The sequence below is a fragment of the Tetrao urogallus genome, assembly GCF_951394365.1.
Source record: "Tetrao urogallus genome assembly, chromosome: 1".
In the NCBI taxonomy this organism is placed as follows: domain Eukaryota; kingdom Metazoa; phylum Chordata; class Aves; order Galliformes; family Phasianidae; genus Tetrao; species Tetrao urogallus.
In genome coordinates, this window is record NC_136813.1 from 114143321 (window position 1) to 114286830 (window position 143510).

General features: G+C 45.9%; 3 protein-coding genes across 3 annotated transcripts; 1 reads left to right on the forward strand and 2 right to left on the reverse strand.

The window, feature by feature from the left end:
- Positions 1–11296: 11296 nt before the first annotated feature.
- Positions 11297–40793, forward strand: VANGL1 (VANGL planar cell polarity protein 1; the record flags this gene model as incomplete). Its single annotated transcript, XM_079538320.1, has 7 exons — positions 11297–11379; positions 13202–13328; positions 16079–16686; positions 33875–34008; positions 37234–37366; positions 39380–39614; positions 40533–40793. 7 exons carry the CDS (start codon positions 11297–11299, stop codon positions 40791–40793), a joined length of 1581 nt encoding a protein of 526 aa, XP_079394446.1.
- Positions 40794–54022: 13229 nt separating this feature from the next.
- Positions 54023–84006, reverse strand: CASQ2 (calsequestrin 2; the record flags this gene model as incomplete). The annotated part of the gene is made up of 11 exons (XM_079548806.1): positions 54023–54631; positions 58464–58538; positions 58860–58960; positions 59842–59896; positions 62189–62234; positions 67085–67215; positions 68317–68390; positions 68820–68931; positions 70328–70428; positions 71306–71390; positions 83773–84006. The coding sequence occupies 11 exons, from the start codon at positions 84004–84006 to the stop codon at positions 54425–54427; spliced, it is 1221 nt and encodes a 406-aa protein (XP_079404932.1). The 3' UTR covers positions 54023–54424.
- A 27292-nt stretch (positions 84007–111298) lies between these two features.
- NHLH2 (nescient helix-loop-helix 2) lies at positions 111299–111715 on the reverse strand (the record flags this gene model as incomplete). The annotated part of the gene is made up of 1 exon (XM_079543007.1): positions 111299–111715. The coding sequence occupies one exon, from the start codon at positions 111713–111715 to the stop codon at positions 111299–111301; it is 417 nt and encodes a 138-aa protein (XP_079399133.1).
- Between the last annotated feature and the right edge of the window lie 31795 nt (positions 111716–143510).

Below are 143510 nucleotides of genomic sequence, written 5' to 3' on the forward strand. Positions count from 1 at the left end.
CTTCAATGAACGCTTAATGTGTAATTTCGGTCTGAAGACTCAAGCTCTGTACCTCTACCTCTTGATTTCCTTTATATTTATTGCCCTTAAAAAGGTTTAATTCCCGAGTGTTCCAGCGTGTGCAGATTTGTTCTGCAGCTATGTGCACAATTGTGACCCAATCTTAGCCCAGCTACAGGTTCTCTGGCTGCCATGCAGTTACACGTGACCGAAGTTTGTAAGCACTGAGCATAACCTATACTGCAACTACAGCCAGGTATTCCTAGTTGAGACCTCACGGCTTCCTTCTCATAGAAGTTGGGACTCTGCTCCTGTCCTGTGTCCCCACCCCTTTAGCACATCTGACAGAGATATTAAGGAGAGGAGGGCACGATTTCTTGCTTATTAATATCCCTTACCCTCTAAGTTAATGCCCATAGGGGGCTGAAAGGATCGTGTCACGTGCAGGGGATGGTGCAGAGCAGATTCTAGCCCTCTAACTTAGAGACAAGTCAGTCAACAGACATCCTCTTTTCCCCTTCTATTCTTCTTGGCCTGTAATTTACCTTTTTTTTTTTTTTTTTTTTCCTTTTGCATTTACCTAGGATATGCTTCTGGAGGGGATTGTCTTTTTCTTTTTTGAACATTAAAGTTTACAGAAGCTAAAGGATGGTCCTACCTCCAATTGCCTCGAATCTGAAATAAGATTTCAGCTGAATCCTGAACTGTGTTTTGTAGGATTTCTGCCAAATGAAGCTTTCCTAGTTTGCTACCCACCACCATTTCTTTTTATTTGGGCAGAAATTGTGTATTTTGGATGATGAATTCCATGAAGGGCTCTGTAGCTTTTTTGCTAGTTGCTATGCAAAATAAATGTCATGCTGTTTCTTCAGCTGTGCAGTGCTACTCATTTTCCTTTTCTAAATAGCAACCACCCCAAAAAGGAAGGAAGGTGTTTCTTTGTACTTATGTCCCCCTGGCCTTCCTCTTCCTCTAAACAAGATTTTCTGCAGCATAAAAGCTGAACTATGGCTTCATGTGCATATCTGTTGTTGCACATTTACTCAGGCTTCAGATGTATGCTGGTAGATGAAGGTCACTGGCATGGAGTGAGGTCACTGTTTGAATGGGCTACACAAGCAGTATCATCCCAGAGGACCTGTGAAGGGGCATCCAGCTCTCTTCATCCCGTGCTGGAGGGTCAAGCTGATGCCATGTAAGAGTGAGCAGTAACTCAATCAGTAACTCAAACTAGCTCAGCTTGTGCTTATGTTTCTTACTTGAGACGAGTCCCTGCCTCTTATTCTCTCAGAGCATTGTGCACACAAATTCTAGTTTAGGTGAGGAAGCTCTGTGGCCTCCAACTTGAGAATGGTCTTTTCGTCCTACGCAGTAAGCAGTAAGAAAGTGCAGAAACAGGTCAAGTTTCACAGATGGATGCAGATCTGTGATTTTTTGTTGTTGTTGTTGTTGTTGTTGTTGTTACTGAATACCTCACTGTGTGCTGGGGAAGGTGGAGTTTGGATTTGGGGAAAACAAAGACTAGTTTCCAAGGTGACATGAAAATCTACATCAGTTTCAGCCTCAGTATCTTAACAAAAATATTCTATGTGTCTCCAAACAAGGCAGAATCCAGCTCACAAAAATGATCAGTAGAAAAATGTAATGATAAGTAGTCGGGTGTATTTAAAACCAAGTGAATCTAATGATCAATGGAGGGAGAAAAAAGAAGCAAACATTTTAGCAAAGATATGATCTAAAAGTGTAACCTAACAATTAAAGTTATGTGAGAACTCCCACCACTTTAGAACAGATGATTTTAGAAGAATGCATGGAGGTTTAGTTAGGTAATTTGACAGGATAGCTGGCTGGCCATGAACTATGATTGGAAAACTAAAATTTAAGACAGAATGACTCAAAACACGAAGGGGTTTGTTATAAGAAGGGATAATGTCTGTGTTACAGAAAGTGACTATTCAAGCAGATCCAAGATCACTTGTGTTCTACACACGTGACCAAAAATACACTTCTCCTTGGTCTGCTGTCCAATGTAAGTTTTTCAGAGCAAAAACCAGAATGCAGTAACAAGATTAGTAGAATTACAAATATTTTTTCCTCTAAAAATAAGAATATTAGTCATGCTTCTAAGGGAAAATAAATAAAACAATCAAATGAGTGTTCAGGGAAGCCAGAAGCTGCTGTTTGTAATACCTGAGAAAGTCTGTTTTTTTCCTGACTGCTTATTTTATTAATTTATTTATTGAAGTAAGTGCAAAGCTTTCCCTGCCTACTTCAGTGAACTTGAAGCTGTAGCACGCGCATTCACTCACGTCAAGGGGAGGTTCAGGTTGGATATTGGGAAAAATGTCTTGTCAGAAGCTGCAGTGAGGCAGAGGCACAGCTGCCCAGGGAGGTGGTGCAGTCACCTTGGAGGTGTTCAGGAACCTTGTACGTGAGACATTGAGAGACACAGTTAGTGGGCAGGGTGGGGTGGGCTGGTGGTTGGACTAGATGACCTGACGGGTCTTTTCCAACCTTGGTGATTCTATGATGTGTGTGCATATATTTATATAGGGGTAAGGAGACAATTTTGGAGGAAATTAAGAGGTATTGGTGAACATAGGCAAGTCAGCTGCAGAAAAGGATTTAGAATCTGATATCCCTTTTCTGTGTGCCGCATCATGAAACAGGCCTCGTGTCCTATCAGGGTCTTGACTCTTCATCTGTTCCAAACGCATGCCACAAAGCAGTACCAGCCATAGAATCAGAAGGACCTTTAAAGGTCATCAAGTTGAACTCCCCGATACTGAACCCAGACACCCACAGCTAGATCAGGGTATCCTGAAAAACATAATGTCCATGAGCATAGCACTTTACAAATTCCTAAACTATGATCCCACCACGCAAGTAGGTTGACTCTTGCCAAATGCTTCCTCATGTCTCAGTGGTCTAAGCATGATGAAAGATAAGCATGTAGCAGCACGTCACTATCTGCCTCTGGGCCCATCAGCACATCCCTTCTTTGCCTTGGTGCAGTTGTGGAGCAAAGGGATCAGTGCTGGGCCCAGTGTGATGTCACAGAATCAGAATGGTTAAGGTTGGAAAAGACTTTGAAGATTCAGGCCAACTGTCAGCACGTCACCAGACATAGCACTGGGCAGTTGGGAGGAATGCAGCAGGGCGCTGGTGCTTCAGGCAGGTTTGGGCACAAGTTGATACAGAACATAAGATGGACACCATCGCTTGATAGCAGTCTCTTCCAGCTCTGTCATATGCTGGAACACACAGTAATGTGCTGCGGAAACTATCTGACAGCAGTAACTCCAGTGCTATCTGCATTCATTCCTTTCACTGGCTGCATTGCTCTTGAGTAATTCAAGTTGCAGGACTGGAATCTAGGAGGTCTGGCTTTCTTCTGTGCATTCTCACAGAAGAGGTTTAGGTTAGACATTAGGAGGAAGTTTTTCTCACAGAGGTGGTGACACACTGGAACAGGTTGCCCAAGGAGGCTGTGGATGCCCCGTCCCTGGAGGCATTCAAGGCCAGGCTGGATGTGGCTCTGGGCAGCCTGGTCTGCTGGTTGGTGACCCTGCACACAGCAGGGGGATTGAAACTACATGATCATTGTGGTCCTTTTCAACACAGGCCATTCTATGATTCTCACCTGTGAGTTCATTGTATGGCCCCAGACCTTTTTTCAAACGGGCTGACCTAGAGAAAGGAGCACCATGCAGGCACAGAAAAGGTGAGGGTGGGAGGCACGGTGGGTTAGGCCTTCAGCGCTGGGGTGCCTTCCCTCACCGCAGATCTCTCCGAGCGAGGAGCGCAGACAGCAGCCTCTCGCCAGGGAGGGAGAGAAACACGGGGCCGCAGGTTTGGAGGGCGAGCGGAGGGACGGCTCTCCGTGCCGCGCCGACGACAGGTGAGGGGCGAGGCCGGGCCCCGGAGGGGGAGGCTCGCGGCGGGGCGGCCGCTCCCAGCGCGGTACAGCCGGGACCGGGCGCACCCCGCCGGCAGGGCCGAGCCGCGCGGCTGGAGCCGGGGGAGGGACGGGGCGGTGCCGGGCACAGGAAGCGGAAAGCGGCGGCGACTGCGGCCGCCGCCGGGGGAAGGCAGCGGGGCACGGCGGCGGGTCGGTGCCGGCTGAGCGGCATGGGGCGGCGGCAGGCAGGTCGGTCGCTCCGCGTGTTTGCGTGCCCGCGTGGGGTCCGCGCCCTCCTGCCGCCGCGACTCCGCCGCCGGGCGGGAGAGGATCCCGGCGGCCGTCTGCGTCTCCGGGGCTGGGCGGTGGGGCGGGCGGCCGCGAGCCCGACGGGGAGGCCCGGGGGGGTGAGAGCCACGGGCTCGGCTGGGCGGCCCCGTTCGCCGCGCTTCTCGCCGGAGCTGCCCGCCGGGAGAGCCGCTGGCGGGGTACGGGAGCGGCACGGCCGCGCTGCCCGGCGAGCGGCCGGCTGGGTGCCTGCGCTCGTGGCGAGCAACGGAGCGGTGATGTCTGGTCGGCGGATTCGCGGCTGGGGATCTGCTGCTTGGGAGCTGAGCGGAGATTCTTCCCCGCGCCCCGGCGCTGCCGATTCGCGGTGCGGAGCTGAGCGCGCCCAACAGAGGGCAAAGCTATTCGCTGCGTCGGGTGGCCGCCGTGGAAAACACCCCCGTGCCTTGTGCGGAGGATCTGCGGGGTTACGAGCGAGTCGCTTTGGCTTCGCGTTTGTCCGTAACGCCTTGGCCGCGGATTTTTCCAGCCATAAAAAGTGAATGCGTGAAGTGACACCGACACTGCATTCATTCCTTGAAGTCCGTGCGCTGCGGAGTGCGTGCTGTGAGGTCGCTGGGCTGTCCCGGCTTTCGGAAGAGTTGCGGAGCATTCCCAAACGATGTGATGTTTGCAGAGTTTGGCCTTCAGCGTGCTTGGCTATTCTTCCCCGCGGGAGTTTGGCCGCAGCTCTGAGACCAGCGTTAGTTTAGTGGTCAACTCGTTGCTAATTTCGAAAAATAAATGGTGAATGGAGCCTTGCAGAAAGCCTCCCCACAGAATGCTCTGCATGAGCCACACGCGGTGTTGGAAGGGCTTCCAGCCTTGTGCCAGCCTCCCGGGCACCCAGCTAGCTGCCCTGCAGTCGTTGGCTTTGGAACGGGCTCAGGCGCTTGAACTGTGCCTGCTGGCGCTCACCCAAACACAGAACTCCTTGTGGTTGCTACTGTCCTTTTGGTTTTAGTTAGCAGCAGCAGTGTTCTTGTTGTATTGTGGATACGTGTACCTGGCAGGGCTTGCTGCCACGGAACCACACAAGTGAAACACAGCCTCTGTGACTGCGGTTATCCTGCAGAACTGAGCGTCTTGCTACTTTGGTGGCCTTCCTTCCATCCGCCCCTCTGACAACCAGAGCTGAGAATGGTATCAAAAATGTCACCCTGCTCTTAGGGATCATGTGGCCCCTTGTGCTGTGTCGGAGCTCGAGAGACGGTCTTGAGCAGAGAACCGTGACACTGCTGGAAGCAGTCATTGTGAAGGTTTGGCAGAAAGAGTAAGTAAACCATTTTCAGAACTACCTCAGGAGTTTTAATTCATCATCAGCTACCTGATTTAGGTTGAAAAACTGGTTGTTTTCTCAGGGGCTGGTGCGCTTTGTTCTTGCCGAGTCTACGTGGTATCTGTTATGGATTGAGCAGAAGGAGAGCATCAGAGGGAGCCTCCGTCCTGAGGGTTTGTTTAGGGTCTTTAGACATATTCTTTAAAATCCAAATATACAATTCAGGAAGATGTGGATATCCTAAAGGAGAGGGTATGCTTTTGGTAGAGAAACCTTTATAATTTATAGCCTTTAATTTTATCCTGGTATCTAACTGCTGTGGATACGAGTAAACTTTCTAAATGAGATGTGGGTACCATCTGTTCTGATAGGCAGTCTGAAGCACAAGCTTCAAGGCAGATTTGCCCTGTTTGTTTCAGCAAGGCTGTGGGGTTTTAGATACCAGTGTTGAAAATTGTGTTCCTGCATATGTGCAATCTCAGATGCTCTGGAATAACAAGAAAACACGGTCCTGGGATTGAGAAGTGCTTTTGAAGGTCCATTAACATGGGAGATGGGAAAGCTTGCACTCCTTGTACTACTCTGACAAATTAGCAACTAAGGTATAATTTGCATGATTGATGACTTGGATGCTGCTTGTGTGCTTCACAAACTTGGGCAGCACAGATGTGGTTCTTACAGTGGGCATAGGGCATCCTCCTGGGAAGGGCTTGACTGATGGGTCCCACGTGGAGCTTCCCAAGTTGTGGATCGGCTGTATGTTGAGGTGGTGTGCTTGGAAACACTGCTCCCACGGTGCTGGTTTTGTTCAGGCATTTTTGTTCTCGATTGAGATAGCCCCACTAAATTTTCGAGTCTGCATTATGATTAAACATGCAGGTGGATCACTCCAATAAATTAAGTGGCTTTTCTTTTCTTTTTGAAATATCCATGTCATGGACTAATGGCTTTCAGCCCAGGGGCTGGGAATTCCCAGGGGTCTGTGAACTGTTTCTAAGGAGCATGTGAGCAGTGAAGAAAAGAGAACACATCGCTAGAGGGCTTAGATTTGCTGACTGCTAAACATTTATTTTTAGGATGAGGGGCTTGCAAATCAGGAGCCACCACCATTGAGCAAAGGCTCTGGTTTACCTACTTCAAGGCTAGATTGAAACGTATTTAATGACATGCAGAAGTATATAAGCTTTTGGAAAAACTTTTTCCAAAACAATAACTTCCAAGAGCTTGTTGGCAGTTAAACCTAATGGAGAGCCTTGGCTCTGCAAGTAGATCAGTGTGGGTGAACTCTTGTGCTTACAGGTCACACTGCTGGACTGGGGCCCGCTCAGGAAATTCAAAAGCAAGAGGTTCCTGTGGCATTGCTCATAGATCTTTCTATGTGTGCAGTTGAATGCAGTGAATTACGTCGTTTTTTTGAGGTGAATAACAGGAATATGTTGTAACTGCCGAGTCAATGCTGCCTCTGGAATGTTTCCTGACTGTCTAGCAGTCTTTTAATTATTTCTGCTCCTGAAGCCTGATGCTGTCCCTTAGCATGGCTCTTAGGGTTCTGCGTGTTTAAATCTGTAAAGCTCGTCGCAATCACTAGCAGGCATCCTTTGCTCTTTAGGCTACTGTAGGAGTGAGGCCTGCAGTGTGCTGAACCAAAGGTGCACACGTACTTGTGGGCACTGGTGGCTGCTTCTGGATATATGTAAACTCCATATGACACTTTTGGATATTTGAAACTCCATGCACAAATGGGTAAGTTGACTCCAATAGGTTGCAAGATCTGAACTGGGTAAGAATGAAATTGCACAGGCAAAAGTTTCAAAGCTAGGCTGGGATAGAATCGTTTGCCTCAGCTCCACAGGGGGAAATCCATTGGGAAAGCATGGGATGCAAAAAAAAAAAAAAAAAAAAAAAGCTCTTGTTTGAGTTTTCCCTCTTTGATTTAAAGATGTAACTTGCTCCTTTAAATTTCCCTCGGGCTGGGAGCCAAATTGTGCTGCCTTGAAGACGATCACAAAGCAAACTTCACTGGAAATGGAATTGGGCTCCCAGCATGGAAAATAGCAATTCAAAAGAACTTTTTTTGGTAGATTTATGTGCAAATGAAAAGAGGGAGTTACAGCGAGTTGCATAGCTGTGTAGGAACTGTAATTATAGTGATCTCTTCAATACTTGGGGTAACTACGTTTCTCCCCTGTGGTGCAGGATTCGGCCATGCTTCTTGCCAGACTGACTGGGGTCCCCAAATCTCCTCTGAGGCCTCCTTAGCATTGTTTCCATCAAGGAGTTCACAGTAAGATGAAATCAGCAGCTTCCTTCTTTCATGTGTGAGTGAGGGAAAGGCAAAGTGAGAGTCTCAGCCCTACTACTGGCAGCAAAGTGTGCGCTTGCACAACACGCTTGTTTGCACACAGGAGAGATCCTATCCACCCTCTAGGTGTTTGCCTCTGCCACTTTCCATCGCAGGGTTGGTTTTGCTCTTTGGTGCTGTACTATGAACTGGGTCACAGAAAGGACCCAAGACAAAAGTGTGGCAAAGTAGGGAGGGGAGATTACTACTATTTTTTTTTTCCCTTCCTTACAGTGGTGTTGTTTGCTCTCTGAGAATTGTGTTGACACAACTGAGAGTGGTGAACTGTGGTGTGGAGGTGGGAGCTACTTACACCGTCTTTCCTGTCAAAACCCAAGTACAGTGCAGCTGTACCCTGAAGCCAAAGGAGCTTTGTTTCACATGAGGCCAGGTGCTCTGCAAACAGACCATGCCTTCTGCAGGAGGTGTAGTGATCTCTTGTGAAGCTGTTTGAATTAACTGGATTGCGCTTCTCATTTGCACTTGTTTCTGGAGGGATGAGGCCCCCACTGATGGGGGCCCCCCACCTCCTTCCCAGCAATCCCAGAAGCTTTCTTGGAATAAGGCTAGCCCCATTCCTGCCACGACGTAGTCCAGGACGTAGGTGCCCTGCTTGTTTGACTGCAAAGAGTGTACCTGGATTGATTTTCTCTGCAGACTGTGCACCTCCACCTTAGATTCTTTGCTTCATTCTAGCTGGACTGGGCTTGCAATCTAGGCTATCTTCTGATGGACAAATCTAGGAAGCCTTCCGAAGGTCAGCCTCAATTGGGCACCAGACAAAGCCAGGCATCTTCTGCTTTTTCCAGCGGAGGCTGGGTAGGTTTGTTTTATTCCCAGTTGCCATGGTGGGAATTGCTGTTCAGCCCCCAGTACATCCTGCAGCTGGAGCAGGAGGTGGTGCCGAGTTCCTGAGTTCATCACATTGCTTTTGACTGCAGTCCAGGAGGCTTAACGTTTTTTGGTGGCCTGGTTGTTGACTTTTCACAGAGCTATGTCAAAACCGTTGGTCTTGTTTACAGAGAAAATGAAAGTTGGCATGATCCAGCCTGCCTCAGTGCTCCCATGTTAGTCTTACTGTGAGGCTGCTTCCCATGCCCAGTGCTGCCTTGCTTCCCCCACTGCCAAACTGGAACTGCATGCTTGTGGTTCCTGTCTAGGAAGCCTGGGCATTTTTTCACAGCAGTTTCTATCTGCTGAAATATTCTCTGACATCTCTAGCTCTGAGTCTTCTGCCTGGGATTTGGAGGGAGAAAAGATAAGCAATCACGTGTGTTGAAACCTCCTTCACAGGTTCCTCTATGGCTTTGCTATGTTTGTGAACATGGTTGCTCTCTCTCCCTCTAGTAATGACGCAGTGAGTGGGTTAATCCCATAATACTTGTTAACACCTCTTGTGCTTGTGAGGGTATTGGTGCTCACAAGGTCCTTTAGTGCTCATCTCTGTTGGTATAACACTGCTTTTTGGAGCGTGGAAGAAGGGATTTTTTCTGAGGTGGCTTAGCTGGATAGAGCTAAAAAACAGCTTTTCTGAGTCCTGTCCTGTTGCTGGAGCCATAAGTTCCAGGCTGTGTGCATCATGTCTCCCTGGCTGGGGGATTTTAGTTCCTGTTACAGTCGATGCTGTATTTCAAACTGTGCCGTGCCTTGGCTTTGTTTTTTGTTGTGCCTGTGCAATCTAAATTCATCATTCTCCCCTTCCAAAACCAGGCGTTATGTTTCCATTCTTGTTTGTCCTTCGTAAATTCTGTGCTTCCTTTGAGGAGCTTTTTGAGGCACGATGTTCCCTTACAGCCTAGGAATTCATGTGTGCTGAGGTTCTCCAACACTTCCTTCCTGGGAGCCCTGGTGAGCTCAAGCTTTGGGTAAATGCCTGCAGCTCCACATCATGCTGTGGGCCAAGGAAGCCTGTGGAGCTTGGGTTCTTAAGCAGGGTTTGTGCATTGCAGAGGGCTCTCTGCTTGCTCATGAGCTTTTCTGGAGGTGTTGGTGCAGGAATTCTGTGGCTGGAAAGGGGAGCCGGCCTAGTATTAGGCTTAGTTTCTGTTGCTCTTCTTCTCTGGGAAGGTAGAAGATGGAAAGCAGTTGTTGACTCTTCTATTGCTAACAGCTTTAAAAAGCGTTGTGAGCAGAGAGAAATGGAGGGATTTAATTTTATTTAAAGCAGTCTTTTGCCTGCTCAGACTTCCACATGCCTATAGCCCTCTGTCCTGCCGGTGTTGGCTCAGGGCAGTGGTCTGGCAGGAAGCATGGGAGAGTGCTGCTCCATGTCAAACCCTGCACTGTGCCACTGTGCTTAATTCCCCCTGGCTGGGGGGAATTAATTCTTCCCTAATTCTTCTGTGTTCCTTCTTGGCAAATGCAGAATACAGAGTTGGGAAGTAACTGGATGTCTGCCTTTTTTTTTTTTTTTTTTTTTCCCCCACAGGGTTCAAAGTTCTTGGCGTGTAACTATTAGAGGCTGTTCTGTTATTACTGTGTTCCCATCCCAAAACAGACAGCTTTCTTCTGCCCTTTGCAGATAGGATTTAAGCTTCTGTTCCAAGTGGAGATGTGCCACAAGAAATGTTGGCCCATATAAGCCAGTTACGATCTCTAATCAACTCTCCCTGGTGCGATTAGTGTGTGTATATATAGCTGTAACTTGTAGTAAAATTTAGTTCTTCAAGGCCCAAATTAGCTTTGGAGGCAAAGGTGGCAAAGGAATGGAGGCACTCGCCGTGCCATCGATTGTGTAGTAACAGATGCTTGTAAAATGGGCACACCTTGCAGCTATGAAAACAAAGCAGGTTCAGACACGGTGGTCTGATCGTTCGCAGCATTTCTGCTGGGATAGTCACACACACCCCCGTCCCTTCCCTCAGGAGCAGCAGAGTATACTGCTGCCATTCTGAACATGCTGGTATTCGGGATGTGTGTTATGGGGATGTGGAAGTCAAGCCCAGTACCTTTTCTAGGGGTGAGTGTCTGTGTCCAGGATGCCCAGTCTGCACCAAGGCTCAAAGGTCTTCTGCAAGTGACTGAAGCTGTTGCAGATTTTTGGATAAATGGACTAGATTCCTACCAGCTTATTTAAAGCTCTGCAAATGGCTGTGTGTCTCCAGTGCAGTTCAGAAACAGAGATGGGGTGAGGTTGTAAATTGGGCACAGTGTGATGAGCTAATGACATGTGGCCGAGTGGATGGGGGTGAGGGAATTAACACAGCGTGAGTGCTGTTTTGCTTTGCTTAGCGTGCCTATTTGTTTTTCCTAGGCCGATCGTGAGGAGCAGAGCTCCCCCCCTCCTGCCTCTGGAAGGACTCCTTGCAAGTGAAGAGCACTTGCTCCCCAAGGACCAGGCCTCACTAATGACTGGGAAGCAAAGAGTACTCAGGAAAGCACTTTTATCACGGACTCCACCTCAGGAGCACCGAGAACTCGTCTTCTAAACAAAATCCTTGTGGACCCCATGTCTGCTGCAATGGATACAGAATCGACGTATTCGGGATACTCCCACTACTCAGGTCACTCCAAAAAAGCCCACAGACAAGGGTAAGAAAATATTTATTTTTGATTACTTGCTGCTTTAAGCTAGGATGTGTCCTGTGGAAAAAGAAGAAAAAAAACAAAAACGTAAGCCAGGATGTAATCAACGGGGCTACAGCTCTAGGGGCGATGCATGCCGAGAGTTCTCCAGAGGAACCCAGAGACAAGATAGGAAGCAATTATGCCATTATTTTAATGACATTCGAACTGTTGCTGGTATGCTGGGGTTGCATGTGGCTGGAAAAATTGGAGAAGCGCCATCCGAAGGAAAAAAATCACTCGACTTTGCTTTAACGTGCGAGGGATGAATAGAGTCTCTGGGGAGATGTGTCAGACTTCCTAAGCTGATACTTGCCACTTGTTTCTATTCTGATACCATTTCTTTATTGTGTAACAATAAGGCTTCCTTTCTCCCCCTCCCCATCCTCCTGACTTCTCTTTGTTGGTGGTGTTTTTTTCTAATAGAACTTAAGTGGTGCTTGAGTCCACAACAAGTCCTTTATCAGCGTTGATTGGATTTGAAGGCAGGCTTTTGTGAACTTGAATAGCAAGTCCTCTTTCTGTTTTGGTAGTTCAGTGCCATCAAAAAACCTCTTACTCTAAGACATCTAATTACTTGGAAAGTATGCTTGTTCGTCTTTTTTCGTTTCCTTTTTTCTTTTCCTTTTTTCTTCTTTTGTTTTTTTTTTTAATCTTCATCATTAGTTTTACAAGCAAAACTGGTTCCATTTATGGTCTTTGTAACTTAGAACTGAGTTGGTCCAAAATAACTTTGCATTTCATAAGCAGTTATCCCTCATGGTTGGAAAAAGAATTCTTCCATGAAATAGCTTCTTTGCTGGCAGTCCAGTTGTTGAGTAAAACATCTCGTTTGTCTTTCTTCCCTTTGTCCAATACCTTTTCCTTTAACATCACCAATCCATGCCCCAGTGTGGATTGCTCTTTGAAGTTCAGAATGCAGTGTGGAAAGATGTCTTACAGGTTTTCAAAACAGCATACCAAATTCTAGAGCCTCCTATTGCAAACAGAAGGAAGTTTCATCCTATGAAACCTTTTTTGGGATTACCACAACCCAGTGCTGGGACCCTGGTCACTCCTGGGCTTTAACCAGTGTCTGAGTACATGAGGGTCTCTGGTGCAAAGGTCACCGCCCTGTCCAGGTATGAAATGGGAGGGAAGTACTGTCAAGCAGGTTGATCAGGCTTAATTCATTTTGGGGCATTCTCATATTAGAAGCCATGAGGTCTACAAAGGTACTCTGACAGTGAGTACTGCTCTGCTGCCATTGATGTTTTTGCTCTCTTTGTGAGAAGTTAGCTGGGAATGCAAATAAACATCACCAATTGTCCTACAGTGTTGAGGTCCCAGCTGACAAGATTACAACCTGTAGGAATGAGGTTTCCTTGTGTTACCTTTGCGTGTCCCTGTGGGACACCCTATCAGAGGTGGATAGCTGTGTAGATCAATTAGTCCCAAATGGCTTTCTTAGCTGTTGAGGGAATGCAAGCTTCCCTTTTAAGCCCAGCACTGCCATTTTAAGAAGAGTTGAGATAGTAGGGATGTGCCTTTGTCCCTGTGGTGACCCTCTTCAGTAACTGACAAGTTAAACTGCCCCAGCCACAGGGCGGTGTGCTGCTTTGGACAAGGTCACTTTCTTCCTCTCCTGAAGCTTGTTCTATTGCAAATTACATCAGTGTTGATCAAGAGGTGAGCAAGCATGACTAAAACCAAATTCTTAGGGCACCTGCTGCAAGTAAATTAAAGGTTCCAAGCTGTGCTCCAGAAACTCATTAGTAACTTTCTTCTTCTCTTGCTCTATTTGGAAAAGGAGTCGGGACAGGCACAAATCACCACGAAGCAAAGATGGCAGTCGGTCGGAGAAGTCCGTCACTATCCAGACACCTCCTGCAGAACCGCTGCTCGGGAATGACGCCTCTCGAACAGAGGAGGGCCAGGTAAGGAGGCAGAGAAGTTAAATGTGGAGTTTGATTTTTGGAACAGAGCCTATGACTTTGTCTCATGTGAATAGGAAGAGGCATGTTGCTTACATGCTGTCAGTACACTACCATGACCTATGGCTACTGTTTATTCATGCATTACACTAAGGTCTCATCAGTTTTGTCTTTCCTGAGAGCATTGCTTTTGACAGCACCAGCGCTGACATGACTTACCCCTGGGGCACTGATTTGCTTCTGTTTCCAGAGAGTGTTATCTGCCAAGCTCTATAGAAACATGTGTTTCCATCATCTCACTGTGCAATATTCAGGTCAAGCCTTTCACCTGTGTGTACACTTTTGTGTTTAAACAGGATTTGCATGGGATCGTAGTGTCAAATGTTAGGGCCAGTATCCCCTAATAAGAAAAGGAGGCAAGAAGTATAAAGGTAGTGCAAAATAGCTAGGAATTTAGGGGAAAAACCCTCTAAACTCACCGAAACTAATATATCATTATTAATAAATAAGAAGAGTGCTTATTTTAGGCTGTATCTAGGATGGATCCAACACTCTCTGCGCTAGCAATTAATGTGAAGGTGCATATTCATTGGCAAAGAATGACTGATTCTGCAAGACAAAGAATTCAAGATGTTTCCTTACTTCCTGGGTTGCATTTTTGGTGTGTTTGTTTTTGGCTATGAGGCTCTAACTTCATTCTTTCAAAACAAAATTGCCAATTTTCTATTCAGGTTGCATATGGTAGCCCTTACATGTACTTCCATTTAGTATTTGTAATCAAATATTTTTTTTCAAGAGTCCCAGCTATTACTTTGAGTACATGTAAACATTCTGGAAAATTTTTAGGCCTTTGTTTTCATGCAGACCTCCTCAATGCTTTTTAAAGTCAAAGGAAATTGAATAGATACATGAGCAAGACTTTTCTCCTGGGAAGCAGAGTGCCCTGGATTGGATTCAGCAACCTTGTACCATTTGAGATTTAGACTTATATTTCCATGTAACTGCATGATTTTGATATTTGTGCCATTAAGAATGGGAGGAACTGTTTGAAGTTGTAAACTGGGACTAGAATTGCCTGTTTTCTTCTGAGCTGTAGCCTTAAGCTACTGTGGTGTTTCTGTCCCTTCTCTGTTCTGCACAGCTTCTCAGTCAATCAAAAGGATGAAATCATGCAGAGCTATTTCGTACATAAGCATAAAATACTTGAAATGCTTAGATTGTTTTACTGGAGACATGGGCAAAAAGGAAAATGAGGCATGATTATACTCCTTTCAGGACATCTTACGGTACAGGTATCTCTTCTCTGCTTTGATGAGGAGTGACTCAAAAAACCCTTAGATTACTTTGAGTTACTGTCTGTTTGTGGTTGGTCTATCTCAAAACCCTACTCCTGTAGGCAGGGAGGTGTTGAAGTGCATTGGAAGTTAAAATACCAAAGTTGTTCACAGCAGTCTTGCTGCTTCTGTCCGCTGCTCTCCCAAAGGTTCTTGAAGACTCTCTCCTGTAGCTTTTATAGAGGTGAATAATGCTTTATATTCAAGTGGTAAGTAGGAAACCCCTAGTCTTACGTTCCTGCAGCACTCATGTCTATAAGTATTGTGTCTTGTGTATAAAATGATGTCTGTTTCTTTAAAACAAAGTGCTTAGCTCAGCATATGTAATTGCCAAAGTCTGGGAGAAGGTGTAAATCCTATATATGACCGAAGCTGCAGAAAGAAAGATTTGGGAGGGTGAGAGCAAAAGCAAAATATGCACTTCTGAATGAGCCTTGAGCTACAAAGGTGTTGGGTGCCAAGCAGCAAAACATGTGCATTGACGTTGTTTGGTACCTATTTGTGAGAAGTACCAGGAGTCTTCTCAGGTATGAGTCACTTCAGCAGCAACTGTGAGTCAAATCCCAAACCCACGTCTGTCAGTACAGCTCTTTGGCTGTGCCAGTACCAAGAAGTAGCAATTGAAGGCATCATGGGGTGGAAGTATTAGCCTGCAGAAGTCCTTTGAAATTAGCAGGGAAAGAAATTAGGCTTTCTGAATGCCTTTTGCAATCTGAAGCTTGATTATATTTACAGTATAGTAAGTTTAAAGCATCATACCAGAAAATATTTTCAATGGCTACGTGTGATTTTTTTCAAATTTAACTTTTATTCAAATATATTAGCCACTGAGGACAATGCTACTGTAGAGGAGAATAAAAGAAAAGGTAGAATAACTTGCTAGAAGTGTAATTGCTTCTCTTACAGATGGAAAAACAATGTGTGAACTTGTTTATGATTGTGTAATGACTGCCGTTGGCTTGAAACGCTGAAATGGACTTTTCCCTTCCAGGTGATTCTGTGATGCACTTGCACTACAGCCCACTACATGGGCCTGCAGAGTGCTAGTCCTTGTTTTCTGTGTAGGACCTGATGATTACTACAGTTTCCAAGAGTTATGTTGTATTATTAGTACTTAAGTACTAATTGTGTGTGATTACACACATAGGTGTACTGGAAAAAGAATTTCTGAGATATATTGAGTGGCAAAGAAAGTTGAGCTACCTGCTCTACAGTTACGTGTTTTTACCACTCAGCATTTATAGACACTGATTTGGGCTGAATCTTATTAATTTTCAGGGTTGATCCTTCAATATTTTGAAGGTGTTGCTTTTACGTAGAAGATTTAAGACAGCTTTTTCCAGGCAAGAAAAATAGAAGACCTGGAAGAAATAACCCAATTGTTTTACTGTTGTTGTTGTTTCTCTCTTCCTCTCATAGGATGACAACTGGGGTGAGACCACAACAGCAATCACAGGTACCTCTGAGCACAGCATTTCCCAGGAGGACATAGCCAGGATCAGTAAGGATCTGGAGGACAGCGTTGAGTTGGACTGCAAACGTTACCTTGGTTTAACAGTGGCAGCTGTTCTCGGACTCCTCGTCTTCCTTACCCCCATCGCCTTCATTCTGTTGCCCCAGATCTTGTGGCGGGATGATCTGGAGCCGTGTGGTACTGTCTGTGAGGGACTGTTCATCTCTGTGGCATTTAAACTCCTCATTCTTCTGATTGGGACCTGGGCTCTGTTTTTCCGCCAGCCCAAGGCAGACATACCAAGGGTGTTTGTGTTCCGGGCCCTCTTGTTGGTCCTCATCTTCCTGTTTGTGTTTTCCTACTGGCTTTTTTATGGCGTTCGCATCTTGGACTCAAAGGACACCAACTACCAAGGAATAGTGCAGTATGCAGTGTCTCTGGTGGATGCACTGCTCTTCATTCACTACCTGGCCATTGTCCTGCTAGAGCTACGGCAGCTGCAGCCCATGTTTACTGTCAAGGTTGTTCGTTCAACAGATGGAGAATCGCGATACTACAGCTTGGGGCACTTGAGGTAGGTACAAGCCACTGGAGTCCAGTGGTGTAGATAAACGTGGCTGTGCCACAGCAGGAAGCACCAACTGCACTTGTTTATATGGTGTCATTTGTTTCTGAATTTTCCCCCAGAGGAATCCTAGTCCCTTAGGTGCTACCAAATTGGATTGGGCTGTCCTTGCTTCAGAAACCTGAATAAACATCCCTTGAGTCAGAGAATGAAAAGAGCTGATAGCTCAACATTAAGCTGGTCACTAGGCTAAGCCCAGTGAGGTGCTTATTTAAAGGCCTTCTCGGCCTCCTTGCTGGAGTAGAGAGGAGAGGCTTCTTCATGTAGCTGAGGGTTGTTTGTGCTCTGTGGTTGCATGGACCGGATGCCCTCTGACAGCGCATCAGAACATCACTCTTCAGAGCCTCCTGACTGGCCAGCAGGTTCCTTGCATTCACGTGGCAGGGGCTGAAGGAAATAAGTAAGAAAAGGTTCAGCAACTTAATGTGCTAAAATGCAGAACACATCTTGTCTGTCCTCCCCTGTGCAGCCAGGACTTGTGGAAGAAACCTGAATAAACATTCCTTGCGTTAGACTTAGCACTGCCATTCAGATCCTGAGTGAGGTGTTGGTGACTGGTTGAAATGTTTGCTTTCAGGTGTTGGAGCTCTGGCACCTGCTTTTGTGACAAGCAGGGGCTCCCTTGAAGGGTGAGGCATGAAGCTACACTATGGGATGCTTTCAGTGGCCTGCAACTCCCCTTCTTTTCTGAGGTCAGCAGCTCAGAAAAGTCAGCTGACTTTGTTTTTGCACTGGCTTGCAGGGAGACTTCTTCTGAAGCAGCCTTAGTGCAGCCACAACTTTCCAGCAGCTTGAACACTGAAGAACAAAATTTTTAATGAGTACTGGGACTCATGTAGATACAGGCTGTTTGTTTGTTTGTGCTTTTTTTTTTTTCTTGTGGTACTGCACCTGGTTTGGTCCTGATTCATGATGCTACCTGCTCTTTTTGTCATTGTTGTTGACCAGTTTGATGGGTCAGATGCATCTAGGAGTGTTTGAGGGCAGTCTGCAGGTATTACGCATGCTTGCTTCAGCCTTTCTCCTGGGGTTAATGCTTCTCTCCACAGAGATACAAGAAAGAATGAGTATCTGTCTCCTTAGTTCCTGTGTCATGTAAAGATGTCTAGAAATTTCTTCATTCCTGTGCCCTATCAGCTCTGAAGCTGATTCCCCAGACTGTATGTGTGCTCAAATATCTGCTCCACTTATCTTGTCCAGACCCCTATGGCATGCATATTTATTGCAGATGGAGAGATTAGTGTCTGCTGGTTTAAGTGGATGTAGGAACAGTCTCCAGTTATTAGCTTAGCAATGGAATTGCTTTGAAGCAGATTTAGTGGTTGAAGCTCAAGTCTGGGAGTTGACTCCTGGATGCTGATCCTGGCTTAACAGAAAGGCCTGTGGTTTCCTATGTGAACCAGGTCTGGACACTACTAATTCTCCTTCGTAAAATGTGAGGCAGAGTCCCTTTTTTGTAATAGAAGCACTCCATTTGCTTTACCCAAAGGTCAGCTTTGGAGTTTAAAAAACAGCAATCTCTGCTGATTTTCTTTTTTCATTTATTTATTTATTTTAAAACTTGCAAATTCCTCTGTGGTAGGTGGCAGATCCAGGGCATCTTTTTAATCTAAAAGTGGTGGGAAATGGAGGGAGCTATCAAAGAGCTCCCTTGTACTGTGGCTTTGTGCCTTGAGAATGCCATGACAATTCTCACAATTCTCAGAAGTGAATTGTGCACAGAGCCTTCAGTATTTGTGTGTGTATGCCTATGTATAAACACCAAGTGCAGGTTTGGCTTGAGGGTTTGCACGGTAGTTGACTGTTGATTTGTGTTCAGAGGAATTAAGATCTTCCTTCTGCCAAAGTCTACCTGTCTGTCTTTAACCATGTGTAGTGGAAATGCTATTTCATGGTATGAACCAGCAATTGAGTACCTGGTAGGCAGGCAGGGCCAACTCAGGGAACTCAGGCGCATGCGGTGCACCTGAGTGACCAAAAGGGATGGAGCCAGGATCCATCCCTTCCCAGACCTCAGCTAACAGTTGACAGTGGAGGTGAGGGATCTCATCTGGAGATCCCTGCTTATCTGAGGACCTTACAGACCGTCCAAAGGTAAGCAATTTCATATTTCCGTGCCTACTGCTATCACATCTAAGCAGATCCTCACTTGCTGTAGCCTAAGACCTCTGCTTTCTATCACATCACACCATACGGGTAACTGTGACTTTGTAGACAAAGAATTTGCTTGAGAATCCAGGCCTTAATAGCACTAGCATTAGAAACAGCGTTCTCTTTGCAGCAGTTTTCTCTTTACAGAAAGGTTTTGGAATGCCTTAGGTGATGCGAGGGCAGCAAGGACTAGTAAAATCTGTGATGTATGAAAAAATTAATAATTTCTCATTTGTTGGCAAGCTGCTTGCAGTTTTGTTTGGCACACTGAATCCAAACTATGCAAAACGTAGATGCTTCAGCAGCATCTTGTGTTAGAGAGGAGAGTCTTGCCAAGCATGTTTAAGAATGGGAAGCTAGTGCTGCTTTTTCCTGAGTTTCTGGCAGCTGTGTAACATGTTTTTGAGCCTGTTTTTAACATCCTTGCTAATGTAGAGGTAAGACTTTGGGAAAGAGGGAAGATCTGATTAGAAGCCAAGTGTCTCACAGACAAGGAAGAGCACATTCATCTCTCTCTTTTGCAGAATGCAAGAGAGGAGAGTTATTTGTGTGCAGATGGCACAAGCAGCTGGACTTTATATGGAGCATGACCCCAGTATGATAAGCACTGTAAGAAATGATTGAAATTCCTGTTTCCATCTTCTAACAGCTTAGGATAGCAAGGTGTTCGTGCAGAACAAGAGAAATTTGGCAACTGAAACACCCTTGTAGCATAATCTTGTAAAGTGTCCGTGAAGTCTCTTACGTGCTTGTCCATGAAATGTCATAGACGGCTGCTTTCTACATCTGGCTGGTTTACTCTACTGCAATGCAAGGTCTGATGGTTGAGATGCACCAAGGCAGTATGTTTAGGAGGACTGAAGAAGCAGCCGTGTGGGTGTACTGGAGAGATAGTCATGGCTATGATGGAGTGTGTGTATGCTGCTTGTTGCTGCCAGTGGGCTCCTTCTGTTTACTCTTGTGTATGCTTGCCTCATCCCAACCCTTTTAAAGGGGTCATATATAGGTTGTGGCCTGCTGCCTGCAAGGAGGAAGCATGCTTCAGCAGGCGTAGTAATCTGATTGCCTTCTGAAATCAAAATGTTGCCTTGGTCTGTTCTTTAATCCTCTTTGTGCATCCAAGCATCTCAGAGTCTTGGTCCATAGAGTTTTCCATCCTCAGCAGTCCAACGGGCTCCAGAGGCTGGTACTGAGAAGACTCTTGGGACATCTTGTGCAGTTTTGCATGGTTGAGTAGTCCTGAATTGTTTCCCTGGCAAAAACTGTTGGTGCCTTTTCAGTCAAAGGTGCAGGCTTTCAAATTCTGCCTCTTCTCTGTGTCAGAGAGCCTCTAAATGTGAAGAAACTGGGAGAGAAAGGAAGAAAACAACAGCTTAGCTGCTCTTTTGTAAAACTATGGTTTTTGCTAGGTAGAGTATAGACTGAATTTTCCACCCTCCTTGGCTCCAACTGCAGTTAAGAAGTTGAATATGCTGAGTTTGATGTTCCATTCCATCCCTGAGGGCCCTGGGTCCAGGAGGGTAAGCATATTTGGGAGTAGTTCCCCTAACTCATATTGTAATTAACCTATTAATAGACTGGCTTGGTCCCACCTCCAGCGCTTTGGCTACAGCTTTTCTTTTGGGAGACTTTAGCTGCCAAAATGAGCATTCCCTTTGGCAGTGACTCAGGGTTTGGTGAGGGGAGGTAAAAATTAAATTGGAGTCCCTGTGAACTGAGTGCCAAGTCTCAACTTACTGACTGCTCTGCTGCTCCTAGTAGGAGGGGTTGCCATGTGAGGGAAGTGCTTTATGGGGGTATGGATGGACAAAGAGGTGGGCAGAGAGAGCAGATATGGGAAAGTAAAGCCTTGGAAGATGAAGGAGAGATGGGGTGGGGATGCTGGTGAGAATTTTGGAAGCAAGAACAAAAGAAACAAAGGTAGGGAAGAGTAACAGTAGATAACTTTCCTGTTGAAAGGCTGATTGCTTTGCTGTTGTTGGGACCTGGATGACATCTGTCATCCATAATTCAGTTCCTTCTGGATGGCTCAAAAATAATGTAGATAGGGTGTTGCTGGAGAAAACCCTCCTCTTCACGTTCAAGTGCTGGATGCAGTCCTTTTCTCTCCAGTAAATAGTCTTTCCCCACCCTAGAGTTTTGCTGGTCTAGACAACTCAGGAAAGTGAATTACTTCAAACATGCATGGTAATTATTGATCCTACACATAGACAGAATGTGGCTCTGTTGTAGTTTTTGTTTTCTGAGGTTAGAAATGTCTGTGAGTGGGTTTTTCTCCTCCCTGCAGTATTAATATGAAGAGCATGGCCATGATAGTTTGTTCTGAACTGACAAGAAGGGAGGTTGGTTATGAGCCTTCCATACAGCTTGAGTCAGGACACAGCTTTTGCAGGCTGGTATGAGCTGGTTGATGTTCCTTCCATATAATCAAAAGAAGCTTAGCACTGAGAAGTAGTAGAAAATGTCTGCTAGAGTGTTGTTCGTCCTTGTGTTTACCATCTGTATTTGAATGACTATTTGCTGAGTTGCGGTTTGAAAATACAAGAAGAGAGCAGATGCTTCCTTGAAACAGGTGTATGTCTCTGAAGAGCCTGCACCTTCCCTGCAGGATTTAACCGTATCTTATTGAGAAATCTTGTGGCTTGTACAGGCTCACAAAACAAAATAGATGCATAAGTGTTTTTTGGACGGAGAGTCTGTCTCTTGGCTGAACTGAGGCAGAGGAGCAGCTGTTCCATAGGTGGTGCTTGAACCCTTATGTTCAGTACAAAACAAAGCTGAAAAGAGAATTGTGTGGTGGAAACTGATGCTTCTTTTGATCTAAGGTTGGCATTCTTGTATCTGTTGAACCTACTGATTACAAAAGTGATTTCTAGGCTCAGTATTTACAGATCTAACAGATCTGTGTGTGCATCCCTTTGTGCTACCAGGGCAGTTTTCCCTAGTAAGGTAGTATATAGGGAATTAAGGTCTGGGAAGAAACTTCTTCATGCAGCAATTCACTTTTGCGCATCTTATTTTGCAGGAGCTAGGTGTTGTCCCCCTTATCAAGGGTGAAATTCTTCTCATTAGTAAAACCTGGTCAGCATTTCAGCTGTATAGAGAGCACTTTCCTGGAGTTGTATCAGTGCTTCTCTTGCGGTTGTACTGTCCTAAATCTCTTTACCTTCTAGAAGGAAGGAAAGTTTCCATTACATCTTTTGTTTCTGTTTTTTTTTTGGGATGGATTAATGTATCAGCTTAACCATGCGCTAAGGAGGCTGGATGGCATCCTGCCTGAGGCAAAAGCTGCTAAAACCCTGTTGCATTCTGGTGAAGAAGCTTCCTAATGTGCATCTCATTAAATTGATCATTCTGATTGTGATTGATCCCATGGACTTGCAGGTTATTTCTGTTTCCAGCTGGGTGGTCAAAAGTATGACTGCAAAGCAGTGCCGTGTCTGCTGTGATAAAACTAGCTGGACACTGTCTGGGCTTACACACTCCTTCCTTCCACCCTGCCCATGGTTTGCTGGACCTGCCTTCCCAGGGACTGGAGGAATTACTCTAACTAGCCCTCGTTTCTCTTTCAACCCTTGCCGTTATCGATAGTGATAAACACTATGATGAGAGATTGAGGTGAATTTGTATCTTGTTCTGTAACAAAACATCTGATTAACTGTGCCACTGCCTTGATTACAGGAGCTCCCTACAGCAGCGTGTTACACAAATGAGCTACTTTGCAAAACAGTTCTGTCACCAGAGCCTCTAGCCCAGGCATGTCCAACCTGCAGCCTGTGGGCCATGTGCAGCCTTGGCCCAGATCGTAGTGCAGCGCATCCCTTCCCTGCACCATCATGGCAGCAGTTCTTCCCGCCAAGCTGCTCAGCCTGGCCCCTCCGCTCCAACCACACACTGGTGCATTGAAGCAGACTGATGTGTTAGTTTCATACAAACAGGGTCAAATATCCTACGTTTTTGTTGCTCTTTTGTGAGTGTTTTAATTTTAAAAAAGCATTAACAAAAGTTATTTAAATTGTTACTTATATACATTAATTATATATTAAATGAGAGGGGCTCTGAAAAAAATGCCTGATATGTTGTTATGTTGACCCACAACATCAGAGGTGGATGTTGGTGGTATGGCAGTAGAGGTTCCCACCAATATTCCCTTGCATGTTGTTGCTGTGTGACAGATGGCAGCAGAGGGACAGTCTGTCAGAATGGCATCTGACATGGGAGTGCACATGAAGCAAAGGGGTGTCATTGAATTCCTCCATGGGGAAAAATGGCCCCCAGTGACATTCATTGATGCTTGCTGAACATTTATGGAGACCAAGCAGTGGATGTGAGTGCAGTGGTGGTGAGTGGTAGGTGTCAGTACTGGGGCACCTCCACTGTGCAGATTGTTATGAATGTGGCTGCAGGCTCTTGTTCATTGCTGGTGAAAATGCGTAGCTAATGATTGTGACTGTGTTGAAAAATAGTATTTTGAGGCTGAGAACTTGCTCTATTAAATTGCGTTATTGTGTTCTTTTATCGGTTGTAGTTTCCGTGGAAATAATTACAAGGCATTACTTTCTGTCCTGCCTTCATAGATGTAACTCAAGACGGTTCCTCTTCACTCAGTATGGCCCAGGCAAACCAAAGGATTGGACATCCACGCTCTCTAGCTAGTGTGAAATCAGCCTCCTTTCTCAGTACATTTTCTCAGTCCTGAATTCCACGCAAAGCACCCTGATGAGCAGTTGTTTGAGTGTCTCTCTCCTCCCCTTTCACCCAGCCAGATGAGCACCAGCCTTAAGTACTCTCTCCTCCCAAGAAGTTCTCGCTAAATGGGCGTTAATTGCATCCTCAAGTGTGAAGTTACTGAAGAAACCTAACTATGCTCCAGAGCGGCTTCTTTAGGGCTGACAAAGAGAGGTGTCAGACATGACCTCCAAGCCGGTGTCCCTAGCAGCATTTCACATAACTGGGTGTTTACAACCACTTCTTTATGGGTTTTAGCCCAGCCTTTTTTCTCCAAAGCTGGGCTGAATCTCTACACTTCCATTCCTGGGCTTGAGGAACTTGCCTTCAGGGAGAATGGTGCCACCAAGAGCGAATTGCCTGTTTGCTGTTTGCTGTTACTGTGAGGGTACTGGTGGAACTGCAGAAGCAAATTTTCCCTCAGTCTCTGCAATACTGCCTGCTGTTCCCTGCTGAGCAGATGGAAGCCTGCTTTGATGCTGGGGATGAGTTATAGCAGTGGTGCCTCTGTTTTATGAGGGTCTGTCTGATGGTGTGTGGGGTGTGTTGCCAGAGATCGGCGAGGACTTCTTACTTGGGTCAGAGTAACACCTCATTAAAAGGATGTTTATTTGTGACAGTAGTGAACAGCAGGCTCCAATAGTGCCAGATGCTTCTCATTAGATATGGGGTTGGAAATCTGGAATAGACCGTCAGTATCTCTGACTGTGTGCACTGCTCATCTGGGAACTTCTGATGTGGTGAAGTCTGATAGGGCTCTGTTTTTCTTGAAAGGACCATGCTTTCCTAGCCTCTTGTCTCTGTGTACACTTTTCAGAAGGCTTTATATATAGCTTTACACATAGAGCTGTTCTTAACGTTGATAAAGATGACAGCTCAAGAGACTGAAGGGCCCACAGTCATCTTGCCTGTCCTTCTCTTCTTGTTTGATCTTGGCTGCCTTGCTTGCTTTTCTGTGCATCCCTCCACTGTGCGTGTGGGGAGCATTATGTGAGGTGCTGCAGTAATACAGAGTTGTATTTCACAAGCCCCAGGTGTGCCAATAAAATAACAACATAAACACAAACCCTCGCAAACTCCTGGGCTGTGCTTTTCAGGACAAACCAATCTGCGTTTACACTACCCGTGCACGCAAGCTGTGCTGCATCTTTCTCCAAGAAGAGTTTGGAGTTGGGCACGGTGAACTACAGCCTACGTAAGGATTGTGTTCTGTTCCTGTGAATGCACCAAGCAGCAGTGGCTGGTAGCTCGGGGTGATTGCTACACCCTGGAGTGCTCTCACATTTTTTGAATAGTTAATACTTTAAAAAGTTTACGAGCATACTTGTAAGCAGAGGGCCCGCAGTCAATTATTAATTCCCCTGGCCAGTACAGCCAGTACAGTAGTACAATATGAGTTGCTGTAATGGGGAGTTGCTGGGTTTGTCCTTTCTGAAAGGGGTGGTGAGGAGGAAATGCCACTGGTTTCATCTGCGGGGACTTTTTTTTTTTGTTGTTGGTTTGTCTTTCTAAACAACCAGCATCCAGCAGTACAACAGCAGGCTCTCCAGTCTGCCCTGTACTTAAGGTATTTGCCATGTAATTTCTTTCCCCCTGCTGTCTCTGCCCTCCAAGTCGCCGGTGTGTACCACCCACAGAGACAGATGGTCTCTCTAAGCTGCTGAACAAATTTTGTGGCCATGAAGATGCTTTTATCTTCAAATGCTGAAGAAAAAAATAAGAATCCTCCCCCACAATCTTCAACAGCCAGTTTTTGTGGTGAATGGTGAAATACAAGTATTCTGCAAAGGAGTATGTCCTTAGGGGGAAAGGAGGAGGCATCATTGAGTTTCAAGTGTAAGAAATTAAGAATTTACAGTTCTCATACAGCAGAAACCAAATAACGTTTAAGAAAACTGGAAACTACCTACCCTGAAGGAATAGGGAAGAGTTAATAAGGAGTTGGGTGGTAACTGAAGATTTTTTGGCCACAAATCTGAGGGCAATATTTTCACTTATAGCTTCATTCCCCTCCCAGCAGTCAGCCGTTTAAGTGTATCTCTACGCTTAAATTTTATTGCACCATATAGATCAAGTTGAGTCTTTGGCTGAAGCTTTTGGGAGAGCCATTCTGGCAGACAGGCTCCTGTCATGTAAGGAAGGAGCTTCACTGCAACGTGAAGGCTGCTGGCTGGTTTGTGTTCCCTAAAAGTCAAAGGTTAGTGAAGGGTAATGTGCATCCTTTTTGGGTCTGGGTTGGAGATGCTCAGCCTGAAAGCGCGGATCATGTTCCCACAGCCTCAGCAGCATTTGCAGAATCTCTCGGTGCTGCTGGCTTTAAAATGAGAAGCTTTGCTTGGGCACAGCTGTGGGTTGGATCAGGCGCTCCTTTATGTGTAGGGCTTTGCTGGTGTCCGGGCAGGCCTCTCCATCTAACCTTAAAGTCCCACTGCTATGCTAGTTTTGCTGCCAAAGAACCTTTGAATGCTTTCTTTCTGTTCTTTCCTTGGAATTTAAATTGCATTTCTTAGCTTTCATTAAAAAGAAAGAAAGAAAAAAAAAGTACTTTGTAACTATTAATGTAACTTGAAGAGTTCCTGTATAGTGTATGCAAGATGTCTGTAAGCTCTGGGCTTTCATGTCATATGGTCAAGTTTTAAATTATCTTCTGAAAATGTGTCTCTTACAAACTTCTTGCTGTACGTGATGGTTCCTGCATTCTTAATTATCTTTTTAGAGGCTCAGGCTCTAGCATATATGTGTATGGCAAGAGGAGACACATCACTGCTGCAGATACATCGGTACCAGGGACTGGAAGCAGTAATCTTAGGATGCTTTGTGCGGTTGCTGCAAGGTTTCTGGGTGCTCTAGGAGTGGGCACTCTGTGTCTGCATGTAGTGACTATTCCAGTGTTGAGGCAGAGGGAGTTCTTGGTATTATTGCCAGCTTATCTATTCAGAAGGTGATGCTTCACTTCTGCTGATTTTTTAAAATGCACAAACAGCTAGGGACCAGGACCACATCCCCCTGTGCCTTAGGACTTATTCTAAACTCCTACAGTCCTAAGAGCAACTTCATGTGTGTACACACTTTTAAAAGAGGTCAAGCTTCCCTCAAACACTTTATCTATGTTTTTCAAAGATGAACTGTGAACTCAACAGCTGATGCTATTACCTAATACAGCCTGATGGGTGTGAAGAGGAAAGAGGAGATAATTACTTTTCTTTTTTTAAAACCGTAGTTATGTTTTGTGCTAAAATTATATTTGAATGAAATGAAGGTTTAAGAATTCGGGGGAGTTCTGCATATGGTGGATTTTTTTGTTTATTAAAAGACAAACTCTGGCTTACAGTTTCTGAGGTAAGAGCACAGTGGAGAAGCTCATGCAAACAGAGTTTGGTACTGGCAGTTCTGTGCTAGATTACTTATGAATATCAAATAACACATTTCACCCTTCTGTTGAATAAATATTAGGATGAGAGACACCTTAAATTGTGCCAGGGGAGGTTCAGGTTGGATATTAGGAAAAATGTCTGCTCAGAGCGGTGAGGCACTGGCCCTGCTGCCCAGGGAGGTGGTGCAGTCACCGTCCCTGGAGGTGTTCAAGAAACATGTAGATGTGGCATTGAGGGATGTGGCTTAGTGGGCAGGGTAGGGATGGATTGATGGTTAGGCTAGATGATCTGAGGGGTCTTTTCCAACCTTAATGATTCTATGAAATGCTTGATCATAGTTTCATATCGTTGCTTAAACTGATGCTGCTGCAAGAAATTGTCCTGTCAAGCGTCTGATTCTCCCTTTGCCTTCCCAAAGAAACCCTACCTAGTTGCACAGCAAGCTGAATGGCTGAGCTGGTATTTATACCTCTGTGTTATTTGTATGGCTCTGTAGTTTGTGTTTGTGGATGGGTCATTTAGTCCAGCTCAACTTCTTCAGTCTTCTTAATTATCCTGGTGCCAAAGGTGTGCAAAGACTTGAGTTGGTGGAAGTTATGAGATGGGGCAGAGGAGAGCTGTTGGGATTGTGTTCTCTACATTTAAACTCTTAAGATCAACTTCAGCAGTGTCTGTAGATTGCTCACCAGCCTTTGTAGAATTGGGTATGGACAAGGGGAGCTACTTGAGCTGCAGCTGGAGAAGCCAGTAGCCATTCTGTATCTCTGTTTATTGGGTATCCTAACCCATATCAGTGCTACTATGCAGGGACAGCTCAGCAGCAGCTTCCTCTAGTCATCTTTTCACTGAAGTTGTCCTCCCACACTCCTTTCTCTCTACCCTCCTTCCCAACCTTACAGTTTGATCAATAGATAAAGGAAGCCTTTCACTTCACAGCTTTGGTTTTGCGTTGATGTGAGCAGCCAGTAGCTGTTTCTCTTTTTCCCCTAAATAAGCAAGTCTGTATTCTCACTAGCTCCCTTGAGGACATCCCACCGCTCTGCAAAACTGTGGCATGGAAACCGGCTGCTTGTTGTGTTGGCAGCATGCTCAGAAAAACCAATTCTCAGCTGGAGCTGTGATCCCTGTGCTGCTGTTGTCAGGATCCAATTCAGCCACCGTTAGCATCTGAGGGCATGGAATTGGGTTTGAGACGCAAAGGTAGTGCCTTCATCCATCTGAATGCCCTTCATCTGATCAAAGGGGATGGAAGAATCCAGCTTGAGAGTTGTTGGTGTCTTAAAAAGGGCAGCCTGAACTCTGCTGTTGTCTGTGGGCTATACCGTGTGGTTTTGCATGTTGAGGGAGTGCTTGAAGCCCCCCAGGCACACCGTTCTCCCTTCGCAGAGACCTTAGCAAGGAGGATGAGAGTGGTTTGCCTTGCAGCCCACATTCCTGGCAGCTGGCTGCTGTGGGAGGAGCTCAGCCCTTCACAAGGTGCCCTTTCACATGTGGCCTTGCAGGCCCTCTTGACGCAAGCTCAAGGCCGGGCTGAGGTAAGCACTGCAACTTACCTTTGCCACATACTGACAGATTGCCCTTTGCTCTTCTGTAAGGGGCCTAGAAGGACAGACCTCCTGGTTATCTGAGCTGACCCCACGCCATCAGGCATCCTAAAATTGCAGGCAGTGAACCCCAGCACGATTTTGGACTCATCAAGGTCCTCAGTCTTTCCTTTTTCATGGAAAAAGTGTTTGCTGCATCCCATTGGAGGCTGCTCTTGTGCTTTAGGCCCTCCTTTGTTTCTAAAACCCGTGTAAGGTTTTTGCAGCTTATCTTTTATGTTCACTGAATGTCAAAACAGGGCTAACAGGTATCCTTGTGACTGTGCCTTCCTTGTCACTGTGTCCTGTGACGTGCTTGCTGTGTTACCGAGGAAAGGAAGAGGTGTAGTGCTAGTGCTCTTACCCCAGCACAGTGTCTTGCTTTTCCCAGTAAACCATCTTACTGGACCTTTTGAAACTTGCCAGTAAAGGTGACTGGGGAAAAATGCTTGTGTTCTAAAGACCAATTAACGTGCTGAAATATCAGGCTAGAAAGCCTCTGAGAAGGAGATTGCAGTGGGAGCATGCATGCCTGTGGGTTTACTGGGTTTTTATAGCTGCTTGCTCAAACTTAGCACTCTGTACTTCTGTAGCAGCATCTTCTGAGCATTGGCCTGGGAATACTTTTATAGGGCTCTTTAGGGAGGTATTAAATAAGGAGCTTGTTTGGGTCATATCATTTAAAGGAGCAGACTCTTTTTCTAAAAAGTTTGATCATGCCCTTCTATAAAAGGCTATGTTTTAAAAATTCCCGTTTCCATGCTCACAGCTTCTTTTCCGAATAAAAAGGTTACAACATAAGAGCAGGATTTGTAGTAGACTGGCAGTGGTCCTTTCCTTTTTCCTTTGTGCTGGATGGTTTGGCTGGGCTGCTGATGAAGAGGGGAAAGAAAAAACAACCCCAAAAAGCCCCACGAAGAAAACAACAACTTGCTGTCCTGCTCTCATCCAGGTGGAAGGCTGTGGGACAAGCTCTCTGTGCTGTGTTTATGCTTGCGTGCACTCTACACAAACTGGCTGTTTGCTCACATCTAAAACAAACTGTGTCCTGGTAGCTCCATGCCTGCTCCTTGGGGGAGGGAGAGCTGTGCCTGCCTGCCTCCTGCCTGAGCCCAGTGGAGACTTCAGTTGTGGTTGCCTGACAAGAGAATGTGGTTTTCCTGTTCCTAGGGGCTGCGGTCTTGTTCTCCCAGCTATACTAGGCTGAAATGCCACTGTAGTTATGGTGATCAAAAGGTATTTTTCTGCTTGGCTTGCTTGGTGCAGCTGCTGAAGGAGTTCCTTGTCTTGGCATCTCTGCTTGGCATCTCATCCCAGAGGGAGTAAGGAGACCTCAGCAACTTGCTGTAGATGGACCTGATGCAGCTGTGGGCTGGAGGCGGCCTGTAAGGCAAAGCCAGCTATGCATAGTGGGTTGCTCTCTGCAGTTCTTGCTCAGCTTCTTGTTGAGGTGCCAGAGCTTCCCAACTGTGGCACGTGTTTAGCATGCAAGTCCTTAGCTTGTTTTGATGCTGTGTATCTGTTTTGCAGCACTTAAAGAAACATTGTTTGGAGGAGATGAGTCTGTGTTGGGAGTCATTTAGTGAAGTAACCCTGGGCTTGCTCAGTCCTCAATTAGTACAGCACCAATCTCTGATTCTCCCTGGGGATTTTGGATGCTTAGCTCACCCTAAGCTCTGATCCTATGGGTTTTGCCTCTGTGGCAGGGTAAGGAAGTTCATGCTCTGGTAGCAAACATCTTAGTTCTCTCTAGGTGTGTGTTTAGATCTGTATCTGCTGCAACACTGTGAGGAACCCCTGTGCCTTCAGTGGGTAACAGAGCCATGGCAGGCTGCCTTCCTAGCTCAGAAAGCAAAGCGCAAAGCTTCTAAAAACCCCATCAGTGACACCACTGCAGTCTCTTTGTGTCTGATGGCAACTTCGAGCATAGAGGTGTGACTTTAATCTCTTTTTTTCACCACTCCCCTTCTTACTTCCATCTTCACACCACTACAGCAGACTCAGCACCATTTTTCCAGGAAGCAGCAGGTTCTAAGCTGGTATTCCGATGACGTGAGCAGGCTTCCTTGTGCTCTCAGTATAGCACTGGCTCACTTGCCTGGAAATCCTCTAAAAGCAGTTTCAGTGTTGGTGTAGCTATGTCAGGGAAGGCAAATACAAAGCTAAAACGGCCTCTGAGTGAGCGACACAGTGTTGAGACCTCAGATACCAAAATCCCGTGTAGCAACAAGCACTCAAGCAGGTTGCTCATGACTTATCTTTTGACAGGGAAAAGCTGGCAGTTGTTGTGGTTGTTGTGCTTTTGTGTCACACAGTCCCCTCCTCCATTTCCTTGGAGATCCCACAGAAGTTAATTCATTGCTGTTTGTTAAGGACTCAGCCTCTCTCTGCTGCCAAATGCTGCTGAGGTACGCAGCACTGCTGCCGGATCTGCTTGTTTGCTTTCCCTGCTGGCAGCGTGCTGTGACATGGCCTTCTTCAGGAGGAAAAGAATAAAGATAATAAAAACAAATTATTTCAACACCCCCTCAAACTGCACAAAGTACAAAGCAACAAAAGTAGGATTTTATTGATGCTGCCTTTACAAGTCTGTGGTCCTGTGCAACAGGTCCTTTCTGTGTCGCAGGTTTCTGTTGCCTGAAAGTGCTTTTCACATCCTGATCTGCTTTTTTGGGCTCTGGTATTTTGTTGCTATGCCTGCATTACATTTGGCTGCCAGATGCTCTTTGCAGGACATAAGGAAGGTACTTGCTTTGGCCTTCCCTAAATGGACAGACTGGTATTGAAACTTTCTGTTCCTTTTCCTCCCACCTCTCCCCATTCTTTTGAAATTGTGCATACAGGAGGCCTTCATCTGCTGAAGTACAGAGCGAATGGATGCAGTGGGTGGATACGGTGCTGAGCTCCTCCTGAGACACTTCTGCAGGGAAAGGCATCTGAGTGCGGGCTGTGGGCCAGCTGCCAGTTCCCATTCCTGGAGGAACTGGTGGGTGGGTGGGAAGGAGGCTGCCACTGAAGCACCTTGTTTGCTGGGGCAGGAGAGGGTCTGGCATGCTGTGGAAAATCCCAAAGAGCTGCATTTTGCAGGAGGCCCGAGGCTTCCTTAGCTTGTTTCTGGGGGCTGCTGGGGTGCCCAAGTGAGCTGGGTCCCTCTGCTGTGCCAGGGATGGCCACATCGCTTGTAGGGCTGCTTGCTGCTCTGCAGCTCCCACTTGCAGCAGGGTGAGGTTTCCCCTTGATGTGGGTGAAAAGGTTAAGCAACGCTGCCCAGAAGGCTCTGATTCAGCCTTCCCCTCACCCTGGCTAATTATGGTCAACCTTCTAATTTTCTCAGCTGCAGCACCTTCTCTTTACTTCTTCTTTTCTTTAAAAAAGAGTTTGAAGAGTCCGAGGCCAGCTGCCCCCCTCACCTGGTGGGCCTGTGATGAATTGCATGGGAGCCAGAGATTTCCTAAATAGAAATTTAGGAAACTGCATCAGTAGAAAATAACAGGGCTTTAATATTCGGGGCAGCAACGGCTGAGTTTTGCAATGTAACAGCTTGATCGTGTTTGGATTATGGGTGCATGTGTGTCAGTGAATCAGAGGGCTAGGTAAGTCACTGAGGGGTAGGAACAACTGGTGTCATGATAACAGTCTCTGTGGAGCTCAGGGAAAATGTGTGTGCATTAAGGTGCATCATGCTCTCCCAAGCCCTAGCAGAGCCAGCTGGCCAGTGGAGCACCTCCCAGAAATTTCCACTGCTGCCACTGATGTCCCAATGCTGTCTGAGACTGGAGCCCTGCACTGCCAAGGCATAACTGTTCTTGTTTTTATCATCTTGTTTCTAAATGTTACAGTTTGCGACAAAGCTCATCAAATTTCACCTTTCTTCCTGGGAAGCAGACATGGAAAAACTCAGTCGTGTTTGAGTACAGGCAGAAGGGAAAATATATGCTGCAGCTTTGATTTATTTTGTGAAATTTTGTTTTGGAGCTGCAATAAATCCACAGTAGGAATCAGGAGTTGGGCAGACAGAAATAAACTGGCTGTGGGTGGGGGCTGTCCATCTGCAGGTCTGTGTTAAAGGAATATTATTTCCCTGATAAACAGTGGCCTTCATTACATATCGTTAGCCGAGTGCTTAAATGAAATTGCTTTTAACGTATCTGATATGGTATTTAGAACTGGTATTTGGAGAATAAAGCTCCCAGAGGATACTGTAGTTAGTGTGGTGGGGTGTTACGCATCTGTCCTAAAGGTGGAATTTGCTTTAAAACCTCAACTGATCATCTTAAAAGTGTACAGCTAACAAAACAGATGACGCTGTACCATAACAGTAAAGGAGGAAGGTACGCACTGAGCAAGTCTGGATTTGTTTGTCTTCCCCAGCATCTTGTAGATGGACTGCATCTCTACTTCATTCGCTGCTGGGTGGGAGATGGGCAACGAGATGGTGAGAGTGACAGAGGTAGTGTGTGAGAGTTGAATTACTGCGGTGTGATGTAGGAGTTAATATTAGCACAAGGCACGGGAAAATTAAATTGCTCCTCCGGGAGCACACGTTGAATCAGTGGCAGTGATGAGAATTGAATGTAGGTTTTAATTTGTTCATGTCTGTTTTCCCACATTACTATTCTTCTTTTTTTTTTTTTTTTTTTTTTTTCCCCTCTATGTTGTAACATGTGTGAGAGTACTTGGTTGCTTTCCTTATGACAGGCTTAGTTGGTAAGTGTGAACTTCACAAATAACTGCCAACAAATATGTTGGCAGTTCCCTTTTAATTTTTGTGGGTTCCAAATGAAATGAAGTGTGATGCTGCCTCGATTCTGTCCCTTAGTTGGGATTTAACAGGCGCTGCTGGGATAATTCATTCTCAGGTAGCTGTGCTCCTAAGGCAACGATCTTATCATGCTGCGAGAGCTGGTAAGATTGGGCTCTTGTCAAAGCTTGGATGGAGGAGATCTGAGAAGCTGCAAGGTGCGGCTGGAAATGACTCAAATGGAAAAGCATCTGCACTGAGCTGGTCCCTCTGTACAGGCTGGCCACACAAAGCCAGCAGGACACACTGATCCCTGGCCTGGGCATGCCGGGGAGCTGAGCACTGTCTGCGTTTTGCCGTGCTGCAGGTGGCCTGGCACATCATTGACACTCTGCCCTTGCTCAGGGCTTTCCTATCGTCCTCCTGTTGAGGCATGGAGAGACATTACTAGCATCCCAGACAAGTTTTTAGGTCCTATGGAGAGCCTGAGTATTTTAAAAAGAAATAAAAGACCTTATTGCATTCTGCAAATTTATCTACTCCTGTTCTTTTTCCTCTAGCATCCAGCGAGCTGCATTGGTGGTTCTGGAAAATTACTACAGAGATTTCCCCGTCTACAACCCAGCGCTGTTAACAGCCTCCAAATCCCGTGCTGCCAAACACATGGCTGGCCTGAAAGTCTACAATGTTGATGGTAGGTGAGGTGAAATGTAGTCTCTGAGAACGGGTGGGATAGGGAAGGGCTGTGTTGGCCTTATGCTCTGTTTGCACGCATTCTCACCTTTTTGCTTTGCCAAATCCTTGTCTCTTGCTGGAAGTTTTCCAAAGGGTGCTGGGGTTGCTGGTTCCAGATGACTTTACAGATGTGTTTAGCCCACAAAAAGGCTTTTGTTTTTGCCAGGTGAAAACAGCCAAGTTTTGGGTCAGGCTTAATGATTACGTGGCTTGACAGAGTTTCTTGGCACCACTGCTTGCTTTGGGCAGCCTCTGCTTCTTGTCACCCTTAGGTCATCTCCTTGGTTGTGCTAGTACAATAAACGCAACTTTTAACCTAGATCTGTTCCCCAGTCATTCACTGCACAGATGCTGTGGGCAGCCTTCAGGAAAGCTGAGGAGGTTCATACCAATGTGGGGAGGAGCAACTGTGTAAGCAGCAGTTGACAGGGAAAGAAATGTTCATCAGGCTTGCAGCCTTAGCAGTAAATTAGCTGTACATGTCTTATGCTTGGCTGTGCTTCCAAGTCATCGTGATGCTCAGCAGTTTGCGGGAAAATGCCAGGACAGATAACTATCCCCATGGAGCCTTACTGTTCTGCAAACTTGTTTCAGGCTCTTGGGCTTGAGGGTATGTGTGGGATGATGGCTGAGTGGATCCATGAGGGCACTTAAAGCAGTGAAAACTGGACTTAATCATTTGGCACTCTGAAGCTCTGTCAGTAAAAGCTAGGCTTGATAAGCAGGCTGTGCCCAGCCATCTGAGCCTTCATAAAAGTGTGCACTTCTCTGATGGAAGAGCTTTCATGGAAGTTGTATGGGGCAGCTTCTTCAGTGAGGCATGGCTGAAATCCCATGGCAAGATGTGCTAAGTCCTGCATATAAATAGGTTTGTATTGAAAGGCTTTGAGAGCAGGAAGGAACTGAAAGGACTTAGCTGGTCTAGGTGGCTTTGTGTGTGCTGTAGACACTGAAATGTGAACATCAGTCAATGCAGCCACATGTCTTGGGTTTTTCCTTTGCCTTAACAAGGCTATGATGTCTTTTATTTATTTTGGTTTTTTTAATTTTTGTATTTTTGGTAGCTCTAGAAGTTTCAAAGCCTTTTTCTTAGTTTTTCCCCAAACCTGATGCAGCACTGCAGAGTCCATAAAATCAACTGTAGGTTTAAGATCTTTACAGAGATCTCTCATTTCTGGCAGAGGATAGGTGAAAGGGAGCAGGAGGGGGGCAGAGGGGCAGGCTTCTTCCGTGTCCTCTGCTTCCTGGAGTGAAGAAGCTTGGAGGCGGGAAAGAATTAATTCAGTAAGAGAGAAGTAACACAACTTGTTCTGCACTTTTCTAGGAGTGAGATCTTGCATTCCAGTTGCTCATTCTCAGTGAGGCCCTGTGTTTGGAAATTCAGAGCTGCCAGATCCCAGTGTCTGTGCACCATTCAAACTGTTCTGCAGGATATGCTGTTCCCATTACCAGCTTGCTTCTGGTGCAGCATCTCTTTAAGAAATAGCAGGGTGCCTGATTCTGTAGCAGTTACTGGGGTACCTCAAGCTTGGAGGAAAAACTGTCAGTACAGTTACAGCATTAGAAGTTTTGTGAGTTAGCAACTCCGAAACTAGTTGAAATATAAGGAACCAGAAATGAGCTCCAGATATGGCTGACCAGGCCTTCTTAACGGCAATCTGATGAGCCTGGTAGGGCCTTAAAACTTGCACTTTCCATTTTGGGGCAGTACAGGATCCCTGGTCTGTTCCTTGTGAAACACTTCTGCCTTTGTAGATGTGGAAATCTCAGGCTTAGAGGCATATTCTTCAGAATCATTCCCATCCTCTTTACAAAGAGGAGTGTAATTCTGGCTGCAGCTCGCCTTGGCGTCTTGACAGCCTTTTACACCCTCTGTGTGAAAAAACAGTAACGCTATTAAGCAGCTTAATTTGTTGGCAGCTTTTGTATTTGATGTTGTAGCAGCCAGGAAGGGAAAACATCTTGCTGTAATCTTATACAGAGTGGGGAGGCTTACCTTCAATACCTGAATTTCCATCACCAGGCATAGTCAAAAAGGCTTGTAATAATTCTAACCCAAATTTGGGAACCAGTGTCTCCCTTGAGTAGTATTCTCCATTTCAAGTCTGTGAAACAAAGTTTGAAGTTTAGGAGCCATCTGTTTAAATGATGGGTCTTCCTACTGTTGAGCTTCAGGCTTCTGTCTTGGAAATGTTGTTTGTGATTTTTAAGAAAAATAAATAAAAGCTGCCTTTGCATAAGCAGAATAATTTAAGCATGTCTGTGCAATTGATGGGCCTTAGTCACTGCCAGGTAAGAGCAGTTGGAGAAACAGCTCTCAGTGGTTTGGAGACTGTCTTAGGCTTCCTTTCTTTATCTTCTATTGGGTAGAAGAGTTGGTACACTCATCGAGAGTAACATTTTCTCCCTTTCTACCACATCTCTGCCAAACAGCCAGAGCTGGGAGCTTCCTAGGCTGTTCCTGCACTGTATGGTCACTACTTAAGGTCTTGTAAACTCCTCTTTCTTTTGCTGGAGTGCTCAAGACCAGTTCATAGATTACCTGTTCAGGGAATAGAAGCAATAGAAGCTCTGATAGCAGACGCTGCTCTGGAGTTGCTGGGTGCACAGCCTAACCTGTAGCACATCTGTTGCTCAGAAAGCATCTACCCTTCTGCAAAACTTTGTCTGAAGGTGGTTATGTTGTCTCTGTATCCTGCTTTTCTTTTCCATGTGTAACTGCCTGAACTTTGTTTTTCATTCATTCATATCTATGTCTCTTGATGTTCTTGTGTTTGTCTTTCTTCTCTTTCCAACGCCATGTTTCTTCTGTTCTCACATTGTCTTGTTGCTGAAATGTGGGGCGTTGCAGCTGTTCTTGCTGTCAAACTGAAAGCACATATAATGGATGGTAAGTTGCATCCTTGGCATGCGTATCTTACCTGTCTTTGTTTGAGATCCCTACTAACTTCTTTTTCCGCTGTCATCCTTGGAGCTAGGAAGAAAGCTCCTCTCCAAGCACGTGCCGTCCAGCGGGGTTTCTACAGAGCTCATGAAGGCTGGGGAAGCGTTTATAGCCCCAGCTGTGTAGACGGGGTAGGGGCAGAGTTGTGGCACACCTGTGGCAGATGCTTTGTGGTACTGCTCTTTCCCAGCTCACTTCTGTGACAGTAATGCCCGCCTTTCTTGTCTCCTCTTGCGGAAGGCCCAGGGAACAACGCCTCAGGGCAGTCCCGTGCCATGATCGCAGCCGCAGCCCGGCGCAGGGACTCTAGCCACAATGAGCTCTACTACGAGGAGGCCGACCACGAGCGCCGAGTCAAAAAGCGTCGTGCAAGGTAAAGGTGTCCTTTCCCCAGGGGTGATCCCCAGTGCGGCTCAGCTGATGCTTTTTAGAGGCTCAGTCATGATAGACTTGCTGAGCCTGTTCAGAGAAGAGGGATTTTTGATTAAGGGCTGGGGGGTGGCTGTAAATCTGTTGCGGTATGCGAACATATGAAACCCAGATGCACAAGGGACAGTGACAGCTTGAAAACTAGAGTTATCTGAAGAAAATACATAAGCACAGCTTGTGTATATTGTGCCAGATAAGCTAATGTGATGTCACGGATTAGGGAACAGTCCAGTGCTTGACAAATCCATAGTTACTTGCTGTAGGAAATCCCATTATTTCCCCTGTGCTCAGGCTTGTCATCTTGGCTCAAGTAATTCAAGGGCAGAGCTGGTGGAACAGTTGGTATTGCCTCTTTGTGGGAGAGGAAAGAATATGTTTTTACAGGCAACTAAAAGGGGCAGTTTGCCTGTCTTTCCTAGTAATGAATTGGAGGGGAAAGGCATGACCAGGACTGCCTCTGTTTTATTTTGGAAATAAATAGGTGTTTTCTGTAGTCACACTTAGTCTGTGGAGTTAACATTTTGGTGAGGTGATCCCAGAGAGTTTGTGCCTTTGTTTGCTTGAGAACCTAATTACTGTTTGTAGTTAACACACCTAACGTTTTGAGGGGAGCTGCGTACAGACAGGCACCCCTGTGTTTGGAAGGAATGTGCCATAACTGGATGGAGCTGGCTTGTATTGTGTTTTATTTTGGCAGCTTATATTTCATTGGGAAAGTGCTGGCACAGTGTCCCTCTAGCCTGATTTGGTCTGACCTATGCTCTGTAGCTGCAGTTGGTCAGGCTCTCTTCCAGCCATGGGGTAATAGGATCTTAAATTTTCTTTTCTATGCAATATAGCATTCTAATGTGTGCATGTCTCTCTTTCTTGATGAGGCTGGTTAGAGCAGCTGCTTAGTCAGAGCAAAACCATCAGTCACTAGAAGAGCATGCCAGATGTTACAAAGAAGGAAGGTCAGAGCTGCAACAAAAGGACACAAAGAGATTAAAAACTGATTTCCACTGTTCCCCCAGTCAAATTAAACAAAACTTACAGGGGTCAGGGATTCTTGTGCTGTTCTTTGTATACAGCCTGAATGCAGTGTTCTGTACCACTGCTTGTCCTGAGGCAGCTTCTCCTAGCTTTGCTGTACATTGGGTAATAGCATAAAGGTCACAGTAATTGGTGACTTGAGTGTGAAACACATCCTGTCTAGAGAGGCAAAATAATTTTGTCGGGTGGCTCTTCCATTGCTGTTGCTTTTTCCCCATTGACTGCAGCATAGTCTCCGACTAGTTAAATTCTGCTGGGCTTGCAAGTGTCATTTGGCATGTTTGCCTTTTTATGGTGCGTTCTCTGTGTTTGCTCACCTGTGCCAACACAGGAATGCTTTGCAGAGGATGTCTTTGGCTGCAGTGTTAGGAGGGTAGATGGGGACCTCATCATTGTTCATTGGAGAGTTACAGGGCAGTCATCCTGAAATGCAAGGTCTGTTCCCAGTTGGTGTAAATCAGAGCAGGCCGCAGCTGGTGAGCACAGTCTTACAGCACTCTGCATCCTGGGTCATGCTAGTTTATAGCCAGCCTCTTCCTGACATCAAGCTGCTGCACTGCATGCTGGAACGGCCGTTTCCAAAGATATGCCTTAAAACACAAGGGCAGCTGTGTCTTGTTAAGTCGTGTAACTGATGTTTATGCTGTGTTGGCAGAACCAAGTACGACAGTCAGGCTTTTAAAGCCTTAATCCTGGTTTATGACCCTCAGTTTCTGGATGGCTTGGGCAAGAAAGGAAGAGCTGCTGTCTTACCTCACAGATCGTCAGCGGAGTGGATTTTATGTAACTTGTATGGCAGACAGTGAGTCAGTGGTAGAGATAGGAACTGGAGCTTGCAAATCCTGACTCCCAGGCTCTGCCTTAACTACAGACCCATTCTACCTCTGGTGTTGTGACTCTTGCTGTGCTGGTTTTCTTTCTGCAGGCTTGTGGTTGCAGTAGAAGAGGCCTTCACTCATATCAAACGCCTCCAGGCAGAGGAACAGCAAAAAGCTCCAGGAGAGATGATGGACTCTCGAGAAGCAGCCCAGGCGATCTTCCCGTCCATGGCAAGAGCTCTGCAGAAGTACCTTCGTACCACCCGCCAGCAGCAGTACCACAGCATGGAGAGCATCCTGCAACACTTGTCCTTCTGCATCACAAATAACATGACACCAAAGGTAACGTGCTCTTTAACCCTAGTGTAGGGTAGGAAGGATAAAGGGACAGCACGTGTGTGTGCACAGGGCAAGGAATTGCTGGGGAAAGCGAGTGGAGGTTTTTATATCTGCTCTCTGTAATGCAGTCAGCACTCTGTAGATTGCATCAGGAAGTGGTGTTTCCTCTGAAGCACCTTTTTCTTTTCAGCTGAAAGTACCCATGAGATAATTAGCTGCTTGTTCTGATATCCAGTTCAGCACTGGAGTCAGTATCAAAGAAGTGTCCAAGGTGGTGGCCCTGAGTCATGGGCAGTTTTCCCAGCTGGCTGACTGATGGAGATAGCAACTTGCAAATGACATTTTTCTTCTTTTTATCTCCTCCACGCTGCTGCATTTTGGACTGCTGCTATTTATAGCCTAAATATCTGTCTGACAGTGTTTGTAACTCGTGGTCTGCCTGGTCAGATGTCATTTTGTTGCTTCACACCCTGAATGCTGAACTGCAAATGCAGGGAGGGACTGAATGATGAGGGAGATGGGTCACGTGGTCCTCAGTGTCCTCCTTCCTCCCTAATAGCATCCTACAACCACCTTGCTGGAGAACACAACCCAAGGACAAAAATGCAGTAATTCACTCTTGGGAATTTACCCAGGACTTTCTGTGCTGAGTGTGGAAATACTGTGAAGAAACAGAGGTGGACCTTTCACTGGGATCCACATGGGATCTTCCTCAGAGGTGCAAGGGGGTGGTTCTGCTGCCATTAAGATAGCAAGGGAGAGGGGAGCAGATGTCTCCTGAAGCCCAGAAGCTGAAATAACTTCCTGCATTGCAAGCCAATGCTCACAGAGCTGTATCTAGAGAAAGGAAGAGAGCGTGGAAGCAGACAGAGTCATGGGGCTGCTGTTTCCCCGGTGCTAATGTGTTCACTTTCTTACTAGGCATTCCTGGAGCGTTACCTCAGCCCCGGCCCAACCCTCCAGTACGACAGGGATCGCTGGTTCTCCAAGCAGTGGACACTCGTTAGCGAGGAAGCAGTCACAAGTGGGTTGCAAGATGGAATTGTTTTTGTCCTCAAGTGCTTGGACTTCAGCCTTGTTGCTAATGTGAAGAAAATTCCCTTCATCAAACTCTCTGAAGAGTTCATAGACCCTAAATCTCATAAATTTGTCCTTCGCTTACAGTCCGAGACTTCAGTCTAAGGGATTTTGAGGATGGGTTGTTTGGAATTTTTTTTTTTTTTTTCACTATTCTGCTTTTGGGTTTTATTTCCCCAATGCTGACTGAAACTGGCAGATGATGGACCAGTAATATTTGACCATCTGCACTTTATTTGGAAAGGGGTGGAGGGAGCTGGGATATCTTATCTAGAAAGGAATATCTTAAGAGGCGACAGGGTGACTTGGCTTGGTTAGCTCAGCCTTGGAGACAGAACAGATTTTTTTTTCCCCTTTCCAGGCATATTGTGAATCTCACGCTCTCTTTCTCTGCACAGTTGCAATGTCTGTATTTCTGTTGGAATGCTGCCTTACACTCTGTGTGTGTGCTTTTGCTACCTGTTTCTCCTGAAAACAGGCTGCTCACCTCTCCACTACAGAAGTCTGCTTGTACAGAGAGAACTTACAGTTTCTTTTCATGTGGAAGTGAGGGAGTGTGAGAGGTTTCCTTGTGTCAGCTACATAATAAGTAAGACTGAAGATCTGTTTATTTTTTTTTTCCTACTCTCTGTGTGTTTTCTTATCAGTGCTGGATCTGTGTGAACATAGTGGGATGGTTTTGCAGTCTGTTTCTGTCTCTGTGAAGTTGCTTGTGTCAACCTGGATCACCCCATCTTGCTGCTCTTCTAAATTCTTTTTAGCAATGCTTGTTAGTGGAAACAGTTCTGCATGCCACTTTTGCCTCTTTTGTCTCAGTATTTGTCCCTCTCCTTTGCCAGGCTCTCCAAAGCTCCCCAGTCTGCTTTCAAAACGTGTTTCTCTAGCCCCAGTGCCCTCGGGGTCTGCCTTACCCTTCTTCCTCTCACACCTGCGGGGGCTGCACATTTGCACAGGGTGGGTAAGTAGCTGGCTCCTTCTCAGATGCATCACAGACACTGCTACGTCTGCAGCCCTGCAGAGGGGAAGAAGAAAGCATGCAGGAATGTATCCCTCCATATCCAAGGGGTTCAGTGTGTCTGGAAAACAGACGAGCAAAAACGCTTCCCTCCTCAAAGAGTGGAGCCAGGAAAGGGCTGGCTCTACTGTCCCCCTCTTGCTTTGAAGAACTGCCGTGATGTTGAAATGCTGCAGTGCATCCTTCCCCGCCTTCAACAAAGCTGGGAAATACCAAACGGTCTGAGTGCTGAAAACCTGCCTACCTTTCTTGGCCTTTTTCTGCTGTGGGGGTCTCTCCGTTCTCAGTGCCAGGATGGCCTGCTGCTTCTTTGCTCTTGTGAGAGGTGCTTAGCTCTTAATTTGAAAGGTTTCTTTGTAAGATGAGCCTGTCTGGATGCTAGTTATGAGCATTGTGTGACTCCAGAGCCACCTCTGGGCCTGGCGGTGACTCGTCTTCAGGTGGGCCCCTCCTAGAGGCCCTGATCTGTGGTGACAGATTCAAGTAGAAATGCCGGATTCATCCTGCCCAGTCTTTTGCCATGAAAAGATCTGTATCTAGCATGAGCCAACCTGCCTTCCATGGAGATCTCTTACTGCAAAGGGCCCTGCTAGTGAGGTACACCCAATGCCATTCACTTCTTTATCTTCTGTGGTGGCCCATGATAGCTTCCTACAGCCTCTTTTGCCTACCCCAGGCCTTCCTTGGGCTCCATCATCAGTCCACTGGGCTGCTTCCCTGCTCCAGCAGTGGTAGTTGAGAAGGAGCCACATGTCCAGCAGCACCAGCTGGTCCTCTTGGGTTTGAGGGAGCTACCAGCCACCTGAGCTCCCTGGTGAGGGAGTGTCCCAGGTGGAGATTCCCCCAGCCAAGTATAACCCATGGTCTGTGTGGCCTCCCGCTGCTGGCAGCTTTTGTCTGAATGTGTAATACTCACCTCCATCCTGTGGCCTCTGTGTGATGTGTCAGAATTGGTTGTGAAGAAACAAAACGTGCGTGATGAGACCAAGCCTATCTATGCCCCTTCAAGGATGAGAAGTAGGTGGAGTTTTCCTTGTCTAAACTCAACGCCTGAGTTTCTTTCTAGGTCAGACTTTCTTGCAGTCTGTGTCTGTACAGGGATTTTTTTACTGAGTGTGGCCTTTGCAGTATTTTAGTTTGGGAAAACACAGATTTATTCCCTCCTTAAAAACAAAACAAACAAAAAGGTGATGGAGCATACAGTATCTCACACATAGCTCTCCTGAAGGTGTATGTATTTGTTTTTTTATGATGTACATTACCAGCCAGGGCAGGAGAGACTGGGAGTAGCACGGGCACTACAAAGCACTTCTGCTTATGGCTGAACCAGCTTGGATGTGTGCAGCCAGAGAGAGAACTGCTGTGCCGGGGGCTTGGGTGTGCCCTACACATGGGAGCACCTTGGTTAGGGCACTGCTCCATAAAACCTTCCGTTCCCAGGATTTCCTCTCCCCGACGATTGGCCTGTCTGACAGTGTCTGCTCAGGAAACTCATGTCTTAATCCTTAGTTGCATTGAATCCTTAAGCACATGGAAAGCCAGATGGAAGCAAGACATGCTCACTCTGGATCTGCTTCCTAATCTGTGCTACCTTCTCTGCTGTCAGCTCCTGCTTTAAGCACTCTTCCCAGTGTTGAGGTGAATGATAAAATCTGAAGGAGAGAGCTTCACCTCTCAAACAGGCTGCTTACTGCAGAGTTGCAACCTGTTCCAAGCTGAGAACAGTCTATAAGGGAATCTGAACTCCTGGGTATTCCCAGGTTTTTTTAATGATTTTTTATTTCTCTGGCTCTCTCTTTGTGGGCTTGTTTCCCCTCCCCATGCAAAATCAAGGGACCACGATCATACCTACCTCAGTGGGCTGTTGTGGGCTAAACTCAGTGCATCACGAAGTGCTTTGAAATCCACATATGGATCTGCGGAGTCTGTAAGAACTCAGGCTCTTTGTAAAAATCCTAAGCAGTGAGAGCAGACTGGTTTGTTTAATTCTGTTTCTAGCCAGCTAATGAGTAAGAATTGAGTCACAGGGAACAAAGCTCTGAATCCAAATCCTGCAGTCCTTACTCCTGGAAAGCTTGCCAAGAGTTGAGCGTAAATAAGGCTTGTACAGTTTGCCAGCCAAGCACAGGCTGCTTCTCTCCAAATGCCTCCTATTCTGCACCATCTTCTTGTGTGTTAATCTCCCTCCTGTCGCCCAAGCTTGTATGCTCTTATCTAATTGAGAAGTGATTTTTAGAAATGGGTGGTTTTTGAGATAACCCTGTTTGTAGTGAAGGCTGAGCCCATGCCCCTCAGAGGAGGACCTTATGCTGCACCATTCAGTAGAGTGCTGTGTTGGCCCACTCCTCTTTTCCATGTGTGATTCTCAAGTATGCTGCTCAGGCAGTTTAAAGACTCGTATTTGTTACAGCCTAAATCCAAAACCATGCTGAGATCTTCCTAAACCAGATGCAACAAAGACTTTCAGCTGCTTCAAGGAAAATGGAAATGACTGTGGGTTTTCACAAAGGCTGACTCTCTTTCATGGCCGAAGAGTGGAAAGTTAGGATTTCTCGCAGCTTCTAAGAGCACAGGGTAGTAGACCTTGGCAAACACACACCCTGCATGCAGCAGAGTATCTGCTGAAGGTGTACTCTGCATGGAAGAGTGGCAGAGCAAGGTCAGCTCCAGAGTATACCCTGCTCTGGGGTTGTGCTTGGCTCTTTCAAGGCAGCAGGAGAAATCCGCTCTGGAGCAGCATCTTGGAGACAGATTTCAGCTTTTCCTCTGGTGTTGTGCTACCTCTGAAGTCTTCATGCCAGCAGATCCAGTCACTCCACCTTACTGGCTGTGTTCAATTGAGTTTCCTGCTGAGGAGGAACAAATACCGGGTGGGATGTGAGGTGCTGGCCTTGGAGCCTGAGACAGCTTGGGGTAGGACACAAGTCTGGGAGAGAGCTGAACAAATTGGAACCCGCAAAGAGCTTTTCCTCTTTTGCTTTGGGATGCTCCACACAAAGTGTAGGGATTCCACTGTTTCTAAGCATGCCAGAAGCTGTGGAGAAGCAGTTTCTAAAACTGGCCATGCAGAAGTAGCTTGTAAAAGTCTTGTTTGAGATGTGCATGTTCCAACACTCGTTAGTGAAGAAACTGGAAAGATCTATACTATGCAAAATGTGGAAACCTACTCAGGCCAATTTCATCCTGCTCACAGAAACTTTTCAATCTTCTCTTTTTTTAAAAAGGTAAAATGAAAAATCTTGCAGTCTATTAAAGAATGCTGCCGTCTGGCCCCAGGCTCTGCTCAGCTCTGCCCTGCCGTCCAAGAGGTGTTTTGAGATGTTTGTACAGATGTCTGTTTTCTCATTCAGCTTGTGCGTGGATGTGCTTCTCTCTATATAGGTGTATGCATTGTGCTTGTCTAAAGCCTTGAGCCAAGCTTGGTGGTTCAGTGTTTGAATTGTGAAGAAGGAAGCACTCTTGGGATCAGATTGTTTTGGTTTATTTTTTTTTTTAAGCAATCTCCTAAAAGAGAGGGCTTTTTTTGAGCCTTGAAGTCTCCTTTAGGAACGTGCATCCTTATGTGCTTGGGCTGCTGCCTCAGGTAGATGGTGACCAAAAGTTGCTGTTTCCGACCACTGGTGTGGATCTCATTGAGTTTACTCCAGATGGGTCCCCCCCCATCACCAGTTTATCTGCCTGTCTGTTTTCCTCCAAGAGGCAGCGTGTGTGATCCATGTGCTGCAGTGCAGCCCCGTGGGCAGTGCATGATGCTGTGGGTGTGCTCTGCTACCCCACAGCGACTTCCCTTGGCAGTTTCCACCAGTGCTGACAGGGCTTGGGAGCATCTCTTGTCTGCACACGGGGATGCTGCGGCTTGCTGCCCGCACAGACCCAGCTGTGAAGGGATCTTACACTCTTCTGTGCCTGTTTCTTTGATTCAGCGTTATTGTGTCTTGGGGTAGGGGATGGGAGCCAGCTCTCTTCTTGCACCCTTTTTGATCACTGTGTAATACTCCTTTTCTACACATACTGTGTATAGTAAGGTGGGTTTTGCCAAGGTTTTCTAATTAACAGACACTAACCAGCATTTCTTTTTTTTTTTTTTTTTTTTTTTCCCTCCTTTTTGCACATGTGACTTTAACTGCAGTGGTACATGGTCTTTCAGTTCTTTTCTAATCATGGACTTAAATAAGCAAATTCCTGGTGTCTGTGACATTAATGCACTGTGGGTTTCGTCTAGTAAGTCGTTCTGTTCCAAGCTGGGTTCTCTTCAGTTATAGCTGGATGGGTTTTTGTTGTTTTTAAACTGAAACATAAAACCGTTTTACACTTTGCATATTTTGTACAGTAAAATTCTGGAAATAAACTGAAACCAGATTTGATTGTCCCACTCTTTCCTCTTATCTTTTCAGACACACACAAAAAAAAAAAAAGAAGAAAAGGGGCTCTGGCCTCCAGGCATTCCTAAGTTGTGGCTGGGAGGGGCCCTGCAAACATGTGGGTTAACCTATTTGAGGCTGCCTTGTGTCACCTTCCTTTCAGACCTTTCTGATCCACCCTGCCATAGTAAAATGCAAACTCATTTATCACTCTTGAAGTGAGACTGGTAGGTGACTGCTTTGAACACCTGAAATCTCCAAGGATGGAGAGCAAATACAGCTGGTGAGGGTGTGTGGTGGGGGGGCCGGGGCTGGAACAGGTTTTTCTGCCTGCTGTATTCTTTGCTCATATATTATGAAGTGTAGGATTTGTGGCTGAATCCTTTATTAGGATCTGGTGGGGAGGAGGAGTGTTGAGGCAAAGCCTCCTTGTTTCAGTGGATGTGAGCCTGCTCAATGGATGTGTGCTCTGCTAAAAATGACTTAAGGGCTTCTTGCCTTGAAATCACTCTGTGGGCGCAGCTGCTCCCATCCTCGTGGTGCCAAGAACTTTGAAATACCATGTCTTGTAGGCCCTTGGTACCTTGCTCTTTAGGACAGCCCCTCCCATGGGCTCTCACCATTTCACCATGCAAAGCAGCTCTTCTCTATGAGCTGTTGGAAAAATCCACAGGATGCTGTGGAGCAGTGAAAAACACAGTGTAGCAATTGTTGAGATAAGTGCTAAAAATACAAACACTGGTGGAGAGAAACATCCCAACAAGTAATTCTGTGCTTAGAGGGAGAGGAAGGTGTTTGGGCTAACAACCAAAGCCCAGAAGGAAGAAGGAAGGGTGGGGTGGGGTGTGCTGCCTCCTGTTCTCCATTGATTTCTGCTTTTGATCCATGTCCCTTCATCCTGCTGGTGGGGCCCAGCAACACTGTCCTGCCCTGCGCTGTCTGCACCTTCTCTGGGCAGCCTGTTCCCAGTGCCTCATCACCTTCTGAGTAAAGGATTTTCTCCTAACATCAAAATCTCTCCTCTTTTACTTTCAAACCATTCCCCTTTTACCCATCACTACTTGCTCTTATTAAAAAGTTCCTCTCTTCTCCAGGCTGTACCAGCCTGTCCTCACAGAGGAGGTACTTGAGCCCTCTGAGCATCCTCGTGGTCTCTTCCGGACCCCTTCCAACAGCTTCACGTCCTTCTTGTGCTGTTGGTCTCTGTGCTTTCTCTCTCTAGCTATGGGTTGTGGAAACTGAAGGTAGAAACAGGCTTTGCTAGAGGGACCAGTTCCCCTGGCTTTCGCCCAGAGCTCAGGTATCTGAATCATAAGGGGCTGCGGTATGAAGCTCAGCAGAAATTAGAGCTGAGGGTGCTGCTCTGGGTTGGCCAAATCTTTCACTGGAGTCACGAGGGTCCTTGAGGTGTGAGGGAGCCCCAGGCGCACTGCTGGGGCAAGTGCTGCCCACACAAACTCCTGACAAGATGGGGAAGGAGGCAGTGACTGGGAACAGCGCGTGGATGAGCTGGGTGTGCTGCCCATGAGGTGAGCGCCTTGCTCCTGAGGGAGGTACTGGAGTTGTTTAGGAAGGTGGAACTCCTTTTGCAGTGCCCTGAAGGCTTTGGCTGCCCCGAGGCAGCACAGCAATGCCTGCTGAGGTAAAGTGTCTGATGCTGAGCAAGGCGGTCCCTGAAGTGTAGCCTAGGACATGAGGAGGTCTGCTGATTGTGTAGTAGGTGGTGGGACCAGGCCTCATGGTTACGTGTGCTGAGGGAACTTTGCCTTCGGAGAATTCACTGGGGAGAAATGGGGCAGAGGTGTGGTCTGTGTGTAACACACGGGTTAAAGAAAGGGATTCGTCTCTTTGCTGGCTCCAGAGCCTTGCATGCAACACTAGCAGTGCCTCAAGTCGTGATAACATTAGCTAAATAAACAGCTTGATGAAACATCTAGCTGTGGTGATGAGCAGAGCTTCTAACCTCAAAAAAGGTTCTATGCATCGGCTCTGCTGCTCCTGCCCTAGATCTGAACCCTGGGAAAGTGTGGAGAGGGACTGAGCTGAGGCCTCGCAGGGAAAGCCAGGGCAGCCAGGCAGGCCCTGAACTCTGGGCAGGGCATGATGCTAGAGGAGGGGGATCTCTGTCGTGTGTGCTGCAACAGTGTGTGGGACAGGAAGGCATGGAGGGAGTTGTCCAAGCGGTGCTTTTGATTTGTCTTTCAACACTGCTCCTGAGTTTATGTTGGACTGGGATGGTGATGGGCTTAGGTTACAGTTCTTTCCGGCCTGACAAATAATCCGTGGGGTCAGGGGTGTCCATCCCCTTTTCACGTGAGAACCCACGTGCTGCAGGGACCAGGTGGAGGTACGGGTGGTTTAGTGCAGTGATTGCACATGCATAAATCACTATGAATAAGGTTACCCTGGTTGCTTTGAAGTGCTGTTACACATTTTACAGCCCTGCTGCTAGCTTGTACCAGAGAGTACCTCCAACAGAAATAAAACTGTTTCCCATTCTCCTCTCCGTTTCCCTGTGCCCTTCCAAAATGCAGTTGGAGAAGCCTTTCTTTTTCACACCAACGTTTATACAGGAGTCAGTGATCAGGTTGGAGTCCACTGCAAAACTGCCAGACACCTCCAAAACCCAGAGCTGATCTTCCTTCCCCCCACAGAACGAAGAGCCAAATGAGTGAAGGAGATCACTTCTGTGCATGACTTGGCTTGATGCAAATAACTCAGGGAAGCAGTGTTGCCTCCTGCAGCCTGTGGTCTTGCTTGCGGGAGGAGCAGAGAGGTTTTGTGCTGGTGGGACCAAGGCCCAGATGAAGGGAGAATTGGTCCCTGGAAGTTGGGTGGGCAGCTTTAGGAGAGAAAGAAAGGAGATAACTTGTGTATGAGTATTTAGGATAGCTCAGTGTGGCCACCACGCTATGTATCCTAGTACAGAAGAAGGAATAAAGCCTCAAGAGAAACAGTAAGACGAGGAGGAGGCAGTGAGAAGTTGATGGGAGAGACCTTAGAAGACAGGGTATGTTCTTTCCCTCCAGCATCCTTAGGAATATGAATGTACAAAGGCTTCAAAATCACACACCATAGATTTCTCTAGACATAAAGCTTCTCTTTGAATTTTAACATTTTTGCCTGAGGTGAAAAATCAGGCTTTTAAATACTTTGACTTCTGCAGTCCTTCTTTTTAATACTTGAAAAGATTACATGAATAATAACTCCATAAAAGTGAAGAGAAGGGAGTTCTTGATAAAATAGAGTTGATTCAGCCTCTGTGGAACTTTAAGAGACACTCAGAACTTTCAGCTCTTTGGACCTTCTTTTAGCACAAGTCAGATGCTATGAGCATGCTTTGAAACAGGGAACAAGAAGGAGCTGATTCAATCTGCACCACAGATGTGAAACAGATCTGTAAATCTTTTAGCTTCTATTTTGTAAAAGCTCATTCTTGAGTACTCATAATACCAGATCCTACGGTTGATTATAATTTTGCTTTGAAAGTAGTTGGAGAAACTGGCTTAGTAATTCAGTAACTAGACTGGGAAGCATTGCAAATTCCTTTAGTGATTTCATTCTGCAGGGGCTAAACTGTTCTTCAAACGCTTGGTTACTTCTGTCATTCAATAACTCCTTTTCCTTTGTCACTAGCAGGAGTGGGCTTTGGCACGCTGGTTTGAATTTTAGAGCAAAATCCCACTCCAGGCCAATCTCACTGGTCATGCATAGTTTTATTTTTACCCATGTTTCTTGTTGCACAGGCAGGCAGGTTCTCCTCCCAGCCCAAGCAGAGCAGGACGTTGCCCATGGCCATGGTTCGAGACATTTGCCACCCACGGCCAATGAAGGGCGCAGTCAGGATGGCTGCTGCTCTTCTTAGGTGGGTGGTTGGCTTTCAGACTGCTGCTAAAGTATGGGATAATTACTCTGTCAAAAGTCTGTTTGTTTAACTCTTTTTTCTTCTGCTTGAGGCTTATTTCTTATGCCTGAAGCTTTGCCACTCATCTGATGCTCAGGCAGAGTAGCAGAATAATTTTTGTTTATTCATTAGTTTAACAGTTTAGCACCTTGTAGACCTGGTAAGGGTTATTCCCCTGGATCTGGGCTGGCCTAGGTTGGGTGTCAGGGGTACCAGTCTTGAGGGAACTGGGGAATAAGCGGGAGACGCTGCAGCACAGTGCGTAACAAGTCTTGGGTCTAAGATAGGACTCAGTCCTACTGGCACAGCCAGATTAACCCAAGATAATTGCCCTTTCTTGGTTCGTTGTTGCCTGTTCACTGGTTGTCCCTCTTCAGGTTCCTAAGTCCAGGCATTGGTGTGTGACTAGCCCTATAAGGGGCTTCCCTGAAGTTTTGCTGAGGCAGAGAGAGATCCAGATGTAATCCTGAGTCATTGTCACAGGACTGCAAGACTTCAGTAGCCAGAAATTGATATGTTCCTGTCTAATTAATTGTTTAATTAATTGAGAATAAAAGGCAATGTTTTTTGTTTGGCCCTGGTAATGAATCCCTGAATCATTTCTGATGTATGATGTGTGGACAGACACAGAGAAGCAGCCAATATCTACCTCTTCAGGATGGGAAACAGCCTAGGTGTCCAATTTGCCAGCATGGGAGACCACCCTTATTCTCAGAAACACCAGCAGAACTGCTGACCATGAAAATATGAAGCACTCTGTGACTTCGCTGTACCACCCTTGTCTTCTCCTTCAGAAACTTTCCCATGGAATTGACATTAGCTCAGACATAGTTCTGGTTCACGGAGTCTCTCCAGCGATGTCCTTAGGCCTGCTGCAACGGCAGGAGCTTCCTCCTCTGTGCTTCTGATAGATCTAATACGTATTTTCACTGAAGTGGTAATCTCACATTCCAGTTAAATTGGTCTTAATACACATGAAGATGATGAACTCTGTTTTGCCCTCATCCAATAGACCTACCTGCAGAAACACTGAGTGTGGCCCACTGCACCTCCAAGTTCTCTGGATGTAACTGTCATAAGATGGAGAAGAGTAAGGTATGCAGGTATGGGTATGGATCCACACCAGTAGTGCACTGGGAAATTAAACTATTTCAGTGGTTTTGTGCAGAGTTTCTCCCTGTCTCTCCAGCTGTAACCCACAACACACAGGTATCTTACCTGTCCCTGGAAGGAAGACACTCAAATTCAAACTTTCAGCTCCTTCACGAGGAGCTGTATCTCATTCAGTCCCTGTGAACCTGGGTGCTGTGGGTGAATGAGATCGCCTTGGCCACCTGCTGTTCTTCGTTGCTGCAATCCTTCCTCTTTTGCAACACCTGTTAATTTTTGATGGGTTTATCCCAAAAGAAGAGACTAGCCACTTCTGGCTTCATAAGTAAAAGCTGGAGACAAAATGATCCCCTTTGTGGTCAAAGAGAACTAAAGGAAACCATAACGTGGGACTGAGGGAAGAGAGAAGGGCAGTCCACTTCAAGAACTGTGCTGGCCCCATTGAGGAGTGGCAGCCATATGATCAGCCCTTTTTCTCATAACACAGGGAGAATTCTCCATAAATCACCAACACCAGCCTACTGGCTGCAGCGTGAGCTCGGTCTTTCTAGTATCTGTATAAGGTTAACCACCACCTGTGCACCTGAACACATCTGCAATGCTATTTGCAGGGTCTATTTCTTCTGCCTAATTTATGTCCGTTGGAGAATATGGACAGAGGTGTATCAGACTAGAAATATGTCTGGGAGCAGTGGATACAAGGAAAGTATCCAAGCAGTTGGGGTGTCTAGGGGCAGTGCTGGCTGGGAAAGGCAGTAGAGCAAGTCTTGGTATATTCTTCACGTTTATCAAGAGTGGCAGGACTTAGCAATGACTGATCTGGGGCTGCAGAGCTGCTAAGGAAGTTATAATGTACAGAGTGAAATCTCGCATGCTTTCCTCCTGGGAATATCTCCAAGGTAAAGATATGCAAGTACTATTCTCAGGTGAGCAACATAAGCAGAGTTTGTCCCTTAATCACAGTCTAAGAGACTACTAAACTGCCAGTTTAGCCTGTTCTTGCTCTTTACTAATGTGCGTAAATGAGTCTTTGAGTTCAGCTTGTTCCCTCTCTCCCGGCTGAAATAGCTGAAAGGGCAGAGCAGAGGGATAGCACTGGTCACCTTTCTGATCTGGAGAGAGGACCTCCAGTCTGACAGCACACTGCATTTCAAACTTTCCCAAAGTCTCCACCAGATCCTTTGGATTGGGGCTGAGCTGTTCACCGCTGTGCACGCTGGTGTAAACACCCAGATGATCTCCCCAAACACGCTTGGTTCAAGTCTTCCAGAAAGTGCTTATACATCATAAAGAAATAAGAAAGGGCTAACACAGGTAATACCCAACCTGAGGACGTAGCTGTCCTATCATGCTAATAGATAGTGCCTGAAAAGTGCTAGTTGAGTGTCAGATGCTCAGTGTGAAGCTAGCATGGCCTATAGCCATCTACCACGTAGGCACAGCATTCATTCTCAGAGGTATGTAGACATCCAGCTGAGTGTTTTTCATGCTGGCGCCTCCCACTGAGGGGACATGGCACACACAGAAGTAGATCAGTACTTCAGCCAATTTATACTAGTAACTTCAAATTTCTATTGCAGCTCAAGTATAGAGGGAAAGAGAGAGACAAAGAGACTGACCAACGTAAAGGAGAAAAAGAAATCTATAAAATCTTGCTTTGCAGCTTATCCAATGAAGGAAATATATGGTGTGTAAACCTTGTTTCTCATCAGGCTGATTCATTTTCATACAGCGTGCACTGAATCTCTTATTCCTTGCACTATTATTTCCACTAACATCACTTATCTCTGACATAAGCCAGTTTTCTTAAGAAAGACCAGAACAATGTTTTTTGACTGTTTCAAGAGAGGACATGTACATCTCACCTCCGCTACCAAGTCTGAATTACTGGAAAACATATTTATAAAGTATTTATAAAGATAAAGCATCTCCAAGCTCTCCATTCATTGCACTATTGTCAAACCTAAGAAGCTAAGACAATTGAAATCTGCTGGCATGGGAAAGCAGGGAGATCTAATGCTGTTGAAGTGACCTGCACATGGATGGAGCGGCACTCACTGGGACTCAGTCACTGGCCCTTTACCTCATGGCCCCCTTTGCTGCAAGCTGATGCCATGAGCTCCACCTCAGTGTGGAAGAGGTTTCTCACAGGCTACCATGGGACATCCAAGTCTCTAAGCAGGGATTGAATTTGCAGCTGAATATGTAGAAGTTGACCAGCTTGAATGCTTTCATTGCTCATTGCCCAACTCACTTAATCCAGCATCTAGTATGGTTGGATGGATATGTTGCCTCCTAACACCTTGGTCATGGGAAAAGATGCTACATGGAATTTTGGTTAAAAGTCACCTAAAGCTGGAAGGTCATGGGGGATAGGAAGGCTTCAGGGTGAGCCCCTATGAAGGTTTCTCTGGGCAGAAGTGTGCTATCTCACATTCACCACCTCAGCTGCAGATGTTTGGAACTGGTTTGAGGTCAGCTCCAGTGTTTCCCCAAGATTAAGAACCAACAGTCAGGCTCAGTGCAGTGATCTTCATCCTCAAGAGTCTGGACTCAGACCTGCATCAGCCTTTCCAGCATTCAGAAACTTCCAAGCTCAAGAACTTGCAAGCTGTGCTGTCCCATCTAAAACCACCTGCACTTACTCTACTTTTTCCTTGAAGAAAGCGTGTCAAACAGGGACTGTGATGTTGGCTTCTGCATCCTCTGTCGGATACAAATATACTGTCACTTTATGGAATCACTAAAAATTATTTTAGGAACACTAACTAGCGTTCCTAAAACTGTCTTCCCCCCCTCAAATGTTTTGCTGCTCCTAGTATGCTAACAAGTAGCTTTACACTCCAATAGCAGAACTTTCAGGATCCAGTGGTCTTGGCAGAGTAGCTGCAAAGGGCATTTTGTTTAATGAAAGGACTAAACTTTACAGTGACCTTCCCTCTGTTTCGAGTGAGATTTGGTCTTTGGATGTACATGATGGGCTGATGAGCATGGAAAATACAAACTGGCTCCCTGTGTCCTTCTGGCAGTGAGCATGCAGGTGCTTTCCTCCTGCACTGGGCACTGGGGCAGGTTCCCTACAGATTCCTATTGTCCTTTCTACGGAGGCATGATTTACAGCGGTGCTGGGCACCTGCCGGTGCCACCCACCAAGGTAGCAGTCCTGGTGGCTCAGCACCTCTGAGAATCAGGCCGGGAGTCCCAGCAGGGGCAGGGGGAGCGGGGCAAGGGGGAAAGGAGGAGCAGGCGGTGCTTGCTGACGCTCAAACACAGGTCTTCTGATGAAGGGACCTGCCACAGGGGGAGGCCTCTCAGCCTCCACAAGTCAAACTGTACAGAGTCACAGTTAGTCATCATCGTCGTCGTCGTCATCATCGTCGTCATCATCATCGTCATCATCATCATCGTCATCGTCGTCATCATCATCGTCGTCGTCATCATCATCATCTTCAGTATTTATCTTCCCAGAAAGCACATCCTCTATCCAGTCCTCCAGCTCTTCGGCTGTGGGCAGGTCATCGTCGTCCCTGATATCCATCCAGACACTATCAGCCTGTGGAGACAGGTGACAGGGATTAGCCACCCTCAGTTACACGGGAAGAGATTAGATTTGTTGCTAATGTTGTGGTAAGGACTGGACCATATGAGGGATGCAGGGTTGGAGGTGGCATTAGCTCCCTCCCTACTACAGCACGTGGGCAGGAGCAGCCACAATACCACTCTACCCGAATGCTGGGACTACCACCCTCCCCATGAAGTGCTATTGGTTCTGACTACGAGAAGTAGGACTGTCTGAAGTGTCTACAGGAGCCTTTGGTGCTGTTTGTTGTGTGTTTGATGTGAGCCTGCTGCCCTGTTCCTAATCCTACATTACATTACTTCCATAAACTGGATAGGTGAGGGTGAGTAACGAGATGATGTTGTTTAAAATGCAGTTAGAAGGTGCTGTCTAAATTGCAGCTATTAGCCAGAGACAGAAAACATAGCTTAGATTTGTCTCTCTGTTTTCCTATAGGTTCCTTGAGTAAATGCCTTGATAAGCTCCTTTTCCTTCTTTGTTTTCTCTCTGTAAACAAGATCAGCCTCCTGTTTCACAGAGGTGCTGTGAGGTTCTTTCTATCAGTGTTTGATTTTGCAGAAGCAAGAACTTTCCATATGTCAGATGATAGCTACACACAACACTTCTTTGTCAGTGGTACTTAATTCTCTTTATTTATTCTCTTTATATCTGGCTTCTTAAAAAGCCAGACCGTATTTAGAATCAGAGAGTCACAGAATAATTTGGGTTGGAAGGAATCTTAAAGACCACTCAGTTCCAAAACCCTACCATGGGCAGAGTTGCTATTCACCAGCTCAGGCTGCCCAGGTCCCCATCCAAACTGGCCTTGAACACCTCTGTGGATGGGACATCCACAGCTTCTCTGGGCAGCCTGTTCAGTGCCTCACCACTCCCATAGTGAAGAATTTCCTCCTTATGTTTAATCTAAACCCACTCTCTTTCAATTTGAAGTTATTACCCCTTGTCCTCTCACTACACTCCCTGCCAAAGAGTCTCTCCTCCTTTTTCCTATAGGCTCTCTTTAGGAATTGGAAGGCCTCAATGAAGTCTCCCCAGAGCTTTCTCTATGGTCTGAACAACCTCATGTCTTTCAGCCTCTCTTCACAGGAGAGGCACTCCAGCTCTCTAAATATCATGGCTTCCTCTGGATTTGTTCCAACAGGTCTGTGTCTTTCTTACGCTCTATATCTGCTACATTTTCCTTCTAAAACACCAAAACTGAAACAACAACAACAAAAAAAAAGACCACAGAGAGGCATGCAGCTCTTACTTCATGTAAATGATCCTGTTCCAGAGCACAGGACCATTTGTGTGGCAAAAAGGGATATCTCAGCTAAGGGTAGGGGGAGTGGGACCATCGAGAAGATTCTGTGCAGAAGCAGCAGCAATGTTCTGAAGCACATCATGGTGTGAGTTCTGAGCCACAACAATGTGACAAGCCAGTGTGGGCCTCTGGGAGCTTTGTGTTTGTACTGGTAAGTTTTTAGAGAAGTGATAGGGTCACAGAGGTTATGTCCACTGAAGCCAACAGGAGTGTTTATTTATACTTGGCTGTGTAAGCCCTACTTTGTACCTGTGTAACTCCACTGAAAGCAGTGATGTAACACTGAAATAGCAAAATGAGCTCAATGTTTGTGTTAGATATCACCAGCCAACCTAGAACTTTCTTAAATCTCTCTCTTGAGGAATAGAAAACAGACTTAAGAGGAATGAAATAAAATCTGCAAATACAATAATCGACAACCTGAAATATTTACTATATCAAATCTAGATTATGTATGAGTTTCTACAGGTCTCTTAGTGACTGCCAGATAATAAGGCATATGTTCCTGCCTGGTGCTGCTTTTTACATGATTCCCTTGTTACTGACAGTCCTACTTTTATGAATGCCTATTGATAGTTGTTTAATGTTGCTTTGACATGACTTAAACGTAGCCAACTGCAATAAATATAATAGACACCATAAGCTAGTAATAAGAGCAAAAGACTGGAAGACTTCGAGCTCTTTCTAGCTTGTCTGTTCCTCTCTCTCATGATTGCAGGTGACAGAAACCATCTTGGTCCTCTTCCCTTTTCTCTCTCTCTGCCTAATACTCTGACAAATACTGCCCTAAAACACTAGACACATCCAGCCAGCACTGCATCTGCTTGGGGTTGGGGGCCAGGCAAACAGCTCAGCTGAAGTACATCTACACCAGTGCATGTAGCATGGGTAAGAGGAGCTGGAAGACATTGTGCCACAGGTAAACTATGACTGTGTTGCCATTACTGACACATGGTGGGATCTCTCCTAGGACTGGAGTTCTGCAGTGGATGGCTATAAGCTCTTCAGAAGGGATAGGCAAGGAAGGAGGGGCAATGGCTTGATTATCTGTGCTAGAGAATGTTTTAGTGCTGTTGAGCTTGGGACAGGCAATGCTCAGGTCAAGCCTCTACGTTTAAGGATGAAGAGAACAGCCAACAAGGCTGATATACTAGTGGGGGTCTGTTACAGGCTGCCTAACAGGATGGAGAGACAGACAAGGTATTCTAGGAGCAGTTGGCAGAAATTGTGAAATCATCTGCCCTTGATCTTGTGGGGGACTTCAACTTCCCTGATATGTACAACACAGCCCAGATGAAGCAATCTAAGAGGTTCCTGGAGTGTGTGGAAGATAGTTTCCTGACACAGCCGGTAAGAGAGGCCGTACACAGAAGTAAGAGAGCCTACTGGGGTAGGTACCCCCATAGACCTGCTGTTCAACACTGTTCTCTGTTCTCACAAACTGAGAAAGACTAGTGGGAGATGTGGAGGTTGAGAACTGTCTTGGGCACAGGCTAAATCGATGGGCTGAGGCCAATAGGATTAAGTTCAACGAAACCAAGAAGTGCCAGGTCCCACACTTTGGTCACAACAATGCCAGGCAATACTACAGGCTTGAGGCAGAGTGGCTGGAAGACTGTGCAAAGGAAACGGGCCTGGGAGCGTTAGTTGACACTCAGCTGAATGAGCCAGCAGTGTGCCCAGGTGACCAAGAAGGCCAAGGGCATCCTGGCTTGTACCTGAAACAGTGTGGCTAGCAGGAGCAGGGAGGTGATCGTCCCACTGCACTCAACTCTGGTGAGTACTATGTTCATTTTCAGGCTCCTTAATACAAAATATTGAGGTCCTGGAGGATGTCCAGAGAAAGACAACAAAGCTATGAGAGGTCTGGAGCTCAAATCTTCTGAGGAGTGGCTGAGGAAACTGAGATTGTTTAGTCCAAGAAGAAGAGGCTGAGGGGAAACATTATTACTCTCTACAACTCCCTGAAAGGAGGTTATCGAGAGGTGGGGGTCAGCCTCTTCTCCCAGGTAACAGTAATAGGACAGGAGGGAATGGCCTCAAGCTGTACCAGAGGTGGTTCAGGTTGGATATTAGAAAAACCTTCTCCAAAAGAGTGGTGAGGTGCTGGAACGGGCTGCCCAGGGAGGTAGTTGAGTTACCATCCCTGGAGGTGTTCAAGAAATATTTAGATATTGTACTAAGGGACGTGGTTTGGTGAGCAGCGTTGGTGGTAGGTGGATGGTTGGACTAGATGATCTTAGAGGTCTTTTCCAAGGTTAACAAATCTATGATTCTATGACTCTACACTCCATAGCTTCTAAGCCTGAGCACCTTCCTCTCATTCCCTGCACACAGGAATGATGGGGTCTTGATGCTTTTTCCCAGAGGAAAAAAGCCTGTTTTCCTCGCACTTAACAGAAATCTTACTAATGCCAGTAGACCTACTTTCTGCTTTGGGTCCCATAATTTTCAAGCATTCTATTCATGGAATCACTGGATTTTCAGATGCATGCTACTCACGTCTGTGACATTCACAATCCCAATCTGCGGCCTGAACAGGTCAATATTGAAGGTCTTCTCCCAGTAAGTGATAAGCTGCAGGAGCAAGAAGCAAAACTCAAACAAGGATCTTTGCAATATTCCTTTACATAAATTCAACTGGAAGGGCAGTGAGTCCAGAATACCATGGAAGGAATAGAAGAGAAACTGAAAGCTTGGCCATTGCTCATAGCAAAGAAAAGTGCTGTCTCTGGGGACGCTGCTGAGACATCACTCAAGTGAGCAGCTCCTAGTGACAGCCCATGGTGCAGTGCCCCTTGCTTTGCATCCTGTGCATGCACCCAGGCTAATCCTGTGTGCTCCTGTGCCTATATCCACATGCCAAATCAAGGAAGGAAACCAGCCCCTGCCACTCACCAGAGGAAAGTCGTCAGGGTCGATCCACACAATGCTCAGGTCAGGATTATCAGTGTTGTCCCTGGCAACCTGCTTCAGGATTTCCAGGAACTCAAAGCCGTCTGAAAAGACAGAGGAACCTCTAGAGCCCTCTCCTGCAAACACCCAGCCACTTTGGCTTGTGGGGTTTCTGACTTCCTTCACCCCCTATGAACACAGGAGTTGTTTATAATTCTCATTAAAATGCTGTCTCCCCGCTCTTTCTTCTGATAATAAGGTTTTTAATTTGGACCAACCTCCCTGGGTATTGAAATTAGTTACACATGAATTAATCCTCATAATCCCTCCACAGAGCGGAACAATGTAAGTGTTTTCTTGTGGCGAGGGAGGAGACACCAGCCCTTAAGAGGCCAAAGCTTTTCATCACGCTGCTGGCATTGAGAATCACTGATTCTGTGGCTTTTCTGGAAGCTATGCCTACAGTTTTCCTCTATGATGTGACAGAACAAGCCCTCAGCACATTCTTAATTCACACAACAAGACAGATTCAGAATTAGGGACAAATCTTAGTGCCCAAGCTCCAGCTTCCTTGCTGGCTATGGGAAAACATATGACCTGCCACACCAATTAAACCAGAGGTCTGTGCTAGGCACAACTTTTGTGACAGCTGTGGCATTGATTCAGAAGTGATGGATTGCTTCCAGGTCCCAGACTGGGATGGAGATGACATCTGTTCTTCCAGCCAGCCATGTACTTACGTCCAGCCTGTGTAGGATGGTCTGGTCAGGGGAGAGCTTTGAGTCAGCTGGCAGAGGAGAGTGAGGGTGGTCCCAGGGGCTTGTTAGAAAATGATGGTAACCCCTGTGCTGAGGATCAAGGTGTGGGAGGACAACAAAGCAGATAGTAAGGGGGGATGATAAGGAGCAATTCTGGGGGCTGAGGAGGGGACCTACACCTTCTTGAGAGGATGAAGAGTCATACAGTGAAGAAAATGGTCTCCTACCTGGGTCATCTTCTTCAGCAAAGGCCACGATATGGATTCCTTCCATGTCATCCTCCTGCAAACAATGAAACAGTTATTGATGGGACAGAGGGAAGACAGTCTGAGTGGTTGCTAGAGATAAGAGGTGCTGGGATAACTTTGAACAAGCAGCACAATCTCCAAGAGAAAATTAGCTGAGGCACCATTGAGACACCAGAAATGAGAGCTGAAGTATGGCTGAGTTGTGGAGGTAGCAGGCACCAAAACAGGTTATTTGGGCAGCATTGCTGAAAAACTGGGGCTAAAAGTAAGGTGGGCACTCCAATAGCAAAGGCAATAGAGCTTCTCTAATGGTGTGGGTCAAAACCTTGGTTGCTGAGAAGGTTGAAAACCACCTAGCATGGGAATCTGTGTTCACCCTAGGTCACCTGAATTCACTGTGCTCAGCCCTAAAGTATGCTTGTTTGAGTCCAGTAAAGGAGCTTTCCTCATGCTGTGGGGGGTGATGTGGATCACTTGGGCATCTTGTGGGAAGTGAAGGGTCTCTGCTCTAAACAAGGCTCTTCATGAACAGCAAGGGGCATTGAGTAGGAGGCTCAATTTGAGGTTCAAATGAATGGAAGATAGAAATGACAGCCTGGCGGGCTGCTTCTCTCTGTGCTATGTGTGAGCAATGGGTAATGATATTGGCAAAGGCCAATCGATCCGCCAGCTGTTTTGTCATCCGCCTGCTATGAATGTCATCTCCCACAGAATGGCTTCACATTCCTCACCCACTGCTGGTCCCGGATTTGATTTCAATTGGTTTTAATGCGAGAAGAAATTCCCATCTAAATGCTAATTTCTTTTCCATTCTGAGCTCAGAGGTGACAAAGCCACCATCAAAAACCGAAAGGAAAAAAAAACCTGAAAGATTAAGTAGAAAATATTATCTTTCAAAACAACAGCTAGTGTAGGGCCACTGGAGGCATCTTTGGAGAATATGTTTTCACAGGGGTATTCTGGGCAGATTTTCTCTGGGATTCAGAGCACTTACGGCTGGCAAAATCTGCAGCATTCCTTTTTCTCCATATTTATCAGCAGCATTGTCAGATAGGAAAATACAAATATATATATGATCAGAATATATATATACACCAGGATAAATGCATATATATTCTGACTGTCTGTGAAGCAAACTAAGCTGGAGTAACACCAACGAAGCCACTGGTGCTGTCCTGAACTTGCAGTAAGACCTGAATCCACCCTGTTGAGGTGCAGGTGCAAGTCGTGTGGCAGAGGAACATTTTGTATTTCCAGGCTGCTTTTTAAACAAATATCCCACCACTGACAATTCACACACTTCTCTAGAGGTTATTTCAGAATGTATTCAGTATGAAATCAAAATCATTGCCTGTGAAATTTGGGTCCTAGTGAAGCCTGTGAAAATAACTTTGAGGAACTTAGTGGATCTAGGAAGCCATATTCTACACAGAATCTGTATTTCAAAACAAAATGAAAACCTACCATGCCTAAGTGGCTCATAACTCTCAGTACAGTTTATTACCTCTTGCCTTGTTGTATTAAAGATTCCCAGTGTTTTCAGTGCTTCTAACTCCCACAGCATTTCATGTTATATAGTGAATGCTGTTAAAAATGCTGTACTGAGATTTTTGGAAGAATGATTGCATCTTCTGTAACTTCTATAAGCATCTGTTCAGCTTTGTTTTCCACATTCAGCTGGCAGTTAAAGCTCTCTAGATGGCTGTTAATGTCTTATTCATCCATGGTGAAGGAATAATTTGCAATACACTATTTTTCTTTATTTTTCACTCCTTCCCCTACATTTAAAGACCAGGAGAACTCTGTGTGTGTGTTCTGCTCCAAACTGCTGGTTAGTTCTCCACAATTGCTGACTTGCAGCTTGCTCACACCTCAATAAGAGCAATCAACAGGCTATTTACTCCATAATCTATATAATCAGCTGAACTGCCTGCCCTCGCTTGCATTTTGAATTGTACTGTTGCTCCAGTACAGTTTCCATGAGTCATTCATTTGGTACAATCTCTGTGACTCCCCCATCTAAAGGATGTCCATTAGATGATCCTTGCCAAGATTGCTCTGCATTGATGTACCATGGTCAGTACAGAGATTCTCAACAACAGGATACCTCTTATCTTGGCTGGAGTAGTTGGTTACCTGAGAATAACTTCTACTTTTGGGAGGGAATAACCATTTCTTGGGAATTAACTCTTTATGCTTCTGGGAAAGTGTGGCTCCGTTTGCTTAGCCAATGGCTGAGGCTTGGGAGCAGCAGTTTGGTAGCCAGAGGGGGTTTGTTTCTGTTTGGAAGCAGGGGATGCAAAGCTTCATCTTCACGTGTACTAACCCATGTCTCAAACATGTCTTCTGGGCGCAGCTTCCGCAAGGTGGCTCTGAAAAGAAGAAAGAAAGGCTCTTTGAAGATATATCCAGCACCATCGCATGCAACACTGCCACTGTCATGGGCAAGTTCACTGCGCCACATTTGATTGATGTCCCAATTCAACACTACAAGCCACCACATTTCGAATGCAAGTCTGGGGCAGGGTAGGTCATCTTCTGCTTTCATGTGTGGTCATAAAACCCTGCCCTTGGCTTTGCTGGAGTTGCTGTAGCCACTCCTTGTGCCTGGGAAGATGAAACGCCACTCTGTGCTGGGACATGCTGGGGTATCAATCCTACACATGGCAGATTGTTCCATCCAGGCTGAGAGCATAAGATGAGCCATTCACTTTTGTTTTGCTGTCCCCAGGACATTCATACTCTTGTTTTCCTATGGGACTCTGTTCTCTTTTAGCAGTTTTAGCCCAGCTTAACTTTGCCATAAAAATCCCCCAGATTCTGTTATAGCAAAGAATAACCTCTAGCGAGAAAAAATACATCATAAGAACCATTGGAAAGAAAATGTAAATCAGCAAAAGACTGGTAGGCTTTTTGGAGTTTGTTTTCGAGAAGCAATTCATAAAGGGTAAAAAAAGGAATAGTAAATGTTTTCAGACACATCTGCAGCAGAAAGCTTGTCAGAGGGTCTGGCTGGCTGAGGAGTGAACAACAAAGGGACACAAGGCTGTGGCAGATAAGCACAAGGGGCCCTTTGAGTCTCTGCTGACTGTGGCATCAGCGTTCCAAGCAGAACAGCTCTTCACGGCAGAGAAGCCCTGCAAGTTGCTGCGAAAAGAGTGGGTCCATTAGGTTTTTGGAGAAACTGGTAAAGTGAGTGGCAGCATATCACCAAGATGAGGGGGCATCCTGTGAGATGTGAAGCCTGTTGCTTATGTTTGCCTCTCTGCCAGAGCAGTGGAAACAGGGAATGGATGTTCAGGTTTTTAAAGGTTCCTGATGGCTCTGAGGAGCCAGTTAACATTCACAGCATATGCTTTGGCAGGATCATATGCATAATGTATTCTTACATTATCTGAAGAAAGGTAGGAAATTGAAAGATGACAGCATTTGCTTATTATACCCAATTATTCAGATGGTCCACACCAGGCCTGACGGAGAGGAGTTACAAAGGCATCTCCAGAGACCTGAGTATCTTCATGATGGATAGACATATAGGAAGTAACACATTTGCAGAAAAGCAGCCCTGATTATACAGGTCCAACAATGGGCTCTAAATTAGTTATCATTAATTATCGCCTCTAAGGGAAGGGGCCCAGGTGTCATAAACTGAGAAAGCAGCAGTTCCAAAAACAAAACAAAACAAAAAGAAGTTGCAAATGGTTGGGAAATGGCTAAAGAGCAAAAGACATCATATCATTATAGCAATAGACAACTCCACTGTACATACCCCCTCACTGAATGCATTTGTTGTCCAGAATATCCCATCACAGAAATGATATAGGACAACCGAAACAGTCCCATGAAAAGATGGCAGTGGTAAAGAAAGGTTTGGAATGGCCTCTATTTTGTGGAGATTAACTTAAAGAAAATTATTTGTCTTGAAAAATAAGTGACTGAAGAGGGATTTGGTACGGAGTGTGAAAAATGTTTACTGTTCACAAGGAATGAACCAGGCTAGTCATTGTTTCTCAGAGCACAGTTGGTAGGCACACAGTAAAATTATAAGGCAGCTGGTATAAACTGAACAAAGAGGAATACTCTTTTGATGCAATACACAATTCAGCTTTGGAACTCCTTACGTTTAGATACTTTATGCAGCAAAATAGAAATGAAGTGAAGAATAACTGCAGAATTTGAAGAAAAAAACACTAAGCACAAGGACAGGGCTACAGTTCTTGACCCAGCAAGTGTCCTGCTGTTTGACTGAAACTGGAGATTATGTTGGATGAATGCATATCTCATACTTGTATCTAGCATTTCAGATGCTTTGCCTAGCTGTTTTCTAGGGGCAGCTCTTAGAGAAAGGAAATTCGGCGACAAGGATCTTTGAGTGCATTCACGTGTTTCCACTGCAATTTTGTGCTGATAGAGAGCATGCCTCACTAGACTATAGTATTTAGCTGTCTGTGTTTAATCATCTTCTTGATGCTGCTACTTGACAGAAGAGCTTGAGAGAGAAGATGGGAAGGAAGTCCAGGAGGTCAGCAAAGTGACCTGAGAGTACATGGAAGATAGAGGACCCCTTCATAATTCAGAAAAAGCAGAGATCTGTTTGCAAGACTTGCATTCAGCATTCCCTATCTCTAACCCCTGTGTGTGCACAAATGCAAATCTCCAGTTTGGGGTGCTCTAGCAACTTCAAAGGTTCTGCTTTTCTTCAGCCCCTTTCAAGTTCCTTAGATGTCTGTTGTGAAATGCAGCTTGCATGAGCAATGGATAGCCTGTGTGATTGTCATGTGCTGTATTTATTTTTAAGGATGCAAAAGTAAAAGAATTATAGAATATCCTGAGTTGGAAGGATATTCTATAATGATCCCCAAGGATCATTGAATCCAGCTCCTGGCTTCACAGTGCACTACCCAAAATTGAAAGCCTATGTCCAGTCATAGAATCATAGAATCGCCATGGTTAGAAAAGATCTCCAAGATCATCTAGTCCAACCGTCCACCTCCCATCAATATTGACCAACGTGATCTCCTTCTATGATGGAGTCACCCATCTGGTGAACGAGGGAAACATTGACGTAATATATTGGTGGTTCTATGATTCCATATTGCCCACTAAACCACGTCCCTTAGTACCACATCTAAACATTTCTTGAACGCCTCCAATGACAGTGACTCCACGACCTCCCTGTGCAGCCTGTGCCAATGCGTCACCACTCTTTCTGAGAAGACATTTTTCATAATATCCAACCCGAACCTTCCTTGGTACAACTTGATTCCCTCTAGTCTACTCCTTGAACTCTGGCAGCTCGGGGCTGCCCTGGGCAGCCTTCACCATCTTCTGGTGAAGAACCTTTTCTTAACCCCCAACCTGACACTTCCCAACACAACTCCATGCCATTCACTTGAGTGCCGTCTCTGTCACCAGAGAGCAGAGCTCAGTGCTGCAGGCCACCATGAGGCCTTCCTTCAGCCTCCTCTGCTCTAGGCCAAGCAAACCACGGGACCTCAGCTGCTTCTCATATATGCTGCCCTCCAGACCCTTCCCTGTCTTTGTAGCCCTCCTTTGGTTACTCTATAACAATTTTACGTCCCTCCTATGTTATGGCACACAAAACCTCTCTAATTGAGGCCACACCAGCTCAGAGATATCTCAGGACAGAACAGTCCCTTCCTAAGACTGTCTGGCAATGCAGTACTTAATAAAGCACCTCATAGGTAGTTATGCCCTTATACAAAGGCTGCTCTGAAAGTACTGCCTCCTATTTTATTATTTTGGCCCACGACATCAGAAGCAGATGTCAGTGTTACGGCAGTAGAGGTCGAATCTTTGCCATGTGACAGATGGCATCAGAGGAGTGGTGTAACAGAATGGGGTCTACTATGGAATAGCATATGAAGCAAAAAGTGTGTCATTTAATTCCTCCATGCAGGAAAAAAATGGCACTCAATTACATTCATTGACACTTGTAGAACATTTGTGGACACCAAACAGGGGATGTCAGCACAGTGAGGCAGTAGGTGGAGCATTTCTTCAGCAGCAATGGCAATGTGAAAGACAAGCCATGTTTCAGATGGCCATGTACAGCTGTCATGCCATGAAATGAAGAGTGTCTTGATCAGCTCATCCACGTGAATCAGCAGATTGCAGCTACAGAACTATGTATGGAACTGAATATCAGCTTCAGTGCATTAGAAACGATGGTGAAAACATTGGAATATCGCAGTGCCAGATGGGTCTCACAGATTCTCACACTGGAACAGAAAGTACACTGTATGCAAGGTTGACAGGACCCGTTTAACCAATACAAGGCTGAAGATTACGGTTTCCTGGATTGTATCTTTACCAGTGACAAGATGTGGTGCTAACACTATAAGCCAGAATCAAAATGGCAGTCCATGAAGTGGCGACATGTGAATTCCCCATCAAAGAAAAATTCAAGATACAGCCCTCAGTGGATGAAGTAATGTCTTCTCAGACATTAAAAAACTGTCTTTTGGAACAGAAAAGAGGTGATCCTGCCAGATTTCCTAGAACCCAGACAAAGCATCAACTCTGACCACTACACTGTGACACTGACTAAGATGAAGGCTCGAACTTTCAAATTCAAGCTAGAGAAGAATACAGCTTTTCTCTTGCAACACGATAATGCCAGGTTACATACCAGTCTGAAGACCATGGAGCAAATTGCCAGACTTGGCTGGACCTACCATAGGTCCTACCATACCTACTGTATAGTCCAGATTTGGTACCTTCTGACTTCCATCTTTTCGAGGCCAATGAAAGATGAACTGCATGAGCAACAACACCATCATAGCAGCTGTGAGACAGTGGGTCACTTCCACTAGCACAGATTTCGGTGAGAGTGGCATGTAGGCTCTTGTCCACCACTGGTGAAAATGAATTAGTAATGATGGTGACTATGTTGAAAAGTAGTGCTTTGTGGCTGAGAATTTGTTCTATCAGACAGTGTTATTGTGCTCTTTGCATCTGTCATATTTTCCACAGAAATAAATAGGAGGAATTACTTTCAGAGCAACCTACATTTTTAACCCTTTAAGTGGAATAAGGGAGTAGAAAGATTCACCAAAATCTCAAGATTGGGTGAACAAACAGCCAATATGTGGTAGCCATCCTCATTTTTACTGAGAAGGACTGTCCTGGAGAGGCAACCTGCAATGAAGGACACCTTTGCCCTCTTATCATGGCCAGGAGAATCCTGACTGCTACATACCTTTTGTGCTCCTTCACAAATTCAACCAGTTCCTCTTCTGTGTAAGGTTTATCGGGGATGTGAACAGGATCATCCATGAATGGTTCATAGAAGTCCACCTCGTTCATCTTCAGACCCAGTTTCTTAGCAACCTGTGGGAGTTCAAATGGTCACAGTTGAATGAGCCTGAGGTGCATCCTGTGCATCCAGAGCCTCTGCTGGTGGAAGAGTTGATGCCAAGCAATTTTCTCTCCCTCAAAGTGCACTCTTAGTGTGGCCAGCAAAATATGAACGAATATGTCCTTGCAAAAAAAAAAAAGAAAGAAAGAAAAAAAAGCACTGATTCTTTCTAAGTACCAAGCACTGCGGCAGAGCAAGACTAGAATCTTTGTCCTGCAAGCCTAATGGAGCTGGAGCTGGTTCCCAAAACCAGATCCAAATCTGACTCCCCACTACAGAAATGGCTTTTAATCTTGGAACAGAGCCAATGCAAAAGCAGACAGAAATACTACAAGTTACAGGAATGCTCAAAATGAAAAGCTAGAGCCAGATACTAAATCCAGGAACATTCTGAGCTTCTGGAAAATGCTGCATAAGATGTGGATTTGGAAATTACAGACAGAGCAAGGCTTTGTGATAAACACGGCTTGCGCAATAAACATCTTCTTGCGCAATATGCTTCTGCTGATTTGTATGTCTTAATGACCCCTATTTGAACAGCTCTCATTTATTCCATTCCAGTTCATTTCTGTCTAGGTGTTGCACACGAGGAGCCTGAAGCCAGAGTACACCTATCTTGTCCATTTGAGACGTTAACAGCCTCAAATAGCAAAGGAGGAAATGAGCTACAACAGAGCAAAAGACTCCCGATCCTCACTTACGCATACCAGCCTTGATCTATCTTTGCAGTGACATGCCCACTGTGAATGTGCAAGTGACAGCTCGTGATCAAGGAGGGCCAGGGGCAGATGCAGAGCTGAAGGAAGGTGGGAGCACTGTTGACCAGTAGTTCACAAAATTACAGCATGGTTGAGTCTAGAAGAGGCCTCTGATGTCATCTGGTTCAACCCTCTTGCACCAAAAGAGTTACCCAGAATAGGATGCTCATGGCCATTCTAACCCTCACACTCAGTTTTAGGGAAAGCCTTCTCTCAACTTCTTGCTTCAAAGCTTACAGCTTTGCAGTGAAAAGGCTTTAAGCTGTGCAGAAAGGGGTTCTGTCATCTCCCATGATGAGGTGTGTGGATGCTTACCCCTTTGTCAAATGTGGCAAAGAACTTGATGTACGGTTGGAAGTGTTCAGCAGCCTCTTCAAATGCCTTGTAATCTGTAAGGAGAAAAGGGGAATGAAGGAAAGATTTCATAGACATCTGGTCTCATTCTGATCAGTACAGGAGGCAAATATAAATTATTACAAAATACAGCAGATGACAGTACTATGTTTCTTACACACCTTCAGGATTTACAAACAAGAACCATTTCATGTAGAGTGAACAGAATACACTTCGTGCAGCTCCACTACAGATCCCAAAATTCTACATTAAGCAGGGGCTAAAATCAGCAGCCCTGTGAAGCAAGCCCAAGGGTGTAGGAATGGGCTTATGCACAGCAAAAGCAGAAGCTCACTTTTGCAACCCTACCTCATCCTCCAGTGACTAATGCACTGCAACTGCTTGTCTCCTTAATGTTAATGAACAGGAACATATAACCCCCAGCACCCTCACCAAGGCTCCCACAAGGAACATAGTCATCTTACGTTCAGAGTCTTCTCCTTTGAAGTAGCCGATCAGTTTGATTTCGTCATCAATTTGGTCAAAGGCTTGAAGCTCCAGCTTGCTGTTTATGATTTCCACGGGGTCTTCTAGCAACTGCCATGACAAATGCATTTGATAATACAATTTGCTGCACCAACCCGTAACTACCAAACTGTGTCACTAGCTGCTTAAGTGGGGAGAAAGAGGTCACCTAATTTATCTGCTGCTGGAAACCCTGTTTGGTGCTCTCTGCCTCTCTGTGAGAAACTAACTGAGACACGTAGGTCACCTTCAGAAGGAGCACTTAATAGGTTCACTGCACAGGCTGAAGCATTCAGAGGAACGCTGAGAGAAGTATGGGTGACCCAAATAGATGCTGTGATGGGAGATAAAGTGTAGTAATTGTAGCTGGCTTTGGAGAGGCTGTGAAGATGGTAGAATGGTTAAAAGGACTGCAGTATGAGGACTGTGTTCTTCTGTGAATGAGGGACATACCTGTTTTTAAGTGTATCTTGCTGGAAGAGACCATTGTTAAGATATTTTGGAAAAATATTTAAAAGAACATGCTAGAGTGTGACCAAAAAATGGAGCAGTGGGAAGTCTAGAAGTGAAATTTCCTGGCTGGTCTACATGTGCATGGTGGGTTAAATCTGTTCTTTGGCCCCAGACACATCACAGTTCTGATGAAAAAGTTGGAAGACCAATCAGCTAGTTCATCCTAGTTTTAGTCCAAACTTTATTTCTTAACCAGACACTGCTGGGGGCAGGATTTGGTCTGATTTATTTATTTGTTTGGTTTTGTTTTGATGTGCCAAGCAATCCTGGTGTAAATTGCGTGTGGCTTCACTAGGAAAACAAATGCAGGCATGCCACTGCATAACCTGAAGTGGAGTAGAGAAACACTGGGTTTGTTTGAGATCAGGCTGTCCAGGTACCACTGATGTGTTTGCTTTTATTTCCCTGCTTTTCTATGTGTTTTTCCTTGAGTGGAAAACATACAAATAGGAATCCTTACTCTCCTCCTTTCTTTGCAGAACTTGTTGTATCCGTGGTGCACCACAAAGCATGGCAAATGGAGCCTCGTGAGGTGGCTTATGCTGCACCCCTTACCAGTAACACTCCACTGTGCACATCTCCCTCCTGCTGTTGTGCTGTTGGGGTTTAAGCCACATAAATGAGGACTCCATCACTACCAGGCTGCCAGAAAATCTCTGCTTTAGTTGGAATTTATGTGCGACTGTTGCTTGCTCCCTGGTTGAGCAACCAAATATTCCACAAACAGGAAAGAGAGAAAAATATATTTAAGACTTAAGTGGTTGATGGCATATAAAGGTCCTGGCTTTTCTGGGAACTCATGGTCAAGTATTTGGGAAGTTGGCAAACAACATCATTTGCATGCTGGTGTGCAGCAAACAGGGATGGAGTTTCAAATAGAGATAACCTGTGTTTTTTTGCAAAGTGAGTGCAAAGTCTTCTCTGAGAGGCTTTGTCTGAACTTATCTGTGCTTACATCCAAGAGGAATTCCACCAAGACGTCTGTGGCCAGTTCTCCATCAAATTCAATCAACCGATCCTCCTTAAAGACATAGAGACTTCCCTCTTCAACCAAGCCTGAAAGAAGGAAACAGGAAATATCATGTGATCAACAGGTCACTAAAAGCATCACTCTTTTTACATCGAAGCATCTTGCTGGTTATTCTAGCAACACCTCCTGGGGAAATGCAGTTGCCTGTTGACTTGGTTGGTCAAGTCAGAAACAATCGTAATGATCTCGTGAGCCTAGAGGAGACTTAACTCTGTGAATGTAAAAAATGACCAAGAAGTCAAAGCAAATTTTAAACTCTCATATGCTTAGCTTGCTTTGGGAAAAGTTAGAAGCATTTGTTGGAGATGGTGCAGAAGGCAGGCTGGCACATGACTGAGCTGAGGACTGGATGCCACACCATCTTGATGAAGTCTCCAAGATGAGGGGCTCTGAGCCCTGCAGTGCATGATGACAAGGATATGTATTGCTTTCTGGAGAAGCAGAAGCTCTCTGATTTATTTTCACATATACTGTGACACTTACCCTGTAATTTAGGAAAGAAAATAAGTCTCTGGTGTTAAGCCTAGTGTGGTATTTAAGTACCATTGTATTTGCATGCCGTAGTATTTCCATATTCTTTGTGGGATGAAATATGAAAAAATACTACATAGCTACTAGAGGGCAGCTGTTTCAAGGGGTGGAAACAGGAGGATGGAGGATTCCTCTTATATCTGGGGAGCAACTCAGGAAGGGGTGGCACCTGGTTGCCATTGCAAGGCTGCAGTTCCTATTAGTGGCTGGGGATCACCCTTCCAGGAACCAGATGGCATCTGTGGACACTTGTTGCTTCAATAGGTGTTGGTTCTGCATCACTGTATCAGTGCTGTCTCTGTGCAGGAAGAGCATGGAGTTTTCACACCACGGTATCCAAGCTATTCTGGAGATAGCAAACATGGGACTTACCTAGCTTTTTGGCGAGTTTGGCATCCTTCTTGGAATCTACCATCCCAAAGCCGATGCTCCTAGGCTCCAGGACCTGAGCTGCCAGCTGTGGGGAAAACCAGAGTCCAGCATGAGCAGCAGGAATGCTGGAGGACATTGTGCCCTGTCAGGATGGCACAGGAGGCACAGATGACCCATATTTTGCTCCCAGGCAGCATCGATGGGTGGCACACATCACATGTTGCCTCTTTGCTGAGATAAGGCTGTCTGGAGGTCATAAGGGTTGGATTTCTTCCCACTGTGTCACAGCGCTGGGTTTGCTGGTGATACCACGGGCTGCCAACTGCGCTTTGACACTTGGGCATCAGAAGAGAGTTCCCAGCCACATTGGTGACACCGAAGTAGCGGGAACAGCTGGAAGAAAGACTTACACCCTCTGGCAGACCAAAAACTCTCTCCTTCCTCATGCATCTGTGATATCGTACAGGGGACCGTGACACTGTCTAGGTACTGAAGATGTTTTAATTCTGGGAGTGGTTGGTGCTAGGCACCAGTGGCTGGAAAACTGAGGGTAGCAAAAGTATCACTGCTTACATATGACGGAGTAGCAAAAGCATCCAGGCTTTGTGAAAATAGCAGTGCTACACCATGAAGTGCTCCTGGCCTTTCTGTCCTGGGCTCTCCCTGTATCTCGCTATATCAATCCTTTATTGCTTGTCTTGTCCCTCTGGAAGGAAATTCAAATCCAGTGGTGCTTAATGCCCCAGCTGGTATTGAACAGTGGGCCAGTCAGAGGGTAACAGCACAGCATTAAGACAACATGGTCAAGCTAACACACAATTCAATCTCTTCCGCTCTGAAGTGTCTCAAGTCCCATCTCCTGTCCTGGCTTTGGCCAGCTCCCCTGCTCTGGGTCCTCTCTTCTGCCCTGTTTCCTCAGGAAACAGGACTAATCCCAGCCACGCTCGTATTTGTCACCTTGCAGCTTTGGAAACTGCTGCCCCATCCCCACCATTTTTGATGAAGGGGCCTCTTGGTGATATCAAGTTCCTGCCTGATTTGTGAAAATAGATATCTGTGGAAAGGAGAGACGCGCTGCAAGTGCCCTGTGGTGGGGACCCTGCGAATTCCTCCCGGGCGCCATGGACATGTGTTGGCCCTGGGAAGCAGGCAGGCAACGTCCTCATCCGCAGGCACTCTCTGGAGGGGTAACACCATCTCGAGACCCTTGAGCAGCTGTAACACCCCCTCCTCATCCCTCTTCTCCTGCTCCACAGATGCCTCTGATGCCGACAGCCTCCTTGCTGTCCTTCCAGTGCACCCTGCCACAGGGAGCATACCCCATCTCAGCTGCTGCCCCATTCCCATCCACAAAACCCTACTGAATTTGGGGATAGGGAATAAGAGTTGGAGGCCTCCGAGATGTCCCTATTAGGGCACGGCCACCTCCACTCACTGGAGGGAGCAGCAGAGAGGCTGCAGCCAGAGAGATGGCGGACTGATTTATGGTACTGCCCTCCTCCAGGGCCCATTTCAGCACCCCCTCAACCTCAGAGCCAGTTTGAATGTCACCCAGCGCCGCTGTGTCCGTGGCCATGCGTCCCCTTGGCTCCCCGCTATAAATAGTCTCCACCTGCAGATGGCCGGCAATCGCAGGGATCGTGGAGGAAAAGTCTCAAAATCCTGGGGGAGAACAGCGGGGACCCTGAAGATATGGGCTCAGAGACTTCACTTAGGCTAAGAGCGGTGACGCTTATTTGAAGGACAGGGTTGTCTTCTCCCTGCCACCAAATGCATGTCCCAGAGCCCCCCTAGAAAGACATTCTCCACCATCACAGCATCTCAGCTTCTTTTTCCAAAGGATGGTGCCTGCAGCAGTGCATACCCAGATACCCCCTTCACAATGTCATCAGGGAACAGGAACACCCAATTACCTTAACCCCCCGCAGCTACCTGGCTTGCTGTCTCTAGGAGGTGCTGTAGGTTGTAAAGGAATTGCGTTGATTTGCTAATCTTCTCTCACTCTCTACCGAAAATTGGAAATAAAAGGGAGGCTGCAGGTCAGGGCTCTTGCTTACAGAGGACACTGCCTGAATAAAGTAGAACAATGGTCTATATTCACACATCTATGGATAAAGCTTCAGAGCATTGGTCTGATCAGTCTGGTGTCCCCTCACCTTGTTAGAGCAGCTGATGTCCAACATGGCAGGAGGAGATGGGCACCTCTTGCGTGGAGGTGCCTTTATTGGGAAAAGGGATGGAGCCTGTGGGATCAGAAGCTTTAGGGGACGTGTGACTCCCTGCACTGAAGCAGTTGTGTAGACCAGCACAAAGACCTTCAAAGTTTGAGGCTCTGGCTGTGCTGAGACTGTCCAGCCATGTAAATACACTTCATCTAGCTGCAGCCTTACAGGCTACTAACTTACATCTGCTAGTCAAGTGCCAGATACAGCCCAGGCAGTTTGAGCCCTATAGCTCTTGACTAGTGTGTGCAGGAGACGGTTAGAGTTTCTTGGGGGTGTTTGAAGAAGTTCAGCAATGTGCCTTCATCATCTGAGGCTGTGACACCTGCTGCAGACAAGTGGCGGGGCAGGAGTGAGAGATGTTTGTAAAAGTGGAGGCTTAGATCAGGAGTAGCATATGTGAACATGCAGTGTATGCAAGACAGCTCTTTAGGGTTGAATGTGTGAGCATGGGAGCTTGCTGGAAAAGAGTAGAAGTGTCTAGAAAATTAGGGATGGAATGGAAGCTTCTTTGTGCAAGACTGTGGGAACATGTACTTCGTTAGGGCTTGGGAGGCAAAAAAACCCAGAATCACAGCATGGCTGTGCCACAGCAGGGACAGCAGGGACAGCCAGAGCAGGGTGCCAGGCCCACATCAGGTGACTTTTGGAGACCTCTCAGAGGGAGAATGCACAATCTCTCCTACAGGCATGTGAGATGTCTCTCTGAAGAGAGACAGAAGATGAATGTGAATAGATGGAATTGCATGTAGACAGTGTGTGTACAGAGAAGAGTGTGTTTGTGTACGTGTGCAAATGATGGAACTGTGAACTCTGCTGATAGCCTTTCTCCTTTGTTGGAGCTTTCAGGATAATGAGATAAGGAGCGAGCAGTACAGTCCATGCCAATCCACAGAGCTCTTCAGTCCTCACTGGGAAAATCTTTCTGCAACATGAGACTCAGTACAGCTCTTTCCACTGGCACTGCTGGAAGGTAGGAGACCTTTGCAGGCTGCCTGTACCTACAGTCACATTTTCAAATGCCAGCTCTGTGGGGCTGGATGTTACTCCTGCTTGCTGCTTCCCAGTGGGGCAGGTGGGTGTGAGCAGTGCCCAGGTGTGCACGCATTCCCGTATCTACATTTGAACTCCATCAGGCAGCAACATTTAGAGGATGCCAGAGGCACGCAGCTTGGTTGCCCCCAGCTCATTAGAGTATCAAGCATCTGTAATATCCCCTTACAGTATTTTCTGATTCCATAATGCTAGTGGGATTTGAATGCAGATAATGTTTCTGATCTTGACAATCCTTTTGGCTCAGAACTTCGGAACAGAGGCGGCTGTAATATAAGAACACAGCTCCTACTCCTTCTTCTCCACTTAAATTCATATTGCTTGAAGTCTCATCCAGACAGAGCCCCTGCCTTTGTGTCAGCCTCTATAGTGAGTAATTTAGCTTCAACAGCTGCATGGGGAGATGGGAGGGAGAAACTGCCCCGGAAGAACTGGGCTTAGCTGGTTATGCAGTTCCTAAGGTACATGAAGAGGCTCAGGGCAGGCAGGGCTTAGAGCACAAGCAAAGACAGCAGGTGTATCCCATGCACATTTTGCAACCTTTATCTCGTAAGCACGAAGCCTTTGCAGTGCACTCTTTCTAGCCACGGGGTCACAAGTTGAGTCCTGTGCATTCTCAGGAACAGGAGTTGTGAGTATTCCTCAGGTAACAGCCCTATTCTCATTTGAGTAGGTGCATGGCCCTGTGAGATTGGTGAGAAGTGCCAGCCCCAAATGAAGCCTGAGGACCATTCTACAGTTCTATGACCTACGAGTGAGAAAGCACCGTCTCATCAGGGGTTGGAACTAGATGATTAACATCCTTTCCAAACTAAGCCTGTGATTCTGTGATTCTATGATTTTAGGTGGTGTCAGCAGGTGCTAGCAATCTGAATAATGGTGATGGAAGGAAATAGTTCCTTGCTAGAGCATCTCAGCTTCCTACTACCATAACTATCTGAACTGAGGTGTGGTGATGGGAAGCTTTAAGGAGACTCATAGGGTCCTTCTGAAATCCTATGCTACAAGAAGCAGCAGCATCACCCTTGTAAAGGTGATAGGTTGTCTGACAACAAACCTATTCAGCTGCAGATGGCGGTGATTGTTCTGGACCTTCCATTTGGTGTCAGTCTTGCCATCAAATGGCAGAACAAATGCAGTAGAGAGGGTTACAGATAGAGATGAATGAGACAGGTATCCCAGCATAGTCAGTCTTTCATCGTGGAGTGACGTTATAGGTTTCTGGTTTGGATTTTCTTCTCACTTCACCGTCAAGATCCCCCCATCAGCAAGGCTGACATTCCCTAGCTGCCAGGCTGGAAGGTAGGGTGCTGGGTGCACCTGGGTCTCTGATAGCCTCTGGGAGTACCTCTGCTATGCACAGGGAAATTGCTGTTTCCCAGCAGGCAGTGGTAGAAGAGCAAAACTGAAGAAACACAAAGAACAGAGCAACGGGATTATATGGAAAGTCACCTTTCTTTCCACTTTTCTGTTGCTCTGCTCTTTAAAGCTGTCAGAGCTTGGTGATGGCCAGAACATGCTGATGTGAAGATGAGGATGACTTAATGTCTTAAAACTTATTTTTGTTTTCAGAAACAACAGGAGGATATGGCAAGAAACTAGAGTATTTCCTCAAAGGCTTTGAAAGCTTCTGCAGAACTCATACCTTTACACTGTGGTTGGCTTCTCCATTGTTTGAACAGTCTGTAGTAGAGCAGAGGGGTATCACTCTCCTCAATGCTGTTTTGTGCCGTGCTGCAACCCCTCACAATACCCATCAGAAAAGTATTGGATCTTGTAACTCAGGCTGATGAATGACAGCTCCTGATACATTGTGATTGCCACAGAGAAGGGGCAGGAGCCTGCTGAGTAGCTGCAGCAACAGGGCCTGGCAGCAGAGCTGGGTGAGAGAAAGTATGGCCCATCTTACTGCCCTTTTCCACCACTGGAGCTGCCCTCTTAAGGGGTTGCTGCTCTCCTGATGAAAAGGCAAGTCCCCAAATACAGAACACCCAAAGGTCACTGAGGAAGGTCCTTTCACAGGTAGCACTCCAAGAACGGTGCTGCGGCCCTTTAAGAGCTACCCGGCTGCTCAGCCCAGCCAGGCATATGATGTGCTCTTTGGCCACCTACCTAAAGGTTTCACATAGCTAGGGCTGTATTTTTATCCACGCCCGGGCATCCCTAATTTTAGCCAGCTGTAAGTTAAAGCCCCTGAGATAGCTGGGGATGATGCTGGTGGCTGTGAGCGTCCATGGGGCAGGGGCCACTTGCTGCTGCTGTTGGCTGGTGCTTGCTGGCATTGCTTCACAGCTGTTTTGCCGACTCAGTTGAGCAGCTTGCACACTGAGGACAGTCTGGGGCTGCGAGTGTGCATGTGCTGACCTCAGCTCTGCAGGTGGATTGGGGCTGCTCTGCAGAACCCCCTCTGTTGAACCCCACTCTGATGAACCAGGCAGGAGGAGGAATTTGGGAGCTTTCCTCTACAAAAGTGATGCTATAACTAGCTTTGCTTGGAAGCAAAGGCTGGATGCCACAGCAAAACCTATGTGGAGCAGCAGCCTTCTGCTTTCAAGTGGGTGCTGGAAGAAGGAAGTGAGCTCAGTGCACAACAGTCCTTTCTCCTCCTCAGGACCCAGCGGTGCTTTCACGCTTCCAGCTCCAAGGAAATTTCTCAGTTTTCTGACCCAGTGGGCCTGAGCCAATGCCTCTGAAACCCTGGAGTGCCACAGGAGGGATCTGGGTGCTCCTGCCCTGAATCCACACCCGTATGGGACCGTGGGGGAGCAATAGGTTCCTTGGGGTGAAGGAGGACTCAGCCAAGGAGCAGTGAGCAACCAGCCCCAAGGGAAACTCTCAGAACAAGTGTCTCCTTACGCAGGCTTCAAGGTGTCAGAGCTCTGCTCAGTCTGTCGGCTGCCAGGGCAGAAGCAATTTCCCAGAAAGAGAAGGTATCATGTCGTGCAGCTGGCCTGCACCGGAGCTGCGCCAGAGTGTGTGCAGGAATGAGCCCCATCAGCAGTGCTCAGGGGCCAGCGCAGCGGGGAACTGCACATGGGGCTGCTGCTTGTTCTATTTCCTCGGGCAAGGTTTTCTTTCTGTAAGTAGGTAAATCCCAGTGTGCAGAGGATTAAATAAAACAAGATAATTCGGACCTTGCTAAGTCACTTCTTTCCTGGGCCACTCATTCCTTGCCTGGGTGACTGCTGTTTGCAGACAGAGGCCTCAAAAAGACATCTTTGGTCATCAGAACTTGGACCAGGTTGCTCAATCTGAGTGTCCTTTAAACTCACTGGGCTGTTCTCCCCTTGACTCTGGTGATTAGGAGCTCCCTAGTTTCCAAACTTGATTTATTCATAGCCCATTTGTCCTCAGGCTTTGTGCTTAAATAGCTCCCCTCCCTCCTGGGGCTTTAAAGAGAATTACTGTATCTCCTTTCCCTTTTCCCCATGGGTGAAGCTCAGGCTTAAACGCAGGGTTGTGGCAGGCTTTGATCAGCTTGATTTAAATGAAGGGCACCACTTCCAGACTGAGGTCTGGAATGAGGGCAGTGTGGTACCTGCTCCAGCTCATAGGATGCAATCTGGCCTCAGCAGTCTCCTGGGCAATGTCAAGGTCTGAGGCAGAGAACAACAAATGGTGACAGTACACATACACTGGAGCTGGACTCGGTCCTTATGGGTCCCTTCCAATTTGCAATACTCTGTGCCCATTGGTGAATGATTTCTCAGGCCAGTCCTTTTGATGCTCACTTACAGTGCACTATGATAGGTCAATGACATCTTATTAGACAGGAGTGTGATCCTGCCTCCTGGATATCAAGAATGCATCAGAAACTCCCACAGGCATGTTTCTAGGGAGCCTAATTGGTGTGGCAGGATGACTGAGGTTTGAAGGATGGGCTTTTCACAACTTTTCCTCATCTCTTGGGCATTTCAGAACAAAGGTGTGCCATGGAAGGAGTTTCCAACTGCTTTAAGCTCTTGCAGGGCACCTACAGAGGCTATCTGCTGAATTTCCCCTAGACACTGGGATGACAGCTATTTCCTACTCTGAGAACAGCCATCAGCACACTTCTCTCCCTCTGACCATACATGACTGGACATGAAGGTTGCCTTTCCAAGAGGGAAGTGGTGATGGAAATGGGGTTCTTATGCTAGAAGCTGCTCAGGCAGCCAGACCAACCTCAGTGATGAGATGGATGGAAGGGCATTGGGAAAGGAAACTAGGTGATAAGAATTAAAGTAGTCTTGGAAATTGTTTCTACCACTAGTTATACAGAAAGGCCAAATTATCCATTTGTGCCTGGGTGCCAGTGTGCCCATCTACAGCCTGGGGAGCTTGCTGTAGCTTCTTTTATGATTGGCATGTCAGGGAGTGAAATTTTCCTAGTGCTGCTGCCGAAATCAATGCTCTCAGCTGTTAATGGACTGAGATGTACTTATATCATCTCAGAGGCCAAAGGAAGCAGTGCACATCTTTTCCTTTCTAACCTTTTGCATTAACTTATCTGCAGTGGAAGCCACTGCCTCAGTGTGGCAACCTGTTTTATTACTTGTATTATGAGGTATTCATGCTGTAGGCTTCTTCAGGTACCTCTCCGGGTGTGCTCCATCTCTCACCCTGAAGACTTGCTCTGTAGGGTTGCAGGGACCAGGCAGTTTCTGTGGCACTCAATGTGTAACATGTTTACCCAGCCCAGGAAGTCATACTGAGCTAGTGTCTCATGAACGTACTATTTTCAAAGAAAAAGGTTGAAAACTGAGTCTATGAAACAAAATGATAAGGGTGCTTAAAGAAAGCTCTTGGTTTTATACTCTCCTGTACTCTGTTTGGACATGGGGATAATGTCTCAGCTACTGCTTCCTATGAATGTCGATACATACCCATACTTGCAAACTTTTTTCCTCTGTTGGATCAGAAGAGAAGGCCTTTTTGCTACATATGACATGTTTCTGAGCTCTCACAGGGGCTATCAGACTAAAATGATTTGAAGACCAGATGGGTGGAACTGCCCTAAAACCAGACAAATCTTAATTGATTTTTCCATTCTCAGCTGAAAGCCTGTGAGTGGAGCTTTACAAGTGTCAACTCTTGAAAGTAAATCCTTGCTTTCAAGTGAATTAGACCTTATGCTTACTTTAACCCTTATTCTGTTGAACTCAAAAGCTATATTTCCCTCTCACAGCACAAGTAGTACTGATTGTACTACTGATTGGACACTGGGAGAGAGATGCAATGTCTGCTTTGCAGGCAGCCTGCTCTGCACTAAGACAGCTTCTGCTGCTGGAGAGAGCTTCTCATGTGCAAAATAAAAATCCCTTACCCCGCTGCTCTTTAGTTTTGTAATGTGATCCCTAGAGATAAACTGGCCCACTGGAAAGCAAAACTCTGTCAATATTTGGGAAGGGTTTGGAGATGAGAGGGAGAAGGCAGAGGTCTGAGAAGCACTGATATGAGATTGGAGGAAATAGGAGAGTTACAAAGAAGAAGAGTAGCAGAACAGATATTTTAAGTTTCCCTGCTTTGTTCTTGTCCTCTTTCACCCTTTTTCCATTAAAGCTGAGAGATTTGGGGACAAGTAGCTTTCTGTCTTACTTGGCACTTAAATCTGCACTGTGAAGCTTTATGTCTGGCTGTATGTGATCTTCTTCTCTGTGCTCACCTCACAGGGCATGCAGGGCTCTTAGAAAAATTGCCACGGGATAGGAACTGCTACCACTGTCCTCAAGACTGCTGGGTCATCATCTAGAGTGGAGGATTTTCCTCACAACCTAGAGGAGCTGTTCAGCAGGAGTTGGGGTGAGTGGAGGGAAAAAGGAAAGCAAAGGAGCATAAGAACCTCTTAGTCTGAGTTGTGAAGCAGCCACACTCATCAACTCAGAGCCGTAGAATTGCCTTGGTTGGAAAAGACAACAGAGTAAGTGGTAGGGGCTGCCAGGTCAGCTGATGATCTTCTTCATTGCCTTTCCAAATTGGAAGGGCATGCTGGGCTGTGTGGGAATCCAGTGGCAGATCCCAATAGGACTGGGTGGAGGGAGCTGGAGATCCTGTAATATCAGTGTAACCACAGCATCCCTTTATCTGATGATGCCTGGTGAACATTCCTGAGATTCTGCTGGTCAGTTCTGCACACTGGGCATTTGTAATGGGGAGAATTTTCCTAGCATATCACTTTCTCCTCACCCTGATGTTTGTGGTTGCAATTGGATCAAGACCTTATGTGCTTAACTTCACTTATGCTGTCAGGTTTTCAGCACGTTTCACTAAGGAAATGAGACCCTCGCTATTCTCTTCTCTCTGCCCTGTTTTGTCTGTCAGCTGCCTCCACAAATAAAGTTTCAAGCTCTTGGCCATTTTCAGACAGATTTTCCGGGAGATCTCAGACATAATTAAGGCATTGCAAGCTTCAAACAGAGCAGGAACTTGGAAGGGAAGAGACTCTAGAAGAAGGAAGTGCTGCCACATGAGCTCAAGCCCTGCTAGCTACTAGTGGAACCAGTCCAAGCTTGTTGATGATTATGACCAACGTATTTGGATGAAACCATGGCCAAGGGACAATTTGCTCCTAGATTGAAGGAGTGTCGTCTAGACTCATCCTGCCCTCCTTGGATGTTTTGTAGCCATGTCTTTTTTCACCTGCTGAGACCTAAACCAGTGACTGGGTCTAAAGTGAAGAAGGGACCAGCAGGTGCAACTGGGACTTCTGCTTGCTTTGATAATATGCCATACTATCTTCTACCTGGGCACATCTGTAATTTTGTCCTAGCAAATATGGAGGGACCTGTTACTGAATCTCTCCACGTTTTTTCCTAGTCCTAAGATACTTGTTCAAGCCTTTGGTCTTTGGAACTATACATTTCTTCTAAAGTGTGTGTGAGAAAGAGGAGGGGTGGGCACTTTGGAGGTTTTCAGGACTTAATCACAGAATCACAAAATTGTAGGGGTTGGAAGGGACCTCCAGAGAGGTCCAACCCCCCTGCCAAAGCAGGTTCCCTACACCAGGTCACACTTAACATCCATGAATCCTATTTCTTCTGTGTACACACGTACCTGTGTTCATCAGGCAATAGGAACTAATAACCCTTAGATGGCTTAGCTCAGATCTTTGCTTAACTCCACACCTGCCTGAAGGTCTCGTGTGAAGGGTTGCCATTATTCTTTATGATGGAGATCAGTGCAATTTTATAGAAGTAAGGCTAAGGATGTGGTGTTTTCCAGGCTGTGGAAGCAGCATACCTTGTTGTGAGTCATCAGGCAAATCCTCAATAAAGTAAAGTGAAAAAAATATGAGATGCTCCAGAAAATAAATCCTTAATACAGTGAGTAAGCATGAGATGCTCCATATAGGCATCCTCCCACAGGCAGGGCAGATTGAGAGCGATCTTTGCCACACAACATTTGTGGCTTGAGGTGAGGGAGGTGAAGTTTTGAGTGCAGTCACCAGACGGAGAAGATTAAAACCTAGCTCACTGCAATGGTTAAGTTAGTAACAGAAATTAAGAGCACCAGCACCTTGCTGGTTTGTGTCCTATGCAGCACATTCTCTGTTGCTTTCTCAGATCCAATCCAAGCCTTGGGTGTCTGTGGCAAAGAAGTGTCCAGTCTGCAGATCTCTGCTGTGTGGGAACTGTAAGATTGCTGCTGCAACTCCCAGCCCAGGGGACAATGGGGAACATGCACTGAATCAGCACTGCAAGTGCTGGAGAAGTTTTGAGGACTGTAGAATGGTCAGCTTGTAGCTGAGCATTAGTGAACCAGAGCACTACAATTACATAAAGTCTGCTGCGGATCTAATCCTCAATCTCTTGCCCAAGGTCACATCAGAGTTCAATGGAAGAGAAGCAATTGGAAACCAGACCACCAGAGCCCTAAGCTAATGTATTCACCCTCTGAAGCAAGTCCTGCAAAATAAAAGCTCTAACACATGCTGCATTGTAGCAATTGCACGCTCAGTATGGTTGACTGCTAACATGGGGATAGGTGTCCAGGGGAGTACAACCGACAGTGTACAACGGGTACCTGCTTCTGCCAGGTTTCTATAAATACACACTTAGTAAATGCTTGCCATCTATCAAGCACAAAATAGCTATCCTATTAAACAACAATGCAATTATACTACCAGCCATAAACTTTTCAGCTGGAGTTCCAGGGTTATTTTTTCTTTGCCAAGTGTTATTTGATCACTCACCTGGAACAAGTAACTGTTTCCTGACAAGTGAATAAAATCTGGTCAGGTCTGAGTCTTTCTTGCTTGCCTTGTTGAGGAGGTCAGTAGACCTTGAACTTGGCACTGTACTTTTGCGGGTCCTAGCCCTCACTCAGTGAGAATATTTTCTAAATCACATTTGCTATACTTAAAGAGATGCAATGCGTTTTGTCTTTGAAAAATAGAGATTATGTATTTCTTCTGCAATTCTCACTTTCCATCCAAATATGTCTTTTAGTTAAGAAGGAATATCTCTAAGCCCCTGGGAGGAAATGAACAACTAACCATCAAGGTCTACTGCTCTGAGAGACCCTATATTACAGCCACACTACAAGAAAGAATGCAATGAATCTACTTTGTAAATTTTAGTGTGATTTATTTTACTGAGGATTAATTAATCATTCTTTCACCAAAGAATTAACAATGCTTATTTCCAGCACAGAAATGAACGGCTGTATTAGCAAGTAGCTACAGATTTATTCCATGCAGGCAACCAAGTGTCAGAAGAAAAAAAAAAGGGATTTAATGCCGCACCAACAGGGAGTTTTGCGATGTGGAGCTGGGACACCCATTTGCAACACAGTTTGGTGGGACTTGGCTATTTGCTCTGAATGGAATAGGAAACTGGAAGGAATCTTGAATCTAAGGAGGATATACTAGAAGGAGAAGGGACCTAACAATTTCAGGCTGCACTCAGACCTGTGCTGAGATTTGAAAAAGCACAGCTAAGCTGAATTCATACTGCTGGGGTGTGCATGGTTATTTGCTTTTCCCCGTTTTCTGGTGCACCACCCAGAAAGGCTATTTCCCAGCTGACAACTCAAAAGACTACAAGAAAAGCTTTACCCTGTGCTTCACATATCATATCACACAATCATACTCAGGCGAGCAGCCTCAAAACTTTGGCCGTTCCCACCAGGCCCCTGACTGTCCCATCACCTGTCTCCATAACTCCAGATGTGCAGTGGCATTGACCCGGCAGGGAGACACGCAGTGGTGCTTACCTCCAGGACCATCTCCGTCATCTGGAACTGCTTCTGGGACACCCTGTCAGAGCTCACAGGCTCATGGAAGAGCAGACAAAGCATGTCATACTTCTTCAGGGCATGCTTGTAGTTCTTCTCGTGCAGGTCGATCACTCGGTCTTTCCCATCATATGTGGGGAAATTCAGTCCTTCTTCTGCCTTGCAGCAGAAAAGCAGGCAAAAGCCTGCCAGGATCCAGCAAGTTGCCTTCATTGGGGAACCCTTGGAGTTCAGTGCAGCGCTGGCAAAGGTCTCTCTCCTTCTCAGTTTGGGAAGAGAAGGAGGCCAAGGGCTCCAGTGGGAGTCTGCACCGAGTTTCTCTTTCTTCTGCCTTCCTAGCGTTCAGTCCAAGCTCTGCAAGGCTGGTGGCAAGCAACAAACTTTGCTGTCCTGGGCTCACAACAAAGAGACAGACAGGAGAAGCTGTCAGGCCAAGCCCTGGATACCTTACATAGCTGTGTCCAGCTCCCGTGTCATTAGGAACTCCATTTTTAGGAAGCAGTTGTTTCAGGCTAAAAATAAACCCTGCAATGAATAAAAAGGACAGATATGACAGCATTGAGGGACTTGCTGGCACTCTGCATCATCTGAGAGTGAGAGAGTGAGTGAGAGGGAGTGTGAGGGAGTGCAGGAGGGAGTGGAGGTTGGCAATGCTGGGAGGACGCAGGCAGATTTGGGGAAGGGGCAGACTTCATTTATACGGAGAGCCAAGGCACACTCCGTCCTACTAGGGCTTAGCAAAAATAGAAGATATTGGCTGCCTTTTGTAACAAGGGTATCTCTGTAACCACTTGGGCATCGCAGTGATTAGGCAGTGGATAACAGAGCTTGGATAAAATCGTTTCAGACTTATCACTACCACTAGAGGAAAAGTCACATTTCCACAGCAGTAAAGGAGGTGAGCACTCCTGAGACTCTGTCACACTGCCTGGGGCACGAACTTGATTTGCTTGATGGAATTCAAGCTCTTTTCTGAAGCACTCTCTCTGCTAACAGAGTGCCAGGACATCTATTGGCCCTGGGATCTCCTGCTCACAACTGTAATCCCAAGTACAGGAGAAGCTTCTTACTCACACAGCAGTTGCCAAGTCCCAGAGGTTGCTGGTTACTGATTAAAGGCTTGTCACACTAAAGAATAAGGGCAAGATTTACACTGGTGCCTTGGGGCAGAAGACATGGGCCTCCTTGAGATGATGGGCAGATGCCACCATTGCTGCTGGCTTCCCAGCCTCAGGGACCTGCCTCTTGTTCCTGAAGGTCTTTTCACAGAGCTTTGCTGCATCTCCTAACAAGTGAAATGGAGAATGATGACTGCTTCCCTGTTCCTGGTGCAGCAGCACATTCTTTCACCTCCTCTCCTCCTCTGACTGTGTGTCACTGCTGCCCCATGACTGGCAGCAACAGGGACATGGAGGCAAGTCAGCTGGCTGCTGGCCAGCCCTGCCACCAGGATGATGCTGATCTACTGGGGAAGATATTTGGAGGATGGCAAAGAGGAGTGTGACAGTGGGGTGTCTCCTGTGCCAAAATGATGTGCAGACAAACACCTTCATCAGGACTGCTTCTTGCACATTGCTCCATCGTACCCTTACTCCGTTCACATTTGTGAGGAGATAATGTCCCTGGTCCTATTTAACTCTATGACAGGGGTATTTTGCTGTTTGCTCGGGGCAAAAAGTGAGTGCTACCTAGCAATTATACCTCACTTCTGGGTAATGTAGGAGCACACTTCCCTCATAGATATCACTTCCAACATAGCCCACAACACATGAGCTGCTACTCTATGGGCAACAGTTTTGAAGTCTGTCCTATTTCCAAAACCTCTTATTTTCTGGTCTTGTCTTTTTAGGAACTTCTTTGTTTGCAACTTGATGTCCTAATGATGGAAGCTGAGAAATCCAGGTAGTAGCCAGGGCAAGACAGCCTCTGAAATTCACTCCTCTCTGTGAGGGCTGTCATTTTCAGAGGGAGATGTGAAAAACGTGGATAAATCTGACTGCTGTTAGCAGGAGATGCAAGACTGCTGTCACAGTGGGTGACAACAGCTAGGTTTTTGCTAAATGTTTGGTCTGTAAAGCACAGAACTGAGCTCGTGTGATGATCAGACCTACACTAGGTTGACTGGTTGCCTTTGAAGGACTCCATGCACTTGGGGTGCAAGAATAGGCTGTCCTTGCCATCAGAGCATGTTTTAAAGCAGGCACACATCAGACAGGGTTGCAAAAATGAAATGTTCACAGATACTTCAAAATCAGCTTCCCAGGTTCCTACCCTCCTTTTATTTTTGTAGATATACAGCAATTGCTCCACTTTCATATCACCCAAGTTATTTTTGACATGCTTTCTCTCTAATCTGAATAACTTGTTCATGTGCCTAAAATAGACACAATCCAGTTTTCATTTTCTCCTCTTTTTGCCTTTTGAAAAATGAACAAATATTTTTTGGGGGGTTTTTTAGATAAAAAAAAAAATACTGCCTTGCTCACCCTATCCCCATCTATTCTGTCTGTTTGTGGCATGAGTAGCAGCAGCCTGTGATTTATGCTTCACCTCTGCCTCTAGGGCAATTATTCCAGCTGGACAACAAACATATCCTGGTCAATGGGACTCCATCTCAGAAACTGCTCAGAAACTCAGTGGGACTGTTAGTGCTAAACTCAGTGGGCATCTGCTGAGGTATTTCAGTTGTGGCTGCATCCATCTGAAACTTAAGATAGCTTGGTCACTTTATCAGAAGTGGTTTTAAATGATTATACGCTTCCTAGGGGGCAGAATTTGTGTGTTTGATTTAAATCTTCAACAACTGTCTTGGTCACCCGAACTTCTTAATTCCAATGAGTGGAACTCTAGTCAAAGCACATGTTCTCACTGCAAACCTGCCAATACAGACCTGCAATTCCAGATTCAGTTGTTGAGGATGTTCAGAACAAGAAGTTAAGTGCTTGAGACTGAGACAGAGCTGGTTTGCCCCTGGGAGGATACTAGTAGCAGGGTTGTAACTGGAACTGAAGGGCTCAGAATAGGACAGCCTCAGGCCTTCACTTCGGGCTTGTAGAAATACTGAGTTCCTGCTAGTGAAAAGCAGGAGAGAAACAGAAAACTCCTCGATTATCTTTTTCTCTTTGTGTACTAGAAATTAGGGATCTACTTGCTGCTCCTCGCCCCTAGCCACTCCAGCCCCACGCCAAACTGCTTTCACCTTCCTTGTCCTCTGCTGCTCCCCAGCCACCTCTGATCCAAATGCTTCAGTGAGCCTTTTTCTAGGGCACCAGGATTTAAGATTCTGCTTCAGCTAATCTCTTTGCAAGCCTCTAAGACCTCATGTGTTTTGCAAGATAGGAGTATTCAGAAAATAGGCCTTTTGCGACCAGCTTGACAAGCAAGGTCATAGCTTGTCATAATTTGCAGAGTGGCTGTCATTAGGGTGGGAACCTCTGGCATGAACTGACCCTTTCCAAGGAGGCTGAGAAGATCACCACCATCTTGAGGAGAGCTCTGCAGTGTGAGAAACCTACTTCTCTTTCCCTTCCCTTCACCCTTGCTGAAAGCCCTGAGGGGCGAAAAGCCTTTCACAGTGCTTAGCTGCCTGAACACTGATGCTGCTGTGTCTGTGGTGGTAAGTACAAGGCAGAGTTGGATTCTTCCTGTTCCTCTTTTAAACAGCCTGAGATCTTTGCAACTATCACCTGGTGACAGTCTTTGTGTTTTGACTGAGATGTCCCTAGGACCTGCTGTATGATGAGAAAGTACCACCGGCTTTCCTGTCTTCTTCCATGCAGAAGACAATACCATGTAGAAGTTGTAAAGGGAAGGTCAGTGAGCCGACTGGGGATACCTGGCTCACCCTGAGTCACATAGCTCTTTGATAGTTCAGAAGGTCTTCTTTGTTGGACATTATCATTCATTACTACTAATGAAGTAGTTATCACTAATATAGTAGTAATTCAATTACCACTAATTAACATAAGAAATAAACAGTGTGTTCTAACATTGTGTGCTGTCACTAGGACAAATTCAGCCCCATCTAGCCATATCCGTTAGCCCACTACGTTTCTCCTGGAGGAAGGTAGGATCACTGGGCTCCTGCTTTGCTTTGACTGTGATTTGTATGTGTGAGCACAGCTCTGTGCCTCTATTTCCACACACTGATGCGTGTATTAAGTAGCAGCACTATCTTTACTCAACCTCCTAGCCAGGTTCTGAGATGAGGATCCTGCACCGGGCAAGGTTGGGGTGGCCAGATCGGGTGCCACTTGGGTTTTTCCCAGCCATACGATCACCAGCATGTTTAGCAACGTCCCAGCAATGAGGGTTACTGGGTGTTTAATTTAATGGCCATGGAGGGAGCTGTGGCCAGCAGATTCACACCTGTTGCGCAGTGGCAGCTCAGCCCTCCCTCGCTCCCAACCTGCTGTGCTGCCTGGGAGCATGATGTCTGCTGGGGAAGTGCCGAAGTGACCACAGTGTGCTACCAGGAACCTCATTCCTTTCGAATGATGAGCTGGACAAGCTTAGCACTCTCCTGATTTTCTCAAGGGGACAGAAACGTTTTGCTGCTCTTAAATTTCTGCTCTGTTTTCACTTCTCTCTAGCTGCACTTGAATCTCCCTGAATCTCTCTAGAGAGCCTGCTGGCACCTTTCAGGCGTGCACATTTCTAGGGAATAGCTTTCCAGAAAGTATCACTGTATCACAGGCAGTCTTTTATGCACTAAGAGCTCTGGGCTAAAACACATGCAACCTTTTTTTTTTTTTTTTTTTTTTAAGAAAAAGAACAGTTAGACAGTTTTAAATTCAAATTCTTCCATGTGAATAATCCCTACTGGCAGCTAACTCACTCAAGATATCAGTGTGTAGATGGGGTACAGTTACACAGCATTCCCAAGCATTCAGAGCTAATGACTCAGGTGTTCCTCAGATCATTAAGTCAGCCTACCGAGTCAGAGACCTGAGAAGTGTCTTGCTTGTGATAATTTCTTCTGGCCTGGCAGCTTCAGAATGCCTGTTTTCAAGCTTTTATTTGCATCCACAAAAGAAAAGAAAGCTTCCCTGTTTAAAAACGGAAGCTTGAAGTTCTTCAGTAACAGCATGAACCCTGTAGTCAAGAGCCAAGGAAAGACCTGAAAATCACAAATGGTATGATGATATAGTAGAAGTTAGTAAAAAGATGGAGACCTTGCCTTACTTATTAGGGATCACTGAAAATTGGTGTCATTTCTACCTTACTAAAAATTAGCTGCCACCATTACTTAAGGGCAGCTAGCAGCTTTGCAGAAGGAGGAAACATTTCATATCTTCTTTTGAGTCTTTTTGACCCCTTTCTTAGAAGCTGTCACCCATGGTTGAAGAGCTGCTGGCCTGTGTTGCTGAAGTGCTACCTCATCTGAATTTCATAGTTTTGGTGCAGGTAGGAAGCCAGCGGCTACAGTGATGTTCTTTAGATGTCATCTGGGAACCCAGCTACTTGTCAGAAGGCAATGAGATCCTGGTGGCCATGGCTCCAGGACTATGCTCACCTCTCCGTTCATCTGCCCTGTGATAGTAGGGAGAAACTGAAGATTAACTCTATGTGACTTTTAGACCACCCTCCTTTCCTACAGCAATTTCCTGAGGTTTGGCAAACCTCTTCAAAGCTCAGACTGTACTGATACAATGGGGACATGCTTCACCAAAGACTTTGTTTGGATGTTTTTTTTTTTTTTTTTGCTACAACTTCTCATTTTCTTGCAGGAGAAGGAAAAGAGAGAATGGAAATATCCTTTCTGTCACATCACCTGAATACTCCAGTGGAGTTCCTTCTCTTGCTGTTGTCAGTGGACTGTGGGTGCAGAAGCCCAGCCAGGATCTGAGGGCCCAGAGTTGCAACCTGGGCCATGGCTTTCGTGAGGGGTTGCAGGTTTTGGTCATATTTATGGGACTCGGGGTGTGCCAGCTCGCAGAGGTCAGCTCTGCCCTAGGGGTGTCATTGCACATGCCGCACAAGCTCTTCTCCTGTTTCCATCACCCTGTGCCAAGGACCTCCCACCTGCTTCAGATGAGACCTGGAGATCACCAGTTGGGAGCATGGCAGAGCAGTCTAGGGTAAGGAAATGGACTGGGGTAAATGGATTGGCAGGAGAGGTGGTTTCTGGCTTCTCCTGTAAGCTCTGGATGGTGTGTAGCTTTTTCTGATGGTGCAGGGAAAGTGTGAGTTGCTACATCCTCATGGATGACAGGTTGCCTCCAGGCAAGTGGATTGCACTTCTTCAGGTGTATTTTAGTTGGCACTGCTAGTAAGAAGGATCTCAAAACCAGTGCAGAGGACCTGCACAAGGTTTGGACCCTTATTCTCTTAAGTTTCTCAAAGATGAGTTTGAACACACCACATGCAGCACCTTGCTCTCTCCAAATGGAGCTGCGGCAGAGAGGAGACCATCAGATGCCAGCCTGAGGCCTACACTCAGACTCCTTATGGTGTGATGTGCAGGGTGAACCATGATATTGCTCTCATTGCTGAGGGCTAGAGAAAGCTGGAGACCCCTGAGGATATGAAGAGAAACAGGTGACCTTGGGGAATGTGACAGCTCTTAGGTGAGCAGCAGTGGCATTACAAGCTGTGGTGTGTCTGGAGCCTATCCCACCTCCCCGCACGTGTGCCATGTCAGGCAGTACTGCAGGCTTCACTCATCCACCTCCTCTTGGAGCTGCACATCACAGCTGCGTGCAGCCCCTGCACAACGAAGGCTGCAGCTAAGCCCTAAAAAGCTGCCCAGATTAGCAGGTGTGGGTATGCAGGGCTGGGGGGGTGGAAGTAACTCGATCTGGAATCGCTGATAGTTAGCACAGCTCAGCAAATGTCAGATGTGAAAAGGGGATCTGCAGCAATCTAGCACAGAAGTTAGCTCACTGTTCTTACCAGCCAGGAGCAGCAAACAAAGGGAACCTAAAATCAGTAAATAAAACTAATCCCTATTCCTCCTTGTCAAAATCTTTGTGTGCCTTTTCTTTTTATTTCTTTTTTTTTTTCTTTTTTTTTTTTTCCTTTCTTTTTTTTTCCCAGTTCAATTTAGCACAGGGAAAAGGATTCCAAGAAGGATTAAGGACCTTTCCTGTTCCTCATGCTACCTAGGATGTCCCAACAAAGATACTAACACCCACCCTGCCATGTGGTGACGTTTTCTGGACGCTTGTTTTACTGTGTAGCCTGAGGTAGCATCTGTATATGAACAAACACATGCCCGGTCTCAGGCTGCAGCTATTCCAGATTACTCTCATTTGCAGGTAGCAGGTTGTGGGAGATTAAGCCAGCAATTAGATGTTTAAGTTTGGACTTGTGAACATGCAAAACTTTTAAATATTTTTGCTGCTCCCTACATCAGAATGATCAGATACTAATTCTAGTTCTAATTACTATTTATCTGGATTAGACTCACAAAGCCAAGATTTGGGCAGCTAAATGAATCAGGACAGGGCTTGATTCCGTTATGTGTTCATTATGAATCAGATCTGCTGAAGGCCCCAAGCACTTATGACTTAAATAAATCCCCTTGACTTCAGCACATTGTGAACATGCACAGAAGTGTGGCTGAACAGGATTGTTTACTCCAACAGTGTGAACCTGCATATGCCAACAAGGCAAACGCTAACGAAGTATTGTCTCAGCAGACCTCAACGACATTAATTGAAGTGTTAATTGAGAAACAGCCAGCCAAAACACTCCAGTGGTGGAAAACATAGGCACTGTAAGGTAGATAATTCTCCAGTTATATTTTAATTTGATGACATAGCTCAGATAAAACAGTCAACATTTTTCTTTTGACATTTTTAATTGTGACATTTTCATTTCCATCCAAATGTTCCTTCCTGAATTCACACTGCACTTCAGGTGAGTGCTGCCTGAACATAAGGAGCAGGAGTGTGCAGCTCACCCACAGCCCTCAGGACCAGAAAGATTTTGCTTAACTGAACCTTGGTGAACTCTGACTAGCTGCTATCTATAGCTCCCCTTGACAGTAGGTTGGCTTTTTTCTTGGCCTGTAAATTACTGGACACAGGTGGAGAATTTATTAGCATAAGTTAGGAAGCAGCACTTCATCCACCTCCCTGCTGCTGGCGTGTTGTAGGATGTCAGCCTTCTCTGCAGCATTAGCCTGAACCCTGCAAAACCACTGAGACCTGTGCTTCGCTGTGCATCCTGCCAGGTATGCCCTTATGCTGAGTTAAACATATGGGTCACAGTTTTTCCTGGATAAGAGCCCACCTCCTGAAGGTCCTTGAAGATATGGTCAGGCAAAACTTGTCAAATGACATGGTGCAATTACGAGGGCTGCTCTGAAAGTAGTGCCTCCTATTTTATTATGTTGGCTCATGATGTCAGAGGCAGATGTTGGTAGTATGGCAGAAGTTGAACCTTCCCACCAATATTCTATTACATGTTGTTGCTGTGCAACAGGTGGCAGCAGAGGGGCAGTCTGATAGAATGACATCTGACATGGAAGTGCATATGAAGCAAAGGTGTGGAACTGAATTCCTCCATGTGGGAAAAATGGCACCCCTTGACATTCACTGATACTTGCTGAACGTTTCTGGAGACCAAAGAGAGGATGTGAACACAGCGAGGTGGTGGTGGTGCATTTCAGCAGTGGTGACAGTGATAGTGAGGCACCTCCACTGGTGCAGATTTTGACAAGTGTGGCATGGAGGCTCTCAATCGCGCTGGTGAGAATGCACAGCTCATGGCGGTAGCTGTGTTGAAAAATAGTGTTTTGTAGCTGAGAATTTGCTCTATCAAACAGTACAAACAGTGTTGTGCTTTTTGTATCTGTTGTAGTTTCCATGGAAATTAACTGGAGGCATTGCTTTCAGAGCAACCTGCATACTATAGCAAGGTGCTGCTCTTTTCCATTAGCAACCGTGGTGACTGGGCGCTGCTGATGAACACGCGTCCACTCATCAACAGGTACACGTGTATCAGTGGCACTGCCCCGCCACTTTAGAGGTTGCCCAGGACCCCGGCGCCAGCATCGCTCGCACAGACCCCACTACAACCTCATACTTTTCCTTCCGAAATCGCCGCCGAACAAAGGGACGCGATGAGTCCCGTAACGACCAACGGCTTCCCGCGGCCGCGGGTTCCCCCTGCCGGGCACCGCGGGAACAGCGCATCTCCCGCACGCCGCAAGGGGGCGCCGCAGCACCGCGCCTCAGGCGCGCCGCTTTGCTCTGTGTGGAAAAGGAAGCGGCCAGGAGACCGGGCGCGCAGCGGAGTGTGGCGGGCACGGCACAGCCCGCTTCTCCCAGCCGTAACCTCACGCCGTTATTTTTATTGATTGATTGGTTGGTTGATTGATTGATTATAGATGGGGCAGTAGAGGTAGCAGAAGCTTGGGGTGAACTCGCACAACCGAGCGAGCAGCGGTGTCCGTAGGCAGCTCTCCCCGAGTGCCGGCGGCGCAGATGTTCTCTCTGCCCCCAAAGGGTCGCCGGTGCCGCCCCTTGCTGCCGTGAGGCTGAGCGAGGCGTTCTGGATTTGCAGAGTCCCTCGAGGAGCTTGGCAGCGTCTATTTGAATGACAATGGGGCGAGGGGCAGGCGAGGTGGAAGGATGCCTCTATGTGCTGCTGGCAGCAGCATCCTCTTCTCCCCTATCAATATCCTTTCCCCTGTGTTGGAAGGACTAAGGGATAATTTGTCTTTATGCGAGTTTGGACTTTGCCTGATTACCAGCTGAGCCTGATTGCACAAGCCCTGCAGTCCCTCTGGGAAAAAGCCCAGACTGTATGGTGAGGCTGTGGCTCCTTCCGCCTGCGCTGCCGCTGCTGAGCCTCCATTTCATGGTGAGCTGCAGATCATAGATTCACAGAATTCACAAGAATGGCTTGGGCTAGAAGGAATCTTAGAGATGTTCCAGGGCCAACCCCCCACCACAGGCAGGGTTGCCACCCACCAGATAAGGCTGCTCAGGGCCCCATCCAGCGTTTTCTTGACCACCTACAGGGGTATCCACAGCTTCTCTGGGCAGCCCATGCCAGTGCCTCACCACTTTCTCAGTGAAAAATTTTCTCCCTGACATCTAATCTAAATCTTCCCTCTTTTAGTTCATCAGTTCAGAGCCAGCTTGTCCTCCCCCACTGCAGGAGCGCTTGGATCAGAGAACCTAGAGATTCAGATCTCCATCCACCTCAGAGCTTCTTCAGAGCTCATGTGAAGTTTCGTCTTTTGGGCTTGTGTAATTTTCATAGCTGATTAAAATACGGGGTTTTACTTGCTTTCTCTGACCCTTTTGTAATAGCTGTGATCCAAGTTCAGACATTACAGGTGAATTGGAAAGCCTGTGATTCCACACTGGCTTACAGGGGTGGTTTACAATCATCCCTGCTCAGCCAGATGTTTCTGTGGTGGCCTCTGCCACACAAAGGAATTAGCACAATTTCTGAAGCTCAGTGAAAACACTTGACCTTGACTTGAAATGAGACCTCTGGCTACCGATCCCAGAGAAAATTAGGAGAGAGGGAGCTGCTCTCTGCCTGCAGCAGTTGTAGTTCCCAGTTGGCTCCACCTGCTTTTTAGGGGCTGTCAACTGAACTCTCCCTCCAGCCTCTCTACATCATCTCCCCAGCCTGTGAACGACAAGGGATGTGTAGGACTTAAGCTCCATCATCTTTGGGGCTCTCATTGTAATGAATGGAGTTCTTTTTCCTGAAAATCTCCAAAAGCCTCCTGGACACGGGACTGGGCACCCTGCTCTGAATGTCCCTGCTTGAGCAAGGACCAGGCCAGGTGGACCCAGAAGGTCCTGCCAACTCACCCACACTGTGATTCTGTGGTTCTGTGAGGTGTCAGTTGCTGCTATACTGCCTAACAGTCATGCTTCACCAGAGCACAAGCCCATCTTCTGTAATCTCATATGTTAGGTGCTCCAGGCTCATCACTACCTGAGTTGACGCTTTCAAGTTTTTTTTACATCCCTCTGGAGCTGGAGGAGTACAATAAGGCACATCCAGCTGCTGGCAGCTGCCCACCCTGACATCAAGGGATGAAGCTCAAGCAGAGGTGGCTTGGTGGCACAGGGACACAGCCTGGCACAGACCCATCCCTCCTACAGCACTGCAAACACAGGCAGCGCAGCAGTGTCCTGTGCGGAGGCACAGATGGTCTGAAAGAGACTCTTGTACGTGACAGAGCAAAGCATTTTGTGCAATTCTGAGAGAACTTTATTAGACCTAAGTGCTGTTTTTTTCAGTGTGCTGTTTCCAAACTTAGCTGGTAGCAGCTGCACAGGAAAAAGGGATAGGCACCAAGAGTAGGATCTCTCCGCACTTATCAAGCTCTTCTTACAGCTTTGGCACATCATGGATATGCCCACAATGAGAAGTCTGATCAGTCCTTCAGGGACATAATGTACCTGGAGCAGGATGGCTCACAGCCCAAGCTGCTTATTTTTATTGATCTGAAATTCATTTTGCTGCAAAGCGTTTTCATTACACGTGAAACTTCTCTGCTGAAAAGACAGAGAAAATCTAAGGAAGCTCAATATTCATGTACTTCAGCTAACCCTTGGTCACCTCCTGCCTGTTAAATTTTCTGGGCTGCTGGGGTTTTTAAATTTCCCTCCCTTGCAAGCAAGTTGCAGTATTCTGGCTGAAAGTATTGCTAGAAAGCAAATGCTTCAGAGCCCTGCCATTTTTACCTAACCTAGAATTCAGGCATTTTGCTTTTGAAAGCTCTGGGGCCTATGTTCAATGGTTTGCCAGCTGGGGGGTTTTTAAGAGCAATGTTTTATTTATTTTTTTTTTTTCCTGGTGCCCTGCAGATGTGCTCATGGGCAAAATTCGAGGCTCAGCCAGCTCATCTTTTGGCTAGCTGGGGGGCTGGGCTCCAGCAGCCACCCCCCAGGCTTCTGAACCACACTAAGGGATGCTGCAGGGATTGTTGGTGCTGAGCATGGCCATAGTGCTGGACGTAAGGCATGAGTGTTGTCCTGCAGACCTGAGGGAAGAGCCTGCTTACAGCATCTCGCTGCACCTGGAGGAAAGCTGCTCTTCAACTTCAGCCACCTCTCTACCTGAGAGCTAAATAAAGACATGGCATTTGTTAGGGCATGACGAGGCTCATGGGGAAATGCAATTGAACAGGAAGATCAAATGGGGGCTTTATCTGAGGAGCCTATTTGGGAAATTGGTTCCCGAACATCCTCATTTCAGCTGGTGCTGTTTCAGAGCAGCCAGGATCCTGCCGTGCTTCTGATCTGGGGACTTTTTGTGAGGCAGCTGCAGAAGCCTGACACATTTCCCTTCAGTTATGACCCCATTAGTGGTGGGAAGGGCAGGAGAGCACAAATGGAGCCAGGAGCAGACCTGGAGAGGAAGGTGGCAAGATTCAACTCAGAGAGGCAATGGAGATTGTGATGAAGAGAAGTAGGAGGAGCTCTGTGTCTGGAGGGTCTTGCTGTCCTCAGGTGGGAGCCCAGTGTTGTCATTTAAGAACTGTCTGAGCTGGTGCCTGGCAGCAGGATGACAGCTGGGTAAGTTGCCACCTGCCAGCAGTAGATATCCTTGTGTGCCCCGGCTTCTGTTGGTTGTGTGATGTGTGGTGGTGTGCAGAGCAACCCACCTCTCCATTTTCACAGGCCAAGACAACACAAGCGGCCTTGGGCTTGTCATGAGGTTGATGTGTGGTCACCTCCACCGTGGGGTTACTCATGTCTTCTCTAAATTGAGACAAAAAAGTCAGAAGAATGTTGGGTGTTTGTTTAAACGGTGTTCCCAAGAGCTCTGTCTATGTAAACAGAAACACTCTGCCCTCTGGGGTTACAGCATTCCCTGGCTGCATGTTATTTGAGCAGATATTTTCAAAGAAGAGGAACAGGTTAGCCCACTGGGGCCAACGCAACCTGGTCTAGTACCAGAACTGGTGGTTGGTGCCCCTGCCTGTGGCAAGGGTGTTGGAACTTGATGATCCTTGGGGTCCTTTCCAACCCAAGCCATTCTATGATTCTATGATTCTATGAACTGCAGGTTTTGGGCATCTTTTCTAGAAGCAGCTGCCTAAGGCCTTTCCAGAGGCTGAGCTAAGGAACCTCACCCCTGGTCCTGCAGTTTCAGCCTGAAACCTCTTCACAGAACTCACGTCAGATCTGGCTGCAGCAAACACTTCCACTCAGGTTTTAGGCTGATTTGATGACAAGCTTTCTTTTAAAACAGCCTCAACAACACATCAGTTGAAGGTTATTTTTTAAATTGCACAGCTGAATGAAAACAAAATGACCTGTGAGGGCTTTTGAAAAAAAATTTTTTTTAATTAGTTAGTTAGGAGTCATCCTTAGTAAATGCCTCATAGCTGGCTTGATGTGGGTCTTCCTCCTGCCTTTGTGTGTGGGTACATATGGTCTCAGTGGATGTGTATGGAGTGGAAGCAGTCCTGTTCCATAGGTCCCCTGTGCTCAGGTTTGTGTTTGTGTACTGGGAGAGTTAATGAGAACAGACTGCCTTTCTTTCCCTGTGTTCCCCAATCCCATCTGTTCAAACAAAAGGCTGAAAGGGAGAGAGAGCCGAGACCCTGCTGGTCAAGAGGGGATGGATAATAACACATATCCTTGGGCTACATTTCAGCACATGCAACCCTTTCAAGCTGTGCTAAAGCTTTTATTCAGGCAAGAGAAAGAACAACCAATATGAAATAAGTTTCTTTTTTTTTTTTCTTTTTAAAAAGCTGTGTCAGGCCTGAAGGATGCTACATTCCGTTCTATTCCTCTAACACTTTATAAAGCTCGATTATCAAAAAAGAGTCTAATGCAGCGCTGATTATATTTGCGCGTGTACAGACGGAGCGCGGTATTGGGATAGAGCAAGCAACATATGCAGAGGGACCAGGGATGGCTTAGAAAGTCAATTTTCACTGTGTTTGCACATGGAAACAGTTCCAGATTCGTGTAATTAACTATACATCAAAAGGGTGTGAAGGAAGATATATTCCTCTCCACCTTGGGGAATCAATGGGTACTTTGCAATTCATGGTTAACCCCCCGTTCGCATATTTGTCATTATGGTCATGCCAAACAACTCATCTGGAGATCAAAACAGCTTTCTTGGGGACTGTTACAGCAGGAGCAGCATGAGAGATGGCACCTCGAGTCCCACAGCAGGCACCATGCGGCAGAGAGGGATGCAGCCCTGGATGGCAGCCCTCCACCAACCATTCCAGGGACGTCGTAATGGTTTACGGGAGAAAAATGGTCTCAAATGCCATTAGTTTAATGCTTCATAATGTCGTTGTGTCTGTTTTAAATGCAATCAAGGAGCTCGGGGGGCACCTGGGACTAAAATAAAATAGGAGAAGGGCTTGCAGAAGTGTTATGATGGAAAAAAAGGCCGGGGAAACTCTGGAAAGCGAAGAGATGAGATGGAGCAGGGAGCTCACGAGTAGCCACTGTCGGACGGTTAGAAGGATATTCAGCTCATGAACTGAGTGCACTCTTACTGTCATAGATCCAGCAGCCATAGAATCAGTCTTCATGAGAAGGAATTTGCAAAACACAGGGCCTGAGCCTAGTCGGTAATGTCAAGCAAGATCTCCAGTGTTCTGCTAGCAGTTCTGGGCCATTTTCAGAAGCGCACAACTGATCCCACCAAATGTGTCCAACAGCCCTCAGCAGTCAGGAGTTTCTGCATGTGGTGGTCCCACTGGTGCTTAGCTCTCGCTGCTGGGAGCCAGAAACAGTGAAGCTGGTCCAAACCAGGGAACCAGCTGAATCTGACCTGCTCATGTCTGTAGAGATGCAATCAAATACATTTACTAAGCAACTAGTTTAAGTTGTGGTTGTGCTCATGAAAGCTTTAGAAATCCGAGTGTCTTACTTCTCATTTCACTCGAACAGGTGGAGCTGTTTCCTTCACAGAAAGATGAAATTCTTCTGTGGTTGGTATGTTGTGCTCCAAGCTAAGCAGGTATATGCTCGAGACTGACAGGAGATGTTTCCTTCCAGTACTCATTTATTCCTCTCCGTGCTGGGATTAAACAAGGCGTGGGGCTCATCACACTGGCCAGCACTGATCCTTTGCACACATTTCTTCTTGAATCCTGATAACTGGGAACAACCTGGTTTATGTTGATGCCAAGGGCTAATCTGAAATAGAAAATTTGCAGGAGAAACACATCTTCCCACAGAGGATATAGCTAATACATAGAAGACACACTGTGGCCAAAAGCAGACCCCTTGAGCCTGGCCTCACTCTGTGCTATTGAGATACGAGCAAGAAGGGCCTCTGCTGGATTCATCTATCAAGCAATTGCAGCAGGTGATTTCTAGGGATTAATGCTGTGGTGGGTGTGTGCAGAGACTGCAAGGAGAAGAGGTCGTGACAGTAGTTGGTTTACTGAAAAGACAGAAAAACGAATGTGACAGAAATAGGGCCCTTAGCAATGCAGATAGGTGTAAATCAATGGGTGGGTCGCTTTCAGCTCCTGTGTTTTCTTTCTGTGACAGCTATCTGTAGAAAACAAGGAAACACAATTTTTGACAATGCATTTGACGATGCTGGCTGCATTGTAAAAAAATCTGTTCTCAGCCTCTTACAACTTTGCCAAAAGTAGAGCTGGAGGCTGAGACTTGCCCTGGTGGATGTCTCTGGTGGTTTGGATTGGGGCAGAGGAATTTAATCTGAAGCAGCTCAAAAAGTGTTTCTCAGAAAGAAGCAAGAGAAAAGGAAACAGATGTATCTGTGGTTTAAAAATGACTTACAGCGCTTTTCTTTGAGATGATCTAAAGATTCTTTGGAGCAGTGACTGGAAGCTTGGTTGGAAAGGGCCTCTACTGAGGCGGATATGACTTCTGTCATCTCCTGAAAAACTGCTCCAGTTTGGCCAGCTTGTGAGCCCCTTAAGAAAATCAGTGTAAATCTCATTTGCACATGCACAACAGAGTATTTTCAGAGTTCAGCCAAACTGTGTACATGACCACTGTGTGTGACCCATCACCAAGAAGCAAAGGAGGTGTGCAGTTCTGAGCTGCATTTGCCTTGCCATTTGCTTAGCTATGTGAGGGTAAATGTGATGTTGGCACAAGAAGAGAGCCTGGGTTATGCTAGTATAGTTGAGAGGAATGCAGGGAAGTTTATTTTAGTAAATGTCCAAAAGAGTAATTAGATGGGGCTTCAGGAACCACAGACTAAAGAGAGGTGCCAGTGAGGTAGATACTTCTTGTTGCAGATGAAATAGGTCAAATTCTTCCTTTACTTCCTGATATGAATATACATATACATATATATATATACTAAATCGAGTATTTTTCAATGCAGACTACCAGAAAAAAAAAGTCTGAGAGACAGTTATGTGATCCCCAAATATATTACTTGAACTTGATGTATCAGCAGGCTTCCAGCACAAGGCTTTAGGAAAGCAGAGCGTACACTGGCATGCGTTCAACACCCTTTCTGGGAAATAACTCTTCCTTTGGCTGTCACTCAAAAAGTGTTTTGCACCCTACCCGCTTTCCAGGAATACTTGTAGTAGCAAGCCTATTGGTGTTAAGATATCTAGGTCTGCAGAGGTAACATTTTTATAAGGGAAAGAACAGGTGAGTGGGATGATAGGTGTCTTGGAGCAACTTTGGAGTAAGCTGGAGTTTTGAGCTGAAGGCTGAACAAGCAAAAGCGTGTATTTCTTATGACAGAAATGATGTGCCTGAAAGAGAAGTTAACATCGTCAGATAGTCAAGAAAAAATGTGTTCAAAGGGATACATCAAAGATACGCAGGAACTGGAAAAATCAAAGAAAAGAGCCAAAGATGTTTCATGTCAGCATCAGAAGTCCAGTGACATCAAGACAGCTGATGAATCTTTTCAGATATCTAGAGATAAGTTACAGAAATAGTGAGAATGGCAGGAGAGAAATAGTAGAATTACTGAGAGTAAAATATGAACAGAAATGCAGGTTTACGTGAAAGCATGAAGAGAAAAAAAATAGAGTAAGTGTTGAAAATCTGGCCTGGGTTGAGCACTAAAGATATGACTGACAGCAGTCAAACTGGTAGACACTGAGGAAAATGCTATTTATGTCAGGCCTGAACTTCAGAGGTGTCCCAGCACAGATATGAGCTCTGACAACGAGGATGGCAGCAAGGAACGTTGAACATGCCACTCCCTTCCAGTTGTACTGACGGGACAACGGGTACCCAAGAGATGCCCAAAATAAAGAACAGGAGGTGTTGGGCACCAACCTTGCTTTATGAAGGATGCCAGCCTTGGAGGTTGAAGTGACCAAGATTCTGAGGCAAAAAATCCACCCGTAAGGACTACTGACTCTGAAGAAGTGTGAGAAACACATTCAAAAAACTGTATATTTTTAATAATCAAGTGGAGCCCATGCACAAGGATGCTATTTTACTAGCTGCAGCTACATTTGTCAGGTGAATGTGCACAGTGAAGATATCACTTCCGTCCCTCTTCTCACAGAAACAGTAAAAATGGAGCTGGAGTGAGACAGCCATCTTATTTTCAGGGGCCTAAGATAAGGACAGCAAAATCACGATAAGGTGGTTGATGTAACATGACCTCAGTGACAGATTTACTGCTCCTTAGCAGCCACTCTGTTACGCTCTCTCAGAACAGAACTAAAGACACAATAAGCTTGGCATTGTTGGTCCAGTTAACCCAGAGACCAACCAGATATTTCTACTGGTAGGTGTTTATTCTGTGCCACAAGGATGCCAATAGCTTCTCCTGTTATGTGGTGAGCTTTATCTGTAGTTGGTTTTAGTAGCAAGCAAAGAAGTACAGCTGAATTGCAGCACATGTGGAAACTCACATCGTACTCTACCATCCACTTCAGGAGTGAATGATGGTGATCTCCATTGGGATCTTGACTTCTGCGTAGTTGCTGAAGGACCCAGCCTTTAACTCTCATTCAGCAATTAGTGAGAGTTCCTGCTCTTGTAGCACAATGACCAGCAATAGAGCAGGACTAACCCACAGCTCTGAATCAGAATGGCCTGGAATGCTGAACTGCTTGAAAGCTGCCTCCCAGTTTGATGGATGAATCTAATAGGGCTTCCGTAAACTTACTGGTTACAGGTAGGCACAGTTCTGCTCAGCTCTCTTTCTCTGATTCAGATATCAGTGCTAGTAATTAAGAGCCCTTTGTGATTGCCTCAGACTGTAGTAACCAGTTCTTGTTTCTCCAGAGGCACATACCAGAATATCTGAGTCACCTCATGGAAGTGAGCAAGTATTTGTGCCAGTCAAGAGTTTATGTAGATAGATAGAGTGAACTAGCTGAGGCTAGGTAGGTTAGATCCTTTTACTGCTGATAGTTTGCAGTCTGAACATGTAAAGGGTAAAAGAAGAAAGCATATGGTGTCTCCCAAGAGGATGTGAGACATGGAGAAATACCAGACTGACTGAAAGTTCCAGAGAAATGGCTCTCTTGATATCAAATCAAGCCAGAAGCTGCAACTCTTGGAGAAACTCAAGGATCCACCATGCATAGAAAATAAAAGTAGCCAATCTGGTATAGACACTTCTCTGATTGTGACAGCGGTATAACTTCCACTTGACAGAAATTCCCCTGCTGAAGATGCTATTGTTTTGAATCCAATTATCTTTTACAAGGTTCTTCCATTCTTCCAATACACCTAATCATCCTTATCTTAATGTGCTTTTCCTTTCTACATTGTCATGTAAAATCCATTTCCTTTCAATTTACTCAGATCTATCTGCATCCAGATTATTGCAACTTGGATACAAGGTAATTAAATGTGGTTTGTCTGAGTAGAAAGGCAGTAAATGCTATTATGGCTTGTTTATGCTAGCAAACAATGCAGGTTTCTCTATGCTATTCTGCCAGTGTGTCTTAACTTCACCCTAGAAAGGCTATGTTTCAAACTACATGCAATCTTCTCTGCACATTTTGTCCTTGGGCTGTCTTCTGACATTCCTGAATTAAACCTGAAAACCAAGAGGCACTGCAGACTGACATATCAGTCCCTCTAGGATCTGTCTCAATATCTCATGCTATACTGGCTCTTGTCTGGACTTCTGTTTTGGATGGGAACATTTTAAAAGCTGCTAATTCTATCTGCATGGTTAAAAAGGTTACAGGGTTTTCTTACCCTTTGGCCAAGATGTGTTCTGGTGTTAGAATCCTTGTGCTACTGATGGGACTTGACCCTGAGTCTTCTCATAATACCATGTACTCTGGAAGCCTGTAGATCCTATTTCACATAGTAGTCTCACCTTTTGGATGCTGTTGAGGAGGAAGTTGTTTGGTAGCAAAAGTCCTGTATGTCTTGAAATTATACACAGGAGATATTAGTGTCAGTAGGTCAAGCATTCTCTATAAGCCCACCATTGAGAGCTGCTTTAACAGTGATTCAAGAAAAGGTCGCGTGAGGCAAATTCACCTCTACAGAGTAAGGTTCTAATCTTGCATTCTGTTACAGGGTGAATGGAGTAGGGAAGTCTTGCACTGATACACTTTGTATGTTGTGTGAAGCTACTTCATGGGTCAAGAAATCTGGCAGCTCCTTCTCAATAAGTGCTTTGGTATTGAGGAGCATTGTGTGGGGAGCCCTGCACTGGGAGAGCCTAACAGGCTATTTGTTTGGAAATCCACACTTTCTCTGCTATAAGGATAAATGAGAGAGTATAGACTTTGAGATGTACGTATGACTAGGTACATAAAGGCAATTCAAACCTTTGAAAACCCTTTCTCATTCCCTAGGTCTTCATGCTTTGTTATTCCCAATTATTTATTATTGACAAATTAGGAATGATTCCACTTCTGGAAACACCATACCTACCTGAGTAGGAAGACCTGTCCTGTGCTGGAGATGCCTCTGGCTGTGCAACTTAGCCTGGTCTGCTTGTACTATTTCAATAATTACATAAGATGTCACTCTGCAGGTGCTTGTATTTGAGACACTTTTGAATACCCGAGAAGCCCCAATGGAATGGACTTAGAAGACAACTGACTGTTTCTTTAATAGAATACTGATAACCCTCACACTCTTCTGCTCTTGCTTCTCCTCTTTTAGTCACCACTTTAACTTCCCTTCCTTATTTTTTCTCTTTTCTGCATCTTGAGTCTAAGGTATATAGGATTTTGGTAGTTTTTGGTGACCGGTACGTCTGAAACTCAACTCTCAAGTCTGTCATCAGTTCTTTCCCTCTTTAGACACTTGTCATTTTCATCTGCAGCTAATTGCTAGATCCATTTGACTGTCCTACTGACTACTACAAAAGGACTTCATCCTTTTGGTTACTCTCACAATTCTAAGTGTCTCAACTGAGATCAGTAGAAGTACTGTAGATTTACCATTGTTTGACATCAGAGTCCAACATTTTAGCTTTCAGGAAAAACATGTTTGTTTTGATTATTGACCCCAGGAACAAACTTTCCTCCCTCCTGATCCAAAAGATCTTATATACCTTGTTCCATTGGTCCTGTGAGGACTCACTTAACAAAAAAGTTATTGTGTCTGGAGCCAAAAAGACTGAGGCTTGTGAGAACTGGTCATCTGTCAAAGATTCATTTCCTTCAGGGCATGAAGATGTGTGTAAGAACAGTTGCACTGAGCCAGGTTGAACATCCATCTAGTTCAAACTTGGGCAAAACCCATGTGCCTGGAGGATATCATAATAATGGAGGTATATATGATCTTCTCTGCTACAGGTCTGCTGGCCTTCAGCCACCTGTGGCTTGTGGATAGCCTGAGTTGAAAGCAGCTTTTGCACATCTAGAGATCCTTGACAGATTGCTCTTCTGTGAACTACTGTTCTTAAACCTCTATAACACTTTTGTTTTCCCAGTCTTCCAAGGAAAAAGTTCCACAGTTTTACAGTACACGATGTGACAAGACACCTCGTTTTGTTTGGTCTGAACCTGGCACACACCAATTTTAATTGATGCCACCTGCTATTTCAGAAGGCACTGCACAACTGGTCCTTTCTCACCACTTTCTTGGTAACTGGGACACAATGACTTCCAGTAAAATGACATCTCACTAGGTCGTTTTTACTCAGCTATTCTTGTAGGAAGCCTGCTCTGTACTTTGGCTTATCCATCCTGACTTTCTCAGATGCTTCTGTAGTAATTCTGATTTTTACTGAGAGGCTGTAGGGCCAGAGCTACATGCAGTTTTCAAGATACCCTGACTTTGTACAGTGGCATAATTATACTCTCTGTCTTGATTTCTACCTGCTCTGCTCTCACTACAATGATAATATCTGACGTTTCATTTTCTTTCTTCCATGCCACCAAGAACCAAGCTGATGTTATCAAGAAACAATATATCATAAATACAAGATCTTGTTTCTATGGCTAGCTCAGGACCTATCAGCTGAATGCGGAGTCAGAAATATTCTTCCCTGTGTGCACCAGTTTATCACTTCATTTAGATTGAATTTCTTGGGCTATTTTATCAGTCTTGTACAGTCCTTCTGCAATTTTTCATGGTAAGTCTTTGCCTTTGTTATCCGGAATAACAAAATTCCAATACTGGTTTGTGGCTACATCCTCAGGTGACATATAGGGTCTGCATATAGGGTCATTTCTGGAAAAGTCTTGAAGCCTGTCTTAGATCCTGGGATTGCTCGAATGAGCAGAAAAAAAATCAATATTGAAAATACTGAGTCTGAAAGCTTGAGATGTGGGAAAGGCTTGCTTTTTAAAGTCTACACACAGCCATCCTGCTTTCTGCTCTGCTTTTCTTTTCATTTTCTCTCTTTGTGGTTATTTTCTCTGTGAGCTCAAGCTGAGCCCTAGTCCCGGGGTATGCAAACCTTTCTGCCACTTCCATGCACAGAAGTTTTGAGGAGGGAGAGCGAGGAGACTTCACTGAAGGGCAAGCAGTGTATGACAAACTCCTTTTCTTTTGGTTGTTGAGGAGACGTTCCTAAGCCAGTCCATCTCTTTAGTCATGGTTGAAGTCTATTTCCTGACCCCTTCCAGTTCCCCCCTTGCCTGGTGTCTGTCTTTTCCTGGACTGAACTCATTTCTAGCCCAGAGCAAACTGCTGCCTTTGGCTTGCTGGAGCAGGTTCTCCCATTCTTCCCATGCTAGCAGTTCTATCAAGCTGCTGATATTCCTTCTCACTGCTGCATCTGCATATGCCCCGGGTTCACACAGCATTCCTTACCTGTATACCCCCAAATCCCTTGCCTTGTGCCGAATTTCTTAACTTGATGTGGCCTTTCTGTCTAGCTGACATGAGTGGTTCTGCCTTTCTTTAACTTTATGCTCTTTTTTGTCGTTTTAAGCACTTGTGTTATCATCTTCTGTCATCCCTTACTCCAGGAAGGTAATTGTCCCCAAAGCAGCTTTCTCCAGTTGTCTTCCATATCTCAGTGAGGAACTCCAGTGCTGCAGCCCTGGATGGTGGGAGCAGGGAGGCTGCAGTGGTGGGCATGGTCCAGTGATGTCAGATCACTTCATTAGCCTTGAAACTCATGGCTGAAGAAAGACAGAGAAGCACTGAGCTGCTTGTGGAGGAGCCTGGCCTGGTGGCCACCGAACCGTGCAGTGAGGAGTTGAGAAAGCTGTGTTAGGCAGCCCAACTTTGTGCCTGCGCTTATGCGCCTGCGAGTGGACTGGGTCTGAGCTCCGTTTCACTCCAAGCCTGAGTTATTCCAGCCCAGTGACTCAATTTATTTCTGTCTCTGCTCCTGACATTTCTCTTTCAGGTGGCTGCTGCCTAGTTTTGGGTGGGGCGGTGGGCTGGGGTGACTCATGTTTCCAAGCTCTTATCGGCATCAGTATGATGTTCTGCTTTTCTTTGCTGTCATATGGCATCCCGCTCCCCACCCCGCCTTTCCCTCCCTCCGCCGTCTCCCAGAGGAGGCGACAGACGGTCCTGTAATTTGGTTCCATTCGCTCGACTGGAGCAACACCTGCCCCCCTCTCTGGGGACAGGAGAGTCTCATCCCAAACCGCGCGAGGAGCCAAAGACAAATCTGAAGCCCACATGCAAATAGAGCCCAGGATAAAGCGACGTGGCCATTCTGGGCAGGAAAGGCAAAATCCGTCACCAGGGGAAGAGACGGCAAAAACAGAATTGGCTCAGAAGAAATAAATAAGAAGTGCCAGGAGATTGCCTTTTCCTTTTGGGTCGGTTGCTATTGTGGTTATTGATCTGTCCCACCCTGGAGAATAAACGGAGAGCACTGAAAAATAATGGCTGATATTAGAACGTATTTATTCCTCCTAAAAGGACCGGGTTAATTGGGTTACAGGATGGCTGGATACATGAACAGATAGAATGTCTCTGGTATTTCTTCATGGCTGTATAATGGAAAAGATCCATCTCTTTGTTGAATTTCATACACACAACAGCCCCTTCAGCTCCCCACCCCCCCCTGTGTCTCTCCCTCTCTCACACACACATGCACTCTTTGCTAGAAACACAGCAAAGATACGAAATCGTAGCCAAGGCCCTCAGTATTTCTCTACTGTAAATACAAGTGGTAGTATACTACCTGGTTCACATGTGGAATAAGACAATACTTTGTACTATAGTCGCACGGATATCAGCATGTTTATTGGTAGAGGTTACTTTTGGCTTGCTGATTGTCTGCAGTTGCTGTATCAGAGTCTGGATCTCTTTGCAGGGTTCGGCTGAATCTGTTAGTTACCCCATTTCCTAACAGTATCAGTGTAAATGCATATTGTGTCCTATATCTATTTGTGTCTATCTATATACGTCTGTAAACGTATCAAAATATCTTATTTTATGTTTAGGAGATGTTGGATATCTGTGGTTACTGGGGTATTAGAGATCTATACATTCAAAGTGCTTTCTGTACATGAGTGCTGTGTTTTATGTATAGGGTTGAACTGGGCTTAAACCACTTATTTTAGCCCTAACTGATGCTCTTGGGGTTCTGCCTTCTTTGTCTCTGAATGTGCTTTCTTTCTCAGTCTGCAGGATGAGCTCCTCTTTAAATGTGAAAGAACAAAACCTGAATGTAGCTTCAACGTTAACTTTAATCACTACAGACCCAGGAAATATTAACTCCTTCTTTTTGCCCTGCAAAAAGGTCTGGTTGCTGGACTGGCTGAACATGATGTAACCTTCCATTGAGCAATTCCATCCTGTTCCCACCATAACATTGTGCAAGATCAGTCAGTCCTGTATTGCCGAGGGAACACAGATGTAGGCAAAGTAACTTTGATTACATAATTAGAATTTATCACTCTGTAATGCAGATTTGCAATGAGATGGAGTTTATGTTGTTTACTCGTCCATAAATCCAGAGTTTAGAGCACTTAGTCATGCAGCCTTTTCACTGTGTTGTCCTTGTAACTTGTTCATACTATTCAGATCTTTCTTAATCTGTATTTTTTTAAGGGGGATGTGGGAGAAAAAAACCTACGTCTTGTTTTCAGTGGTCATCAGCTGCTAGATAAGAATGACTTCCTTCTTGATGCCAGGAGGAAAGACAGAAGTGGTTTTGCTGATGTCACAGTGGTGAGAGAACATGAGCAAGGTGGTGAGTGGATGGAAGTGAGATGGATTTTTCAGGGAGAAGCAATTTTCTGTACTGGATAAATAGTTGCATTTGGAAGAAAAGGACACATCTTCAGGTCGTGCACCCCAGCCTTTCTGTAGGTTAAAAGTGAGGTTGGATCTTTCTGCTATCAGCAAAAGCAAAGCCCTTCCTGCCTTCTCTCTGAGTACAGTCATGCTCTCTGTTGTCTTGGGGAATGGTAGGAATGGTTGAACCCAGAGAAGACTTTTGCTTCCCAATCTGAGCAGTACCCAGCCACCTTGGCAATACTCTCATCCGTGTTTGTAGGATAGGAACCTTGCTGGGCCAGGAGCCCAACCTTACAGCCTTCACTGCAAAGAGACCGTGAGGAGCATGGTGGGGACACTTGCAGGAGCGTGCATTGGCCTCACTGCTGGGGCAAGGAGTGCCATGCTTATGTCTCCGAAACTCAGGACGCGTTTGGGCTGATATCAGGCATATCAGCAAATATCATTGTGGGGCCCACACGAGACCATCTCTCAACCTGTGAGCTGATGTTTACACTACTCCAAAAAATGTGTTTGCAACACCCTAGGTGGGCAGAGGGACAATGTGTTCACATCTCCTTATCCCACAACCTGTGTGCCAAAATAAGGCACTGATAGCTCTTCCCTTAAACACGCATTCCCACACTTGGGAAGGAAGAAACGTGTTAATCTTTATATTAACTAAGTTCTCCTGGATGTTGGTAGCAGGAAGATTTGCTGGATGGCAGGACTTGCACATCAGACTTGACCCAGTGTCCAAACTTTGGCAGATGCCAAGAAACAAGGCTGTCCTGAAGCAGAGCATCTCCAGAGCGATGGAGTTATTTCAGCACTGCAAGTTGCTGGATTTGATAACTGTGCCTTGAACTACCCAGTCTGTGTTTGTCCCCTGGGACTTGGGAAGTGTGCATTGGTAGAAAGTGGAATTAACAGCCTCTCTGACAGGTTTTCTGCATGCAGCTTTTCAGCTGGGCAAGACCACACTTAATTAAACCACTGCACAAAGTGTCAGCCATAAAAATGGGAGGGGAGGGAGGGTTTTATCTCTAAAGCGAGTAACAATGGATGTGCTGCTCCTACTGAATGCAGCCTGCCCATGTCGATGGCGATGTTCAAACTGTGGGTAAAATTAACCCCTTGCAGTAAAGAAGAAAAGAATGTAATAAGTCAGGTGGCAGCGAGGTCTTGCTTTACTGAGGCAGTAACCTTTCTGTTACTGAGTCTGTATCTGCGTCATGTTTCCCCTGTCAGTGGTGGAGCCTTATAAAGGAGAACAGATGAGGTTCTCGTAAGTAAGGATAGGACAAGATTTATTGCTTGGTTTCAATAGAATTGGACCTGACATGACCGGGATCATAACCAAATTTAAACAAGAGCGAGGAAATCCACTCCATGCAGACAAGATGCAACACGTGTGTTTTGGTTGCAAAGTTGGACATATCAAAGAGCAGTGCAGCAAAGCAGGTGCTTCCCAGCATCGGGTTGGTTGTTACGGCCTCAGCCTTGAAACCTGCAGCCAAGCACAGGTTGCTGTGGGGCAGCAGTGACAGTCGTGCTCCTGTGCCTCATCCACACACCGGCAGCTGAGCTGGGGGGTGGCTGCCTCACACAAGCAAGGGGCAGGGAACCTGTTGGTTCCTGTTGGCACATCGTGAGCAGGTTTCAAGCCTTGTTCACAAGGCAGGCAGTAGACTCTGTCAACCCTCGTTTTTACAGAAAGACCAAAGGGGAGAAATAATTAGGAAAAAAACAGCATTTATTTGATACTTTTATTTATATGCAAAACAGGTCACCATTCATGAGAGATATGAAAAACGTATCAGATAGAAACCAGATTTATCTATTTTCACTACAAAATATTGCATTATATAAAGCAACAGAGACACACAAAAAAACCCTGAAAAAGACTAAAATCTTTGGATAGCAGATGTGGTTTTTTTTTGTTGTTTTTTTTTTTGTTGCTGTTTTTTCTTTTTCTTTCTCATCCCTAGAATGCACTTCTTGCTTTAAGAGATTCACAGCAAAGAACATGAAACATTTTCAGGTTATAGCAATTTTTTTTTTTTTTTTTTTTTTTTTGGTTGTCACAAAGGAAAGCAGTCCTGGATTTACTTCTTTTTATTTTATTTTATTTTTTTTTAGGAAACAAAAAAAAAAAAAAAAAAAAAAAAGAAAAAAAAAAAAAGAAAGAAAAAAGAAAAAAGTCCTTTCCTAAAAATATACCGCACACATACAGGCCACGCTCAGCCCCACACACATCCGCCTATAGGCACACGCAGCGATACACCCACAAAAGAACTACTTCCCTTATAAACGATTTGCAAAGTACTTCTCAGACGGAACTATAGATCAGAAGAACGACAAGTCTTAAAAAACTCTCCTAGTTAAGTGCTAGTGGTTGTCCATCCCACACACACACACACTCACACGCACAGAAAAGAAAAGAAGGCCAACAAACGTCTTGGTATATATAAAACAGAAACGGGAAGGGAGGGAAGGTTTGTCACACACAAGTGCAATATAATCGGAGCGAAACAAACAAACAAGAAAGTAAACCAAAACAGAGCACTGCCTCGATCCCAACGCACACTTACAAACGTAATATTCCACAGGAGAAAGTGTAAACACCCGACTATAGAAAACAATTGGCACAAAGTATCCAAAGTAAAATTGCCACCACTCTGAAAAATAAATAAGTCTTGAAAAAAATAAATTGTCAACTCCTTCTACCATAAATAAAAAATAGTTATTTTCAACCGCACCCACGGGTCACACGTTTAAGGTCACAAGAAGATGTTTTTGGATATATATAAAGGGGCACTTGACAGCCTGAAGGAACGATCCCATTTTACACTTCTCTGCTTAAAGCAGCGCTGCGACGCGACCGCGAGGAGAAGCCCTCCGCGCCCTCCGCCGGGCCCCGCTCTGCCCCGTGGCCGCCCGCGGGCTCTGGGGGCCGGGCTGACCGGCGGCGGCGCGCCCCGTTCCGGCTTCCGCGGGGCCGACGGGTCGGGCGGGAGTTACACGTCCAGGACGTGGTTGAGATAGGAGATGTAGCAGATGGCGAGGCGCAGGATTTCGATCTTGGACAGCTTCTTGTCGGGGGGGAGAGTGGGCAGCAGCTTCCGCAGCTCGGCGAAGGCGAGGTTGAAGGCCTCCACGCGGATCCGCTCCCTCGTGGCGTGGGCCGAGCGGTACTTGGCCGTGGCTCTCCGTCGCCGCCTCTTCTCCTCGCGGCTCAGCGGCGGCGGGTGCAGCCCCGGCCGTCCCCCGCCGCGACCCTCCCCGCCTCCCCCTCCGCCACCGCCCTCCGCGGGCTCCGGGTCGGAGACGCAGCAGCTGAGCGCCCGGCCGTCCGCGCCGCCCAGGGACTCCGGGTCGGAGGGCGCCGAGGAGGGGTGGTCGGAGTCGGCCGCTTGGTCCGGGCTGAGCATCATCGTGGAGGGGGCGGAGGAGCCTTCCCGGGACAGAGAAGCAGAGAGAGCGGGCTCAGAGCCCCCGTCCCGCGGCGGAGCGCTGCCCCCACAGCCGCCTCCCCGCGGCCGCGCTCCGTCGCGGAGCTGCCAGCGCTCGCTCCTTTGTCCGAGCGGCCCCGGAAAGCGAGAAAAGAAATACACCCGCCTTACTAACGAGCTAACATCCAGCGGCTCAAATCGGGCCGGTTTGTTTTCCTGCAATTTGAACACCTCCGTTCTCCCCTGCCAAACGCCGCCGCACCATTGCTCTGTCGGGATGCGGGCTGCAGACCGCCGCTGGTAAATAAGCAGGGGAAAGCCCGGCTCGAGGCTCCCAAACCTTGCGGGGAAATTCATTTCCCCAGTCCGAACTGCGGGATCTGCCGCGTGTGCCCGGATCTCCACTTGCTCTTTGCTCTGCGCTCCTTTCATTATTGTTATTATTATTATTTCTACTGCTATTTTCCTGACACTAGTCGTGCTATTCTCCGGCGATTATATGGGGACTATGGGAGAGCCGCAGGTTTTATTTTCTATATATATATATTTAGGTGCGAATTAAGAAATAAACGGTGAAAGAAGTAGAAAAACCCCAAAGCAGGGCCCGAACTTCCCGATTCCTTTAAATTTTCCCTCCTCTCCCCTCCCTGCGCGGAAAGGGTTGGGGGGGAGTGGGGGGGGGGGGGGGGAGAGGGGGAGGAAGGAAGAAAGGGGAAATAAATAAATAAGTGCGGTGGTGCCTTTCAAAAGAAAATTGAATCGTAGCTTCTTGCGGCCTCACGGAGCACCATCTGTCATGCAGACAGCAGCACAAACCCGGGCGCGTACGGGGACATGCCGGCATGTAATAAAACAATACATCAGAGCTCGGGGATAACCTTGGACGCGGTGTGTGTGTTATGCCGGGTGCGTGTGTGCGAGTCGGGGGGTGTCGAGCGAGGAGGGGAGGGGGGCACGGCCCGTCTCCAAAAATCCCATCGCCGTGGATTTCCTTGTGAAGTTCCCTGGCAAAGTCCGCCTCGGCTCTCGGGGAAAATCAAAGGCAAGAATAGAGAACGGAACGGAGGGGCGGCCAGAGAGCTGGGCGAGCAGGGAGCCTCGCCGGGGCCGGGAGAGGTCCTTCCCCCCTGGATGTTAACAGGCACCCTGGATGTTAATAGGCCCGCAAGGCAGGGGTGAGGAATAACATAAGGGCAGCTCAGCGAGTCGGCTACTTCTTGGGAGGAAAAAAAAATAAACAAAAAAATAAAAAATAAGAGTAGAATCCCCGCTCAGCTGAGACCCCAGCGGGCAGGCTGGTTGAGAGCGCACCGGCGGGGAAAGGAAAGACGTGAATGAAAACGAGCAACGACAGAGGTGCTTCCCGGAGAAAGTTGCTTTAAGGTTTTTCTACGCTGTGAGATGAGTATCTCCGTTTGGTTCGCTTTTATCGCGGTTGTTTCCCGCGATCCGAACCAGGTAGAGGCTCCTTTCTATTTCTTACCCCCTCCCCCGGCCACCCCGCACAGCCGGGGCAGGACGCACCGCGGGGCCGCTTACCTCGGCGCCGCCGCTCGCACCGCCGCTCCCCTCGGGTTCCTTCGCCCCCTCGGCGGTGCCTTTACAGTTCAGATGCGCCTCCGGCAGCAGAGCATGGAACAATTCAGAAAAAAATAATAATCAAACGGTGGGAATTAGGAGCTGAGCGGCGTCCTGCTCGGGTGGGGAAGGGAGGCTCTCATCCCTCGCCGCGGCCTCCAGCGCTCCGGAGATGTTATCGCCGTGCTCGGTGACGGAGTATAAATAACAACTTAAGTTACTTACGATGCATCGGGGGAGAAAAGAGCCGTTCCCCCATCCGAACCCTCCTCCGCCCGTTAATTCGGGGCAGCGGGCTGCAGAGGCGACGAGCCGCGTTTAGGGGGAAAAAGAAAAATTATTCGCGTTCTTCGTCCTCCTCTTGCCAGGATCAATAACAAAAGGGATGCGGAGGTGCCACCAGCGGGGCTGCTCCCCTCCCCGCCCCTCGGCCTCTCCGCAGAGCCGGGGTGCGGAGCCGGCGGTGGGGCCGCTTTGTTCCGCCAGGGCCGGCCCGGTGCCCGGAGCGGGTCGGGGCACAGCGCTCGTTCCTTCCTTCTCTCTCTGTATCTTCCTTTTGTCTTTTTCTTTTTTTTCTTTTTTTTTCTTTTTTCTTTTCCTTTCCTTTTCTCCTTTTTTTTTTTTTTTTCCTTCTTTCTTTCTTTTCTTTCTTTCTTTTTTTTTTCTTTTTCTTCTTCTTTCCTTCTTTCTTCTTTGTATTTATTTTTCTGACGCACCACACAGTTCAGTTAGTTTTCGCAGCTCCGGCAGATGAGAAGGGGAGACCCCGTTAGGAGACAAATGTTAGGCTCAGTAGTTTCTCAGCCGGTCCCTCAGGAGCTGGAGAGGGGGAGAAAAGAATCCCTCATCCACTCTCGAGGTTCCCAACTCCTCCTGCATCTCTGAGTGAGAATGAAGAGAGGACGTGAGGAAAGCAAAACAAAACAAAACAGATTAAAAAAAAACAAAAAACAAAAAACAACAAAAAAAAAACCCACCAAAAACCAAAACAAACAACCCCACCAAACCCCAAGAAATAAAAATCTCGCCGCGGATTTGGGAAAGGCTGCAGCACGAGGTGCGCTCACGCGCAAAATAAAAGTGCCGTTCCTCCTCCCACTCCTCCCGGAGCGACTGAGCAGCCGAGGAGGGATGCGGAAAGACAGACAGACAGCGCGGAGATGTGCGCGGAGAGCCGTTCCTGGTGCCAAAGGGTTCAGCCGAGAGATGGTTGGAAGAGATAAAGACTCAGAGAAAAAGGGGACGGCATTTTTTTCCCTCTTAAATTGATATTTAATGGGAAATCCTATTGGACAGAAACCTGGACACGAGTCTCTTAATTGGACTTGACATCTGTCACAGTGTGGGAGTTTTCACAGCTCAAATATTTTCAGCAGATCAGATTCTCGCTGAATCTGTGCCACAAATTATAACAGTCGAGAGCAGCCCATGATATAAAGCCTTGCCTCTGGATATACGGTCTCTTGCCACGCTCGCTCCCACCGCACCCCCTGTCCCCTTCCCCTCCCCAAAATATCGGATACCCACTGATCTAGAAAAACACCGCTGGCATTTTGCATGCAAGCTAATAAATAGGCTTTAAACATCAATTTGCATCATGTACATTGAGCCTGTGGAGAATTGCCAGGCTTTTCTCCCAGCGCGTTTATTTCTGCTCTCCCCGTGTCCTGTGTCCACACACTCTCCCTACAAGTCTGGTGCAGGGCAGGAGCAGCTCTGCTGGAGTCACTGTGTGGGGGCAAAGAGCCTCACCTCCCCCCTGCCCTCCCCCCCCCCCAATTTGTCTGTCTTTGTCTGCCTGATGCCCCCAGGTCCCAGCATGCAGGCAATGAGGCGAGGGAGCCTTTTCTGCTCACAGGAGGCTGGATGGAGCCAGGTCCCTGCCTGTGGGAAACAGGGGTGCCTGTGACCAAGGTTACTTCTTGTGGTGATCCTGGACTTGCCCCACAGAAGAAACATTTGCAAGAAGATTCTAGTGGATATTTATCTGGGGGAAAATAGGGCATTCCTCTTCCTTCTCCTATCCAGAACGAGTCTCCAATGCACTGGGACACTGCCACTTGCTTAGGTGCTGTGGCTCCATCTACTGCCACTGGATTCATGGGTATCCAGCATGAGTTCCTTACTTTAGAGGAGCTTCTGGAGGTGTTTAGCTAAGGGAAGGTCTGAAACGTGTTGTCTTCCAGCCCCAGTAAGGGAGTTCCTGCATCTGCATAAACCTCATGCTGAGCTTTAAGGAGATGTCACTGTGAAGTGCCCTGCTCTGCCTAGAAAGAGATGTCACGATGGAGCTCAGAAGTGTGTTTAAGATCCTAGGTATCAGCTCTCAGTAACTCCCTTTGCCACTATGAAGAGAAGCGATCAAAATTTCAGCCAAGAGGGTTCAGATGTAAATCACTGAGGCCGTGGCACATCCCTATTCGGATCAGCTCACAGGTAGCTACCACCGGTGCTCTTTGGAGATCTGAACTGTTCAAGGACTCTGCAAGAATAATGTCCTCATTTTACAAAATTACCACCATGCTATGCTTCAAGCAGCATGATGCCAACCCAATAGCCTGCTCCTCTTGGGCTGGAGGGGTGAAGAAGTGTGAAAAGTCTGGTCAACTCTGCCTCCCCTAGCTTTGTGCAATACAGAATTTGTTATGCTATTAATCTCTATGGGCTGTGGAGGTTCTGAAGGGTTGAAGTTCACACTGTGAAGCAGATCTTCTCCAGCTCTCATTTGTCCACGGCTCAGGGACTGGTGACTTTGCCTTGAAGCACTACTCAAGGTGTCACCCTGAGGCCTACGCCCACAGAAGCTATGGGTGACAGCACATGTGTTAGGCTAAGGCTGCCACAGACAGCAGCCAGGAAGCTGTTAATTCATGCAAGCCACTCTGCTCTCTGCTGCAGATGCTGTCATCACATGGCTTGCTTCTTATTTTTACTTTCTGGGACGAGACCAAGCACTTGCATCTCAGTGCCCTTCAGTTAGGAGCAGGCATTTCTGACACCTCTTAAAGAACTGCTTACTACCACTGTGATCTGATTACCCCACTGCTCTGCTCTCAGCTGTGTTAAATCCAGAGGTTCCCACCCTGCCCTGAGCATGTCAGGCCTGTGGCATCTCCCCAGCTGCCCTACTGCAATACGCACATCTCCTCACATCAAACACAAGAGCCAGAGTGTAGCTTCTGTGTCTTTAGCCCCAAGAAGCCACTCGGAGATGCTGGAGTTGACAGCCTGACAGGAACAGCGACCCAGAGCTCAAGTGCAAGGCCAAAGCCTCCCAGTGGAAAGCTCCCATGCCTCACTCTGCTTACAAGTGGAGGGAGAGTCTGGTCACGGCTCGACTGACTGCGATGTGGAGGTCGCCAGAAACAACCCAAAATTCTGTGGCAGAAGAGCAGTTAAAGGATGGACAACAAAAGCTCTTTGTTAAGATCACTATGTCTTTCTGATCAGAATATGGTCCAGTGCAAGTGGACATCTGCACTTTGGGCATCAGCATGGTCCCAAAGGAATTTGTGTAATTGCAAGGCCATCTTACGACTTATATCATCAAATACAGTCATGGCCTATGGTTGTTCTCTTCACTAAGCAAGCATCACTGGCATCCAGACTAACTGAAATGCCCAAATGGCATCAAAAGTATCACAGGTGACCTCAGTGGCATGATTAGCACAGGTTTGGCTTCCCCATAAAAGGTGAAAATTAAGTTTCCAAGCAGCATCTGACAAAAAAGGATAGGAAAAAAGGGCATAACAAAGGTATAGTACACATGGATGCTCAGGGGTGCTGCATGGATGTGGCCATCCTGCAGGTCAAATCCATGCTGATAAACCTGGAGGCTCAAGTGGGCAGACATCTCCTGGAGGGGAATCTGGGATTACATCTCGATATGCTGGAGGGCTGTAAGGGAGCCAGCAGCATCTGTTCTCCGTTACCTGGCTTTGAGATGCTGCCTCCAGGGCTGGAAGCATGGGAGAAGTGGAGCTGAATTCCTATGGATGGAGTTGCAGCTCATACAGCACCCATGCTCTTCTGAGCAAGCTCATAAGCTTGATGACAATGAAAGATGGCCAGAGAGAGACTCATAGTGAGTAGAAACACATTTCACCTTTGTAGGGACCATCTCACTGAAAAGCAGGAAGAAACTGTTTTGATTTCCAAGGCTCACCAGCAAATGAGGAAAATCTTCAGACACATACTGCTCATTGGGTAAGGCCCAACATGGAACTAATTTTAGATAATTGCTTAAAGAGGGTGAATAAAAGCTTCCCAATGCTGCAAGAATACAGCCCATCAGTAAAACATCACTGGTCACCACATATTGAGTGATGGATGATATTGAATCTTCAAGAGAGATTCAGAACCTGGGGCTTCCCAGAGTGACAGTGGGGCCGGGCAAGATGCACAGCAGGGTCATCTGCAGGATGTAGAGAGGATGTAGAGGCAAGACTGAAAATGGCATTGATGTGTGGTGATATTTGATGGAAAGGAGGTGCATGCTTGCACAAACATCTCAAACTCATGTCATGCCATCATTTGAAAGTAATGTCTTTTGCTAGAACAGACCTGAGTTGGCTGTACAACACATGAGTGAAGCACTAACGGCCTGGAGTAGATGTTTGTTACTGCAGAAATGTCATTCTGGCCTGGCAAAGAATAAAAGTGAAGGAACTCAGCTGGGCTCTCCAGCACTAGATCAGGTATCAGGACAGCCATTTTTCACTTGCAGTGGGAGCAAACCTCCCAGGGCTGTCGCGGGAGACATCAGACATAGGAGACCTACAGTGCAACTTTTATGGTAGTGCTTGTCAGAGCAGAGCTATACTTCCATTACTGACATGTCCTCTATCTGTGGAAAGGACAACTTTCCAGAATGCTTGAGAACATTCATTCTCTTTTATAGCATACGCCATTCAAGTTGCTGGCATATGCTGCCCATTGAAATAAATGGAGCTTGTCACTCTTGGATATGTTCCTTGGAAATAAACGGTCAAACAAATTAGAACTCTGAGCCATGAAAATCTGTGTCTTTTTGAAAAATCTGTGCTGGGTAGAGCTTGGCAGCTCAATTTGTGGTTTCCTTGGACATTTGGGTGATGTTTTTTGTTTTCTACCAGTCATGTTTGCTTTCTCTAGGCGAGGGGGGAGGGGGGGGAAGGCTAAAGAGGTAGGGGAGGGGGGGTGGTGGAGCTGCTTTAATAACCACACAGAAACCTTGAGGATGCTGTCAGGAGCAACCTTTTGGATCCCAGGCAATGAAGGCTACGAGGTCTGGATGTAAGGCAACCTTGGGAGGTCTGTGAGCTACTGGTTGACTGGCATGCCCTCTGGCTGTCCCCTTGCAATGTGAGGGTGACTGTCCCTGGGATTCTGTTTATATTTGTTGTCTCCATGCTAGTTAATGTGTGAAATCGGTGGTTTTGGATAAAACCCTATTTCTTTTTACATGGTACAAGCTTTTGGCTCATGACACTCGGTTTCTGTTTTGGTTCCCTTTGCTTGTTGGATTAGACCAGCTGCAGTGTTAAGACCAAGCTCCAGCTGTTACTGTGATCAGTATCCACCACCAGGCTGTGACCCTTCACTGCTGTATTGCTTCGATATGTTTGAAGATCATCCTTGCAATGTTAGTTAATGTCCACAGCCCTTGTGAGGGTAAGGTGTCTCAGGAGATGGAGGATGGTGCAGTTTTCAAAGGCAGGAGGGACTAGAGTGAGCCATGGGTCAAAGGCCTCAGGAATTTCCTGATTGGTTCCTGCAAGAATAAAAATAAGCACGTATCCTTCACATACTGTGTTCTCTCTTGATTTAAATCTTGATGGATTCACCATTACCCATGGTAAATACCTCCATTCTGCCCCTTTTGTTTAAGAGTTCTTTTTTATCACATCACCAGGTTTAGGTAGGAGCCATGTGAACAGCTGAATGCCTGTGTACTGTACAGCTGATTTGCCTGCATGCACCAGTTAATAACTAGGAGTTTGTGGTTACGCAGAGCCTAGCTACAGTAATTGCTGCTGCTCTGATCAGGCTTCCTGAAATTTCAGACAAATGGGAAAATTCCACCTGGGCAAGAATTTTCAGTAGAAAGAGAAGATGTGCCTGAATAAACCAAGCATTCCCTAGTCCATCCTGCATCACTACTCATTACCAGTGGCTGCATCTGTTACGTAGCCTTCTTTTTGTTAAAGTAAACAGGTTTGAATGCTTTGTTATCAGGTCGGAAAGGCTAAACCTGTTTTGCTCTTAAGGTCTAGGGTATTTCCTATTCTTCCTTTCCATAATCTTAGACCAAAACAGAGATGTTTTGTATGCTAAAGTCTGAAAATAAAACAATAAATATATATTATGTTTCATAGTTTTTAAGATCATAATGCAGCCTGAATAATAAAGGATATTCCTGGGATAGGTGTGTTAGAAGCCATATTACTATAAAATCGCAGAAAGTACCTTTAGGAACCCAGAAATGCCTACAAGTGGGGTAGGTTAGAAATATCCCGTTTTCAGTTCTGATCAAAAAAGTGTGCCTGGGAAACCTTTGAGAACAGCACAAACCCTCAATGATATTGCCTTGGAATATTCTCCTGACATCCAGTAAATTGCACTTTAATGCACCGGATGAACTTTTCTTCTATGAACTTGTCATTTTGCTTTTTGAATTCACATTATAATATATTAACTTTTAGCATCCATAATTTTCTGTGGCAAGGGGTTCTTTGTGAGCCACACTATTTAGACAAATGCATAAGGAGATGATAGCAAATATGTTTGCACAAAAAATTAAGCAAGTTTGCTGTATTACTGAGGCTTCTACCATTTGTGAATGCATAAAGAGTAGTGTTGAGTACGTGGGCAGAAGTGGCATATGTTTTCAATGACTGAATTTGCTTGAAAGGATAAATAATGGGTGAAATATAGCCAGCCAGGGAAATAAAAGGAGGAATCTGCTGCTGCCTGAGCACTAGGAAGGCATCGAGACCAAGATCAAGTCCATGGCCAAGACCATGACCATGGTCAGGCTCCTTGAAAGCAGCTGATCCCCTCAATCTGACCTGTGCCTGTGTCTGTAAATATGAGCAGAGCTGCACACACGTGTTGTATAACTTGGAGCCCTGAGAAACATCTTGTGGAGCAGGCACTATAGAAGTGAACAAAATAAAATGCACACAAGTAACTAACGAGTAGTCTATGAATTAAGCAGGATAAATAGCAGGAACTTGGTGGTTTTCATACATGCTTGGTTTGCCTTACTGTGGGCATCCCAAATCGAGTTAGAGAATTAGTGATAAAGGGGGCTGCAGATGCAACGTGCCTTGCCCCCAAGGACCTCACTTGCGTACGTGTGTGCAGCTGCTGGCTGCCAGGGTGAGGGAAAGAAAAAGTGGATGTCAAGACTAGCTGGCAGCCAATGCATCTGTCTTCTGTCTTTCACTCCCCCGCAGTCAAGGTGGAACTTGGCTATTTTTAAATCTGATGTCTGCATGTGTAGCCATAGGAGTGCTCTTCCTTGTGAAAAAAAGGGCAAAAAAACGAAGAAGGAGATTTTGAAGATACCTGTATTCCATAAGCAGACATTTCTCCTTCAACTGATGTCACGTCACTCTTTCTGCCTGGCTTCCTTTCTGTACTTCAAAGAAGTAAAACAAAAGCCAGTGATCATATTTAGCCAGATGAGGCCAGCTGATGAGGAAGAAACACGCGCATTGTAGGGACTGCCTCACTGGATCACCCCAGCATTCAGCCCAGTGCAGTGTTCTGTCTACAGTCATGCCCATTCACTGGTGGCTGCATTGAACACCCTTGAAGATCTAAGCAAATGCCTGGTGTTGCAGCCTGAAATAGGATGTGCCAATGTGAAACAAAGTTCACAAGCTGAGAGCACGTCTGTGGGAGGAACACAATAGGCACCTAGCAACAAGGCAGTCATAAATGTCATTTTAATGCCACAGTGCAAGCGGCCTATGGTAACAAGGTGGGTGCCGTTCAGGAGGTGTTTAATCAGGCAGGTGGGTAGAAGGGCATCTGCTCATTAACCTGAAGACATCTGAAGGGTTCTGTTTTCTTCTTTTGCCCTGTATTAACACCGGCTTGGTAATAAAGGTTTAGAGGATGATGATGTCAAGATAGTCAAGGCATGGTTGTCTGTCTTCTATCAAACGGTGACTTAGGTAATTCTTAGGCTAGAATTGGTTTAGCTTGGAGGCTAACTATCCCTGAAGGGTTTGTTTTTCATCACTTTTTTTCCACTTGAATCATTTATCTTACCTCTCTTCCTTTTGTTTCTGTCATTTAATTTGCCTCCCACGTCTTGATTTTTAGGAATAGTAAACTCTGATCATCTCTGCGTTAGCTTTTTCACTTATTCCTACTTCTGTAGCCTATCCTTTGGTGGTTTCTTCTCCAGTTCCTAAGTCTGTATAGTCACTTTGGTCACATAGTAATGTGCATGGGAGCAGTTCCATACTTTTGTCTATTTTTGTTGTACCTTTCCTTCGAAGATACAATTTCTACTATGTCATTTGGAATTGAGGAAGGGACCAGAATGTATTCTCCAAGATGGGAAAGAGTCACAGATTCACAGAATGGCACAGTGGTGCTTTCAGTCATATGTATCACCTTTTTTCCATGCTTGCCAGCTGCCTAAGTGGCTTCATGTTCAGTAGCTTTGGGTCTAGGTAAAAGGTCCAGAAATGTCTGTGGCTGATATTAGATAGATGGCTGATATAGAGGAAGAAGTAAGGATCTCTCAGCTTTCAATCCAAACCCAAATTGGAATCAGAAAGCACTTTCAATTTTACTCCTCTGTACCTCAACTTTGTTCCCTGGGAAAGTGGGAGTTTCCCAGTCTAGTGCAGAAGAAACAGTGTGAAATGAGGTGAATGTCTCTGAGATCTGTAGATGAATGTTGCCAGGAAAGGGAAAGCTGATGTTAATTGGGGTCAGCCATTATTATGTCAGTACAAAAGAAGTTGTAACTCTCTTCTTCATCTCTCTCACTGGCTTTTTCGGTGCTCTATTCTCACTCCCTGCATTACCCTTGTAAACAGGGGCTAAAACTAACTGATAAATAATGGAAAAGCATGATTAAACAACTTTAATGCCTGGAACAAGCAGCAAGACTAATGTTAGCATGCAGAGCATACAAGGACGCAGACCAGCCATTTCATCTCCAGATGTACAGTTTGGGTCAGCTTAACTGTCTTTACACCAGATCTTGTGATTTGTATGGTCATTCCTGATTCAAGAGGCAAACTGATTTACATCCCATGCCCCTGCCATTCAGGGTAGCTGCCCCATATTGATAGTAATGGCCTGGATGTCTCTTTCTCTCCCTGAAATGTGTGATGGAGTGTGAAGGAGAGCAGGACCGGCTCTCGTCTAACTCAGCTCTTTATGTAGCAACATGGAGCCCTCTATGACCTCCTTTATCAGAGGGTGCCTTAGGCTGATGCTGGGCTAAAGCAGCTAGTTGGTTTGTAGGTCCCCAAGAAATCACTCAAGCGTAACAAATTATTTGTTATTTCTAATAAGCTATTTCCAGGGAATACACAGAAAAGCCTAAAAAGCCCTTCCCATAGAGGCTCACTTCGTTTTGTAGGCTCCATCTTTATGAAGGCTTAATTGCCTTCTGTGCTTCAGCATCAGCTTCTCCCTTATCATCCTGAATTCTGTCTCTCTAGTCCTGAGTGTACGGAACATGGTATTCGGTCTTCTGCGTTCTCAGTCATTTCCACTGGTAACTATCTGCCATCCCGTAGAGGCCATGTAGCATTGTTGTTTTCCTGGTTTTCGAGATCCTTTTTGGATTTATCTCACCTGGTATCACAAACTGAGGGATGTTCTGCTCCTCCTATTCCTGTAATTTTGATTTACATCTTTTGCTTGGTTTCTGGTGCTGTTTTTGTGTCCTTCACTTTGAACGTGTTTCCTTATATCTTTCTCAACATTAAATCCATCATTTGCCTGCAGCTGTCCTATTTATTACCTAAACTTATTAGTTTCTCCTCTTCCCCCATCCCAATGCAATTATTAGTTCTTGTTCACCATAAACAACTCTAAAATCTCTTTGTTGGGTACTCTACCATTTGAGGTAAAGAAGACTTACCTAGAAGACTGACTGGTCTGGGCCTAGTCCTACACAGACTTCATGAAGGATAAAATAATTTCCAATAACCGCCATTATCTGTTAAATATTTCCTCATAAATTCATACCATTCCTGGGTGCCTGATGTTCAAGGCCATAGGTGAAAAGATTTTTCAGTTTTTGTAGATTGCAGTTAAATGTCCAGCTTCCTGTAGATAAACCTCAACTACTTTTCTTATCTCTACTGCGGCTGTGCCTATTGTCCCCAAAAATTGGTTTCAGTTTTGCTTTAGGAGTTGGACTTGATGATCCTTGTTTGTCCCTTCCAACTTGGATATTCTGTGAAGAAACACTTGTTGCATGACCTTACAGAGATGTTTTCTACCCATTGATCTCTAAGTGTATTTGAGAGGTGAATAGCTTCACTGGTCTTCCTTTATGGGTAAGGGAAAATGGGGCATGGGTGAGTTATAGCCACAGAAATTCTGGTAACTAACAGACATCTGACAGACAACATACAGGAACATGACACAGCCCCCTCTTCACTAAGGCTTAGATGCCAGCAGCATCCTGTAGGAGAACAGACCCCTGCCTAACTCTATAAGATGGCTTAGGATAGAGCAGTGGCTATTGGACCTCTGTTAAATCAAACATGATCACGCCTCCAGGGTCCTTGGTGCAAACATTCACTGACCCCAGAATTTAGGGAATATTTATGAGGGAATCTGTGCACAGGCTAGTGTCAGATGCAGTCTTCGTAATGATGCATGTGGGTCATCAAGTCCCCAGCTCAGTAAAAACAAGCTTTTGAGCAGGTGTTAAATTGCAATGACTCTAGCTGACTGTTGACCATAGTTTGTATACAGGGTCAAGATTTAAAGAAAGAAAATTATGTGAATGGTGAGTTGCCTGCTGTGGATACTGGGCGTTATCTTCCCAACAACTGCTGCCCTGTAGAACTGAGGAAAGGCTAATGCAGTTTGATTCACTGCTCACTTAGGGTTGACAGATGAGCTGGCAAATCTTCTTGTAGCAGTTTAGGCTACTTTCATATCTAGATGTCTGCCTCGTCTATCAGCCACAAGTTATTGCCCCTGTGACAGGAAGTCTCAGCAGCTCCATTTCATCATCTGGTGTCTCAGTGCTTTTAAGCTAATGCACCAGACTCTGCCACGGCAGAGCCATGGGAGGATACGTGTTCCCGTCTGCCAAACCTGAAAAGGGAGTGATGACAGGTGGGTCACCAGGAAGTTCTTCAGCTGCTGCTGTGAGGCTCATTAAAGTTCATCTGTCAGGTTACTTGTACAAATCAAGTTATGGGTAACCGGGTTCAGTATCACTGCCTTATGTCTAAGCAGACTTTGTCTTGCAGGGTATGGAGGCTTCAGCCCTGCTCTATGTCTTTAGAGCCATAGGTCCTAAAAGGAGAAGGTGCTGTTTTCTTGATGGATTCAGGATTTCATGCCCATATCCATATTTTATGTGCTACAGTTGGAAAAAAGTACACTTTTCATTTATATCTTGTCAACTCAAGGAAAATTATAGGATGGGTCACAGGAGGAAGAAAATTATGGGCTGCAGCTAATAAATGGCTATTTCCAGGATTGCAAAGACTTGGTGATATGAGGGTCTCCCAAGGATGTAATTGCACAAGAGGAATTAATATCACTGCATGGAACTTAATGAGTATATTCAGGCTTTTTATGCAAGTCCCTTGAGACAAAAGGGATGTTGCAGTGTGTAGGACAAGGAAACATGGAGATGCAGTAGAGGAGAAGAGGAAGATAAAATGCCACTGGCTGAGTCAGGCAAGATTTGATTTTCTATCTTCTTGGTAACACTAGGGGAGAATACTCTAAGACTGGTAGCACAGCCTTGGTCTGGAAATGTGAATTCCAGAAGTATTCAGCCTTACTCGTGACTTTGAGCTTCAGCTTATAAAACAAGTTGCCTGTGGCTGGAGTGCTGGGGCTCAGAGTCCTGGACACTAGCGATGATCAAAAGCACACAGCCACATCCCACACAGGAAATAAAGAGAAATAAGAGATTGAGCTGAGAGCACAAGGCATACTTAGAGAATCAAAGTGGTAAGACGTGAGATGCAGCCTGGTTGGAATAATGATGTCAGTAAGGTTGCTGGTTTGCATGATGGGGGATACTTGTGACTAGAAGGGTTAATAAAAGGTTTGTAGTTTCTGGCCTCAGCTAGAAACAACTGTGAAATGTCTGCTGAGAGAAAGAGTGTGACTCCCAGCAGCAGCGAGGAGTATGGATCTCCTTCCAGTCAGGTAGAAATGTTCTTCTGCAGACACTGGACTGCTTTTGAAAATCAAACTCCAAGAGCTTATATTTTCTCAGAGGCTGTGTGATAAGGAAAGGGTCTGGGGGTCCCAGGTGGGAGCAGGAAGAGTGTTGGGTCAGGTGGAGCTATTTGAGATGGTATAGCTATTCCAACTCTAAGACCTGAGGTCTCTCTCCTGCACTATGGTCCTCACCACTAAAAACAGGCCGTCAGTAGCTCCCAGGTCAGGCTGCACAGGTGCCTCCATGGTTTTACATAGCAGACAAGTACCCTCCTCAGGAGAGCAGGAGGCAGGTATGCACTGTCCACAAGTGTCAAGTGTGGGCATCAACACAGCTGTTTTCCCACAGCAGGTTCCAGCCTGCTCTGGCCATTCATGTGGACCTTCAGGTATCTTCCCAATAGCATCTTCCTGCAACCCATGGGCCTTTCCTTCATTCCTTGATAACGTGAGGCCTCCTGGAGCCACAGTAGAGGCTGAAACTTTGCCTTGGTGCACATGTTGGCATTGGCTTCCTCCTTACCAGGAGCCTAACTGCTCTTCAGGCAGCTGGGAAAAGCAATCATTTACAAACGTAATGAGATAGAGCTGGACAAACTAAGTAAATACTGTTTAGGCTACATTCATATTCCCATGCCATGAGAGCTGCATTTTCATGAGAGAGACAGTCTGGCCCCCTTGGATAATCTTAATCGTTTTTGACATGAAGGCTTCTTCTCCTATTTCATGACTTATTTCCCCAGTATCGTTTAAATGTATTAAAACACTGTTAGTGTAGAAAGTAGGCATCATATTCGCATAATATCTAATCAGAACTACCCTGCCTGTCCCCGCAGGGTTTCTTTATTTATTTATTTCGTGGCTGTTCGTGCTGTTTTCTTGTTAGATTGGAGAGCCTTTCCTTGACATACTCATTTGTTCTGCTGTGTAATAGAACAGGATCTTCCAGAGCTGCTGACATCTGCTTTATTTTTGAGATCTGCAACTCTCAGCCTACAAAGCAACAATGATAATAATAATAGCAATAATCATCATCATAGTGTGAGGAGGGCTAAGAAGTGAAGCATGAAGAGGAGAGGACAAAAAATAGAAGAGGAAAAGAATGGGATGGCAAAGAATATTTTGAACACCATGACTGTATTTTTACTGACCTTGATCCTCCACTCATTTACCCAAGCTCTTTGATTGCACTGTCCTGAGGACTGCAATTGATTTCCTCATGACTTGCTTCATTGCGAGGGAGAAGGGATCAGGACGCTCGTTCACAGTTATATCCAACTCTGCTTTTGTGCGAGTACATTGCTTTGATTCCTCAGTGGCATTGCAATATTGATTTTGAAGGGAATTATATTTTTCACTGCTTCTGAGGATCTGGCCAGTGTGATTTCTCAGGGACTTATTCAGCTTCCTTCTCCCCCCCTACTTTATCCTCTCATGTCACAGCTGAAATAATTGGCATTGCATGATATGAAACTGGAGGGATACAATCCCAAAGGCATTTCCCCAAAGGGGGAATTGTATCTGCATCAGCCTTGACAAAAAGCTGTATGAGAGAGAGAGTTGTTGGGATAAGTGCTGTCTGAAAAATGCCTGAAAGCTGTGAGCCCTGGGTCATCTTCTCTGAATCTTACTGATTTGAAATACTGAGTTGAAATAAAATAGGCCCTGGTACTAACTAAGGGCAAGGAGAGGTGACAGTGCACTGCGAGGCGAAAGAGAAATAAAGTTCCTAGCATTAAAAAGATCTGATAATTTTGAGCCTCAAAATTCCTTGATGGGGGAAATTAACCAAACCTGCTAATTTAAGTGTGATTATTGCACCACCCCCTACTGTAAGTTATGCACATATAGGAATTCTGCATGATTTTTGACTTGGAATCAAAACTTGGGACTGGTGGCATTGAGAAGTAAAGATACAGAGATCACGTTCATGGTTGATCTCAATAATTGTGGCCAACCAACAGGCAACTCAGAAAAAAGGGCTTGAAATCAGCGAATTCGGCCCATACTGAGAAGTTACAATCATGACTAAATTCATAGCAGTCGTGAAAGCACCCAAAGCAAAACTTGGGCTCCAGTGCTTGTTGAGCTCTTCCTTTCAGAGGGTCAGGATGGGCTGAAGATCCTGGCTTGTAACGGATTTCTCAAGTCCTGCTTCTTCTGGCCCAGCATACGGGTCTTCTCAGAGGTCCCAACTCACACTATTGTGATTATCAGTGTTGTTACTTTAACTGGGCATTGGTGTGACATTTTACAAGTACTGGTAGGATCATTCTTTTGATGATTTCCTTACACGCATATCATGGAAATATGAGTCAACACACAATTGAAAAGAGGTTAAAAAAGATTTGAGATACCATCCGCTCTTTTTTATAATGGTAGATGTTTGTAAAATAAAGTATCTTTATGAGTGTTTTGTCTGGCTCTAAAAATTCTAGCCAGTGAAAGCCATTCAATGAGCCATAGAAGGCCTTTCCTTTGAACTGTGCCCCTTATGCCCTCAAAAAATAGCGTTTCAGACATGGTGTCTCATGAGATCTTCAGCAGTGCCCCACTCCACATCAGACCTAAAGAGGATGGACATGCAGGAGGACATGTCTGTTTTGTTTTTACTTGGCCTGTACTAGACTGATGAAAGGACACTCAGAGGGATTTTAGTACCATTCTGTTTGATTTCGGGTGATTATTTTCTTTCAGGAAGTGCTAGTTTCCCAAGAAGCTAATGGATTCTTATTCCTGTTAGGTTATTTGGGTCTGTCGGTCTGGTCACCCATTCTTTGGTAATCTCTATATTAATTTTATTATTTTATATTAATCTCTATATTAATCTCTATTAATCTATATAATCTCTCTATATAATATCTATAATATATATATATAATCTCTCTATATAATAATCTATATATTTGCAGGTTTTTTGTTGTTTTTTTGCTTGCCATGTTATGTCACTGCTATGCCATGTTTTCTTGTTTTGCTCTTAACTACATCCCCACAATACTCCTCCTGTACTTATAAATAATTGTTCTTTCTTGTTTGATGCCTAACCAAGCCAGATACTCTTTCTACACGCATCCTTTCCTCATAATAAATCCCTCTTTCCATGCTCTGATGTCACTGTTTCCTCCTTACAATTTGCTCTTGCCTCTCTGGAAACTGGGTGTGTGCAGTGATTTCACTAGGCAAAAGTGACATTTTGGAGATCTTTAAATTGGGCCTGTTGGAATGTGTCAAGAAGAAGGCCACAAAAGTGATCCAAGGGATGGAACAAATCCACTGTGAAGACAAGCTGAGAAAGCTAGGGCTGTTCAGCCTGGAGAAGTCTCCAGGGAGACCTGAGATCAGTCTTTCAGTATAAAAAGGGAGCTATAAGAAGAGGACAGACTCTTTAGCAGGATCTGTCATGGTAAGACAAAGGGAAACAGTTTCTAGAATTTAGACTGGATATACGAATAAAAACATGTTTACAATAAGAGCAGTGAGGCACTGGAATATGTTGCCCAGAGAGGTGGTGAATACCCCATCCCTGGAGGCATTCAAAGTCAGGCTGGAAAGGGTTCTGAGCAAACTGATCTAGCTGTAGATGCTGAGTTTATTGCAGGGGAGCTGGACTAGATGACCATTAAAGGACTATTCCAACTCAAACAATTTTATGATTCTATGAATATTTTTCTTGCCTTGCTTGTTAAACGAGTCTTGGAAAAGCCTCGAGAGGCATTTTGAAGGAGGCATAGCTCCTGGCATAGGGAAGGTCGAAGCCTTTTGGGGTAGCTGGTTAAGTATGCATCTAGGAAATGACATGCAGGATGAGGAGGTGGAATTGTGGGAAAACAAGAATTTGGGTGAGAACAATAAAAAAAATCAAAACAAAACAAGAGTGGGAGGTGTATTCTGCATTATTATTGAAGCCTTATGGCTCAGCAGCTGGCTGGTAGGACTTTGAATTCACTAACGTTTGTAATTCGTGTTCTTCACTCAGATTTGGATTGCTCTTTCAGCTTGAGCAAACATCACTTTATGGAGCAAGTGTAGATGTTAGGTTAAGTAATATCCTGTTTTGAACATTTCAGGAAACCCCATGAAAGGGAGAATGCACATATATATAGGTCTATACAGTGTGAATACAGAACTGGCCCTCTTCTCCCACTCCTGATGGTGGAGGTGTGTTAGCGCCTTCTGAGAGCTGAACTCAACTCTTACCTCAGACAACTAACAGTCCCTTGCTAACCTCAAAACCAGACAGGTGCAAAAAATAACAAAAAATAACAAAAGAAGACAATTCTCATTCCCATAGTTAAAGCAGATGTCCTGAAAATACTTCACAGCATTCTGGGAAGGTGTACCTTGGGACCTGCTCCTGTGTACTGAGCTGCGATTGCGATACAACTGCATGTTACCATAGATAGAAGAGAAATAAAACCTTCAATGAATCTGAAAGTTATATATGCCCATGAAAGGACAACTTTAAGGAGAAAGATGAGTCATTAAGCAGCAGTCTTGGTTCTACTGACACATATGGGATCTCAGTTAACTTCTCATGTCCAAACCCACCTGAGATTACCTCTCTGGATTCCCTTTACACCCTGAAGAAAACAGTTTGGTGGTGCAACTTATCTAGACTGTTTAACACTTGTGTTAGGGTGAGGTGACACACTCAGTAGAAGGACCTGTTCCTCCCCATCAAAGGGATTCCAAACTGATGACTGCAGTGGTGATACTCCTTGTTCCAATAAATGGTACTCTGACACTTAGATATCCTTGCAGACACGTGTTTATGCCTGCCCTTCCCTTCAGCTGAGCTTCATCTCCTTGCATCCTTGCTTCTCTGCTCTGGGACGGCTCATTTTCAAATCAACTCCTATTAAAAAGCCTTTTCCATTTCTCCAGTTGACAGTAACAGAAACCACAGGAACTTATTGGGAGGCTCCAAACGGTCTCCAACCTGTCACATTTTGGCATCTCCCTACAGAGTGATGGTCAAGCCCCTCTTTTTTTCCCCATACACCGTCCACCATTGGGATCTCTGTCCAATCACTTGCTCTGCATCTATGAAACCTCTTCTGTGGTTTATTTGGCATAGAAGCCTCCAGCAGCTGGGGGACTCAGTTGTTGATGGTGTTGCACATGCATAGGAGCTCCTGTTAGGCAGGATTTTGAGTGGTTTTACACTTGCCAATCACCTCCAGCCTAGTAAGAGTGTGTCTGGTGGACAAACTTTGGGTCCTCAGGGTGGAATAGCTCCATCCCTCCCAGTTCGTAGATCCCAGAGAGGATCATTGGAGCGTGGCAACAGTCCTCTTGATGGCACAGAGCTGGTGTAGGATCTCTCTGTTCTGCTCTGTGTGGCTCCCTTCTCACCTCATCACTGGCCTGACCAGTTGTGGAGGGGAGGAGCTGCTGTAAGGGACAGAACTGTGCAAAAGCCCATTTACAACAGGCCTCCCCTTGGGTATGACTTGGTGTTTTTCCACTTGTCCTTTCCTCTCTCCCCTTTCTCCCTTGTCCTCACTCTCCACTCTCCAAGCAAGGCAGGTTGGCATGCTGCATAAATGCACTCTGCTCCTCCAAATACAGGCCCCCAAGAAGTTGCACCAGCTGAGGGCCTGCTCCCATCCCTCTTCCTTCTCCCTCCCGATCTCCATGCTTCTTTGTCTCCCCTGGCCTCCCCTCCCTTTGTCTGGTTTCCCTCTCCCCCCCGATCTCTCCACCCGTGTCTCGCAGCCCCTCTCTGGAGACAGGCCTAGTGGCCTGGCCGCCATCTGCCGCCTGTTTTTGTCAGCGTGTGTGCGGCCAGGCCCGCGTGTGCATGCAGGGTTTTTTATGAGGTTGAGATCAGATGGCATCTAATCGATCGTCATGGTCTCCATGGTTACCAGGGTGACAGAGTACTTGGGAGAGACACATACTCCAGCCTGGGGCTGTCAGACCATTCCTGAGAGAAATAATACCAAAAAGGAATCAAGCCTCTTCCATCACGTTTCACGCATTTACATCCTCCTTGGAGCCAGGAACACGCAGCTCGTGCCTCTCTGTGACATTCTCACCCCTCTGGTTGGTGCAGGAGGGACAAAGCAGGCTCCACATAGGCATGAGGATGAAGCAGATATTTGGGAAAGCACAACCAGCTCCCTTTATGTTGTTGGCTTATCTTTTTTGTTGTTTATTTACTTTTTTTTTTTTTTTTCCTGGTCACTGTTGTAACCATAATGATTATTTTTATTCTTCTAAATTGGATGGTTAGTCTCTCAAATTGGCTAAAGGCAATGATATCCTCCCGGAAAGGTATTGCAATCTATTAGTATTAGCAGTGTCTTTTCTTCCCTGGCCTCGGCCCCCAATACTAGACAGTCTTTAGCCCTCGTTGTGACAGATCAATCAATCTGTCTTGTTCCTGGTTGGAAGCAGGCAGAGTGTGATGCTAAGGATGAATTATGGAATTAGGAGAGTTCTTTGTCTTTAGAAGCAGATTGAGTTGGGCAAGGCAACATCTTTGACCAAGGCAATTAGCATGTCAGAAGCATGGGCACCGAAAATGAATATGATCCTGGATGGACCTGTGGAGGAAGAAGCTGTGTTTCAGGCACTGCAGCATGGCAGCACTCCCACCTTCATCCCCCAGATAATCCAGTAGTTTCAGGTTTGTTTGCTTGCAGTTCACCACCTAGAAACACAGAGCCCTGCCTGGTGAAGAGTCCCCTTCCATCACTGTCCCTACTGGGCAAGCATGATCAGGTCTTTGGGCTGACCTCAGCGTTGCTCCCCAAAGGCAATCAGTCTGTGTCTTCTCTCTTGTTTGCTGTGGCCACAGCAATAATGCCCATCGAAGCTGGTCCTTTGCAGCACTGGTGATGCCCTGGCTGCCTTCCTGCCCATAGTAGCACAAAGAACTTTGGAAATGTTGAGTGTAAACAGAGCAAAGGGAGCTGACAGCACCAATACACATGGCTGTGATGGTCTGAGAGACTGGTGGCCCAGAAGAGCTCTCCAGGGACCTACAGATGCTGAGTTACCGCTGCTACCTGTAAAATAGATCAGATCAAAGAATCTCTGGCCAAGTAGAGCTCATAGAGCCACACATGGTTTGAGAGCCACACATAGTTTGAGAGCAGCATATGCCTTTACATGTCTCCTTTTTCTTCCTGAATTCTGAATTAAACTGATTTTCACTCAGAGCCTGCAGTCGTGCTTTGCTCTTTTGCCTTCCAAGTAGAAGCAGAAGGTGCCCAAGCTGGGTTGCTCTGTTCAGGCTGTAAATATGCACTGAAAGTAGGATTCAACTGTCTAAACAGCGTCATTGCTGCTGATCCAGCCTACACTCGCTGGGCCCAAAATGCATTTTTTTTCCATTAGACCTATGCAACATCTGCTAGGCCCCTTTGACTGCTATGAGAGTGTAAAAGAGTACCAGACATTCATATAGCTTAGCCCTAGTCTGATTTTTGGGCAAAGCATTAGCCTAAGTTGGTGCAGATATCCATGAGGTGTGAGAATCCTGCCATCGCATGGCACTCCAGCATGGAAGGGCAAAGCTGGCTGTGATGGGGCTGGAGGAGGAGAGCAGCAGGCTAGAGGTACTGCTTTTTGGAGGGGGGGGGGGGGAATTGGAGGGAGAGGAGAGAAATTAGCTCACAAAAAGCATGGGATTGGGAAAAAGGACTTTGTAGCTGTGCTGGGTACTTCTCTCACCCAAGGGCACAGCAAATGGAGTTTGTGATTCAGAAAGATGTGTCAGCTGTACCACAAAATTCTTCTCCCCATTCTTTGAAACATGCATCACCCAACCCTCCACCTCTCACCAGTAAAAACTATTATGACTTGAAATATTTCCTCATTGATGGGCTGCCAGGGGTGATGTTTCAGTGTTTCCTACTTAAAAAAATGATCTGTGATGCTGCCTATTTAAATTCTGATTCTGCTCCTCCCTGCAGTGCAGCATCCCTATTTCCAATCTGCAGGGTGGGAAATCCTCTACTGTTCAATATTCCTCAGCCTTAAATACCATGGGCCTCTTCATGCTGTACAAACACAAACTAATTAAAGTCATACAAATACATCCCAGGAAGAGAATGAGAGTCTGCTCACTGGAGAGAAGGCTGCTGGCTCCCACGTCCCAGGAAAGCTCCCTGGCAGTTTGCATTGTTCTTTTTGCAAGGGATAATTTACGTTTCCACTGAAACAGCGGCCGTGTGCAAGGAGGTAAAAAAAAAAATGTAAACATGACAGCATCTTTGTGAATGCAGCAAGGTGCTGGTGCCTGCCTCTGCGTGCTCCATAATATATTAATACACGCTGGCTGGCCAATCCCACTGGAGCATTCAATCATGCCATATTATAATAGAATTTAATGGAGTTGACAGCTAAGACCTAGTTGCTGGAGACATGCGAAAGACCTTTGCAATGAGGATCTACAATTAATAAAAGAAAGGGCCATAGATTTTTGGAGAACCTCATAAAAAAGTAAAATACCGACATTGATCATGGCACGCAAGGATATTAGACACGTAAATCTGGCTATTGCCTTTATTTATTTATTTGCACATCTTTAATATTATAGGCGCAGGTTTCCCCGAGGCCAAAATGCAATTTCTCTCTCCATTTCTCAGCAGGAGCTTTTCATCTCCCTATTCACCAGGTTTTGAATTGCACATTTAATAAGCGATAAAAAATCCCCTGTCTCTTTTCCTCTGGCCTGAAAACCCTCCGTTTCCCCCTTTCTTTTGCTTGTTTTGATGGAATCGGTGATCTACTTTAATCAGCAGTGGGTTCTTTTGGGATGGGAGTGGAGCAGGAGAGAACCTGGTGCCGACGGTGGGTGTCTGGACATTGTGCCTGACCAAGTCTGTGGCGTGACAGGGTGACTGGGACAATGCTGGGCCAGCACAAAGAGAGGAGGCCAGTAGAAAGAGTCTGCAGGACCGTATTCTGGCTTCCCACAGCTCCCTAACGAGAAGTCATTGGTGCCTGTATCAGAGCAGCAGGAAAAGGGGTTTAATCATTAGACGTCTCCGTTTTAAGACCAGCTGTCTTAGGCTTCCTTTCTTGTCAGGTGAATCAGCCTTGTTTCCCTTCCACTTACCCACGTGCAGACGTGTTTCCCCAAGATAGGTGATGTCTTCTTCAGTGTGGAAGGGCCCGTTCGCCCGTATCACTGCACAGTGTCACCTCACCCACTCCTCCCGCAAATTGAGTTTGTCAGTGCTCAGCCACACAGCTGAGCGGAGCCAGGCCATGCCTAAGCTCTCTGGGGAGAGAGGAGTTGGCATAAGCCACTCCATAATGGGATCCAGAAACAAAAGAGCGTGAATGAAGTGCTAATTGCATTCATAAAGACATTAACAAAGGAATTAAAATGGCAGAAGCTTCCTTTCCCCCTCAAGATTCACATGAACAACGAAAAATATATTAATAATCACTGTGGTTTCCACTGTTTTGAAGGCATTATATGGAGATGTGACACGAGTGCATGGAAACACCATTTTGGTGATTTTTTTCTTTGCTGCTGTATTAAGGACGAGACACTTTATTCCTTCAGTTTCTCCTGACTTGCTCTTTTCCCTCTCTTTTCCCCATCCCTGGGCTTCCTTCAAACAACAAAAAGATCAATCTTTTCCTTCTAATTTTTTTGCACTTGGTAAAAATAAGCAAGTCATAGGAAAAACAAACCTGAACATTTCCCTTTTAAAAAAAGAACAACAAAATGGCATCAGAAGTTTGGCAGGTGACACATTGGAAAATTCCTCTATAAAATAGAGCAGAACCTCTCACCTGTTTTTTCATCTTGCTCAGTTCTGCTTGCTCTCCCATGGAAAAAAATAGAAAGAGGACACCCTGCCTGTTCCTCCTCAGTCAGTTTCAACACAATTTCATCTTTCCATTACCAAACATGAGCACACTGCTCTTATTTGCATTGCTAATACCAAGACAAATCATTTACCTGTAAAAACATCCCTCCCATCGATGGGATCATCATTCCCCAGGAGAATATTCCTATTAGCATTAAGCTTAAAAGAGCTTGTTTTGCAGACCCTAAAAGCTGAGGCTAGTTTAATGTCTTCACACCAGTAAAACAGGCGCTCTTTGCTTTTCTGAATTCTTGACTGTGTTTATTGCTGCTCTCCTTCCTTCTGTCTGTAGCTGTGGGTGTCGTGCTAGAAACAGCTATTGCTACAGCCTGCTAAACATTTTTATTCCATTTGCCAACTTTCAATCGCTTATCGCTCTCAAAAATGTTCGTTTTGGGCACTGCAAGCCAATGTGGGGGCTGAGATAGGAGGCCTGGGCTGAAGGGATGTATTGGGTAGAATGGGGCAGGTGAGTGGGAAGATTGTGTCTCTGACCCTGAAAAAGTCCAGGACACACTTTCTCTTACCATCAGGGTATTGTCCTATCCAGGGGTGACCCTCATCCCTGACAATGCTGCACCACCCCAAGAGTTCCAGAGGCTGGAAGCCAAAAACATCACAGAGTGAAGAGAAGAAGACATGCTGGGAGGAAGAACGAGCAATGCTCCTGCGTTAAATGTAAAAACTCGCATTGAAGCAGTTTTGCATGTTACAGACAGCTATGGGAAAACCAGTTACTGGTTAGCAGTGAGAGGATTTTACGTGGAGCATTAGGAGCAAGTGCAGGGCACAGCTTTCCCCTTTGTCTCAGTTTCCCCAGCTCAGGAGGGAAGCGCTCCCTGCCTGTGGATGAAGAACAGCTGAATGAGGAGCTCTTCTCCAGGCCTTCCCTCTAAATAAATGAGATGAGCATCCTCGGTGCAGTCAGCTGGGAGGGAGAAGCCTATCTCAGGAGTGATGGCAGGTGCTGCTGAGCTATTTCCATTTTCCAGCTCTGCAACCTCAGGAACCTCTTTAATCCAAACCACCCGCCTAGACCCATTCGCTGGCGCTGAAGACCAGACAGCGTTTTTGGATTCATTTTTAAGGCTGCCTTTCATTTTTTGAAGTATCTTGCTGGCAGATTTCTGGTCCCACCTGGGATTCAAGAGGAGATTTGCACATCTCGCGCTCACTTTTTCAGTCATTTAAAGGGACACATCATGGCGAGAATGTAGGCTCTGCTTTTAATGGAGGGAAAATGGGGGTAAAGGGATATGAAAGGAAAACCAGGAGGTACAAAGATGCTTTGGCAGATTTGTTAGAAATGGAAACATTCCTTATTTGATCTCTGTGTTCCCTGTGGAAGCCAGGGGAACCCACAAGCATTAAAGTAATGCATGAGATTCAGAGACTGAATTTGAGAAGTTCCCCAAGATTCACCGAGAAGCTCAGTGACATTTAAAACATAAACCCAGCAGAGAAAGAGTAATGTAGCTCAGGGGTGTGATTTCAATTGCTCTGGTTTTAGGCATCAGTAGCAGGAATAGAGCTAGGAAAACTACAGATCCACATCAGCCTGGTGTTAGTTAGGGCTTATGTTCCACAGCACTGAGCGTTATTGACACATGTTAAAGATAGACCACTTTTTTAGGAAGTTGTCTTGCTTTGCAGGCACATATGTGCACACACACAGACAGACATACATATACAGGTACTGTTCCAAATCCTTTCTGGTGTCCAGCTTGCTGAAATGCTTTCAATTAGGGTTTGGAAAAGGTTGACTCAGTCAGCGTATTCGATACTTGCCAGAGACAAAATTAGTTTTAGTCACTGCTGTTCTCCTTCCAGAAAACCAAGCCCCGTTCTCCCTTTCTGTCTTCCCCTCTTCTAGGCAGTGAGTGTTTTTTCATATAGGTGCTCAGCTGATTTTTAATGTCATGGAAGCTTCATCTGCAAATTCGTTAGGAACTCTTTAGTGAAGCAGCCTAGTAAAACAGATGATTAATATTGGTAAGCTCCTCATTTACATATTAATTAGTCTCTGTACTCAACTAATTAAAATGGGGCTGCCTGTTTGTAGACTTTCTGAATTCCAGATTGTTGCTATTGCTCCCGTGTAGGTGCATTTAGCAGAGAGAAGGCAGGCCATTGATGCCACCAACCAGCCACCCTAGGCAGCAATAACAACATTTTAAGGCATTGGAGGCTCCTGAAATGGCAGGCTGTAGTGACTAAGCAGTGATCCTGCTTCCCAGTGACTCTCAAAGGTGCAGGAGCTCTGCTGAAGCTGGCCAAATCCAGGAGAAGCATTGCAGGGCACAGACAAGCTCAAAGCAAGCTGTCCTTAGGCCTTCTGACACTTAGATTCTTCCAGAGATGCAGCCTATAGCCAGGGCTCAGCCTGATTGTCCAAGGCTTGAAAAACGAAGGTTAATTCTAACTTACCTCTCTCTGGTAGAGCTCTGCAGTGGTGTCACAGAGATCAGGCAGCATCTATCCTTTCATATCCTTTCATATCCCCCATCCATATTTCCCTGCTGCCACTGACTGGGTGGGTGCACTGCAAAGAACCCTGCTCTTCACTCCTTGCCTTGGAGGCTTAGCTCTCAAAACACGGATCTCTACTGCCTGCAAGGCAGGAGGAGACTACATCATCCTGGTTGAGGACACAACATAGTCACTTCACTGTTCCTCCCATGTGCTTCCAGACAGCACACCTGCAGGTGGCCATGGCTCTCCTCTGTCCTCCTACCACCCTTTCCAACTCCTCCTGCTGATCTTGCTTCTGGACCTGCTTCTTGGCCCCCTTTTCCTTCACCTCCCCATGCATCTGGTGTTTAGTTGCTCCCAGCTACTGGCGTTCCCCACTTTGCCATCCCTGAACTACTGCAGAATTCCTGACAAAATTTGGGAACCGAGGATAAAACACTCCAGGCTGAGAAACATTTTACACATGTATATTTACTGCTGCAAAATGTTTTGCATGGCACTGACAAGCAGGTTTTCTCAAACTGTCTGTGCACATTGGGTTTTTCCTCACCCTAGCTGCCAATAGCAGTTTGACAGGTTTTATTATACTCCATTATTCACAAGAAGCCAGGTCGCTGTGCCATATGCTGTCCAGTCCTGATCAAGCTAACCATGTGCCCATGTTGGCTGCCTACCAAGGCTGGTTAAAACCTGCTCATTTTTGCATTCTATTTGTTTTGAGAGAATTGGAGACGGGGGCTTCAGGTCAGGCATTCCCATGTGTTTTATCGCACAACTTTGCTCATTCTCCAGCCGAAAAGCCAATTCAATTGGAAAATTGGGTGTCCTAGTATGGTTTGGACTTGTCCTTGTTCTTGTAGGAACCTGCCCTGTCCTGAGGCTGATGCAGCTTGAAACAGGTGGAAAGCCTTAAACCTCACTGGAACCATGAGCAGTGAACTCAACCTGGCGTGCAGCTCTCAAGATGATTTCAAGCACAGCTCAGCAGGACACACAGCAAAGAACAGCGAAGTGCTTCTGAGACTGAACCTCTCCCACGCTGGCAGCATTTGCTTTAGAAACATCACAGCTACAGCAGGCATTGTACTTACAGATGGCGGGACAATCTTTCCAAGGCACCTTCCAATCCTGCGCTCACTGCCTCGTGGCCATGCAGTTTGCTACAGCCTGCAGTGCAGTTGCTTGTGTTGCTGTGTTTTGTCTGAATATTTGCTGACTTTCCTTGTAATTACCAGTGCATAGTCCAGTCTAGGAGGAATATTTTTTACTGTTTTTCAAGTTTGCAACCTTGAAATCCCTCTCTTAGCCACTATTTGCACTGCTTCCTTTCTAAGGGCACAATTTCCTTTCTTTTGCCACCTCCGTTTTTCTGATCCTCCTTGCTGCTTCCACAGCTTTTTCTTCCCAGCATCAGTCAAGCTGATAGCAGAGGCTATTAAAATGTTCTCCCATTCCTGGATATGACTTTTATTTCCTTGGGTGTGCTGTCTGCTCATTCCATTCCTTATGGTATCATTTTCCTTGCTCGTGTGGCTTTCGATAATCTCGACACTGGAAAATGAGGAGATCATTTCTGGAGATGAGCTGTTTTGTTTTTTTTAAAACCTCTTTCTGTTGCTAGCTGCTATTCTTTTCACTGAGGTCACACAGTTGACAAGCACAGCCATCCTGTACCAGATGAAATGCACTTTGAAGACAGCATCCTGTGTGCAGCAGTGACCAGCAGCAGCTGTCTGGGAAAGAACGCAAAGACTCAATACACAGAAAGGGATCTTTTGAGCCATCACTAGTTTAGGGATGTCTTAAGTCTCTTCAATCTCTAAGAAGTACCAGAAATTGTAGCTTTTCAGGTTTGATGCCTTCTACATGACTTCCTTTCAGAAGTTTTTCTGCAACTCCTCGGCTATTCTCATGCTGCTTTTGAGGTTATGTTTACATACTTTCAGGAAACAAGCAAAACCTGTGGGGCATTCCCCTCACCACGCTCCATCCACCACCAGCCTATGGTTCCTCTGATCACACTGCCACAAGGATGCTCCAACCCTGGGCCACCAACAAACCCTAAGGACAGCAGTACTGTATGGCTCCACAGGGTCCCTATAGAAGACTCACCCACCCAACACTATCCATGTGATATCACTGTGGTGGTACATAGGAGCCACAGCAGCAGCCTCAGGCTGGAAACTGTATGCCTCCTGCTGTCTGCATTGAAGAAAGGTGCTGTTTAAGTGCACGCTCATGACATGAGATAACTCTGATTTCAAGTGTAAGAGATAACTTTAAGTGTGTATCCAGATTTGTGCTTGAAGCACAGTAGATGCATCCACAACATGTGACCCAATTCAATGGCTTGTACACCTCTTGTTGATATGGGAATAATCTATTTGTTTCTCCTCAGAAGTTTTGGGGTTCTCATCACATCCTTAATGCACCTCAGTTTCTAGGGGTCTGGTCACTTACAGAAATTATCGTTTTAACACTGTGTATAATCATGAACCCTAAACATCTCTATGGCAGATCATCATATACTCCTTTTTCACTATGTGACAGGGCTTGCCTGGCCACTGACTTTTCAAGTTGATGCAAAAAAATTTGATAGCTACAAATGCTGATCTCTTCTTTGATATTTGCTGGCTTGACAGTCAAAGCAGAACGGGAGGCACGACTTCATTTTAGCCTTGCAGGATCTTCTTGAACTGTTTCGCTAAAGTGCTAGGTAAGATTTGCAATAACCTCTTCACCCATACCATGTGGCAGGGTTATTCTGGTATTCCATCATGGACCTGCTTTATAAACTAAGGAACAGCATTTTCGTGAAGTTTGAAACACTCACTACTTGAAAAGGGTGACATTAGAGTCCTGAGGTCACTGGTTGGCCTAAATTATCCTGACAAGCCCTGATTGGGCCCTCCATAAACATAGCTCTGCCCAGGGACCCAAGGACTCTCTATAAGCTCAGGGCAGAGACCCCAACATCTGGCTTTGAGCACTGCTATAGGTGTGTCTTAGTATGATCCTGAATGGCAGAGGAGTTTTCAAGGCTGGATGCCAGATCTATGTTGTAAACAGTCCCAGCTCTGTTCCCAGACCCAAACTCTGTTCCTGTTCCCTGCTGCTCCTGGTTGGACATCTGGATGGATCTATGACCTGACACATCCCTTTGCCTTCCTTGGGGCTCTCAAAGGACTGTCTCCACTCTACCTTTGTCTGGTACTGTGGAACAGTCCTGTGGTAGAGAAAGTGCTGTGTCCACCCTCAGCTCCTTGCTCACTTTCCCTTCTGTTGCTGCTCCTGCACAGACGTCCTTTTGGTACAGCCAGACATGTCCTGTCTGCTCAATTTCATGACAGTAAAAGGCAATCAATTATCTGGCTCTTACTGGGAGAAATGGACAAGTGTTTTTGTGACACATCCAGAGAAACAAGGAGATCATCATGCTTATAACCTTCAGGAGATGCTGGCATCCAGATAAACTTGCTTTATTAGTACTGAAATTCTTCATGATGTTGTGGCTTTTCTCTCTGCTTTTCTGAGGCATGATTGTGCCTTCCTCTGAATCCTTCCTGAGAGCAGAATGTGCTTGACTATTTCAATCACGTAACATGTTGCCATTCTTTGTAATTCTCAACAAGGACAGAATAATGCATTTCCTACCACGAATTGCATTCGCCTGATGCTGGCCAATGCATATCATCAGCACATGGATGTTTTTCTTCCATCTCATTTTCCTGCCCATCAGTTTTGGAGGTATTACATGGCAGCAACATCTGCAGTCCAGCAGAAATCAGATTGGTCACTGATCTTAGAGCAGAGTTACTGCAGTGGTAGCTGAATAGCTGGCACGCTTCAGGGGTGTGCCTAGCGTGTGTGGATCCCTCTGGCTCTGTAATCACACTGTAGAGATCCTCTTCACTGGAAGTCTGTTGTGCACTTCATCACTTACTAAACAGTTCTGCTTTCCTTCTGCAGAAGATATCATACTCTGAGATGAAATTGAGCTGTTTCTCCAACATCTTTCATCCCTGTTCCTGACTGGCATGTTATTCTCCAGACTCTTGAATTGTTTCTGTGGGATGTGCACTGGATTCTGATTTATTAGTCTGAACGAAGTGGAGTCCTCATAATTCAAGGTGGGGGATCATAGGGATCTTGGAGTGTCTATGCCAAAATTGTTGACTGCTGCTCTAAGAATTTTCCTTCTGTCTTATATGAAACACAGATCTGCTGCAACATTCCCTGCAGCAGCTCTCATTTCTCTGTGGTCACTATACACAAAAAATACATTGCAGGTTTCTTTGCATTGTGGGTTGCAGATGTCACAGGGCTGCAGGTTGTCTTCCTCTTCTGTATTGCTACACACGTGTCAGCTTAGAACCAGAAAGGGCTACATTTATGTAACAAGTTGTATTCTTAGGAATGAAGATGTTTCCTTACAATAATACTGCAGCCAGAAATTAAACAATGTACACATGTAGGTTGACTTAAAATTTCCCAGTTTTTCATTTGTATTTTAACATTAACTACTCTGAAGCTACATCAGAAAAACAGTCTTCTGTTAGATTCTCTAATATGAATGAGGCCCCAGGAGCTATATTTGAGCCTTGAGCCCCAAACTAAAACAGGTGCAAGTTTCAAAGGTTGGAGCCTTCACTTTGATTTGTAGCTACTTTGTCAGCATCAAATGTGCGCATAGTTCTCTCCCGTTGGAGACGCTTGGATAAGTGGCACCTCTGAAAGAGAGCATGGGATTATTTTCTAGGTCAGGAGGGAAGAAATGTCTGTTGTGGCTGCTGTGACTTCAGGTGGCACTCCAGACTCACGGAGCTATCTTGCATTGACAAGTACTATCATGGGGTGTATGATCTGAAGAGCCAGCTGAATCTCACAGTGTCATTTTTCAAGCATTCAGCATACTCCTTCCAACTGCCTGGCAAAATAAATGCGTTTAGACACGCAAACAATTTGGACAATTTAAGTGTGATACTACACCAACCAAAATGCTGAGAATTTTTAAGTCATAGAATCGTTTGAGTTGGAAAGGTCCTTTAATGGTGACCTGGTCCAACTTCTTTGCAATGAACAGGGGCACACGCTGCCAGATTGCATTGCTCAGTGTCCTGTCTAGCCCAACCTTGAATGTCTCCAGGGATGAGATATCTACCATCTCTCCAGGCAACTTACATCAGTGCCTTACCACCCTTATCATAAAAAAACTTTTTTTCTTATATCCAAATTAAATATCCTCTCTTTTAGTTTGGAACCACTTCTCTTTGTCCTATCACAACAGAGCCTGCAAAAGAGTCTGTCCTTTTCTTTCTTACAGCCTCCCTTTAGATACTGAAAGGTTGATCTCAGATCTGCCTGGAGCCTTCTCTTCTCCAGGCTGAACATTCTTGGCTCTCTCAGAATGTCCTCATGGGGAAAGTGTTCCATCCCCTGCATCATTGCTGTGGCTCTCCTCTGGAAGCACTCCAACAGGTCCATGTCTCTCCTGTGCTGAAGAT